The 144,179-nt window shown below is 42.5% G+C and overlaps 1 protein-coding gene and 1 pseudogene across 2 annotated transcripts; one reads left to right on the forward strand and one right to left on the reverse strand.

Annotated features, from left to right (window-relative positions):
- Nucleotides 1–3,414: 3,414 nt before the first annotated feature.
- Nucleotides 3,415–4,074, forward strand: LOC130019808 (60S ribosomal protein L15-like; annotated as a pseudogene).
- Nucleotides 4,075–56,538: 52,464 nt separating this feature from the next.
- On the reverse strand, nt 56,539–115,951 carry SP3 (Sp3 transcription factor). 2 transcript variants are annotated; one of them, XM_056110146.1, is made up of 7 exons: nt 115,268–115,951; nt 114,424–114,593; nt 113,543–113,716; nt 102,908–104,261; nt 67,431–67,620; nt 61,459–61,655; nt 56,539–58,288 (listed from the first exon to the last, which is right to left on the reverse strand). In XM_056110146.1, the coding sequence occupies exons 1-7, from the start codon at nt 115,272–115,274 to the stop codon at nt 57,972–57,974; spliced, it is 2,409 nt and encodes an 802-aa protein (XP_055966121.1). In that variant the 5' UTR covers nt 115,275–115,951; the 3' UTR covers nt 56,539–57,971. The 2 variants fall into 2 exon arrangements, with proteins under 2 accessions (XP_055966121.1, XP_055966122.1); XM_056110147.1 differs by lacking the exon at nt 113,543–113,716 and having other exon boundaries at nt 115,268–115,950.
- Nucleotides 115,952–144,179: the final 28,228 nt, after the last annotated feature.

The raw sequence follows: 144,179 nt of genomic DNA on the forward strand, positions 1-144,179 counted from the left end.
GGATTATACATCCATCCATGTACTTTATTTTTTCTTTTGGGGTCACATCCAGCAATGCTCAGGGGTTACTCCTGGCTCTGCACTCAGGAATTACTCCTGGCGGTGCTTGGGGGACCAGATGGGATGTTGGGAATCATACCCGGGTCAGCCACATGCAAGGCAAATGCCCTACCTGCTGTGCTAGATGATGGGAGGGAAATGGGGGATGCTGGTGGTGGGAAAAGAACACTGCTGGAGGGATGGGTGTTGGATAATTATATAACTGAAACCCAATCATGAATAGCTTTGCAATGATCTATCTTATGGATATCCAGTTTAAAAAATTTCAATTAAAATGTTTTTAATTACTGAACACCAATTATAAAAAAGTAAAGAAAACTACAAGTTTCTATTGACAGAATGATGTCCATTTATAAAGCATACTTAATCACGAATAAGAAAGTTACCGAAGAGATTAATGTTTTCTCTACAAGACTGTTTTCTGAAGATTGTGTTTTCATTAAAACCGTTAGTAAGCCACTTATAGTAGACATCACCTACTGTCTTCCTTCCCTGGGTCTCTGTCTCTATTCTATTTCTTTAATGTCAACAACTCCTCCCCTCCACCCACCCAATTCAAAACAGACATCAATTCAAATATGTTCACTATTTCTGTTCCTACACAAGTACAACATACTGGCTTCTCCAGAACAATTAAATTTAAAATCATGAGTAGGTAAGCTAGGCAAACAGTTCCCTTAATGACTTTATCAGTCTCTTGCCAGAGATCCCATTATACAGCTGTTGAGTTCAGGGCTAGGGAAGGATCACAAATGAGAGAGTTTGATTCAGTGTGCACCATATTACTCACAATCACAAATCACAAATCATCCTGTTATTCATCGATTGCCTCGAGCAGGCCCCAGTAACGTCTCCTTCATCCTAGCCCTGAGATTATATTCAAGGCTCTTTAGGAGAATGAGACCCATCATTGTTACTGGTATTTGGCATATTGGGTACGCCACGGGGAGTTTGCCAGACTCTGCCGTGTGGGCAGGCTACATTCGGTAGCCTGCCAGTTTGTCAAAGTAGGAATGAGATAATAAGATGTCATAATAAGATGTCGCGAATTACTATTACTAGACATCTTCAAAACAGTATAATTCATAACAACAGAGCAGCTTACTTGCTACAATCTATTTCAAGTCAGCCCTTGACAAAAGGATTTGAAAAAAAGAGAAGCAAATAATATATTAATAACAAATATAAATGTAAATAAACTGGGAAACAGTTATAATCCCTCTTAACACTGATGCATTTTGACAAAATAAATAGAAGAGCCAGGAGACCCAAGGACCTTTTCCCTGGGTCTACAGAACTTTATAGTCATTTTCTCATTCTCTACTATTTTTCTTTTGGCTATGGGGGGAAAAAAACTTTAGACAAGAATAAATTTCAAAACTGGTAGACAGTATTTATTTATTTATTTATTTATTGAATCACCATGAGAACAGTTACAAAGCTTTCATGTTTGAGTCTCAGTCATACAATGATCAAACACCCCTCCCTTCACCAGTGCAAAATTTCTACCACCAAAAACCCCAGTATACCCCCCATCCCAACCCTCCCCCTGCCTGTGTGGCAGATAATTTCCACATTACTCTCTCTATACTTTAATTATATTCAATATTTCGACACCAGTCCCACTATTATTATTTGGAATTTTCCCCAACACTCAGACCTGCTGAAAAGGCAACAAATTGTTAGACTGTATTGCTGGTTATGAATAGTAAAAGATGTCTTGGAATTCTAAAAATTTAATAATTAGGGTCTGGAGAGATTTCTGCCAAGAGTCACTCAGTTCCGAGATTCGTTCGTGTATTACTGGGATCATGGCCGGGTAGACAGAATTTTAGAAAAAAGTGTTTTCCTTGCCCTAATCAGTCTCAGATTTCTTTGTACATTTGCTGGTGTTATAATTCTTACAATGTTTTCTGTTTGTTTCCTTTTTCTTATTTACCAGACAACTTTCTCTTGCAGAAAAATCCCCCAAGAAACCAAAAACATAGATACTTTAAGCATCTCTCTCCCCTATCAAGATCACTCTGATTTTTCACTATGCTGAGTGAAATCCTCTCTAGTTGTTTTAAAATTCCTAATATTTAATACAAAGTATCAAATATTTTGAGGACTGGCTGGATAGCACAGGAGTAAGGTGTTTTTGCCTTGCATGCTACTAATCCCAGTTCAATCCTCAACACCACATATGCTGCCAGTCCTGGTTCAAACCTTAAGTATCACCAGGAGTGACCCCTAATGAGCCAGGAGTAAGCCATGATCACAGCTTGTTATGGTCCAATAAAACAAATGAAGAAGAGGGAGAAAAAGACGGAGGAAAAAGGAAGACGAGGAGGAGGAAGAGGAAGAAGAGGAAGAGAAGTCATCTATTTTCACTATACTGAATGAAGGGCTGGAGTGATAGCACAGCGGGTAGGGCACTTGCCTTGCACACGGCCAGCCAGAGCTCCATTCCTCCGCCCCTCTCGAAGAGCCCGGCAAGCTCCCGAGAGTATCCCACCCACATGGCAGAGCCTGGCAAGCTACTGGTGGCATATTTGATATGCCAAAAACGGTAACAACAAGTCTCACAATGGAGACGTTACTGATACCTGCTCAAGCAAATAATGAACAATGGGAGGACAGTACCACGTGCAGTGCAAACTGAGTGAATTCATTTCATGTGTTTTCAAATTCCTAGAATTTAATTTTTTTAATATTTTGATTGAGTAACCAAATTCTTTGCTTTATTATTACTTTTGATCATGTATTCCAGACCAAAAAAAAAAATTCCAAACACATGAATTCCATTATAGTCTGCTTCTTGAGAGACAAAGATTTTTTTCTATACCATAAATCACTTCAACAAAAATAACTGCATCAAATTGGTAAGTTTTCAAATAAATTTTCCAGATTATGGGGACATTAGCACTGTAGCACTGTCCTCCCATTCTTCGTGGATTTGCTGGAGCGGGCACCAACAAATTGTGAGACTTGTTGTTACTGTTTTTGTCATATTGAATACTTCACGGGTAGCTTGCCAGGCTTTGCCATGCAGGCGAGACACCCTCGTTAGCTTGCCGGGCTCTCTGAGAGGGACACAGGAATCAAACCCCGGTGGCTGCGTGCAAGGCAAGCGCCCTACCCGTTGTGCTATCGCTCCAGTCCTTGGGGACATTGATGGTGGAAAATGCATACTGGTGAAGAGACAGGTGCTGGAATATAAATCACTTCAACAAAAATAACTGCATCAAATTGATAAGCTCAAACTGAAACTCAAGCACAAACAACTTTGTAACTATATATCTCACAGTGATTCAATAAAGTACATTTTAATTTTAAAAACAAATACAAGCATCCTTTTCGTTGGGCGGCAGCCATCAGTAAGCCAAGATGGGCGTGTACAAGTACACCCAGGAGCTCTGGAGGAAGAAGCAGTCGGTTGTGATGCGACTCCTCCTGCGAGTGCACTGCTGCCAGTACCACCAGCGCTCGACGCTGCACTGGTCCTCCCCACCAACCCACTCCCCCCAACCCCCCCTCACCCGACCGGATAAGGCGCTCAGTCTGGGCTACAAAGGCCACGCAAGGCTATGATTTATCGGATTTGCATGGGCCCATGGTGGTTGCAAATGCCCAGTGCTGAAGGGTGGAACCTATGGCAAGTCCATGCATCACAGTGTTAACCAGCTCAAGTTTGCATGAAGCCTTCAGTCTGTAGCACAGGAACAAACTGGATGCCACTCTGGGGCTCTGAGAGTCCTGAATTCTTACTGGGTTGGTGAAGATTCCACGTACAAATTCTTTGAGGTTATCCTCATCGATCCATTCCATACAGCTCTCAGAAGAAATCCTGATACCCAGTGGATCACAAAACTGGCGCACAAGCACAGGGAGATGCGAGGGCTGACACAGGGTGATCGCAAGAGCCACAGCCTTGGGAAGGGTCACGAGTTCCACCTCACCATAGGTGGCTCTCGCTGCACAGCTTGGAGAAGGTGCAATACTCTCCAGCTCCATCCTTACTGCGAAATGTAACATTTGTAAAATTCTTACCTAATAAACCACTTAGGAGAGTTCAAAGAAAAAAATATAAGAAAAAATAATTTCCAGATTAAAGTCTGCCTAACGGATTGAACTGCCTGGCAGCTGAATGAGCTTCACAAGGTGACTATATGTATTTTCAAACTTCCTTTTTCTAGTTTCCTATTACGTAAATGAAATATCTAATGTTAAAGTAGCAGAGAGCTTATGAAAAATTAATTAAATGCATATAAATATCTGTCTTACACATAATACTCCACATTCTATGGCAGAGAAGGCCTATTTGCATAGCTCTAATGAAGATAAATGGAATCTGCATATGTTAGTAACATATAAGTGGTCTGTTGCAAAGCTTCAAAACACAGGTCAACAGAAAAGAAAAATATCAGGGTCAGAGAGATAAAGCAGGAGTTGAAGCACTTGCATAGCAAGCAATCAACCCCAGTTCAAATTCTTGGTACTGCATAGGTCTCCCCCAAGCACCACTGGGAATGACCCCTGAGCACAGAGTCAAAAGTAAGCCCTGACCACTGTAGGATAACATCGGTTCATCCTTTCTGCCTTGCCACAAGGAGCTTAGGTTTATTGGATTTTACCCATCACAGTGCTCCTGTGGCACTCCCATTCCTCTATATTTATCTGTAACCTCTTTCTTTGTGCTCTAGCTTCCCCAACCAGTCAGTAACCTTTATCTCCTAATCAGACTCTGTTAACTTGTAAATAGAGCTTTTCTCTTCTGTCTATGTCCTTTGCATAGTTAATTCAGAGTAATGTCCTTTTTGTATAGACACAGGAAGACAGTTAATACTATGCTTTTGTAACTTGGAAGTTAACTGACTCTGAATGATATTCAATCCTGGGTATCTGTTTTCTCGACTTCAGCATCAGTTTTCCTTACTTCCTAGCACCCCAAAAGCAGGGTCCAGACGAGGGACTGGATGGACCCAGGGCAAGCTGTGAGCTACCTTGGCATCAAAATGGGCCAGACCAAGTGCCATATACTTAACTATGAGTTAAGAGCATGGTCATGGACAAATTCTGTAATGGTACAAAGAGTAACAACTAGGTTAGGACCCTGCTAGGGTTAGGAAAGACTAATCTGGCCTGAGCACTATAGTCTGAGATCTATAGCGAGATTCCCCCAGGAGAGCCATCCTACAAGCTTAATGTATCGCTTATTGTGTCCATACAATCACTATATCACATTATCACTGTCATCCCGTTGTTCATCGATTTACTTGAGCAGGCTCCAGTAATATCTCTATTCGTCCCAGCCCTGAGATTTTAGTAGCCTCTCCTTATTCATCTTTCCCAAAGATTGGAGAATCTTTCAGGGTGAGGGGAATGACGCCTGTTATTTTACTGGTTTTGGCATATCAAATACACCACAGGGAGCTTACCAGGCTATGCCTGTGAGGGCAGGATACTCTCGGTAGCTTGTTGGGCTCTCCGAGAGGCATATATATATATATATATATATAAAAAGGCCCTCCCGTTGATCATCGATTTGCTCGAGCGGGCCCAGTAACGTCTCCATTGGAGACTTTTGTTGTTACTGTGTCTGGCATATCGAATACTCTCGGTAGCTTGCCGGGCTGGAGCGATAGCACAGCGGGTAGGGCATTCGCCTTACAAGCGGCCAACATGGCCGACCCGAGTTCGATTCCTCCGCCCCTCTCGGAGAGCCCGGCAAGCTACCGAGAGTACTCGATATGCCAAACACAGTAACAACAAAGTCTCCAATGGAGACGTTACTGGGCCCGCTCGAGCAAATATATATATATATATATATATATATATATATATATATGTATATATATATAATCATATGTACATACAATATGACTAATACTAAGAAGTAGAATTAGGATGAACGTTTAAATGGCTATTGGACTAAGGAAAGGAGGAAAAACCCTAAGTGGTATTTCACCCTTGAGCAGATCTCCTGACTGAAATTTGATATGTTGATTGTGCTACAGGACCTGGGTGTGGTTGCTACCACCAAGGTTTTGGAGGAGGGAGAGACTAGAGAGATGAGAACAGCAAGTCAGAACATGGAGAGACTAGCAAGGGGGACAGGAGGAGATGGGAGTGAGGGACAGGGCGAGACTGGAATGGGGAGCTTAGTGAGACTGGAACAGGTGCGTGGGGAGAATGGAATAAACGGCAACTGATCACCAACCAGCTTGGCCCTCGTTTCCTCCTTCGTCTGCCCATGGCGTCGGCAGTCCCGGGTGAGGAAGTGGCCCAAGACCACCGAACGCAGGAGGCGAGAGAGAGAGCTGCGGGCTTCCTATTCGTTTTATGTATACAGACCACGACCATCATGGTCCGTAAAGGCAAACAAACAAAAAAAGAAAAATATCTATCATTGTCTGACTGTAGACCACCAGAAGGAAGAGGGGTGAACAGCTGAGACAATTTCTCCTCCTACTTTCCCATCTCTTCTCGTCTCTGCTGGTGATCCCTTAAAAAAATTATTTTCATAAAGTTGTTCACAATAATTGATTACATTCAATATTTCAACACCAATTCTACAACCATTACACCTTCCCACCACCATTACTACTTTCTATTGCTTGTTATGAATAGTATAAGATGTCTGTAAGAGTCTCTCTTACAGTGATTCAATAAAAAAGTAAAAAAAAAAAATAGTGGCGATGTCATGCATCCACACTTCTGGAATTCTAAAATTTTAAATAATTGGGATCTGGATATATCTCTTCAGTGAGCTGCTCTGTTCCAAGATTGTCCATTCCCAGGAGCTAGTGCTGGCAGAATGAATAGGCAGTGCAAGGGCCCAGGGACAGGAGCATGCCTGGCTGGCTGGGCAAGCAGGGAGTGCATCAGGCCAGAGAGAAATGAGTCAGAGTAGGAGGAGAGTTGGTCAGAGAGCACACCGTGTCAGAATATTCACTCCCACCATGAATGAGCTGGCCAGGCAGGAGGCCGAGCAGAGGGCAGTGGTCTCTGTGTAACAGGATCCCTCTGGCTGCTGTGTCCAAGACAGGCAGAAGCCAGGAGAGAAGGAGGCGGCCAGAGGATTTTGCCAAGAGATGATGGGAACTGGAGCCGGTGGTGGCTGTGGTGGTGTGGAGAGGCAGGCGGGGTTCTGGATATGGATGGAGAGACAGAGCCAAGAGGATTTCCTGGCCGGTTGAGCGTGGGATGATTGCAGAGCGATTTGGCCCGAGTCACTGGAAAGATGGGCTTGCCAGGCTCTGCAGAGGGGAAGGCCATGGGCAGAGTCAGCCCACGCAGGACCTGGGACATGTGGCAGAGGGTGATGGAGTCAAAGGAACAGGCACATTTCAGACCTCTGGGAGCAGGTGGTTTTCATTTTAGTAAAAAAAAAATGTAGAGAAGCGCTTCTTTCCCTCGATTTACACAGAACAATGGGGCAATGGAATTACCAAGGCCTGACCCCATGGCAACAGGGCAGCGTCTCCAGAAGCCAGTAAGCTGGTCCATCAACATGAGCACCCAGGGAGCTGCAGCCTGCTGCAGGTCCAAGGCAGCTGGCTCTGAGCAGGAGATGGATGAGCACTCCCAGCCATGCCTCCTGCACCCACCATACACCATCTTTATGGAATGAACCTTTTTTTGTTGTTTTTTGAAAGTTTTTATGAAACTTATTTTGAAAGATGTGAGAGAGAAGTATATGTTTGAGAGAGAATACAGGCTTCTCCAGTGGAACTACGCAAGCAAAGAATCACAGAGACAAGCAACTGAGATCAGGTTCAAGGGAGAACATGAGCTTGAAGAGCAAGCCTGTAATGAACCTTTAGGAAAGGTCATTTGGTGCTTGATTTTTTTGGTTCTGGATGAGAGAAACCTTTCCTTACCTACAGGTCCAGAAGTAGAAGTTTTGCACACACACTTCTCTCTGTCTATCTCTGTTTCTATCTCTGTCTCTGTCTCTCTCTCTCTCGTCTCTCTCTCTCTCTCTCTCTCTCTCTCTCTCTCTCTCTCTCTCTCTCTCATTATTTTTTGAAGGGGGAAGAGGGCTTTAATCACAACCAGCAGTGCCATGACTTACTCCTGGCACTCTGCACTCAGGAGTTACTCCCAGTGGTGCTCAGGGGACGATACTTTGCTGCCAGAGATCAAACCCAAGTCAGCCTCATGCCAGTCAAGGGCCTTAACTCTTGTACAATTTCTCCACCAAAGTTCCACTCTCATCTCAAGGTTCAGAGCACACCATCAGTAACTGCACACACCATCATACCCTGCCACTTAGGTCCTTTCTTTGTTTTTGGTTTTGGAGCCTTATTTGGCAATGCTCAGGAGTTACTCCTGGCTCTACACTCAAGAATTACTCCTGGTGGGCTTAGGGGACCATGTGGGATGCCAGTGATTAAACCTGGGTCTGCCACCTGCAAAGGCACTCCCCACTATAGTATCATTACAGACCCCACTTAGTTCTTTTGTAATTCAAAGTTTGTCAGCATCTCCCCACATCCCCCAGAGCCCCAGGGCCTGACTACAACCATGCTGCCCTATTTCAGCACTCAGCATTTCTAAGTTCCGCATGTAAGTGGGAGCATATGACATTTGTCTTTCTTTGACTTATTTCACTCAGCTCAATGGCCTCAAGGTCCATCTATGTTGTCTTAATGACAGAATGAATGAATGAATTAGAATTTTCTTATTTTCTACAATGGACTAATATTCCATTGTATGTCTATAGAATCATATATAATACCACATTTTTTATTGTCTTTGGGTGTTGTGTTTTCTTTTATTCTTCTTTTTTTCTAAATAAGCAACATTATCTTGTATTCCTTTTTTTTAATGCACTTCCCACAGACTTAGTAAGAGTCATAGCAGACAGAGTAGATGTAATTAAATAGCAAAATGTAACAGAGATTAAAACTCAGACCAAAGGGTCAGACAGATATTATAAGAGTCAAGGTGCGGGGCTGGAGTGATAGCACAGCAGGTAGGGCTTTTTCCTTGTACGTGTCCGACCCGGGTTCAATTCCCAGCATTCCATATGGTCCCCGAGCACTGCCAGGAGTAATTCCTGAGTGTAGAGCCAGGAGTAACCCCTGAGTGTGACCCAAAAAGAAAAAAAAATAGTCAAGGTGCTTGCTTTGTACACACTCAACCCAGGTTCAAATCTCCCAGCACAGCATAAGGTCCCTGGAGCACCATCAAGGATCATTCTTAAGCACAGACCCAGGAAAATCCCCTGAGCCAAGTGTGACCCAGTGTCTCAGAGAGAGAGAGAGAGAGAGAGAGAGAGAGAGAGAAAGGAAGAAAGAGAGAAACAGCCTAGTACTAGTTTATATAACATTTCAAAACCATAAAAACATATAATAAGCTCGTAAAACCACTCATGGTATTATTCTGATCAACATTAAATTTAGAACAGTAATTACCTCTGTGGATAAAAGAAAATGGAAAGTGATAGGACTATATATATAAATTTCAACTACAGTTATAATTGTTTATTTTTTAAAGCAAATATGTTTATAATAATGAATAAAGGCTAAATAAAAATAGATTCTTGGTCTATGTTTAGTTCATCCCTATATGGTATAGGATATGAGTTTATTTCCTTCTTTGGCATGTGAATATCCAGCTTTCCCATCCGCATTTTCTGACGAGACTAACCTTTCTTCATTGAACATCCTTGCTAAGCAAAGAATCACAGAGACAAGCAAACAAGGCAATCATAGACACAAGCAAGCAAGGGAAATATCTTTGTTAGCTCTTCATAAAAACTAACAAGGAATATGCCAAGACTCCCTGACATGCCAAATCAGATTGTTCTCTTAGAAAAATTAAATAAGTCACTAATTTCCACACAGTTCTCCACAGAGTGTGTGCCTTAGAGCATGCAGCTTCTGCGAGAAATCCTTTAAATATCCTTCAGTTAATGGTTTTACAAGTGCTGGAAAGAGCGCAACGATAAATTATCCAAGGCTGCCCAGCTGGTCAGGGGCAGAGCTTAAATGATTCTTCCCTCTCTTCCTTCTCTGCCACGCATGCCCCCACCACCACTACCTGTGGCCAAGACAGGCCCAGAGAGGGTGCAGTCCACCCAGTCAGTTCTTCAGAGATGGCTCAGAATCTGTTGCATCCAGATGCACACAACGACAATCACATCTGAACAGGACCCAGAAAACTCTCTTCAGGAACAGTCTCCTGAAACGGGAAGAAATTTCTGCTTACCACTTCAACCTATGAGACCTCAGTGTAGTCCCTGCCCCCAAGACACAAACTAGAGAGACCATAGTTTGCAGGATCTCTGTCTGTGTCTGTCTGTCTGTCTGTCTGTCTGTCTGTCTCTCTCTCTCTCTCTCTCTCTCTCTCTCTCTCTCCACACACACACAAAGCTATGCTCAAATATTACGGTTTTGTTAGTGCCACAATGTGAGAAGGATTCCCAATTTTTCGCATATTTTCCTTTTTGATATTCACGTTGAGCTGTAAGAATGCAGTGACCTCTTGTTTCCAGCCCATTCACTCCTTGACTGTTCCATAGACAGCTTGACTGAGAGTCATCTCAGAGTACTGGTCTTCAACAGCCAGATCGCAGCAGTAGAAAGGCTGGGAACCACGAATCTGCTGCCTCGGCTAGAACCTCTGGTCTCTGGACTGGAATGCAGAAACAGACGCTGGTCCACAGGTGCAAAAAAGTCGAAGAGCACTGATCTTAGCACCCCCAGCCTGCACTTCACTCCCCAAGGAAAGCAGCTCTGTGAGGCATGTGGCAGGCTCAGCACGCACAGACGGTGGGAAGGATGTTCGCCGGCAGGCGTCAGCCTTACAGTGAAGGAATCTGACAGTTCTCAGGTTCCATAAGAAAGGCGACAGTTTGACACCCTTAGGCTGAAATTGACTTACCCAAACTGAATGTTCAAGTTGCTCTGGTGCTCTGGAGTGCTTGTATCTTTCTTCTTCCCCAGCTCCTGGGTCCTTTAAAAAAAATTTGCTAGATGCATTTTTTTTCAATGTTAGGAATAAAGTGTGCATAAGGGTGGCATGAAAAGTATGTTTAGTAAGTGTTAAGAGAATTATTGTAAGTTTGTAAAGTCAACTGACAAAGTAGGAAGTGGTCATATTTATTATCAGCGTCAAAGTAAAAGTTAAAGACTTTTTAAAATAGTGAGAAAAATAACAAATGGATTAATTCAGGAAAACAAAACAGCAAGTATTTACTAATTGGTTGTCTTTAAAATAAGGAGCCAGGGGCTGGAGTGATAGTACAGCGGGTAGGGCATTTGCTTTACACGCAGCCAACCTGGGTTTGATCCTTGGCATCCCATAGGGTCCCCAAGCACCTCAGGAGTAATTCCTGAGTGCAGAGCCAGAAGTAATTCATGAGATCACTAGGTGGTACCCACAAAGCAAATAATAATAATAATAATAAGCCGGGAAAAATAGGGGTCATCCAGGGTTTAAGATGTTGGCCTTGCACATGGCCAACCTTGAATCCATTCCCAGCACTACATGTGATTTCCATAACCCTGCTAGGGATGATCCCTGAGCCCAGAGTCAGGAGTAAGCCCTGAGCACAGTCTGGTATGGGCCCCAAAACTTTTAAAATAGGTTCACTGGGTGAGAGGAGTAGCATACATGGTAGAGCACATGCCTTGTGTTTGTAAGGCTCTGAGAGCACTCCCTGGGACCACATTACCCCCCACACATACACTCCATAGCACTGGCTGCGGAACTGGTACCACCATATGCCTGAACGCCACATCACTGAGTCCAAGCACTGAAATGCCAGGCAGAATGGTACCAGGACTGGGGGAGGGGGGGGGGGGGCGGGGGTTGACTACAATAAATCAATTAAAAGTAGATTTAGTGAGACTAAATTTAGTAGATACAACTAAATCATGACCATCAGAATGAAGCAAATGCTGGAACAGCAGTATAGCAAGAAGGGTGCTTGCCTTGCATGCAGCCAATCCGGGTTCAAGCCTGCCAGGAGTGGCACCTGTGTGCAAAGCCAGAGCAAAGCTGAATGTGGCCCAAAAATAAACAAGAGAAAAAAAAACAGAATGGAGCAATGTGGTATATAGAATATCTACTTTATAATCCACAGAACAATCCGAAATAAAAGTTACATTTCTTTCTGTAATTGCTTTATTATTAATTTATTTATTTATTGCTTTCTGGGTCATATCTGGTAACGCACAGGGTTACTCCTGGCTCTGCACTCAATAATTACTCCTGGCTGTGCTCAGGAAACCATATGGGATGCTGGGAATCGAACCCAGATTGGCCGCGTGCAAGGCAAATGCCCTACCCGCTATGCTATCATTCCAGCCCCGCTTTATTATTTTTTTTTATGTAGGAGTATTTCTATTCATTCAGCCATTGATTAGGCTGATTGAATTGGGCATGAACTCCACCTTACTTTTTTCTTTTTCCTTTTTTGTAATTTTATTTATTGAATCACCGTAAGAGCAGTTACAAAGCTTTCGGGTTTAAGTCTCAGTCATACAATGAAACACCCGTCCCTTCACCAGTGCCCATATTCCACCACCAAAAACCACAGTATACCCTCCATCCCACACTCTCCCTCTACCTGTGGAGCAGATGATTTCCACATTACTCTCTCTCTACTTTGATTACATTCAATATTTCGACACCAGCACTGTAGCACTGTCCTCCCATTGTTCATTGATTTGCTCAAGAGAGCTCAATAACGTCTCCATCATGAGACTTGTTACTGTGTTTGGCATATTGAATACATCACGGTTAGCTTTCCAGTCTTTGCTGTGCAGGTGAGATACTCTTGGTAGCTTGCCAGGCTCTCCAAGAGGGACGGAGGAATCGAATCCAGCTCAGCAGGCAGGCTGCGCACAAGGCAAATGCCCTCCCGCTGTGCTATCGCTCCAGCCCTTCGGCAGCAGACTCACCATTATTATTTGGGATATTACCCCAACACTAAGATCTGCCGAAAAGGCAACTGTAGACAATTTGTTTTCTATTGCTGGTTATGAATAACAGATAATGTCACACAGCCACAGTAGTGGACACGCGACTTTGGAATTCCAAAATTTTAACATTAAAATCTGGAGGAATTTCTGCCAAAACCCGCTGGGCTCTGAGATTTGTTCCTGAGTCTCTTGGATCATGACCGTTAAGCAGCTTGATCGGGAGCCAGACAGACCATTTGTGGGCAGAGACTCAGGGTCTCGTTGGGGCAGGGAGGAAAGGGCCCGCTCCATCCCCATCCCGTGAGGCCCTGCTTGTCTCATCACTGCGGGCCCAAACCTGACTGTCCAATGGCCTCTGGTTATTATTTTTTAATCCAAAGATATAAACCACATTGAACTGACTAAAACATCAGGAATATCAGTGAGACTTTCTAGCTAAAAATACTCTATTGTAAATAGTGGGATTTACACACTCTGGGGCACAGTGCTCTCAGGCTGGATTTTGTGCAAAAGATACTTTATTTCTCTGAAGGTATTTCATTGGATGCTTCATCTTTGCTCTTACATTTAAATTACTCCTTAAATTCTTTCTTTGGGGAAGGAAGAAAAACACCTCAACCTCTGTCCCTGACCTACCAGCTCCCCCTATTCTTGAACCCAGAGATCTGAGGTCAAAACCTACTGCCCTGCCCACTGGGCTATCCTCAGATGAACCCAAGTGTTCCTGCTAACTCTTTACTTCAGCCTAACTTAATGGATGGTTAACAACTCACTCTTTTCTTTCTTTTCCCTTCATTGTTTGGTAGTGCCTATTGGTGCAAATAAACCAATAATTTGGTTAATAGTAACATAATTGACATGAGATATTCATAAGGCAATTTATATACATTATGTTTTCTAATATAACATGTAGCACACAATAAATAAATAAATAAATAAAAATAAAATGTAGCACACACATATATGTATCAGGTTTACAATTTAGTTTCCATATATTGCTAAATGATGGAACAAGTAGTTAATCACCATATATCACAATGTTACAAGCTTCCTTTTCCTGAGGTATTTGGTGGGTTTTTTTTTTTCAGGACTGTTTATTAGATTTTTTTCCTCCTTGCATTTTATTTAAAACGCTGTTAATGATACTTTGATGCACACATCCTTCTAATACTACACCCACCAGCACAATGCCCCTTCCCCTCCTCCAATGTCCCAAAGATCCCTTCCAGGATGAGCTCTGTTTTTGATCATATCTTTACCAAAAAAAAAGAGCGAAAGAGAGAGATCTCCATTTATTTTTCAGAAATTTAAATTATACAGTGCAGCATATTTGGCAATAGTTAAATAGCACTTGCTAGTCTGAGGATATAAAAGAGGTATTTATTGACTGGAGCAGATAACTCCAAATGTCTTTGTTCAGAAACATTTGTGAACCACAAGCTTTGCTCCATTCCAGCTATTTTTATACGGAGTTAAATTTCTCGTGAGGAACCAAGTTTTCAAACAGTAGGAGCTGTGCTACTCCTGAGGGCAGGTCTTTGAGGCAGGAGTTGGAGAGTTGCCTGGACTGAAAAGTCTGTCAATTCTTTTAATCATAATGAAACCTACTTTGGTATAAGTTACTTCCTATAACTTGGTATTGACCAAGGTCATGCTTCCATTTACCATCTGTTATTTGCTTTATTCCTCTGTTAGTTCAAAATCTAAGCAATAGACTCCTAAAACAAAACTGGAGGCTTCACTGATTCTTTGCTAGGTTGTACTCAAGGTAAGGTTAACATGAACAGATGCTGGTCATGCAATATCCTAGGATTCATTCTGTTGCACTGTGGCACTGTCCTCCCATGGTTCATCGATTTGCTCGAGCGATCCCAGTAACATCTCCATTGTGAGACTTGTTGTTACTATGTTTGGCAGATCAAATATGTCACGGGTACCTTGCCAGGCTTTGCCGTGCAGTTAGGATACTCTCAGTAACCTGCCGGGCCTCTCTGAGTATTGAACCCGGGTCAGCAGCGCCGGCTGCATGCAAGGCAAATGCCCTTCTGCAGACTCAAGGTTTCACTCAAGATTTTTATTTCGAAATTTAAAAATAAAAAAAGGAAACTTTTCTTATGATAAACTCAGGACCTTCCACTACTACTGTGTTCTCACTTTAGTTTTGTCTGTAGGACCAGTTTCCTGGACCACTTCCCTATCTGTCCCAAGTAGTGGCTTCAAATTTTTTCCCTGCTTTCCATAGAACAACTTTCCACAACTGCATTCCCTCACTCACACACACCTGGCAGACAATTTAGCCAAATTAACACAGAGATTAGTAGGAGAATAAGAGCGAGTCTATTTAATTCCTTATTGAGGTAATGTTTTATACTGTTTAGGGCTATAATTTTATACCTCTTCAAAATAGACAGCACTGACATGAGGTAATAGTACCTTGTTTTGATTTGCATTTACTGGATAGTCATTTTTACATGTATCCACTGGCCATCTGCATGCCTTCTCACCATGTTTTTAATTGGGTTGTCTGTACTTTTGTTGTTGAGTTTTGTGAGTTCTTCATATATCTTAGATATTAGCCCTTTGTCAGATGAAGGTGTGCAAGTAAGTTTCCCAGTGAGTAGCAGACCTTTTCTCCTTTGATTAATCATTGGTTTGCAACATAAAATTTCAGGAAATGAGCAATACATATATGTATATAATATTCACCACATTCACCACACCAAATTTCCATGGTCATGCATCACCAAAAAGTCCCTCTACTGGACTGGAGAGATAGTACAGCAAGTAATGCTTTGCACTGACCGACCAGGGTTTGATCCCAGCATCCTATATAGTCCTCTGTGCACTGCCAGGAGTGATTCTTGAGTTCAAAGACAGGAATTAGCCCTGAGTATCATAGGGTGTGCCGCCCCCATCAAAAATGGTCCCTCTACTCATTCATTTAATTCCATTCTTTTCCTCAGAAGGGAGCTGTGATTGACTCTAGAGGTTAGTTCCGTCTAGGGCAATTATGCTTAAGTTCTTCTATATCTCATCTATGACAAGGTATCTTCTACTTATTTATATTACTTAGCCTCATCTCTCCATATCCATCGAGTTTTGTCTTTAGAGTCACAATTTTCTCATCCTAAACAAAAAATAAAAAACAGAGTAATCGTAATTGAGTATATTCACCTCAGCTTCTGTATCCAGACACCTGTCGGTGGAAATTTAAGTTGATTTCATGTCTTGTTTATTGTGAATAATGCTGCTATGAGTTTAGAGAAGCAAATCTCTTCTCAAATTAGCATTCTATGGCCTACAATTATATGCTTAGGATGAAATTTCCCACTTTTTTAAAGGATTCTCTCTGCTGTTACTGAAAGGTTGAACCAATTCACATTCTTACCAGTTGTGTACCAGAGTGCCTTTTTTTGCTCTATCCTTGCACAGCATTTTTGTTTCCAATCTTCTCAACGTCAACCATCCTTAGTTTGGGGCTGGAGCTATAGTACAGCGGGTAGGGTGTTTGCCTTGCACGCGGCCAACATGAGTTCGATTCCCAGCATCCCATACGGTCCCCTGAGCACCGCCAGGAGTAATTCCTGAGTGCAGAGCCAGGAATAACACCTGTGCATTGCTGGGTGTGACCCAAAAAGCAAAAAAAAAAAAAACCATCCTTAGTTCATAGATGTGAATAAATATCTCCTGATAAACTTGATTTGCATTTCCGGAATAAGTGAAGTTGACCCATTGGTGATGACAACCAAGTTTTCATGTCAGCCCTCTGTAGGGCCACATGTGTGTCCACTCTACAGAAGTGTCCATTCAGAAGAATCCTGTGCTGTGTTTATAAGAACATGTTCCTGTCACTTATCCATGCCTCCCTCTCTCCAGCATCATCTGAGACTGCTGAACCATCTTTCATTGGTCACCCCTCTATGCCTGCCCCACAATCACTGCTTACAAAAGAGGCGAAGTGTCTCTCTTCCTTGACTGGAGCATGCAGAAGGGGTCTCTGGGCCCTTGTAGTTGGCTATGGTTGGACATCAAATCCTGATCTGTGGGCTGTAAGAAGGGAGCATCATCTCTGGAACAAAGTGAAGCAAGGTGCACATGGGCTCGCTCCTTCGGGACTATGCAGAAACAACCTTCTTCAGCTGGGACAGAAACTAGACTGTGGGTGTGGTGCCTCTATTGTACTGGGTAGTGATGAGAGCAGAGCTCTCTACCAACTCTGGGGAATGTGGAACAGGAGTTGAGAGATGAGTGCTTCTGTGTTAAGCCACTGAGCTTTGAGGTTGCTTATTTCTACAGTTGTGTTGTTGAATTCAATGACTGGAGTTGGCATTGTTTCTGCATCACCTCTGCCAGGTATTTCCCTTTAAATGTCTGACATTCTCCAATAAGTCTAACCCTGGGGAAGAAGACAAACGTAGTTGCACCGACCTGAAACTCCTTCAGGAGGTGCTGTCTACCTCAGAAATGTCCCCTTCTTCTGGCGCACCTCCGCATACCTCGTCTGTTCTTCCCAAACATGTGTCTGGGTGTTCTTAAAAGACAATTGTCCATAATTCCCTGTGCAACCAGGACTCACTTCCAGAATCTTCCTCCCAGAAAGCTTATGCCCAGCTCCCTCAGGAAATCGTCGTGTGCTTAGCTGGGCTCTTGGCTCCTGTTTAGCCCACTTGCTGAATTCAGTTCACAGCACATTTTTCTAGAAAGTGACCCCTTGCCTATTAGTGATACTTCTTTCTCCCTCTGTTCTAAGTAAACATTCATATTGCTACACCCAGGGATCATTCTTGTAGATGTTGGGGGTTTATGTTGGCATAGTTTATGGGAGGTGCTGGAGATGAAACCTAGGTCAGCCCCATGCAAGGCTAGAGCCTTGCTCCTGTACTGTCTTTCCCGCCCAGACACTTGGATTTCTGCCTTTTCCTCTCTCCCCTTCCATAAAAAGGAGCAATTTCTTTCCACTGAGCCTGAGGTTGCAATGCAGCTTTGCAGTCAGGGGATGATCTCAGATACTGTAGCATCTTTCTAACCCTGGTGATTTCTGTGCAGCTACTTCTCACTGAAACTCATCTTTGTTCCATTTCTGATTTTCAGGCCATCCTTGCCTGTGTTTAAATCCCCCCACCCTGTTATTTTTAGATTTCATTTTACTCCTTATAAAAAGCCAGGAGTGAGATGAGACGACTTTCCTACACACACACACACACACACACACACACACACACACACACACACACACACCGCCCCGCCTTTTTTATTTATTTATTTTTTAATTAAAAGCAGATGACAAAGACAACTCAGTCACGGGATCTAATAGGAGTCGCTCTGTCTCTCTGGCTCCCATCTGAGCACTTCCTCCACCCATGGACCAAGCAGAGCAACAGTGCTAATTGAGTCTCCTTTGCTGTTTCTGGAAGATAATGCACATTATCTAAGCAGATGGCTACCAGGATTCCATTAGAAAGCTGCATGTGCTCTTCTCCCCTTTCCACTCCCACTTACAGAGTGATTGTGTTTTAGAGATGGAAAGAAGCTTCTCCCATCATCTTCAAATTATGGGGGAGGAGCCCAGAGCAGTGGGGACATCAAGGTAAGGGCCTGAGAAGGCCCAGCCTGCTGCTCCACTCCCCACTGCTTCCTACTGCGGAGCCTGTCTATGGAACCCATATTTCTCAGCCTGCCTCCGAGCCAACAGAGACCAGAGTTCCTTGTGGGAGGTTCCCTCGACCTCTCAATAACTGACACCGGCAAAGACCCATTCGTGGGGAAGTGCTGGGCTTCTGTCATTCTTCCGTAGGATCTTATGGTGGTTTACGTCCTTTCTATGCACTCCATGGTCTCTATGCATGTTGGCTAGGAACCTGGACAGTGGTTAACTCACCTGTTTACTCACTCGAAAACAAGTTAGTTCCCAAACAAACCATTTAGATTCAAGCTTCCGAGCCACACCATTCAGTGTGCTTGTTGCTGCAAAGATGTTCTGTTATCGTTTAGAGTTCCAAAGTACTGATCTCAGTGCTCCAGCCTCTCACACAGAGCAAGACCTAGCAGTTATGGAGGCCATGGCCTCCATAACTAGATCTATTTCGCCAGACTCATGCCTTTCTACTTTGCTTTCCTGAGTGTAAGAAGACTGTGGGACAGCAGTAAGCAAATGAAATCACTTGGAGACTGTGAGCAAGAGAAAACTAGGGAAGGCCACACAGGCATCCTCCAAAACATCACCTGGTGGACAGCAAAGGCACATTCTGGAATCTCTGTTCTGCTCACTCGGAAACTAGGGAGTCTTAGGGAGCACAGCAGGCAGGGCACAGACCTAGCAGGCACCCCACCCAGATTAGATTCCCACCACCCCATGGCTACCATAGCAGCATCATGGGGTGCAGCCCTGGAGCTCCCTGAGCACCACTAGGGGTGACTTGGGTGTTACCCCTAAGTGGTATAGTGTCCTCTAGCCCTGACACCGATCTACTGGCCTGGTTGACTGAGAACAGCCAGTGCTCTAATCCCACCCCCCAAGAAACTTAAGAAAAAATCACCACACTTGATTCCAAAGACAGAAATCTGGACTATCTCGAGGTATCACTTGGATCACTTGTCATCCTGTTGCTCATGGATTTGCTCGAGTGGACACCAGAAACTTCTCCATTCATCTCTGCTGCGTTCCAGTGTAGCCCAATGGCGTCTGTTCACTCCAGGAACACGAAGAGCATCATTCAGGGTCTTGAGGAAGAAGTTCGACCATCTCGTAGGTGGGTGGCCAGGCATTCTTTTGACATCCCGTGAAATCCAGTCAGTAATGGCTCTAGTTCAGCAGTCATCTCCAAATCACATTATGTGTCCAGGCCATATGATTTTTGACACCTTGGCAAACGAAGCAGCATCCCTGATCCTCAATCGTTGACAGAAGTTGGAACTCCAAATTTCTTCTCTCACTTGAGTGAAGCATGATACTCCAAGCATAGTTCTTTCGATTCCTTTTTGGGAAGGGAGTTAAGAGAGGTAAAGGAGGTAAGGTAATGCCTCGAGGTAAGGAAGACTTTATTACTAGAAGACATTCCCCGTCTGAGTGGCGCAGGGCGGGCCCGGCCTCAGGACCTCCAGTCTCCAGTACTCTCTCGTTCCCTATTTAATTCTGTCTGAGTCAGCACTCCAGCTGACTCCTGAGCTGGGGTCAGAGTCCTTTGGTGACAGTGTGGATGAGATGATAATTTTTAAAGGGTTCCTACCTATGGTTCTGGACTATAGCGGGTCAGGAGTTTGCCTCACGCACAGCCAACCGGGGTCGATCCTCAGCACCTAATATGGACCCCCCACCCCCAGGTCTGCCAGGAGTAATTGCTGAATGCAGAAGCAGAAGAATGCAATGCTCAGAAGTAAGCCCTGAGCACTGCCACTGTGACCCCAAAACCAAAATTAATGAATTAAATAAATAATAAGTAAAAGGTTCCTATCCAGAACCGCTCTAGGTGTGAGGCCAGCCTGTTCCCCGCAAATCTGTGCAGCTCTTCTGGGGAGACTAGGGCTTCCTCTCACGTCCCGAAGCTGAGACTCATTGGGGCATATGTCTCAACCATCCCGGGGGGAAGGAGTGTGCGGAGACAGTGTTCCTGTGAAGTGGGGCGGGGGTAGCCTGCATGGTTTCTGTCTCCCCACCCTATGACCCTGGAGGGGAGCTTAGAAAATAAAAGGAGGGTGAAGGTTGATGACAAGAGTGCTCGGGATCTCTACGTAGAAGCTTGGTGATATTTTGTGATCAGAAATACACTGTATGGGAAATAAACCCAAACTGCTGTTTGCCTTGATTAGCTGGTGGTAGAGTCCGTTTTTTAAGACCTCAGCCTAAGAGTCTTTGGGTGGGGAGGGAACTTACTGTCTATATTTCAGACTGATCTTGTGTGCAGAGTGAAAATAGGAGCTTGATTTCATCCTCAGCTGAAACATCAGGGAGATATTCACCCCCCTCTCCTCAGTGCCAGTTGCATGACCCTTACAAGACATTTCTCATCAGACCCAGAGCCCGACAAGGGTCAGGCCCCTCTATTCTTGCGTGCAGGGGGGCGAGGGGGCCGGGAGCGGGGTGGAGTTGGATTTTGGAAAGTACCTGGCATTGCTTGGGGCTGAGATGGTATCTGCACTCAAGAATCATTTCTGGTGGGGTTTGAGGATCATCCGTGGTTCTGGAGATCATACACAGACAAGCACCTTGCCCCCTGTACTCTCTCTCTCTCTCTCTCTCTCTCTCTCTCTCTCTCTCTCTCTCTCTCTCTCCCTCCCTCCCTCCCTCCCTCCCCTGGCCCCTCAGCTACTACTGTTAATCCTAGTTTTTCTCAGAAAATGGGAAACATGTGAACACAACCCATGTTGTGTTCCAAAGTGCCTTAATATACACCTAACCCCTCATGTGGCAACAGGCAAGTTGTTTGCTCTCTCTGTGGGTTGGTTTCTTGGTGGACAGTTGTGTACCTACCCCAAGGATCAGTATTGCATTTCTTCCAAGGTGAGTCTTAAAGTCAAGGAAGAAATCAGCATGTTCAAATGGAGAGGGAAATTATTTGGAGCACAAGAAACCCAAAGGGAAATGCTATACAATTCCAAGTAAGAGGCACTGCAGGAGCTGTTAAAGGAGAGTAATTGAGCCTTAAATCATTCCCACCCATAAATCACCCACAAGATCTGTGTTCCAGCAAAACAGGACCCCGCAATTGCTCTTGGAACCTGGAATGTCAGGTTGACCAATGAATCTGTAGCTTGTGAGCCATTCTTTGCTATCAAGGGGAAGATTATTTTAGTCAAGTAACATTTTAGGGCAACATAAAAAGAATCGTAAAAAGATTTAGATTTTGATGAACTCTGAGGCGCAAAAGCTGCATTTGTTCACATTTCCCTTTATAACGTCTGGAGTCAGGCCAGTACAGAGGCCCAGCTGTGCAGGAAGATAACCCAAATTTACTACTCAGTCAACCCATGTTGTGTTCCTTCATCCATTTCATCTTTAAGTCGTCTGAGAGGAAAATAGACTTCATATTATACATTCTTAGGTCAATTATAATACCAATGGAGTGTTGAAATGGATGGATCATTAACAGTCCAGTTTTCCTAAAACATAGAGTTTAGTACATCTGAGATGTGACTGAGTTTTGGTTTGTTGGGCTTACTTTGGGTTTGGGTTTGGGGCATTTAAATCAATGTGACCCACACCAACCTTGCTTCTTGATAAAATACTAGGATGTGGAATACCTGCCTGGTAATAAAGAATTCAACTTTACCCCACTGCTTCTCATCCCTTTCACTGTGGTTCACCTGTCCAGGTCCCCACATCCCAGCCACACATATGCCATAAATGGCAGCAGCCACCTCTAGTTTGTGGTGCCTTGTGCCATTGACCTTCACCACCTGCCAGGTTTATTTTAGCCCCATGGGATTTTGACTCAGCCTCACTCCCAGTTCTGAAACACTCACTAACACCTATAATGAAGCCTTCTCTTGCCATTCCTATACTAGGCACATTCTCCTTGAAGTTCTTAGCATCAGTATTCTGTTCTCAATCAAAGACATTAAGGGTTTACAATTTAATTTTTAATTGTTCATATCTGAAACCTTTCTGTATACTTGTTCTCCCACACCCAACACATAGAAGACTCTCCATATGTATGTGTCAATGAATAAGTGAATAAATTAATAGAGGCTGGAGAGATAGTTAAGCAGGTAGGGTACTTGCCTTGCCCACGGACAACTCAGGTTCAATCTCTAGCATCCCATATGGTCCGCTGAGCTCTGCCATGAGTAAATTCTGAATGGAGAGCCAGGTGTAACCCCTGAACATCACCAGGTGTAGTCCAAAAAACAAATCAAAAAATGAATGAATGAGTAAATAGAATGCTTTTCTACACAGCTTAACATTCCTAGTCTAAAATCAGCAGATTTGGGCTCAACCTTGTCAGTTACTCTTAGAACTAGTCGTCTCATAGATCTGGAGAAGTGAAAGTCAACAAGAGGAAAGAGAATGAGTCAAGTTACTATTGGGGTAACTTTCTTTGTGGTACCAATGGGCCACACTGCTTTGACCAGGCACAGAGGTGGCATGGGGACAAAACATGGTCATGAGTCCCAAATCCTCTGAAAACCAAGTGACCTGCATTCTATCCCTATTCAGTCACGGAGAAGCAGATTCCATGATCAATAAGTTAATGAATCTTCCTGTGTCAAGGAAAGTCCACAGACCTTCACCAGTGTGTGCACAATTCCTCCAACTCTGAAGGTTAAGTCAGGTTTCTCAAAGTCAGTGGAGCTGAACACTGATTTTGGGATGAGGGTGGGGGAGTGCACTGGAATAATCCAGAGGGCAGCAGTATCCTTGAGTGCAATTGGAGGGCACTTTCTGTGAGTTCCAAAAAAAAAATAAATTGTGAGGTCAGAGCGATAGAAGAGTGGGTAGAGCAATTGCCTTGCATACAATACATCTGACCTGCATTTGATCATCAGCATTGTATATGATCCCAGGAGTAATTACTGAGTATAGAGCCAGGAGTAACCCCTAGGCATTTCTGAGTGTGGCAAAAAAAAAAAAAAACCCTCTAGGTCAACTGAACACAAAACTTGCTGCCCCAGGAGATTAAAAACCCAGAAGCAGCCAGAGCCTCAAGATCCCTGACCTGGGATCCTCAGAACTGGGGGCCCACTAACCTCTCCCCTCTGACACACTGAAACCCAGGCAGCCCCCAAAAAAGCAGACTGGTGAGGGGAAACAGAAGCAGACAGGAGCTCCAAGGACTGAGCAGTCTGAGCATATTTGAAACAGAAAACATGGTAATGGTGCTTGAATTCAAATTCTCCCCGAAAATTATCCATGAAATAGGAGCTGAAAAAAATTAAGTTGAGATGTTACAAGATTGTGCTCAAAGCATGATCAGAACCACAGTACTGAGCAAGAGATTCAGAGTATTGATGACTTATTCCTGCACCTCATGGTGTAGAATCTGATGCTAATGCCTTGTGGACTTAGGGTGGGGGTTTGGAATAAAAAAAAGTGGGGAGGGCTGCAAGATGAGAAAAGACCCCGTTCAGCATCTGTCCACAAAGTCAGACATGCTGGCATGGATTACTATTATTATCCACAAAACCACCAGCAAGTCTGAAACTCAAGAGTCAAATGTTTGTGATGAGGTTGGATCTGGTTCTTCACACAGTGCTGCTTTAAACCACGTTTCCAGACAGTTCATATGACAGGAACACGGGCACCTCTTAACAAAACTCAACCTGCCTCTTCCCCAGGATCTTAGGCTCAGCAGGTTGGAGCTGTACGCAAGAACGTTTTTCATTCTCCCCAAGAGCTCTTAGAAAGAGCGGGCAGGTGGAAAGCAGGTTCTGGAGACAGTGGTTTTCCCTCCCACTGTGCTCCACAGACCTACCAGAACAACTTCCTGTGGGAGCTTGTTTTAAAGGGAAATTCTGGGGGCCACCCCACACTTACTGAGGCAAAAACTGAGCTGGGGGCAAGGAAGAGCGGGGCAGCAGTCTTCCCTCAAAGGGGCTGCGATGCACATCAACATTCAAGAAGCCCTGCCTTCATGAGTGAATGCCAGGGGAGGACGCCACAGAGCTCTGGTGAGTCCGTGTGTGACATTTAGGAACTGCCCTCAAAGCCCCCGAGAGCAGACATTCGAGACACCCGCTAAGCAGGCCAAAGGGCAAGGCATCGAGGCCAGCCAAAATGGTGCTTCATTTCCCCACCACTTCTGTGCTACAGCTGGGAGCATGGACAGGGAGAAGATTATCCTTTGTGAGGGAAAATGACCAGAAGCTGCTTCCCAGGAGTCACTGCAGAATTGGAAGCACATCCTTGGGCCAGTGAGGGCTCAACAGACTGGGGCACTTGCTGGATATGTGGGAGACACAGGGTACATCTCAGGCACCTCCTGGTCCTCTCTGGGTCTCTGAGGAGAGAAGAGAGGGAAAGGGAAGGGAGTGGAAAGAAAGGAAGGAAGGGGGATGGAGGGGAGGAGAAGGGAGGAGAGGAAATGAGAGAAGAGGAGAGAAGAGGAGGGGAAGACAGGGGAGAGGAGGAGAGGAAGGAATGGGAGGTGAAAGGGGAGGAGGGGAAAGGAAGGAGGGGAAGGGAAGAGGCACAACATCCATCCTCTTGAATGTCCCTCAAGACCAGCATGACAGGGGCAGGTCCTGGGACCGACCTGAAGGTGGAGTGCAGGCCTGACGGCTGTACCGGCATTAGGAAGGTCCGTTGCTGATCAGACTAGCTAAGCAAGCAGTGGCGCTGGGGATCTTGAGCAGACTGCAAAGAACCCCTGAAATACGCCTTCTGGCAGCTGGCGTCATCAGCCCCCATTCTCTCACCCTCAGAAGGCTCCTTTCAGCCATGGCGCATTCAGCATGGGCATGCAGAGGCCCCTCCGGGGGGTTCATCACTGCTTCCCTGTCTGGCTGACATCATCTGTGAGAGATAGAACAGGTGCTGGCTTACAGTGTTGCTTCTGCTGCAGAATATGGGTTTGGGAGAGCAGTTGGAGCTGGTGTGGCCACACATGCTGCTAATCTTCCCGGATACCTGCATCCATCATTGCCCGTGGGGAGGGCAGGTGTCTGATCCTGGCGCACACTCTAACCAGCAGGGCCTTGCAGACCAACTCATCCACAGGGATCCAAAGGTGGGCAGGCTCGCTCACCTCCCATATCAAACGTGGCACCATGAGAGAAGCAAAATGTCTGGGATCTGGGAAGTTCTGTGGCACTGCGAATGAAGCAAACAAGATCCAAACAAGGGACCGGAGTTGACTCTTAACTGTGCACCTGACAGGAAGTGAAACTGCCCCAATCAGAGGTGCAGTTTCCAAACACCCCACCTGCCCGTGAGCATGTCCTCCAACCCACCCACCCCTCCTCTAGCCCTTCGAAAGAAGAAGAAATCGCTCCCTCTGGTTCCTATTTTTCCCCTCTAAATTTTAAGGGCAAGAGTAAAATTCTAAAATCAGGAGCCTGCATGTCCCCCGAGACACTTAAATGTAAGCTTGGACCAAGCACTCATGGTGCATGTATCACAGGCAACAATTTCACCCTGGCAGGGAAGTGGACTAAGTGACTTAATGGGTATTTTCCATCTCTAATTTCCATGATTAAAAGAAAGAGCTTGAGAGGGGTACATGTGGAGCCTATTGTGAGTTTGCCAATGAATCCTAATTTAGATCAAAGAGGGTCTATGTGACACTGAACCATAAACACCCTAGTGTGCGTTACTTCAAGGAAGTTGTTAGCGTGTCCCCGATGGCTATTATGTGATATAGTTGCGCTCTAGAGCTGCGCCCTTTAATTACTAATATAGAAGAAAATCCCATATAAGAGGGAGGAATGTAAATGAGACCTCTGCTCTTTTGAACATTTTATGCATTTGCCAAATTAAAATTTGCTGTGGACTTTGGTTTTCCCCTGATCATGGTCGGTAGTGATCACTTGGCTCATGGGATTAAATGCGACTTTCCAAAACCTATTTCCAATCGGTGTGCAGATTTCAGGCCTTTATGAAGATTTTTGTACTGAGACGTGGATCATCAGAACCAGATTGGGAACAGGGGCTTTGAAGTTTTCAAAGGTAGAGAAGAAATCCCAGTTCTTTCTCATCTTTCTTTGCAACGTGTGTTCCTCAACCTAGAAGGAGGGGGCTGTGCCCCAAGAAAGGAGTCTAAGGAGTCCAGAGGTACTGCATCCCTCACGTTCATGCCCTACCCCTGATAGGCATGTGCAGAGAAGCTTCTGTGCAGAGAAGAGGGGGCTTTGGGGAGCCCGGGTCTGGATCTGCAAGCATAACCACATTCACTGATGGGAGTTGGGGGGCGGGGTGGGAAATCATCACTTACCCTGGACTTCAAAGCACAACCTAAAGATGAGGCAACCACACACACCACCTTGAAGATCCGGGTGGAAACCATACTTTCTACCCTAGGATTCTCCTGACCTCCACCTCCATGTAACCAAAGACAACTGCTTTGCGTTTCAATTAAGAGCTAAGCTCAGGAGCCAGACCTCTGCGGGAGCAAAGATGCCCATGACACGAAAGGCCCACCTCAGCACTTCCCCATCAGGGCCGGGAGAACAGCCCTGCCCAATACTCTGTCTTGTTCACTAAAGCAAACTCCTTTCTGCCATCTGTCTCCCACGCACAAAAGATAATAATAATAAAATCACTGCTTAATGAGTAAACTAAGTAGAGGCTAATTCCCTGCTAGATCATATTGTGTTCTTCTCCAAAGGATGCCATATTCTCAATGAGGCGGAGAGCACAAGGGAGCGTGCGTGATCGTGCAAGAACAGGGCCGCCTAAAACCCAAACCCGAGGCAGCATATGTCAGTGTTTAAAGTCCCATCAAAGAAACAGCCAACTTTTCAGCTGTAACCCAAATATAAATTTTCCTTACCCTGTCAATTAGCAGATTACAAAACTTGTGTAGCAGGAAGACCATTCTGCCCGCAGAGCCGGAGTGTCTGGAATGACTCCAGGTCAGACAGATGGTGTGGAAAGGGGGCGCAATGAGACGTTCCCTCGCAGCAAAAGCAATTGTGCTTCCATGTGGCAAATGTAACCTTTGAAGGGCTGAGCTGCAAGGTGAGGGGCGCTCTGCACAGCTGGAGGAATCTGCAGGTATCACGAGTGTCCTGAGCATAGCCCTGAGAACACCCATGAGCAGGCTGGAGGGAGGCAATGAAAGGAAAACAGACTGAAACACAGAATGGAAACCCCATTTGTTAGCACCTAAGATGTGTGCCCCCGCACCCTCATGGACCTAAAAAAATCAAGTACAGAGTTTCTGCAAGTCAGGATTGTTCATGCTCTCTCTGGAATGCTGACTATACTAGGGCAGGTGGTGATGTAACAAGGGGATGACAAAGCACAGTCACTAGACTATTGTTAAATGCCCCCTGGATTTAGCACAGACTTCGACAGAACCAGCTCACTGGAGACCACCTACTTGGCAGCCCAGGAAAGATGAATGCATAAGCTGATTATTAAGGGAGCGTGAGGATAGTAATCATTGAACTTTTTTTAATGATTTTATTTAGTTTTGCTGGATGTCTACCCCCAGCTGTACTCTGAGACTACTTTGAGCATGCTACTATAATGGAAGGAGGGGGCTCCCCAGGGGGCTCCAGAAAACATGTGGTGTTAGGCATCAAACCAGGGGCTCCCGCATGCAGAGCACAAGTACCCACCCTTTGAGCTATCTCATCTTCCCTAAAATTTTAAAATGTAAACACTAATGAATGGCATTTCATCTTTTTTGACATGAACTACCTTTCATTAGACTCAAAGAGACAACAATATTTTTCATCAGTCAAGGTGCTTTTGTGGCTGTCTCTTTAATTAAAGATCCCTTAATTTAAAGACGCAGAAGCGTCCACCAAGCCTGCAACAGAGAGTGACTCTCATCCTTTGGGAGTTAGGAAAAGAAAAGAACCCGACAAAGAACCAGGCACATTTGGGCAGTCGCTCAATGCACAGGTATTCCAATTCCCTTTCTATTCATCCATTCATCCATCCATCCATCCATCCAACCATCCATCCTGTCAAAAGCCTGTTTTATTCTCCACTTGCGTCTCATGACCTCACCTCACCTTCCCCCAGTTGCAGCATAAGAGGAGTTGCAAATGCCAAAAGTTCCAGTCAAACTTGGGGGGCCAAATGTGGCTCCATGGAAGAGCACTTGTCCTGGGATCAGTTCCTGGCACCACAGAGAGAGAGAGAGAGAGAGAGAGAGAGAGAGAGAGGAAAAAGAAGAAGAAGAAGAAGAGAGAGAGAGAGAAATCAGGTCAAACTTTTGTCTTCCAGTGGAGAAATGGCACCTGATGGCATGCTGACGAGCTAACGCAATGCAAGAGAACCTGGTGTCTCTACGCCCTGCCTCTGAGCCTTGCTGTGTCCCCGTCTTGGCAAGTGGAGCCCGATTTTACACTATGAAGGGGTCTGCATCCAAGCATGAGTTGGAGACTTTCCTTTAGGCAAGACTCCAGAAAGAGCTCCTGTGTGCCCCGGACTCTGGCTCCACCCAGATGTCTGTCTTCTGCCCCGTGGGGTACCTTTGCTCTTCTTTCCCAGGGCCTTCTGCCACCAAACCCTAATCCTTTTCCTTCTGCCATGTCTATGCACCCCCTCCCACAGAGGCCACCAGAAGTCTGCTGAGGCTTTCCAGCAGCTTTAGCAAAAGGGATCCATCATCCACAGAGACCTGGCTTCCTGTCACACACTCTTAATCAACAGAAATAGAGGAGAGGGCTCTGGATGATAGCTCAAAGAGCTGAAGTATATGCTTTGCTTGCAGGAACCTCAGTGTGGTTCCCTGAGCACTGACCAACGATAGCCCAGGAGTGTGCCCTCCATCAGCAGCAAAATTTAAAAAAAAAAAAAAAAGCTGGGAGAAGCTGGATGTCAGGTTCTGGGTACACTCACCCTTATTAGAGAAAACAGAAACGCAACCGCATGTGCTGCAGCAGAGGGTTCAGAACCAAAGGGGTGTCCACCCGCCACGCCCAGGGGGAAATTTCAAGGCTAACTAGCTCCACTGCTTTCCCTTCAGAAGGACCTGTCAGGAGCACGAGCCAATGATTAAAGCCACAATTAACTTGGTCCTCAATGCAAACTTTCCAACCCAGGCACCTGCCCTATAGCCACGCCCAGTGCAGGAGAAGGGGGAACAGCACAAAGGCCTCATAGAAGTAACAATGGCCTGTTTTAATGTTGGCAAAGTAGAACTGACAATTATGCTGTTAATTGATAGTTATTTCCATGAGTTGTCGTCCATGGAGATTGTTCCGATTAGCAATGTTGTTTCTGCATTGTGATCACACCACTGGGCGTCTGCAGAAAAGCTGCTGTATTCAGAGGCAGACACTCGCTTCCCTCTCAGACAGGAAAAGGCGCTGAGCCCCTTTAAAGAAGCAGATGATGTCTGAAGGAGGCTGGAAGTTAGGGAGTCTGGTGAAAATGTGATTTTCAGCAGAATGCTAGCTCCATGAAATATGTTAAAGAAGTTCCTTTCTCTGTAAATAACGTATGAATTAGGCGGAAGGTGGAAAATGGGGCAGCGTCCTCGCAGTGGAGTCAGCAAATCAGGGCCCTACACTACTGCTGAGTACAGGGAGATAAGCAGATAACCTCCTTGCCCTGCCACTTGTTCCTGCAACTCAGAACACAGCTGATTCCTTTTTTAGGGAGGACAGCAGAGCTAGAAGAACCCCAGGAAGTCTAGTTTGAAGGAAATTCATTCGGAGCCAGGACTACACAGTTTATAGCTATTACCACTGGGGGGAGAAGGGGCAGATGCATGCCCATCAGTGTGTGGAGGAACAGGCAGTGCCAAGAATCAAACCCAAAACTCCCACATGCCGAGCATCCCTTCAGTCAGTTGTGTTCTCTCCAGTCCTCACGCTACATCTTTATTTATTTATGGGCTTGGGGCCATGCCCAACATTACCTAGGGCTCGCTCCTTGATCTTTGTTCAGGGGTCTCTGCTGGCAGGGCTCAGGGATAGAACCAAGTCATCTGTGTGCAAGATCAGAGACTTAACTCCTTTACTGTCTCTACCTCACTTTATGTTTTAAACAAACAAATCAATTCCAACGTCTTAAAGTTTCCAGTGGATTTCAACTGTGGACTGGATTTCAGAACAGTCCTACTTCTTACTGCATATAGAAACTCTAACCAAGTGTTCCTCGACCTTTCTACACCTGCAGTGGCGGGTAGAAGATGCTGCTCTAAACTAGAGTCATCCCCCACCCACCCCAATAGAGCCCAAGCAGTCGAAAACCTCCAGAACTCAATAGCTGCCATTCTCATGGCCAATCTCCATAGGCTCAGATGCCTCATGCATGAATGAATCTGCTGAAAAACTCAGGTATGTGGACTTTATGACTGAAATTTCCAGGATCTCACAGAGTCAGAGACGGGTGGCCTCCCCCCATCCTCCTGTTCTTCCAGGAGTCTGGCAGTCACGTCCACGAACTGCTTTGGCAACATATAAGCTCATTAAGTAAAGTCACCATCCAGTTAAAAATTTAACTCCAGCTGTATCACCTTATTTAAAATTTTATACACCACTGATGTACCAGGAATAGCACACCACATTGGATGGCATATAAAGTAGAAGGTAACCAATCTCTATTAAAAAAAAAAAATAGCACTCAAACTTTCAACCTGTAACAGCATGTTAGTAACCGCTTATACAAGGCTCCAGAGTGAGATGCAACAATCTTCACACACATTCTTCTAAGGAAACCTTTTTTGATCACTTTTAGCTAATTATCACAACAAGCAAAACAAAATAAATAATTTAAGGCTTGCTATTGGGGCAGGTTTGGGTGGTGATTGGGAAAATTTTAAATAATGGTGGTGGGAATGTGTAATGATGGTGGGATTGGTGTTGGAATATTGAGTGTAATAAATTATTGTGAACAACTTTATAAACATAAAATTAAATTTAGAAATAAATAAAATTTTAAAAATAAACTAGAACCATCCTGTCAATAACATGCTGAAGTGTCTTTGAATCCGTAGGCAGTCCCTGGGGAAGTCCCTGCTGGCATGCCCCTCCTTTCCCCCTGCTGTCCTGGCAGTGCTGGCCACCAGGGACGGCTGCCTCCTCCATCTGGGAGATGGGGATCTGTTGGGACCTGAAGCATCATCAGGCCCCATCGTAGAGCCTCTGCCTGAATATGGACAAAAAATACTGTGGTTTGTTTCTCCTTACATCCTGTTAATTAGGACAAGCTATGGATCTGACAACAACTGGCAAGAGGCAGCAGTCAGCCTTTCCCTACCTGCAAATTGGGACCTGGGCTCATTTGGCCACACCCAACTGTGTAAAGGGCTTATGCTTGACTCCATCGTCAGGGCCCACTCCTGGTAGTATTTGGGGACTAAAAGTGGTGTCAGAGATCAAACTCGAGTCAGTCACATGCACCACTGGGAGTCACTCTCAAGCACAGAATCAGGAGTACCCCTGGGCACCACCTGGGTATGGCTCCAAACCCAATCAATCAATAATGAGAGTAATCGATTATTGTCCATAAAATGTCCATGTGTCCATAATAGTATAGCAAGAGATTAAGTGAATCAATGGAAAAGAACAGCTATTTGTAACAACAACAAAAAGTCTAATAACTAGAGAGAAAATGAAGAGAATAGAAAACAGAAGACGACTATAGAATAATGTAGTAATCACTGCAGTAGGCAAGACTACCTGAGGGTTTCTAAAATAAATAAGCAAGAATGTTCCAGGAAAAAATAAGATGTGTGCATAGTTTCATAGTATTGCTCCTTTCTCAAAAATTATTAATATGTTAGGCTGGAGCAATCGTACAGCAGGCAGAGCATTTGCCTTGCAGAAGGTCAATACAGGCTGGATCCCCAGTATCCCATGATACCCAGAGTTCTTCCAGAAGCAACCCCTGAGCACAGAGTCAGGAATAAGCCTTGAGCACTACCAGATGTGGCCCCCAAACCAAAAATATTAATATGTTGGAAACAGAACTGTAGTTTATGTTTATCAAATCACATTCAAATATGAGCCATGAGAGTCACACACCGGTGTCAACAAGTTAGATACAAAGAAAGGGTGACAGAGTAACTTTCTACTGGAACACCCACAGATGCCTCTCTCAGCAAACAGTGCCAGCAAGTGACACAGACGTTGCTTACCCCCGCACCATGGGCTGAGAATATGCACCTTCCCTAGCTCATCTTACGGCAAATGCAGCAGCCTCAATCTCATGTGAGAAAGCACCAGATGGCCCCAGACAGATCACTGAATACTCTAGACCCAGGAACCATGATTCTTCCAAACCACCAATCACGGGGTAAGTGTTTAGGACAGAAGAGACAGTGGAGATGTGGCACTTATATGCCACTGTAGCATGTGGGGCATACTTGGAAGGGGACATTGGTGACATTCAGAGAGGCCTTGGTTTCTTTGCATCATGCCAGAGTTCTGGTCTCAGCTTTGTCACTGTGTCATCCTTGAGTGAGACACTAACATGTGGGGAAGTGCGTGAAGGGGCTTTCCAAGCTATTTCTGTAACTTCTCTATAAGCATTAAATTATTATTTCAAAATAGGTCTTTATTAGTTCAGTGTAAAAGTCTATCTTAGAAAAGGGTGAGCAAGAAAGGCAGCTAAAAGTTCCCATCCCCAAAGTGCTCCTAAAGCGCTTCCTGCCCCAAGGAGATGGCTCAAAGGGTTAGAGCAGCTGCTTTGCACGTCAGAGGACAGATTTGATCCACAAGGACACAAGGACACTGTCTGATCCCCTGAGCACCATAGGATACAGACCCGAAGCTTAGAGCTGGGAGCCAGCTATGCCTAGCCCCCAACCCAACCATAGAATCACTAGCTGTGGCCTCCAAAAAAAATAAATAAATAAAGACCTTTGAAATGTTTGTAAATCTGACTCTCTAATTTGCCTAACACTTCTGAACATTTTGGCCTATCACTTGAATTTCCTTATTTGTTTTGTTCTGGACCACACCTGGCAGTGCTCTAGAGTTCCTTCCAGCTTAGTGCTCAGGCGTCAACCCTGATGGAGTTTAAGGGACCATGGCAGAGCCCAGAATGGAATCCAGGCTCGATGTACTTTTTCCTCTGCCTGTGAATTCATTTATTACATAGGAATACTCCCTACCTAAATAATGTACCTGGAATGTACTAAAAAACTTATCTCTCAAATATCTTCCTATCATCCAGGCTGTAGAAGACAAAAATCAGTGTCCATTTCATTTTGGTTTTAAGACCATAAAATGTGAATGCAGTGATCAATAGTATGACGTTGTTAGTATCAATTCAGAGCCTATCTAGAAAAACAATACATTCCCAACCATTAGCAACTTAGCACCAGTTTCTTAACTAGATAGACCCCCTCCCCCAAGGGTCTTGCAGCAACAGGAACTGAGTCACTTTTTAATGACAGATCAGAAGGGACAAGATATTTGAAGTCTAAAAGGAGAGAAATGGGTAGTGTGCTGACATTAGCGGTATTAAAGAATACCACAGGGACAAGGAAAAGCCTGCCAAGGATTTCTGCCATGGCCGAACAGACAATACATGAGGTAAGGTACTGGCTTGTATCCCTCTGACCCTGATGCAAAGCTCCTGAACCATGTATGGTTCCCAGAGCACCACCAGGTAGGGTCCAAATCCCAGTCTCCCTCCAAAAAATAAAATAGAGATTTTTTTTTTTAAGATTCTTGACCTCGGCCTCCCCCTGCTCTTCACAGCAAACCTATTTTAGCAGTGCTTAACTGACACCAGTTACTCCTGAACAAACATGAAGTAGGGACTGAAACCCAGAGCAAGCTTCTCTTACCCAGCCCTGAGTCCCGGGGGCTGCTTCTGTCTGAAGTGACACAGGTTTGAAAGCAATGTAAAAGTCTCAGAGCACAGCCCTGCATTAGAGTAATCCCCCAGCTTTTCAGCCACAGAGAGAAAGAGTGCCCTGAGATTTCCTGGCTGCATAGTCTTCTAACTTCGCAAATGTAGCAAAGGACCTTGTTGCTTTGCATCTCAAGAGTGCACCTAGGCCACTGCATCTGTCATCCTCCAATCCTGCCACCGTATCCTGCCCCTCCTTAGTCACTGGCACTTGTTTTGAAGGAGGCAGGCAGCAGAGGCCAGGAGGCCAACTCAGAAAGAACTCTGCAGCAGGTTATCAAATTGTTGTCAACGGCAGGGCTCCTGGAGCAATGTGGCGGAAATCTGTGTGTGCTGAGGACGGTGTAGGCAGCAGGTTTGAGGAAGACAAAGAAACTTCCATTCTGCTAGAAGCCTCTATGAAAACCAAAAGTGAAACAACTTTTCCTCTGCTAGTCTGCTGCTTGCTTTACTAAACAAACAGCTTGTGCTGGAGACAGGAACCACCCTGCCCTGGAAGCGCTTCCTCCCCAGCACTGTCAGTACTGCATTCCTCTACACAACAGCTTCCGACAGACTCCAACAAGGGGAAAGTGGCAGGTTAGCGCATTTTCTCTCCAGTGCAGTACAGAGGGGCCCAGAGCGAGTTCCATGTGGCTTAGGCCATCCTGCCAAGTGAAGATAAAAGGCAAATAAAATTCTCACTGGGGCTTTGCCCAAACTCTCCCGCACATTTTCCTCTGGTCCCACTTGAAAGCTCACAAGACAGTGGGCTGCAGGCGTCTTACAGGAACCGTTGCCACCTCTGCCAGCAGCACACAGCTAGGCCACAATGGCCACGGTGCCCAAGATCTTCCAGAGGAAGCTTGCTGGAGTGATGACCACTGACGTGACTTCCTTGGTTTCTTCCGGCCAAGGATCATGTAGATGCTACAAGTAGAGGAGGCAGCGTCCCTAGAGCCCCTCACCATCACCACCAACAACAGCTTTGCATCAGAGGCACCATCTGCCCTTGTCCTCTTCCTCCTTTAGAGTCTGCTCTTGCATATAATATTTGCATAAAATTAAGAAGTCCTAAGGCTGGAAAGATAGTACAGCAGGTAAGGTGCTTGCCTTGCCTGCAGACTACCCAGGTTCAATCCCTAGCAACTATATGATTTCCCTAAGCACTGCAGGAGTAATTCCTGAGCATTGCCAGATGTGTCACTCCCCATCAAAAAGTAAGTCATATCTCCACATGGGTCACCTAGATGTAAGAATGATACTCTGGAGGCAGGAGAGATAGTACAGAAGCAAGCACACAGCACTCAACAGACCTAGTTTTGACTCTAAGCACTGCCGGAGAGCAGTCCTGAGCAAAGAGATAGGAATAACCCTGACACATTACCAGATTGTGAGCCAAAACCCCCAATAATGAATAAATAAATAAGAATGTGGTACAGGGGATCAAACCCAGGCGTCCCACATGGAAAGCAAGCACTCAGCCTGTTAGGCTACCATCTCATCTCCACCAACGCGACTTTGGAAGGATAGCACCCTAGCAGAACTTTCCTCAATCATACACCAAATCTTTATTGCCTATTCTTACTACCTTAATTAATATGCTTATTTCTAAGTCTGGAGAAAATTGTGGTACTTGGCAGATACACCTACCTGTCTAATTTACCATTCTATCCAGGCAACTTCCTTTCCTTTATGGTAGGCCTTGCACCTTGGGACAGCCTTTCATCAGCCCTCACCCTAGTTTAAATGACCTTTTCCATCTTTCCATAACAATTCAGGGCACACCCATAAATTAGATCTCAAAGGAACTTCCAGTTCCCTGGATTTCAAATTGTGGCAAAGGTTACTTTACATTTCAAACTCTTCTCTCATTTTTTATTTCAGTTGTAATGAACTACATAAAATAACTCATAAGACATCAATTCTTAAACCGTACTCAAAAGATGGAAAGATTAATATTCACTGCACAAGATCTGGAAAAAATAAAGTCTATGTTGCTCATAATGGCAAGTGTGGTTGTGGGTCATGAATCTGGTCTAAATCACTAAAATCCATTAAAAAAAAATAGCTACAACTTGTTCATAAAACACCTCTTGCAAGACTTTCCCTTGAAAAACGTTAGAAGGTAATGAAATACCAGATAATGGGATGTATTAATTAGTTCTAGCAAAGTCAGAGAGGCTCCACTTTATGGTCTCAGCGGTGTATGTCACAGGCTCTGCCCCCAGAGACACCACCCTCTTAGACACCAGGTTCCAATAGCCATGGGTAATAAGGCTCCTTCTGAACGCTGACCTCCAGAGCTCACACATCATTTCTGAGTCTCAGCATCATTTTGTGTCTTCCTATATGTTCCTAGATCAACAGAATGATTCCATTGTATATTTGTAGGATTTATCTATCTCATGTTAATTTAAAAATGCCTTAGGGTAGAATTATTCATATCACTGTTTTCATTTATAAACCTGTAAATAGAGAAAGATAAACAGGGGGTGGGGGGTGAATAAAAGAATCATTCTGGAATCAACAGAAGCATGACCTGTGATTTGTACCAAGATGTGTTCCACAAATCCAGCTTCCATGACATGGAAACATTAGCACTGTTAGCACTGTCCTCCCGTTGTTCATCGATTTGCTCGAGCAGACACCAGTAACATCTCCATTGTGAGACTTGTTTTTACTATTTTTGGCATATCAAATACACCACGGGGAGCTTGCCAGGCTCTGCCATGCAGATGGGATACTCTCGGTAGCTTGCCGGGCCCTCCAAGAGGGACGGAGGAATCGAACCCAGGTCAGCCGTGTACAAGGCAAATGTCCTACCCACTGTGCTATCGCTCCAACCCATAAAAACATTATTTATGGGTATTTGTAAGAGCAAATTTTTAAGAGTTCAGAAAAAAATACCAAAACTCACTGTCCACATTACATATAAACCTAACTTATTTAAAACTATTATCTATCTTTGGCAGGTGTGTCGGTCACATTTCATAAAGACAATGATTGCTATGGATGCTGAAGGGAATATTAGTTTTTCCTGATTAGGAGTTACAAAAGGCAATAAAATTCTTAAACTTAAAAATAATAATAGGGGTTGAAGTGATAGTACAGCAGCTATGGCACTTGCCTTGCATAGTGCCAACCTGGGTTCGATCCCTGGCACTACATATGCTCTCCCAAGCACCCTCAGGAGTGATCCCTGAGCACAGAGCCAAGAGTACACCCTGAGCACTGCCCAAAAATCAAAATACTAATAATAATTTTGATAAACAGATCCTGTCATTGAGGATCAAGTCACTGAAGAGACCAAGTCCATGTTCAAAATTTCAAATTAAAACCAGATCTATAGACCATCATGAAAAAATGTGAACCCAAAGAAATAAGAAAAATGTAAAACTGAAGTTAAAAGAGATGATCAAACAGGATTTTTTTTTCTTTAAGAAAATGCTTTTTAGAACAATGTTTAGAACTTACTCCTGGCTCTGTGCTCAGAGATCCCTCCTGGTAGTGCTCAGTGGAACCATACATAGTGCCAGGATCAAAGCAGGGTTGACTGCATGCAAGGAGTGTGCATTAATCTCTGTACTATTTCTCTGACCCCCATTAAAAAAAAAACCTTTTTATGTCAAGGGATTGGCTCAATAGCACAGGGCATTTGCCTTACACAAAGCCAGCCTGGGTTTTTGATCAAATGGATTCGATCACCAGCATCCCATATATTCCCCCAAGCACCACCATGAGTAATTTCTGAGCACAAAGTCAGAAATAACCCCTAAGCACTGGTGGGTGTGGCCTCCGCACCCAGCCCCGTAAAAATAATAATAATAATAATAATAATAATAATAATATGTCTAGTTTCTCTCACAAAATATGAATTTTGAGGGAAATTCTCACATGGATTCACAAAATCTTGCTTACCCTTTCTTCTCCTTGCATTTTTAAGATTCCATTGTAAACTTTACCTATGTTCTCAGGTTTCCCAGGTCATTAGCTATTCTGTACAGTATTTATTATCATTGTGAGCTTGTGAGCTCTCCACAAAAGTAGAGGTAATTTTCCCATGAACGTTCACTAAGTACTGACACATTTACACATCTCTGAACAGAGATAATTTTGAAATGATAAAATAAGATTACTATCTAAGCTTCATAATGACCCACTTGATTTCACAAAAGAATTCAAAGGGAGGTAGGGAAATCCACCAATTACTCACTGTCAAAAACATATTAAGACACATCAAGACAAGTGTACAGTTGTTTGGATAATCTGTGGAAACTCTGTATTCTCTGAAATTTCTCTCAAGCTTCATTTCAATACTTAACTCTGATAACAGTACCCTTTAGTTTCTAAGAAATGCTTTAATAATCTTGAACCAGGGGGGAAAAACAATCAGCAAATATTTATAACAAAAGGTGTACAGACACTAATACTATAATTATGTACCATAATAAAGGATATAACTCAATTTCCTAAACGACAGTTTGCCTGAAAATGATTTGGGGACATGTTCAGGGATGTAGCAATTTGGTAGTTGGAAAATCATTTAAGCAGCAAGCAATGTGGTCTGCTTAACCAAACCACAGATCAAATATAATTAAAGGGGGGGAATGGAAAATATTGTGGGCTTAACTTTTTTAAAAATTGGGTAGAGATTTTTCCTGACTATAATCCTCTCTTGTTAAAAGTCTTAGTGTAAAGAAGGACTGCTGCAAAAAAACGTGAAGACATGGCCCATCCTTCCAGGTGATTCCTTTTACCACTCGTACACAGACAGACACAGGGGGAAAGAACAGAGCAATGTCTAGATGGAAAGCTGGTAAGTCTAAATACGTAATCCTCTTCCCTCCAAAAATTCTGTACTTGTCCTCTTTTATAGTCCGTTAGTTGAATTAGCACACAAGAAAATGCAGCAGTAAGAAGAAACAAAAAGAAATAAATCTGAAATTAACAGAAAACAAGACCACCTCCCACACACCCACACACACCGCCCCCCCCCCCATACACACACACAATGCTTGTTTCTACAAAACCTGGTTATTCTCATCCTTTTCTACTATTATTCTCAAGTTGCCTGCAAACAAAGACATGAGCAGGGGAGGCAGAGAACAGAAGACAAGGGAAAGCATCATGCTCTCTAGCATCCATCTTTGGTTGCTTCAGCAAGTTCAAATTTTTCTTAGATTCTCCCATCAACAAAAAGTCTTCTGAATATCCCAAGATCGGCATGACTTGGTTACCAGCAATGTCACACTCAAGACTAGAAGGGCTATTTCTTTTAAGATCCAGTATCCCATGGGGATATAGCAGAGATGGAGTGAAAGCCTGAGAACCAATGGCCCCCTTGCCGGGCGCAGGCTGGTGTCACAAGTTACACAGGATAGGCTCCAGTTCCGGGGACCAGAGTGAGCTGACCACACAGTGTGCAGAGCACCTCTTTGTTACAAGTTCAAACGAAATCTTGCCATCAATTTCTCCTTCTCCCTGTGATGGGAGATACCCACAATCTGTTCTACTGTTGGCAGTTTCCCAGTGGACATTGTCAGCTGCCCCTCTGCTGGAGCAGCACAGTTGCAACAAACAGAAGCATCTCAGACAGAAGGAACAAAAAATGTGACCCACTGAGTCACAGGCACAGTAGCAATGGCATCTAGCCTCCCACCTAGGAGTATACAAAATAGATGGACATGGAGAGTATCACACTGAGTGAAATGAGTCAGAAGAAGAACAGATATAGAATGACTGCATTCATTTGTGGTACATAAAAAATATATAGCAGAAAACTAATGCCCATGGCCAGAGAAAACAGGGGCTAGGAGGACTGGTCAATGGTTGGAATCAACCACAAGGGTGTGGGGGGCAGAGGATAGGTAAAATAGAGAAGGGACCAGTATGACAATAATAGCTGGAAATAATCACACTGGACAAGAACTGAGTAGGGATGCTTCTGATAACCTTTCAGTATCTGTATTGCAAACCATAATGCCCAAAGGTGGGTGACGAGGAAGAGAGAGAGAGAGAGAGAGAGAGAGAGAGAGAGAGAGAGAGAGAGAGAGAGAGACAGAGAGACAGAGAGACAGAGAGACAGAGAGAGAGAGAGAGAGAGAGAGAGAGAGAGAGAAAGGAGAGAACACCAAGGCTGCAACTACCACAAGCAAAAAGAAAGACAACCTTCTGAGAAGCTCATGGTGAGCTCATTAGTGAGACAAGCCAGAGCCCAATACCATGCACAAACGACTGGCCCGATGGGCAAGAGAGAAATCAAGACATGAAACTGCCAAAAACAAAGCGATCACAACTTGGTGCTGCTACTTCTTTGAGTTGTGTGGTGGGTGTGACCCAGAAGTGAGAGATCTGACTGGCCATTTGATAGATGTCGGCCTGGAGCCTCTTTGCTTTCACAACTGTGAAAAGAGACTGTTTTTTCTATCCTAGCAGAGCAAAACCAAAGTGGAATTTCTGTTTGCAGCTTGCGCCCCCAGCAGCTCTCAAGTAGCAGGGACTGGAGATGGGTAGGGGAGGACAGCCTCAAGAACAGGCATGACCACATGGGCTGGAGTCCAAAACTCCATCTCCAATAATGGTCAGACCCGCTACCAAAGCAAAAAATTGCTCCCTATGAACCCCCCTCCCCCAGACTTTTGCAATTGGTTGCTAAGGAACCCAGCAACAAAGCTACAACTGAGGGGTAGGAGAGAGAGAACAGTGGTTTTACATGTGGCTGATGGGGACTCACTCCCTGCCACCACATATGGTCACCTGAGCACAGCCAGAAATGATCCTTCAGCAGAGTGAGGAATAAATCCTGAGTACTTTTGGGTTCAAAAAGAAAATAAAAATGCCACGACTGAGCTAGTACCGCCCCACCCCTAGGGATCCCACACATTCCTCTGCCCCATCATTCCCAGCTGCTCGCATCTTTCTCTCCTCCGTTTATCCTAAATTAAACCCTGGGACATAGGAAATGTCTCAAATACTGCTCCTTTATCTTTCTGCCAACTGAAGAGGGGCACCCAGACAATAGAAGCCTCTGGCTTTGAGTGCTGTTGGCACCCATTGTCCCGTCCACTCTTCTCAAGACTTCACGTGGTGGAAAATTGTTTTTTCTTTCCTAGTGGACAGAAAAAGCTGGCTCTGTGTGTGTGTGTGTGTGTGTGTGTGTGTGTGTGTGTGTGGAGTCATCCACGTCCATCTCAGGGTGGACTCACTGTCTCAGCATGGAGTCGATGTGCCTCAGCACTGACTCAGCATTGAGTCTGGCTAGAAAAAGAGACCCTGGAAGCAACTTTTCTGACTTGGCTTTTCTCCTAGCCCAGATTTGGCTTATCAAATAAGCCTGGAGCTTCACTCTAGTGCCTAAACAAGTAAGCCTCTGTCTTTCCCTTCGAATGCCTCTGGAGCGTTATTGGGCTCTCTCATGTCGTCAACTCCTAGCCAAGTGGACAGCGGGCAGCACTCAGGCTCTTGAATGTGAAAGGGTTGATGTTCCCAATGGCACATCTGTGGACACTCAGCGGTTATTCTGTAGCTCTTAGACGGACATGTCTAAGGGGAAGACAAAAAGTCTCCCTCTAACTTGGAAATGAGGGGCTAGATAGAGAATACAGTAAGTAGGGAGTTTTCCCTGCATGCAGTCAACTGATTTTAATCCTCAGTATCCTATATGGTCCCCTGAGCACTGCCAGGAGTGATTCCTGAATGCATAGCCAGGATTAACCCCTCAAGCATCCCCGGGGTGTGGTCCACCAATAAACAAAAAAAAAAACTAACTTGGATGTGACAGAATATGTCATTAGACTTTAAAAGTACAAGAAACTGGAGAAGACAGAATTTTTTTAAGACAAGAGGGTAAGTATGGTCAAAATGTCACCAGCTCCTCCTGACTACATCCTTCGGGACCAAAAAAAAAAAAAAAGGTTGTCATTTTGTTCCAAAAACTAAGCATATAGCATGCACACTGCTATTTATTTGAGGAAGAACTAAATGCCATCATCCTATAAAGTCTGTGAAGACACCTGCAGTACATGGGATCCCAAGTCGAAAGATGTGGATTTGAATCCATTTTCTGGCATTTGCTAGCTCTGTGACTTTGATGTTTTATCTAAGCCAGCTAATATCCTTCTCATGAGATCAAATAAGACTGAGTGTGGAGGAAAAAAGCAGATGATAGTCAGACACAGGGCAGTGATGTCTGTTACTAGCATTTCCAGCTATGATATGTAGATGAAGATATTTGGGCCTCTGCCCACCCTGCCAACTATGTTTGATATCGCCCATCAATAGGAATTCTTTAAATCACATCTCCTTTGAATGTTTGCAAAGACGGCAGAAAACTTGAGCACTCTAAGCCCTGGGGAGAAAGGTTTTGGTTAGAAAGTTTCTTGTATTCACAGAATTCTTCCGAGATTTACGTGACAGACCAGTGAGTTCAGACAATCCCAATAACACCAGTGACAAGTCAATCTCTAAGAAAAAAATTGATGAGAATTTCATCCTGAATATACAAATACCATGCCCATGGCAAATGCTGGACCCAGCACAAATGGTCTCCAAGCCCCCAGCTTGTCACCTGCATGACAAGACAGAGAGGCTGGGTGCAAGCATGTGGTCTCTGGCAAGGTGGAAGGCATTCTGAAGGGCATGAATAGAGTGAAAGTGGGGAATATTCTGGGATCTAGGAAAGGGAAGACTAGCAAGATCATCATTGCTGGCTAAGGATAAATTTAAGAAATTCAACTGGTGTGTTATCTTAGCCACCTGAACATTCCTTTGATAACTCAAGAGAGCACACTTCATCCTCACCTGCTCAAAATGGAGAAGGTTTTGCACACAGGTGACTTGGGTTCGATCCTTGGCATCCCTTATGGTCCCCTGAGCACTGCCAGGAGTGATTTCTGAGTGCAGAGTCAGGAGTAAGTAACCCTGGAGTATTGCCAGATGTGGCCCGAAAACAAAAACATGTAAACAAAAATATCTTTGTGCTCTTACTGTAGACCTCAGGCTGCACATTGTCAAATCTTGCTACATTGAAGAGTTAAGTATACAATTGCAAAAAATAAACGTAGTTGCACATGTATATTAAAGTAGAGGTATCAAGAAATGGAAATGAAGAGAGAAACGTTTCCTTACTTAAGGGCAATATGACTGCCATCATTAAAAAAAATCCTACAGGCAAATTATCAGAACAAGAGAACTATGCAGTTTTATCTGATGTAGTCAATCTATAAAAATCAATAGCATATATAGAATCATTGGTCAATTTACATGCTTAATTTAAAAATATCTATCCCCTATAACAACTTTTTAAAAAAACTACCTGATCATAAACATAAGAAATAAAACCCAGATCTCTGAAGCGTGCAGCCGCATTTGTGGCCACACAACATCTTATTATCTCATGCTTACTCTGGACAAACTGGCAGGCTACCAAATGTAATCTGCCCACACGGCAGAGTCTGGCAAACTCCCCGTGGCATACCCAATATGCCAAATACCAGTAACAATGATGGATCTCATTCTCCTAAACCTGAAAGAGCCTTGAATCTCTGGGCTAGGACGAAGGAGACGTTACTGGGGCCTGCTCGAGACAATTGACGAACAACAGGATGGAGGATGGTCGTGATCGTGATCATGATCGTGAAACATAAGAAAAGATCTAGAAAACCTTTTACAGACAAAACAATTTATAAAATATATGTGAAGGTAGACTTAAATAAATGGAGTGAAAAATAGCTATGAACAGAAAGATAATGTATTTTCTTCAAATTAACCTACTTTAAAATTATTGTTCCTACTTTGGGCCTTGTCAATAGGTGGTCCTTGAGAGTGGGGAGGGTTTGGGTGGCACTAGGGATAAAATTTGAGGTCCATACATGCAAAGCATGCTGCCCAACCCTTTGACCAATTTTTATGTTCCAAATAAATTCAACCTAATTTTATTTAAATTGCTATTTATTTATTTGAGGGGAAGGTGTCACACTCAGGACTTACTCCTGGTCTACGCTCAGGAATTACTCCTAGTGTGCTTGGGGAACCACATGGGATGCCAAGGATTGAACCCATGTTGGTTTCATGCAAGGCAAATGCCCTACCTGCTGTCATTCCAGCCCCCAGCCTAATTTTAATAAACCCTTAAATGTGATTTTTCAATCGAATATGACTCAAGAACAGTCAAACAGTCAAACCTATTCTGAAGGACCAGTTAGGGCCGAGCAAGGTGATTTGTCCTTTCAGTCATCAGCTTATGAAAGCCCAGCATATCATTCTCTGATCTCAACACAGGCCTGACAGCAAAGCAGCAAGGACTAGACCCCACACAAATAAAATCTTGACGAACGAGAACAAGTTGGGCCATTTAATAAACTGTGCCATGACAACTGGTTATCTACTTGAAAATATCAGAGGATTCACATCATAAAAACAATCTGAAATTAGACTAGAGAGCTAAATTGAAAGAATCATAACATTCTTAGAGAAAATATTTGGACAGTATCTCTTGAAAAAATAACAGGAATGATTCAATAAAACTTCTGTAAGACATCACACATGAAACGGAAGCTGTAAATTCCAGGTTGGGAAAAATATCAGCCAATTTGCCTCTAAAATAAAAATATCCATAACTATATTAAGAATGTTTCTAGTGGTGCTGGAGTGATAGCACAGCGGGTAGGGAGTTTGCCTTGCACGCAGCCAACCTGGGTTTGATCCCCAGCATCCCATATAGTCCCCCAAGCATCGCCATGAGTAATTCCTGAGTGCAGAGCCAGGAGTAACCCTTGAGCATTGCCAGGTGTGAGCCAAAAAGAGAAAAAAAAAAGAAAGTTTATCGCATGCTTCCAAGTTTGTGCCTGGTGTTGGCCATTGGATCTCTAAGAGTGTACAACAGGCCACCATCCACTCACCTTTTCCACAATTCCCGGACCCAGTTTCCACCCAAGTATGGGTACTCTGTAGAGATAGCTAAATACGGGGTCAATGATTTCACTTTTCACACATTTCTTTTTCTACAGATTGCCATCAGGTTTTCTGGCAATATCTGACTCTAAATCTGGATATGTCAACTTGTTGCTGGAGCTGTTTCTTAATAGGCTTGACATCAGTTAAGCTCCCACTAATTATGGATTTATGGTGTGAAAATGAAGAGACAAGCTGAAAGACATAGGATATGTCTGAAACTAGAAGCTTGCATTTTGGTTTGGGGGCTGCACCACTCCCTTGTCAGAAGGACCAGGGGTTCCCACAGGCAAAGTGTGAACTCCAGTACTTTGAGTTATCTTCCCCTGATTTTCTTTTTCCCCTTTTGGTGAGGGGGGATCAAAGAGCTAATGAGCATACTTTGCATGTGGGAAGCCTGGGTTTTATCTCCAGCAATGCACAGTACTCCAAGTACTGCAAAGAGAAAGCCCTGAGCACCTCTGGGTATAGTCCCCAAACAAAAACAAATGTTGAGAAAACCAATGCAAAAAATCAAATGGGAAAGTAAAACTGGGCAAACGATTCAAATTGGCATTTTCCTTCAGAGAGAAAAATAGATTATAAATTTAATGAAAATAGGCTCATCTCACCAGAACATAAGAAAATGAGGATCCAAATCAAGGATTATCATTTCACTTCCATTCATAAAGGTTGATTTACACAGCATGTAGTCCCGGGCTCTAGCAAGAAAGGATTTTCTATTTAAAGTCTGTCTGTGCAGCGGACTGGCTAATCAATGACTACTTGCACAGGTCTGAGGCGGGAGACTTGGAGAGAACTGGCCAGAGTCAAGCCACAGTGCAGTAGCATAAATGCTCAGTCCATGGATGGACACTGGACTTGACGTTTCTTTGAAACTAGACTTGACGTTTCTTTTGCAACACTCAATCCAAAAGAACTATTCAGAGTGAAGAGACAACCCCTTACCCCCACTACATTGAGAGGCTCTGGGGAGTTCCATTGGGGGGGGGGGGGGGGCAGAGGTTGAATGAGAGCTAAAAGGTGAAGCTAGTGCTAGAGTATACAATGGGTAAGGCCCTTGCCTTGGATGTGGCTAACTGGTTTCGATCCGTGGAACCCCATATGGCACTCCAAAACCATCAAGAGTGATCCCTGAGCACAGGACCAGGTGAAAGCCCTGAGCACTGCCAGGTGTGGCCCAAAAGCAAAAACCAAAGATGAAGCTAAGAAAAGCAGGCACTAATCTGCTAGCACTCTCTTTCTCCCTTTCTCTCTCTCTCTCTCTCTCTCTCTCTCTCTCTCTCTCTCTCTCTCTCACACACACACCACACACACACACACACACCACACACACACACACACACACACACACTCACACACACAGAGTTTAGCTTTTCTAGTAGTCTTTCTCCCAGACCAATTTTAAATCATTTTTGCTAAATTCCAATATACAACTGCATTGTTTTTCACTGGAAAAATTTATCTCCTCAGGCTGAGGATTGGGGAAGATGTGGGAAATAAGAATGTTACACTGCTGGCAGGAGTCCAATTTGTTCTGTACAATGAGATCAATTTAGCAAAATCTAGTAAACTTGAAAATCATGCTATTGGCTGCTGAAGGAAGCTCTAGACACAGACCTCAAAGAAACAAACAAGCGCACAAGAAAGTGTGTCAAGAATTTCACTTTACAATAGCCCCAAACTACGAATGGAAATGTGCACCAACATGAACATAAGTAAGTTGTAATATGCTCAATAAATTACAACATTTAAAATGAATGATTGACTGATATATCTCAAAATCAGGAGTGAAAAAACAAGACCCACAAAATCATCTACAATATGCCATTTTGGAGAGAGAGTTCAACTGGCTTAGCACAAGCTCTGCATGCAGGAAACCCCAGTGCAATCTGCAGCACTGCATGGTCCCCTCAACACCAGCAGGTTGAACCTCCAAACACAGAGCCAGGAGCACCCCCCAAACACTGCCAGGTGTCACCAGCTCCCCCAAATAAATAAAAGTAAAATACAGTTTAATACCACTTTCCCTAGAATTTCAAAAACAAACCTAGATAGGCCTATATACAAGTGTATGAAATCATTTATGCTAAAATTCTGAAAAACAAATTTTGAGCAATAATTACCTCTGAGGATGAAAGGAAATGGAAAGAGATATAGCTATACAGTAAATTTTTATAGCGATATAGTATAGCTATAACATTTTTGTTAAAGAAACATGTTTGTAATGGTAAGACTGCAGCTGTTGGGCCAGAGAAAATAGTACAGGGGGTAAGGCACTTGTGACTATAATTCAATCCCTGACACTACATATAGTCCCCTGATCATAGAGACACGAGTAAGCTCTAAGTTCTACTGGGTGTGGCCCCAACACCAAAATAGATTGTAAAGGCTGAGTGGAAAATGAGGGGCACTGTCCTCCCGTTGTTCATCGATTTGCTAGAGTGGGCCCAGTAACGTATCCATTGTGAGACTTGTTGTTATTGTATTTGGCATATCGAATATGCCAAACATATTCACGGGTAGATTGCCAGGCTTTGCCGTGCGGGCGAGATATTCTCGGTAGCTTGCTGGGCTCTCCAAGAGGGGCGGAGGAATCAAGCCTGGGTCAGCTGAGTTGGCCACGTGCAAGGCAAACGCTCTACCCACTGTGCTATCACTCTGGCCCCTAGATTCATAGTCCAAAATCTGTAACTATGTTATACTTTACTAAATTATTCAAGATGAAAAAGATAGTTACCAAAAGTAAAAAATGGGGGGAAAGCAGTTAAATCAGAATGTCTACAGGGCCTGGTGTGAGGAAGACCAAGGGGTATACACAGTTAAAAGTGAAGCCCTCACCTGAGTTCAAATAAACATTGAAAATAGTAAGAGGGAATTCTGTGTGAGATAATGTGTGCCAATTCAAAGTTGGCACTAAGTGAGTAGTTCTTAAAACACAAGCAGCCCTTTGGTAAGAGGCTTCAGGCTGCAAATGAGCTGATCTTTTCATCAATTCTCTCCAGCACGTTTTGCTTGCTTTTTTCAAGGCCCACCCTGACTTATTCATTCAGCCTCTTTTCTAAGTTCTCCCTCAACCTAAGTGATACATTAGATAGCAACCATGAAATTTTCTATGACCGAGTCATCAATGATTTAAAACCACTGTATTTTATGTAAGAAGGGTTTATATCCCAGATGTTTTTGTCAGACATTGCTTTGCAGCAAGTAATGGCTTCCAAACTGTATAAAAGTGGAAGTGAGGCCGTCTGTGAGGCGTTTTGAGTCTCATAAATCCAGGGGCAGGTTATGCAGATGAACAAGCACTGAACAAAAACTGCCCACAATTTAGATGGCTGCTTTCTACATCTTTGTCTTCTAGGGTTATATGGTCTCTCATTTTATTCTCTTTCTACTTCATACATGTGTGTTCCAAATGTATTATTCCAAGACATAAGTTTTCCGATTCCAAATTCTTAGGAGAAACAAACTAACTCAAAATGAACAAATGTCCACTTGTCATGTCATCTAAATAACTTATCCCTCACTGGTGATGGGAAATGTGAAGGGACGGGTGTTGGAACATTATATGACTGAAACCCAATCATGAACAATTTTGTAACTGTGTATCTCATTAGGATTCAATTAATAAATTTTAAAAAGAATATAGAACTTACAGAAAAAATGCAAGTCCTTCACGAATAAAAGGAAAATCCTTTTGGAAGTCTAAAAACTAATATTCAATATTATAAGTATGCTGAATTATATCTAATAAATCAATTTAATGCAACTCCACTAAGTACCAGGTTTCCAAATTAAATAACTTGTCCCTAAAGGTAGCAGAAAGCAACATTCAAAGCACAGAACATATACTGGATGCAAGTTGTCTACTCCAGATTCCACTTACTAGGGAAATGTGGAAGTGTTTCCTTAGGTGAAAACATTTTTCAGATACATAAGCTGCTTTTCTTTGTTCATCTTTTCCAACCAAGAATGAAATCACTAAATGTTAGTAAACCCATCTTCCAAAAGAAAATATTCTCTGGCTCTTACCTAAAAATATTAAGACCGAGAGAAATATAGAAGCAGGGTAGTTTAAGAAAAATCTTTATCTGTCCTCTACTCTACCCTTTTCGTAGTTCATCATTTCTGATGGGAGCAGCCAGACACAACATCCACTACCAATTTTAATTCTATGGCTTTTTGGGTTTTGCTTTTGTTACATTTTTATACTAAAAAAAAAAAAAAAACAACCACCTTGCCCCTCATTTGAAGAAAAAAATCAATGCATGAACTAAAGGTCAAACATGAAACCAGGGGTCTGGAGGAATAACACAGCAGGCCGGGCACTTGTCTTGCATGCACCCAATCAGGATATACGGGATGCGAGCACACTGGGTGTGGCCTCAAAACAATTCCGCTCCCCCACCCCCCAAACCAACTAAACTATGAAACCAGTCAAATATTTTTCCCTTTACTACATGAAAAGTTCCAGAGTTAAACAGATCCAACAGATGCCATGTGTTGGGGTTGATGGGAAGGACTAAGAATTTGCTTCCCCTTTTTATAGATGAAATTTATATCTTAAGTGAAAAACTTTGCCAATTTCACATTGGCATGTATGTATGTAGCTTGATAAGGATTTTGGAGGAACTTAAAAGCTGGGAACCAGTGAGAAGACAAAACCCCAATAAGAAAAAAAAATAGCCCATTTAGCCTTTTTAGAACTTCAACTCCATTTTTAAAAGAAAACTTCAACTCCACTTTAAAAGAAAACAATGGTGGGGCTGGAACAATAGCACAGCAGGTAGGGCTTTTGCCTTGAGGCCAACTCAGGTTCGATTCCCAGCATCCCATATGGTCCCCTGAACACTGCCAGGGGTGATTCCTGAGTGCAGAGCCAGGAGTAACCTCTGTGCATCGCTGGGTGACCCAAAAAAACAAAAATAAATAAATAAATAAATAATTTATAAAAGGAAAACAATGGTTAAACCTGAGGTTAATTTTTTCTACTATTAATATTCAGTCGGCCATATTGGCTGCGTGCAAGGCAAACGCCCTACCGCTGTGCTATCGCTCCAGCGATTCCTCCGCCCCTCTCGGAGAGCCCGGCAAGCTACCGAGAGTATTCGATATGCCAGACACAGTAACAACAAAGTCTCCAATGGAGACGTTACTGGGCCCGCTCGAGCAATATTCAGTAACCTAAAGTGTCATTTTTATAATGAGAAGCATGTCCAACAATGTCCCCAAATTTGACCTGATCACTTGTCTTTACCATTTTTCTATGGAGTCTGGTAGTTTCCTTGAGGATTCCTTCCTCTACCAGTCTCCTGAAATATCTTGTTCCAAGTCTATCTTCACTCAGATCCTTTCAGGGCTTGAAATCACCTGCACCTGAATACTCTAGTTTTCTGAGACTGTCAAATTCCAAAAAGATTAGGCCTCGCTGGCAGCCATTAAATTCTGAACTCCTTTTCAGTGACAGCCCTTCCTCCTAAAACACCTCTCCACTCAAACTCACCTCACCCATAATGAGACACACTAAACTTTGGCTATTAGTGCCTGAATTAGACCCAGACATCTTCATGAAGAATCCTTCCTCTTCTAAATTTCTAAAGCGCTTTGTATCTCACACTAGCCTATACTTAGCAGAATGTATGTAGCACTGTAGCACTGTCCTCCCGTTGTTCATCGATTTGCTCGAGCGGCTCAGTAACATCTCCATCATGAGACTTGTTACTGTGTTTGGCATATTGAATACGTCACGGGTAGCTTATCAGGTTTTGCCGTGTGGGTGTGATACTCTCGGTAGCTTGTCAGGCTCTCCGAGAGGGGCGGAGGAATCAAACTCAGGTCAGTCAAGTTGGCCGCATGCAAGGCAAACACCCTACCACTGTGCTACCGCTCCAGCCCAATGTATGATTATGTACAAATCTGAATGAGTCAAGTGGTCAAATCACTATCACTGTGGTTCCAACACTAAATGCAGGTGATTTCACTAAATTATCACATCTTATTCCCAAGACATCAACAAACTAATTTCTACTGTGCATCTAATTAGACAGCAGAGTAACTTCTCAGTCATGGCAAAAAGTTTTAAACATACTGTTAGTATAACAAATAGTTTTTACATTTCCAACAGTTCCAAAATTCAAACTGCAAACTAAACTGTATATAAACAGGCTTTACATCCACTACAACAACTTAAAGATTTTTCAAACCAAATGCTAATTTAAAAATCATTTATGGGGCCAGAGCGATATGATAGTACAGGAAGTAAGGCCTTGCCTGTAGTTTGAGCCCCAGCAAAGTATCTAGTTCCCTAAGTACCACAAGGGGTCACTCCTGAGTTCAGAGCCAGAAACAGCCCTCTGGGCACAACCTGCAGTGGTCCCAACACAAGCCCTAAAAAAATCACTAACAAAGGTCAGGGAGAATATCTCAAAGGGTTGAAATGCATGCTTTACATGCTGGAGCCCACAGTTCAACCCCTGGTACCACAAAACCCCTGAGCACCCAGTCAGGATTAGATTCCAGCTAGCAGTGGGTATGGCACAAAAACAGAAAATCATTTCTACAATGACTCAAGTTTCAAATACTGAATATAGCAACATCAGTAAAATAGAAACTGGGATGCTGAGTATTGATCCTGCAACTATTAAGGACCTGAACTACAATTAAGATGCTAGCTCAATTTAAGTGATTCTAATATTTTTCAGAGACACTTGACTTATTACAATATAATATTTACTCGCAGATCCCAAAGATCTAAATTTAGGTCTAGTATGGAGCTAGGCCTATGTACAGTTCTTTACACTCCTAAGTATTTTATAATTTACAATACTGGTTAAGAACCACTGTCTATTAAGTATCTGCATTCCTGCCACTTACATGAACATTTTCACTACTTAAGCATTTGTCCTTACAGCATTTCACTACTTGGGCTGGAGCGATAGCACAGCGGTAAGGTGTTTGCCTTGCACGTGGCCGGCTCCGCCCCTCTCGCAGAGCCCGGCATGCTACAGAGAGTATCTGACCCGCATGGCAAAGCCTGGCAAGCTCCCCATGACATTCAATATGCCAAACACAGTAACAAGTCTCACAATGGAGATGTTACTGGGCCCAATCGAGGAAATCAATGAACAATAGGACAACACCAATCTTCTCTACTTAAGCATTTGTCTGTTACTTATATGGCACCTAACTTTTTGTAATAGGTGAGTATGCCTTTAAATAAGCAAAGTGGCGGTCTCAAGTGAGTATAGTGGGTAGATCACTTCATGTGCAAGCTGCCAGCATGGGCTTGATTCCTGGCACTGCACACAGTCCCGAGCACAGCCAGGAGTGATCCACCATGAGCTGAGGGCCAGGAGTAAGCCCTGAGTTCAAAATGAGTGTGGCCCCAAAACTCTTAATAAGGCAAAGAGGCAACACAAACAAGTGAGAGACAAAGGAAATGAAGGATTAAACAAAATAAGCGAAGTGGTTTCTGGTTGACTCACTCCTCCTCCCCACCCCTTGAATCGCAAACAGTGAGGCCCTCTGGATAGCTGGAAGCAAGAATTGAGCTGGCTCACCGCATCATGCCTGTCCTAGGTACACTTTACTCATATTCTGGGCCCATTCTTAAAAGGGATCCCAAGAAGCAGAGCTGTCAGCATCTCAACACAGGTAGACAGCACTGGGGTTTGAGATTCATGATGCCATCTCCAAAGTCTCTGAATCTTATTTTTCAGTCATTAAATCTCTGTCCACAAAATGAACCATCATAAGTGATATTCCCTTTAAAATAACTTATACAAAGTACAGACCACTAGACTCTGCTTAATAGGAATGATCTGTATGTAAATAAACTGAACATGGCATAGCATCAAAACTAGTCTTTACCAAAAAGTGACAAAACACGTAAAGAGTACACAAAGATAGTAGTTTTTATAAACAGAAAAAGAGGGGCCAGAGTGATAGCACAGCGGGAAGGGTGTTTGCCTTGCACACGGCCGACCGCAGGGTTCGATTCTCAGCATCCCACATGGTCCCCTGAGCACCGCCAGGGGTAATTTCTGAATGCAGAGCCAGGAGTAACCCCTATGCATCGCCGGGTATGACCTCCCCCAACAAAAAGAAAAGAAAAAAAAAACAACTGACCCAGGTTCGGTGGCCAGCATCCCATATGGACCACCGAACACCGCCAGAAGTAATTTCTGAGTGCAGAGCCAGGCGTAACCCGAGTTTCATGGGATGTGACCCAGAAAGGGAAAAAAAAGAGCTTTAAGAAACTTCAAATACTCTTTCAGGATATAGTAACAAATAATTTTGAGTATTCAACTTCGGTCTTCATGATTTTACTTCTTTGTAAAGATCCCTTGTTCAATGATTAAGAGGGCACTGAAATGAAAACTGTAAATAACTTTCCAAGATAACATGATCTCCATTGCATTCACCAAGGATAAAATATGGAATGATTGCAAACTCAAGATTTAAAAAAAAAAATCTCAGGCAGGAGAAACAGGACAGGGTTAAGGCAGCATGCAGCTGACCCCGGTCAATTCCTGGCAACACATATTGTCCCTTGAGTACTGAGCGGTGATCCCTGAGCACAGAACCAGGAGTAAGTCCTAGTACAGCCACGTGGGATACCAAAAAAGGGAAAAAAAAAAAAAGCAGCACCAAGCTTACTGTAAACTAGCAGACTGGCTGAAAAATAAACAACAAAAACTGTCACTCACCCACAGTATCTATTTAGAAAGTACTTAGGTTTTATCCCCTCCCCCCACAGAGGGGGGAAATAGATAACATGCACTTTAATTGACCCTAGTTCTCTTTTTCCCCATCTTAAAATATTCAGATTAATTTTTCTTTTCTGATATTTCACCAAAGTTTATTATGGTTTAAACACAAAAATCCAAAACTAAACTTGTGCAGTGGTTAGTTTATCTAACTTTCAAGATTTCTCATGTAAAGTCAAGTTTTTGATAAATCAAAAACCCTGCACTACTTTATCAGGGGATACAAAAAACAAGAGTTACAAGATTTGGCATTAATAAAATTGATTATGAAAATACTTGTAAAGTGGTATTGATAAAAATTGCTAGCAACCATTTTCAACAAAGGAGCCGGCTATTGAAATGGGAGCAACAACAGCCTCTTCAACAAATAGTACTGGTAAAACTGGGTGTAAAAGTACATGTAAAAGAAATGAAGCAAGATCCATTTCTTACACCTTGCACAACAGTCAATTCAAAGTGGACCAAAGACTTCAAGATCAGACCAGAATCCAGAAAATAAACTAAATTTAGTCAGAATGTTTCAGGATTTGAACCTCCAAGGTCTTTTCAATGATTCCAATGGCAAAGGCAACAACAACAAAAAAGGGTCTACCCCAAATTAAAAGTCTCTAGCTTGGCAGAAGACACACATGGCAGCAGACAACCAACTGAATGGAAAATATTTACACTGACCACATCAGATAAAGGGTTGATCCAAAATACATGAAGTACCTACAAAGATTAACAAACAGAAAACAAAAAACAAACACAATTTAAACTTGGGGAGAGGACATGATCAAGACACTTCTCTGAAGCGGAGGAAAGGTGGATAAGCAAGAAACAATGAGAAAGTGCTCATTATCCCTTCCTATGAGACAATTCTAAATCAAGAAGACAAGTGAAATTATCATCTCACACCAGTGAGAATGGCATATATCGTAAGAACTAGGAAATGTGTGTTGTCAGGGATGTGGTAAAAAAGGAACTCATCCACTGCATTGAGAATGTTGTCTGGTTCAACCCCTATAGAAAACAATATGGTTTCTAAGACTAGAGCTTCCAAAAGACCCCGCAATTCCAACTCTTACATATCCTTCTACCCCACAAGACACAAAAATACTCATACAGAAGGAAATCTGCACAGCATTATTCATTACAGTCCTCAGAACAATGGGTAGGTTAAGTAATCAGTCTAGGTGCACTGGGATAGATAAGTGACAGTGTGGAATATATACACAGTGGAATACTATGAGGCTGCAAGAAATGATGAAATTGGGGCTGGTGATAGAGGGTGCTTTCCTTGAACGGGGATGAACCAGGTATGATCCCCAGCTTCCCCTGTGATTCTCCCCAGGAGTGATTCCTGAGTACAGAGTCTGGAGTGAGCCCTGAGAACCACTTGGTGTGGCCCCAAATGTAAAAATAATAGAAGGAATTACATAATTAACAGTAATTTGGATGGAACTGGAGTTTATCATGTTAAGTTCGAAGGATCAACACAGATCTCACTCATCTGTGGCATACTGAGTTAACAGGACAAAGGAACATAAAGTATTAAAAGAGGAATATCTAGATCACCTTTGACCCTAGTGTAAGGGAAGAAAGACAAGGAAGAAAGGAAATCGAAGACAGAAAGGAAGTAACAGGAGCAGGGGCCAGTGGCCTCAGATCTATCAGTGAAGAGATGTTTATCTATATAACTGAATCACAAAAATCACCATCACTGAAAGCAGGAAATCCAAAATACAACAAAACTTAAAAATAAAAAGTGCCCGTCAAGGAGGGAGGCTAAAGGGTAAGAGGGAACCTGGGAACACCGGTGGTAGGGTTGGTGCTGCAGCATTAGATGCCTGAAACTCAACAATGAGGAAGTTTGTAAATCACAGTGCCTAAATGTTTAAAAAGCTGGAGTGATAATACCACAAGCAGGATGCTTGCCTTGTGCATGGCAGACTTGGGCTTGGTCCCTAGCACCACATATGGTCCCCCTGAGACCTGCTAGGATTGATTCCTGAGCACAAAGCCAGGTAGTGAGCCCCTAAGCACAGCCTAGCGTGGCCCAAAACCAAACAAAAACTGCTAGAAATCTAAGTGGGTTGCATTAAAGAGAAAATTTGAAGTTTTATTTAAAAACTATTCTTAAATGAAAAATAGTGATGTTATTACATCTATTCTTTCTTTAGGGGTGTTGAGGGGGCTCCTCAGCTGTTTGCAAGGGTTGTTTGGCATTACTTAGGTCATTACATGCAGCTGAGTCAAATCCAGGCCTCCTGCCTGCAGAGCATGCACTCAGCCCACTGAGCTCTCTCTCTCTCTGACCCTCATATCCCTTACTTGTAAGTAAATGTAACTATTAGTAATTTTAGTTTGAAATCAAGAATCCACATATAAAAGGCTAGGCACCGATTTTCTTATCCCACACCACTGCAATTTTTAAACGCATAGGAATACAACAAACTCAAAAGAAAAAAAAATAGTGTTTTATTAACTACCACACTGTTATAATACACTTTAAACGTACAATAAGGTAGCCTTTAAATTTGAGGTGGTCTTAAGAATAACAAATGAACAGAATCCCAAATTTCTGAATAGGTGAACTGCTGCAGTTATAGGTATACATTTAAGAAAATTGTATAGCTCTTACAAGACCAGCAATGAAACTTTATTTTGTACATTTTATTAATAATTGAAAATATAAACAATAATTAAAAAATAAAAAGAAAATACAGCATAATAAAAAACATACTTTTCTCAATTAAATGTACTGGATACATATAAATTTTAAGGGAAGAAGCAAAGAAGGAAAATGGTTGATATTTAAGTGCAGACTGACTACCTAGACAAAAAAAAAAAGGACTTAAAAAATATAAAACCTCTAGTTTTCTATGACTAATATCCATATGGTTGGAGTATCGTCACTATGGAAGTGATTTTGTTATGTTTGCATATGTTATACTTTATTGGTAATTTACATGATGGCTTTTAAGGCCCTGGCAGACATATGGTTTTTGGAAACAAGATTGAAAGGAAAAAAAAAAAAATCACTGCTAAGACGCAATACACCTTAATTTTTTTTTTTTTGGTCCTCCAATATTCAAGGAAAGGGATAATTCACTATAATATTTTCTCACCATCCAAATGCCTCAACCTATACATTTTTAACCTTTTTAAAACATTGGTTATATTGCCCAACTTCATTGCTCAAATAATATTAACAAGACATTATTTTGGCAAATTAAATCTTAAACATGGCTTTTCAACAGGATTTAAAAGGTGACTATCCCTAGAGTTCCATGTTAAAATGTAGTTTTCAAAATCTTACAACAGTAATGCTTAAAATATTGTACATAGTTAACCTAATTAAAATAATTAGCTTCAAAATGACAAATTGATAAGCTAAGTAAAGCCTACACTATGTAACATTTGCTTGGAAACTTGATTTGTCAGTTATGCATAATAAAAATTCCAGTCTCAAGAAAATTACAAAATTTTTTTTATCATAACATGATTTCTTTCACCCACCAACTTTTTTTTATCTTACAATAGATAAATACCAACATGTTCTCATTTTTACACTAAACCACACAGGATTGATGCATTTGGTTAGACTACCATTCGCATTGTTAAATTCAATTTTCTCTTTATATAACTTGGTAAAATTTCATTTCTTCTAGATTCCAAAAGTACCTACAAAACCCATGCAATTTTACCATTTTTTAATATACTATGGAATATCATACAAAGTAAGGCATTTCAGTGTCATGTATAACCAAGTTACTGTCAATCCAAAAATTTTTGCACATCAATAAAAAGATATCTAAGAACTTAGGAACAATATTCTTCTCACTACTGTATAAAAATAACCACAATGAATAAGTATTTGTGTAATATTTACTCCATTGTCTCATTTCCAGAAACTGTGACAAGCTGTAAAGGTATTTCAGTGTTGGTAAGGATATCTTGATTGCTGGTGGTGGAAGTATTAACAGTTCCTATCCCTGAAACAGAACCTTGTTGAATATTTGCAAGGATAAGTGTTGTTCCTCCTGCAGTAATCAAAGTATCATCTCGTGCAGTTTCCACAGATGCCAGCACTGTACTGCTAGAGTGAATACCTTTTTTATTCTGATGTGTTTTAATATGTTTGGCAAGGTGGTCACTTCTCATAAAGCGTTTTGAACATTCTGGACAAACAAATTTCTTCTCACCTGTTAAGAAAAGAAAAAGAAAGATTAAATTCTTCAAGTTCAGCACTAAGCAGATTGATTCCTGAGAAAGAAAGCCAACAAGCAGAGAGTTAAAAAAGCATCCATTTCACGAGCTGTCCAATTTATGCCAAGATTTCTCCCCTATAATACTTCTCCTCAAAGTAAACTCATTACCTTTACTTACTGAAGAAATCTTGAAGCAATCTTTAAACTTAATAATTAGCTAAGATTTAAATTACGCAAACAGTACATAAAATCCTAACTTCAAGTCTGCTAATACCTTGAAGTTTTTTAAAACATGTTATAAGATACCAGCTTTCAAAAAAAAAAAAATATATATATATATTAGTAAATAAGTCTTAGGGAGGGATAGCACAATGAGTAGGGCGTTTGCCTTGCATGCAGCCGACCCGGGTTTGAATCCCAGCATCCCATATGGTCCCCTGAGCAATGCCAGGAGTAATTCCTGAGTAGTGCAGAGCCAAGAGTAACCCCTGAGCATCACCGGGTATGACCCAAAAAGGGGGAAAAAAAAACAAAAGAAGTCTTAGGGACATAGTGATAGGGAATTTGTCTTGCACACAGCTGACCCAAGTTCAATCCCCGGCATATCATATGGTCCCCTGAGCACCACCAGGAGTAATTTCTGAGTGTAGAGCCAGAAGTAAACCCTGAGTATTTCCGGGTGTGACACCCTTTAAAAGAAAGCCAAAATAAATTTTTTAACAAGTTCAAATAAGTTGTAATATGTTTAAGATATGAACGTGTCATATCTAAATACTAAACCTTCAACCATAAACTACTGAATTCAAAAAACAACAATACATGTCTGAAAACACAACTTGAGATCCAAATAAAACTGAAAATAATGGACTTGGCTAGTTGTTGAATTTCAGTTTAAATTATCAAGAAAAAGTCTGATATATGGTAAGTTTAAGAGCTGTTGCCTAAACTTAACTTCCAGTTTTTGTTTTTTGCTTTTTGGGTCACACCCGGCGATGCACAGGGATTACTCCTGGCTCGGCAATCAAGAATCACTCCTGGCGATGCTCAGGGGACCATATGGGATGCTGGGGATCGAACCCAGGTCAGGCGAGTGCAAGGCAAACGACCTACCCGCTGTGCTATCACTCCAGCCCCAATTTCCAGTTTTTAACAACTCAATTCTATTATGTTGAAAGCGCACTATTGGAAGATAAAGCAAAATATAATGAGACAAGTAAGCAAATTCAGTATTTTCTTCAAAATGTCTCATTTATCCCAGCACATCTACTGCTCAAGGTCCTCATCAGATCTCATGCTTAAACTGAACTTAACGACTTCCTACTCTTTGCTTCTCCAATCTAATAAAACAAAGGCAGACAAATATTCCATACATGAATAATTTTATTACAGTATAAACTAGGGTGAGAAAGCAAGAGTTACTTTTAGATAACTGATTGAGTTTCTTCATTAACCAGCTTACAAGAAACTATGATGTGGTTCAATCCCACTTAACAGAAATGTGTTAAATAAAACTTCATCTCTGCTTTGTCAAATGGCTCTCACCTGTTCTTTCACATACTATTCTATTCTTCTGGGGAAGTCTTTCCCAAAGTTTCTCTTGGAACATCAGTCCAGAGAGATGCTCCATGGTTAATGACACAGTGATCCAAGGAGGCTAGAAGTGCTACATACACTATACCCCCCCACTTAAGAGAAGCGAACAATAGCGTTAACATCAACTAAAAGTTCCAAAAGGTGCTGTCCTGAAGGTGCTCGTAGCACCCTGCTATTCTAAGTTTCCCATACTTGCTTGATTATGGATCAATTTTACAATTTTTAAAAGTATTCCTTTTTAAGGAGAGAGAGAACAAAAGGGAATGCCCTGCCACAGTGGTAGGGTGGGATGGGGGGAAGGGGGGTGGAGGGATACTGGGACTGGTGGTGGTGAATGGGCACTGGTGGAGGGATGGGTATTCGATCACCGTATAACTGAAACCCAAGCACAAAAATTTGTAAGTCTACAACTGTACCTCATGGTGTTTCACTAATAAAAATTTAAGGGGGAAAAAAGTCTTCCTTGTTATTATCCCTATATTCAAATATAACTGAGAGGAATTCTATTATAGGACAGAATTTATGTTTCGTCTGTTTATGTTTCACCTACTGCTCAAGTCCCTTTCTATGCCAAGAAACAACGATCTTCGCCTTTCTGAGCGTATTCAAGAGTAGAATGAGCCCTATTTTCCCCTTTTCGTTACCTAACACATGCATTTGCTTATACTGTTTTGATGCTGTTTCAACTATGTTAAGCTCATCTACTTGATAATTGAGGGGGAAAAAGTGAAACATCTAATTTGTGTTTTTATTACATGCTTCATGGAATAATTTAATATTTAAAGTAAACGTAGGAGATGTAAAGCATAATCAGAAAGACTTTTACTTAATCTAACAGAGTACTGCTGGATTTGAATCAAACCCAAAGAAACTTCAAAATCCTTTGCTATATTTCCTACCTTGCTGTCTTGGGGTTGCAAATACATATTCTACATAATATTCAATTCTCCAGTATTAAGCACAGATAAACACCTCAATCACTTAATAGTATAAGGAAAACATTATCTCCTAAATCACATTAAATTAGGCTTCAATTTGAATCATTCTTTGGTTCATTTCACAGAACCACATTACATAAAAATAATTTGAGTGTTTTGACTTCAATAACGCTTAAATGTCTTCCACTTAACTCACAGATATGAAAACGAGAGGTGCTTTTTGTTTTAAAACTTGTGTTACCAAACCTAAAAATGTAATTGGCCCACATTTTTAAAAAATTCACGAACTCAGCAAGGTACCGTACTGTCCTGTCCTCCCGTTGTTCATCGAGTTGCTCGAGCGGGCCCAATAACGTCCTCATCGTGAGGCTTGTTGTTACTATGTTTAGCATACCAAATACATCACGGGTAACTTGCCGGGCTTTGCCGTGCGGGCGAGATACTCTCGGTAGCTTGCCGGGCTCTCTGAGAGGGGCCGAGGAATTGAACCCAACTGGGCCGGCCAGCTGCACACAAGACAAATGCCCTACCGCTGTGCTATTGCTCCAGCCCTTCTCAGCAAGGTACGCTAAAATACTTCAAGTTAGCATGTAGCCCTATAACTCATTTTTATTAAAAGTAAATATTAGTAACCTGTATGTGTTCTTCTGTGCCTCTGTAATTCATCACTTCGAGTAAATCTTTTTCCACAGAACATCCAATTACAAACAAAAGGGCGCTCCCCAGAATGCCAACGAAGATGAGCTCTGAGATGTGAGGTCTTCCCATAGACTTTGCCACATCCTGGTATATGACAAATGTGTTGCTTCTTTTTCCCAAGATTGGTACCTCTAAAAAAGCACACAAAACAATAAATTTAGATTAAAATAGTCAAATGAATGTTTTATCACTTACATACATGTACTGAATTTCAAATACAAGTCATCTTCAGCTGGAGATCAACCAGAGCCAAGACCATTAAAATTTAATTCTTCTCAAACAAATTTCATATAATTTATATTCCGGAATAAATGCGATTGCTGTCCAAATGTAAATATATTTCAAGAATCATATAATCTAAAAAGCTACTTCATACACTAAAAAATTTAACAGAACTTTATACATCTGTCAGAACCATTAAAATCCTATACATATGCCCACTCCAATTATTTGTATGGGACACTAAATGGTTTTTTTTTATTCAAAGCCACAATATCAGTTAACTTAAAAAGTAAATAAACCAAGAAAGCATGAATAACCACAAGAACATTAAAGATAGATAAATACCTAAGCATATTTCAAAGTATCATTATTTAAACATAATCATTCATACAATGTATGGCCACATCCTGAACATACACTGATTTGGAGAAAAGTCAAAGAAAAAAATTCTAGACAAAGTTATTGTCTTAGTTCCTTTGACAAGATATGAAAAACATAACTCAAAATCATATTTAGTTAAAATTTCTCATATTATTCATGCAATGACCTTAAAATTACACATTAGTGATAATACAGTTTCTCCACATCACAAACTCTGACATTTGTTACATATCAGCATTCAATACCAAGAACGGGTTTGGGAGATATGCACTTAGACGCGTGAACAAAGTTATCTTAGCCTAAGAAGAGAATTTCTTTGATTCCACCAGAGATATTCAAACAGTACTAAACTCTACTTAAAATGTTCTCTCAAGCGCTTAGAAATTTTGGCTAGTTTCAATAAAATAACTTACAAATTTATAAAAGACATGACATTTTTGACGTGACATTATATAAACTTTGTCACGTCTGAGATTAAAGGGAAAAATTTAAAACCCTCCAATTTCCAATCCTCCCCCAATCTCAGAGTATAGACATATAAATAAACCTTTTCTAAGCCTGCAAATCCTCTTGTACACAATACACCTGTTTTTCAAATTTTACTGGAAAATGCATATTTCCCCACATTTATATTTTAATGTACTCACACTCAGTAGCATGTGAAATTGCCATAGGACAAACAGTGCTAAACGGTGCAGTGCTGGCTGTTACGTGCCATAGGTGTTCTGAACAGGGAGACATCAATGTGGGCTCCAGTAGTTAGAGAAGGCTTCGTGGAGGAGGTGGGTAGGATTTAGATAGAAAGGAGGGAAGGCATTCCAGGCAGAGGAATAGCATAAGTAAAGACAAGGAGGAGTCATGCTGTTGTCTCAAGGGCAAGGACGTCATAATCTACACAATTCTAATTTCTGTTCCAGTCCACCCCCAATTTCTACAAGAGTTGTGTGAAACAGGTTTTTCTGGCTCACCTGCAATGCCAAAGTCTTAAGCAAAGACAATTTTTCCCCATTTATTTTAGTTATTTAACTTTTATTCTCTAGTAGTCAAAAGAAATAAAGCAATGTGTGTGAATACTGGTGCACAAACCAATTTTTTTATATTATGTTCGCCACAGCAATTTCACAGAGAATATAATTCAATTAATTCAGTACTCTTAATTAAGACTTCTTGCCTCTCTTCTAAGTCTATACTCTGACAAATCACTCAGCTTTTATAAACCCAAAAGCACCATTTTAATAACTTAGCAAGAGTTAGCTTAAGAGTACTAACAAAATACGAATTATAACTAATTATAGCAACAAATCTGGGTCCTTAAAGAACCCAGAAGCCACGAGAAATATCTTTTCAATTCAAGTGTAAGGAAAGGAGAAACTGTCATTGTTTGAAAATGGGATAGGTATCTAAAGAAAGAAAAAGTGGGCACCAGGTGAATTTAAAGGGAAAACCCAGACCCAGGTTTAAGGTTCTACCTAAAAATGAAATGTTATTCAAGGTAAGTTCTAGATGCACTAGAAATGGATTTATGGTATGTGATGTAAAGAAAACAACTCAAGTGAATTTCTCAACAAAATGTAGATAATAAAAGATTCAGCCATACATTTTTCTCCTGATTGACATAACCACACCACCAATACTCTTTTATATACCTGAAGAGACTACTTTAAGTTTCCATTCAATGGCTAAATTTGCTCCAATAATTTAATAATGCTAAGATAAAGTTCTACAGAATAAAGCTAAATTCTAGGTAGAAAAACTATGAAAAGCTAAATCAATCTTTCTTTTGCTTAGAATGAAAAACAGGACACAAATGGAAATGTTAACAGAAGAAAATAGATTTTCTTTTGTATTCAGGCCACATCCAGCAATGCTTAAAGGTTACTCCTGGCTCTGCACTCAATTACTCCTGGCAGTATTTAGGAGACCATATGGGATACAGGGAATCAAATCCAGGTTGGTCACAAGCAAAGTAATTGCTGTAACCATTGTACTACAGCCCCGGCCCCAGGGGAAAATACATTTTTACCCAAATAGTAATTATAAAAATATGGATTGACGATTAATCCAGAAAAGATCCATGCCTTAAGAATTTCTTTTAAGTTATTCAAGTTATTGGTCTCTTACACAATTAAAAAGTTTCTGAAAGCTGGTACTGCCCAATACTGGCTAAATATCTGTCACTGTCACTGTCTCCCATTGTTCATTGATTTGCTCGAGTGGGCCCAGTAACGTCTCCATTGGAGACTTTGTTGTTACTGTGTCTGGCATATCGAATACGTCACGGGGAGCTTGCCAGGCTCTGCCATGTGGGCGAAATACTCTCGGTAGCTCGCCGGGCTCTCCGAGAGGGGCGGAGGAATCGAACTCGGGTCAGCCATGTTGGTTGCGTGCAAGGCAAACGCCCTACCACTGTGCTATCACTCCAGCCCAAATACCTAAATAAATAATTTAATATCTTATTAATTATATTTCCTACTTTGCTCCAAAGGATAATCAAACATAACAAAGTTTTGATTGAAAGTGCCCCCTTCTAGCTCCATTCACCCTACTTTTTAAAAGAAAACAGCTAAGGAAAAAATCAGTCAAAATTTGAAAAAACAAATTATCACCTACTTTTATTTACTTTGCTATCCTTTTATTAATTAGTTGCACTAAATGTCAAAAATACAGTAGTGCCCTATCATGCACATACAAGTTGAATTTTGGGGAACAACCTTTAAAAAACTGTCATTTTTCTACAGCTTTTAATTATTACTGCTTAAAATAAGCAATTTAAAAATTCACAGTGGTCTAGAAAAATCTGAGTATTTTTATAATTCTTAGGGTAGGCAAGACTTTTTAACAGCTTGATAACAAGGTAATTCATAAAGCAAAGACTAATCAACTGAAACTATGATTTGCAAACTCAGAATGCTATTTATCTAACAGCGTATTTTGCAAACCACTGACAAAGTTCAATGTGAAAGTTGGGGAAAATACCTGCATCTGTGACAGTTAAACACACAAACTAACAGATTCACAAGACAAATTTTCACATTAAAAATACTAAAATGACAAAATATACTCCCCAAAATCCAATCTCATAACCAAAAATAAGCTATATAAAGCAATGTTAAGGTATTCTTTTCTGTTTGAATAGGCTTTAAAGAGTTTTTCAGTGATAAAACTTTGTTGGCAAGGTTGTAGAAAAGCAAATATCCTCATACACCATAATGAAAAAATAAATTGATAATTTCTGAAAGAAAACTCCCTTTGATATAATCAATTCCATTTCTGCCACCATATACTGATGAAATAAGCATGCAAAGATGTGTAAGGATTACAGTGCTAACAAACTACTAATGAAAATATTAAATTCTTACACAACAAAATTCTTATCCTTACAACAGAAAAGCATGATCTATTAAAAAAAACTAATGCAGACTCCATAGACTTAGAAATATGGTCACAAAAATTTTCACAGAAAGAGTAGACATGTAAACATTGGGAATAGATGCTATCTATTTGAAATGCCTACATTGCTGATGACAGGTGTAAACAAACATACCAGTGATTATCTTGACGTGCAGTTAAGATATTAGTATTCTTTTAATATTCTATATTTTATACACATGTTACTCTAACAAATTAAAATTTTTTCTAATAGTAAAATATAAATCAGAACCCTAAAACTTTCATAAATAGTTTATCTTAAAAGTTTCTCTAAAATGAAAGCCAATTTCCAAAAAGTCATTGCCTAACCAGAATTCCACACTACACACAAACTGGCCAAAACATTTCCAAGAATAAAATTTCAAGTTACCAATAAATATTTAAAATTAGATGCAGAAGCAAAATTAACTTGAGCGGCAGTATACAAATTAAGGCTCTAGATTTATAAACTGTATCCAAAGACCAGTCATTTAAACTTTTCTATGCCTCCTGACATATGAAATTGACTAGAACAATCTTTTTTTTTTAATGGTTTAATCCAGGGGGAGCACTGAAAACTACTATTTTGAAACACAGTAAGCTCCCAACATTAGTAGTTAGTAGTCATTATTATTACTGCAAATGGGCTGGCCAATGTGTAAGTCAACTAATAGAACCAACTCAAAAACAGGGTCTATATCATCAATACATTCCTATTATGTATTATGTATTAATGGAATGTTTTGTCCACAATATTTAACAGTGTACACAGTGCACTTCTGAAAGAAGTATGCTAAAATGTTAACTTTGGTAATTTGGTTAGTGTGTCTTCAGAGTTCTATCAGTTTTTGCTTTAAGTATTTCAAAATTGCAGAAAAAAGAAGTCGTGGCTATTTAAATAAATCCCCTTGTTGAAGACTTCTCTCGTGTTGCTTTGGGGCCACAGCGAGCAATGCTCAGGACTTACTCCTGACTCTTTGCTGGGAGATCACTCTTGGTAGAGCTTGAAAGACCACATGGTTTTGAGGGATCAAGCCATATAGACTGCATACAAGGCACCATACCCACTGTAAAAACTCTCCGGTCCCTTACAGACATATCATTTTTAAGAAATATATTCTTACCCATTTCATGGTTTTTCACCTTCATTCTACCCTCATGTTAACATTACTATTCAAATTTTCTTTTGAACACTTGCCTCAACTCGTGCCACTATTTTTTAATTTCTTATAATTTGTCTTCAACATTCCTTTGTCAATTTGAGGTGCTCCTTATCAACCTAACACATTTTATTTTGTAAATCTGTTGAGTCCCAATCTTAATTAAGCATAATCCGTTCATATTTAACATAATTACTGATGTTCTGCATTTATTCCTATTATGTCATAATCTTAATATTTATTTTTTAAATAGTGAATTGAAACATTACAGTTTCACTTTGTAAAATTTTCATCATTAAGGCTCATTGTTCACTTCTGCTAAAATAAAAATACTTATGCTTTATCAAATACTGCTGAACTTATTTTTATGTTAACTGCTATTCTCAAGTCAAGAATCAACTTTTTGTCTATATTAAGTAACATTCCACTGCTGCTTTGCAAACATGCTGATTTCTGATGACTTGTTAAATGGCACGCTATTCTTTACCTATTTATTTTTTGCAAACTAAGCTATCACTAAACTAAGTAAATTATTTAGCTCTAAAAAGATGATTCTGTGTATCTGATTCACTTTTTCTGCCACATTTATACAGATATACACACAAAATGGTCATGTCATGAAAAATTTCCCAAAGTGACATGGCATGAATTTTTTTTTTTAATTAGGATGACATTAGAACTCTTTTGGGGGAAGGGTGGGCCACAGGAGGAGGGGGGAATGTTATGTATGCATACCTCCCACCACCTTCTTTACAGTTGGGACAGGTGCAAGCTACCCTCCGAAGTCTTTTTCCTTCTTGATGTTGTTGGTCCCCTTCATCTACCACTTGTACTCGTAAGTGTGTTAGATCACTGGTATTCAATGTAGAATCACCACTGAGCTGCCACTCTTCAGGATCAGGCTCTTCTTCCTTGATCCTAATATCTAAGGAAAAAAAACAAATAGATGAATATCAATCCATTGGCCCAAAGACACAGCAGAAGAACTGAATCTTTCTAAGGTGAAGTGAATAATATGTAAAAGTCAAAATTGTGTGTGGAGCATGCTCCTTCTATTTTATTCTAAATATCAGGGATAAAATCAAAATGTAAATAAATAAAGACAGCTTGAGATTTTATCATTCAGACTTATTTGAAAGGAACAGGTCGTATTTTTTAAGCAAATAAAGCTGTAAGATGAAAACAATCTCAAACTTCTATTATAGTTGTTCATTTAGTCAAGAAATCCAACAGTTCAGACCGGAACAAATTTTAATGTCTTACACCTCTTTCACAACCTGCATTAATTACACCTACCTGTAGATATTATCTGAATACAAAAGAAGGGGTTCACTTCAGACTGTTAGGCATTAAAGCCAACAATTAGTAAAGTATCTGTAACAGATACAGCATAACTGCAGAAGGAGGTGATGAAGCATGCGAGGAAGTTTCTCTTTATAAATTCTGGTTTATTATAAACCAGACTAGCAAACAAAATGAGCATGGTTTAAGAGTGATTGTGGCAGGAGCTATATATTATTTTCTCAGTAGAGTCAAACATCCCTACTTTCTACAGGAATACAGTTTTTTCTATGTAGATTCAAAATGTTTTATTTTTCATAGTTCTTTAACCAAAAAAATATTTTGTTTAAAAAAAGAAAAAAAACAATTCATTATTTAGAACGAACAACGAATGTAACCTTAACCTTCGGCTTTTAATGTGGATGGCCATAAATTTCCACATTAAGAAAAAAACTTTATAAACAGAAACCTTAATAGAAAATATTATCTTAGATTCATACTAGTCACAATATCAAGTGATAAACATAGCCTTAGAGATGTATCTTTGCATAAATGTGAAGGGCCTGAAGGGTGGCAAAAGTGACTGCCTGGGGCCAAAGAGAAAGGTCAAAGTGTTGGAGCACAAGCTTAGTATGTGGGAGTCTTGGGTTCAATATGTGGTAGCTCCACATCCCTTTCTTCCCTTCACCCCACCCACCCCATACTGCCTAAATCAACCCCAAGCACCAATATATAGGAATTCCCACAGCCAAAGTATCTGTCTTGCAAGAGGAAGGTTACAAACTCAAACCCTGGTGCCACCTACATGGGTCAAGCATAATCCCAACAGCTCTTTCCAACCCCGTAACACAACAAAGTGCAATCTCTGGAGCAATACAGCTAGCTATGTGCCTGCATCACAACTCAAGAATGCATCCTGCAGCAAACACCATAGCTAAAATGAGACACTGACCTTGTATTTCTGGGGTCATGGTCCTATCAACTACAGAAACACTGTAGTTCAGGGAGATATGTTTCAAAGGGCAGGAGCACATGCTTCCCATGTGGGAGAGCCAGGCTCAATTTCCAATGCCATATGATTTCCTGAGCACTGACATGTGTGGCCCAAAATAGGAAAAAACTACCAAGCACTATGATCAGGAGTGAATGTGTCCCCTGACCCCTGCCACAAATCACTACAACCAGAATGTTCATGAACAAATAAGGAGTGCGAACCCAGGAGAGCACTATAATCATATAATCATGCATGCATGTGAATCCTGTGTATCAGAACAGCAACGGGAGAGTAAATAGAAGGTGGGAGAAAAAAAAAATCAATAAAACCAAAATCTAAAGTACCGCACACAGTAACAGCAGGGAGAGCACTTGCCTTGTACACAACTAATCTGGAATCAATCCCTGCCCCCCCCCACCCCTATATGGTTCCTGAACACACTAGGAATGATCCCTAAGTATGGAGATGGGTGTAAACCGTGGGCAGGGCCAGGTGTAGCCAGCCCCAAGACAAAAATAATAGTAGTTTAAGGAGCTGGAGAGACATTACAGGGGTTAAGGTGTTTGCCTTGCATGTGACTGACCTCAGTGTAATCCCCAGGACCACATATGGTCCCTTGAGCACGTAGCCAAAAGTAGATACTGAGCACCACCAGGTATGGCCCAAAAGCCCATTAAGGTAAGTCTATTTAATTTAAACTAAAACCAAGAATTGGAAGATGGGGAAAGCCCATGGAAAGAGACTTTGGCCTTTACAACACAAGGTAAATAGTGATGCTTTTTAAAGAGAAAGAAAATTTTAAAAGTTCAGGTGGAAGTAATGAAGGACAATTAAAGAGTTAAAGGTTGATGACGATCTGAACTGTAGAACACAGATGACAGTCACAGGCTAGAGCTCAGAAAGAGGTCTGTTGTGCTAGAGACATATCAGATATTAGCATGTGCAGTGTTTTGTGTAGCTTCTAAATTAGTAGATTAAGGGGCCAGAGAGATTGTACAGCAGGTTAGAGTGCTTGCCTTACATGAGGTCACCCTGGGATCAATTCCCAGCACTCCATATAATCCCCCCACCCTTCAGGAGTAAACACTGAGCACAGAGCCAGGAGTAAACCCTGAGGACAGCTGAGCCCAAGCAACAAAAAAACAGTAGGTTAGATTACTCAAGAACCATGAACATAATGAGAAGTATGAGAAAAACTTTTAAGGACTATAAGCATTTAAGATACAGATAGAAAAAGGAGGAACCTATAAAGAAAGAAGGTAACCAGGAAAATGTGCCAAACTAAAAGAAGATGCTTCAAGAAAGTGGTCAACATCAAATACTATAGATCAGGAGGTTAAAAAAAAAAAAAAACACCCTAAGAACATGAGCAAGAAATCAGAAAGTAACTGTTAAAATAACAACTATTATCCGTTCAAGAAATATGACTTCAGAGAAATACAGCAGTGAGAGTCTAATGGGAACCAAAGAAGAGTTGGAGGGGAGGGCAGTAGTTTTAAAGGAAATAAAGACTTCATCGTGTTTAAATGCTTGTGACAAAAATCATTAGAGAAGAAAATAGGACTGAAGTCCCTAAACCAGGAGAGGATAATCAAACACAGCACTTACAGGATCAGCTAACAGAGCAGTCACCATTTCCTCTACTTTACATGAGGAAGAAAAGATAATGCAGAAGCACTGATCAAATAAATTATCTCCTATATGTTACAAATTCTGCTATACCCCAAATGCAGAAAAAAATTGATAGTTGGAAATTAAGGAGAACAAATCTCTGTTTTCTGGTATCAGATCAAATAAAACTGTATACACACATATATAAAATTACTCTAGATGTCCCTTTATGATCACCTCTATCATCATAACAAAAACCCTTTTTGGTATTTGTACAAATAATATGCCATACTAATTTTTACAAGTTAAAAGGCATGTGGACTTATCCAGAGTTAGATAAACTTTTAGTCTATAAGAAGCAGTATCATAAGAAATTTTACTTCTTAGAAGTTGCTAATCTAACACTATTTTTGGTGAGAGCATTAAAAAGGGAGGGTAAAACATTAGCATCAAAATAAATATTGGTGAGGATGGGGAATAGGATAGGGGAAGGGGACTGACACTGGGACATTGCTGGAGAGAGGCAGACACTGGTCAAGACACTGATACTGGAATAATATATGCAACTCTACCATTAACAGCATTATAAACTATGGTGCCTAATATAAGATTTTAATTTTTCCTTTTGTTCGTTGATTGCCTCGAGCAGGCCCCAGTAACATCTCCTTCGTCCTAGCCCTGAGATTTTTTAAAAAGTGCCATATTAAAGGCTCTTTCAGGGTTAGGAGAATGAGACCCATCATTGTTATTGGTATTTGGCATATTGGGTACACCACGGGGAGTTTGTCAGACTCTGCTGTGTGCGCAGGTTACATTCGGTAGCCTGCCATTTTGTCCAAAGTAAGCATTTTTTAATTTTTAAAAAATGAATAAATTGATTTTAGAATTTTAGAGACTGATTACTTAAAAGCAAAACAAAAGCAACAATGTGACCTGCATGGGGGGGAGGGGGGAGAGATTGTAGGTCATTTCACACCTTACTTACTGCTAATTATCTTACTAGAACCTGTATGCTCAATGACTGTATCACATTGTTATTCGCAACTTTATTTCCTTTCTCACTGAACCTGCATACAAAATGGGCACATGACTAACCACATCCAAACTGAACACATTTTTCCGCCCACCAAAACTTTTGCATCTCCTAAGATAGTAATAGTACTACAAATTATCAACAGCTACTGAGTATCATCAATCCATTCCCAGGCCTACTTCTTTGATTAATCCATCATCTACACAGCTTCCAAACTTTTCTTTATAGATAAAAATCAAATGCCATCACTTGTTCTCAAACACCTCATTCTCTTTTCTAAAATATCCAAATTCATTATCTTGATATTTTGAACATTCTCAATCTAGACTCCTGCCCTAAACTTCAGTTTTAAAATAAAATTTTCGTCTTTAGAACATGCGCTTTTTCTCAATGTCGGACACTCGTGTGTGCTTTTTGCTTTTTTCTTGCTGTCCAAATAACCTTTACTTATCCCTCAAATATGGCTTTTATACTTGCTTACAGAAAAAATTATACAGAAAAATTCATATATTCATGAATTCATATATTCCTTTAAGCGACTGTTTCCCAAAGTGGGTGACACCTTTCTCCAGGGAGGTAGTGGATCAACCATGGAGGGGAGGGAGAAGGGCGTTTTCTGCTTCTTCACTTTGAGAAGGTAGATTTCCAGAAAATACTGAGTATATCCCCCTCTCCCCAAAGGGGGACAATAGGCCAAATATGTTTGGAAAACTCTGCTCTAGATAATAAACACTTTAAAAGTACTTAGAAAATACAATTTGACTAAGTGAACAAAACTTCCCAAAAGAAGAACCTCCAATATAGCTATTTATGTGGAAAGGCATCCGAACTTGGGCTATTACAGTTACTGTCTTTTATTTCACAGGACTCTCTACTCTTTGGAAAGACCATATTCTCTCCTGAATGTTAAAACTTAAAAAATTTATAAACCTACAAGGAAAAGACGTGGGTCTCTAATATTCTACACTTCTATTTTCCGAAAATAGCATACAAAGATCTTAACTAGATTAAAAATCAGTTCCTTATTTGATCTCCCATTTGACCCAGCAATACCACTCCTGGGAATATATCCCAGAGAGGCAAAAAGGCATAGTCGAAGTGACATCTGCAATTGTTTGTTCATTGCAGCACTCTTTACAATAGCCAGAATCTGGAAAAAACCTGAGTGCCTGAGAACAGATGACTGGTTAAAGAAACTTTGGTACATTTACACAACGGAGTACTATGTAGCTGTTAAAAAAGATGAAGTTATGAAATTTACATACAAGTGGTACTACATGGAAAGTATCATGTTAAGCGAAATGAGTCAGAAAGAGAGGGATAGACACAGAAAGATTGCATTCATCTGGGGAACATAAAGCAACAAAATGGGAGTCTAACACCCAGGAATGGCCGAGATTAGTACCAGGAATTTTGCTCCATGACTTGAAGGCCAGCCACACATGCTAGGTGAAAAGGAAGCTCAGATAAAGAAGAGAGCACCAAATAAAGGGTGTTGTGAGAATCCTCCCAGGATGGGAGAAGCATGCTGAAAGTAGTCTATAGACCAAACATGATTGCCACTCAATGCCTCTCTTGCAAAACACAGTACCCAAAAGAGAGAGAAAATAAGGGGGAATGCCCTGCCACAGAGGTAGGGTGGGATGGGGGAACGGGGGGTGGGAGGGATGCTGGGACCCGTGGTGGTGGTGGATGGGCACTGGTGGAGGGATGGGTGCTTGATCATTGTATAACTGATACCCAAGCACAAAAATTTATAAGTCTATAATTGTACCTCATGGTGTTTCACTAATAAAAAAAAAGAAAATCAGTTCCTTATGGATACAGTAAGGTAGTTATCACTAAAGGCAGCAAATTTTCCAACGGGTGTTACATCCAATTTTTAATCATTTTACATTCTAATATACATCTGAGATATTTTAGAAACAACCTAATAATAAGTAATCTATCTAATATATCTTTGTCACCAGCACTGTAAGTTAATACTCTAAAAAAGAACTGAAGCAGGCATTCAAATTTCTAACTTCCTCAATATTATAAGAGTATATCATAGGAAAATAGTTTTTCAGTGTCCTACGTGGCACTTAGCTATTCTTAGAAACCTATTTTATAAAGTTCAAAAGAGGCATTCAAATTTATCAAAATGGCTCATAATCTATAAAAAGGTAGCACTACAGCACTGTCTCCCGTTGTTCATCGATTTGCTCGAGTGGGCCCAGTAACATCTCCATTGTGAAACTTGTTACTGTTTTTGACATATCGAATACGCCACGGGGAGCTTGCCAGGCTTTGCCGTGCAGGCAGGATACTCTCGGTAGCTTGCTGGGCTCTCAGAGAGGGGCAGAGGAATCGAACCCGGGCTGGCCGTGTGCAATGCAAACACCCTATCCGCTTTAATTCATTATTATATAGCAGGGAAATCAAAATTACAATGATTCCTATACACCCACCAAAATCGTCTCAAGGCTGAAAAAGATGACACCAATTGATGGGAAAAGTAATGGAATAATTACCCTTTCCCACACTGCTGACTACATGGTGATCTAACAGGGGTCAGATGTGTACAAAGCATATGGCCTACCCCACTGTACTATCATTCCTGCTTCTGGAAAACATTTTGACTACAGCTTCCAAAGCTGAATCTTCGCATACACATAGTATTTAACACAGCAATCCTATTGCAAAAGAATAATATGCATGACACTAATACTAAAATTTACCCCAAACTGAAAATACAATTCATATATATACGCCACTAGTACTTGTATGGAAAATAAATGATAGTCATTCATAAAACACAATGTTAATAACAAAGTCATTTATATGTAACAGAAAATGTCACAAAAATAGTTTTAAACAGACACATTCTGTGTGCACTACATGTGATATAACTCATTAGTGTAGAGCTCAAAACAAGCAGCAGTTTGATTCCCTGGAAACACATTTCTCCAAGCATCTCCAGGGTTAGCCCAAAGTCCAAGCATGGGGCCATGCATGTTTTCTTGTTTGTTTTTGGTCCACACCAAGCAATGCTGGGGACGGGTTGGGGTGGGAGACATCAGAGTTAACTCCTGGTTCTGCACTGTCAGGAATTGTTCCTGGTGGTGCTGGGGGGGAGGAGGGGTGGCATATGGGGTCACGGTCCTCCCACTGTCCATCGATTTGCTCGAACGGGCTCAGTAACGTCTCCATCCTGAGACTTGTTGTTACTGTGTTTTGGCATATTGAATACGTCATGGGTAGCTTGCCAGGTTCTCTGAGAGGGGCGGAGGAATCGAACTCGGGTCAGCCATGTTGGCCGCTTGTAAGGCAAACGCCCTACCACTGTGCTATCGCTCCAGCCCTGGCATATGGGGTAGTGGGGATCAAACCTGGGTAGGCTACATGTAAGACAAATGCCTTACCCACTCTACTCTCTCCAGCCCCAACAACTTTTTAGAAAAGAAAAAAAAAATGGAGCAATGGTAGCCAACACATAGAGGCCCCTCTGGAGCCACAGATGCTCAGAGAAATGTCTAGGTGAGAAGTGAAAACTGCGTTTTTAGGATTGAGGATCTTGCAGTGAGAAACAAACTGTGACTTCAGGATCAGTACCAACGCATGGCCCCTCTACCTCAGGTAGTCCTGCAGTGGAGTAGGGGTGGCATCCCGAGCAGCCTCCACTTAATCTCCCTTCCATAGTGTACTGACCCCACATCTTGGCTTCTCTACAGAATTCTCAAGGAGGACAGCCTGGTACCCAACCACATTAGGCCAACCCCTACTCCAATCAACATAATCCCCAAACTCACAAAAATAACGGTGAACACAAAAATCAATACAACCCCAATCTAAAAGTAACAGTAAATTCAGGCCAAAGGACATCCCCTGAATCAGCGTTAAAGGCTCCATGAAAGTCACATGAGAGCAAAAGAAAGGTAATACCCTTGAAGAGGAAAGGAGAGACCACTATTCACAGAGCTCCCTCAGAGTCTTCCCTGGCAGTGAGAGAGGGGAACTGACAGCGTACTGGAAGAATCCAGCTCCAGACTACCACGGGCATCATGGGGATCCCCACAATGAAAGGTGGATTAAGATAAGAGCCCTGAAACCTCACCAAGGAATACCCACACACATAATCCCTGATAAAGAATTCAAAGATGAAATGGTGAGGATGTTTACTAAGCTCAAAGAAACAGTTGGAATAGACATCCAATAAAATATGAGGATATGCAAGTAACAGTAGAACAAACTGCCAATAAAATACAGGAGGAACTGAGTAGAAATGAGAAAAACTACAAACAAAAGTATCATTAATACAAATTCTGGGGGGCTGGAGTGATAGCACAACGGATAAAGCGTTTGCCTTGCACGCAGCCAACCTGGGTTCGATTCCATATGGTCCCCTGAGCACCGCCAGGAGTAATTCCTGAGTGCAGAGCCAGGAGTGATCCAAAATAGTAAAAAAAAAAAAAAAAAAAAAAAAATTTGGGACATGAAATGAAAATTTAATGGGTGCCCTCAACAGAAGAGTAACAACAGCTGAAGACAGAATGAGTTTGAAGATGAGCTGCAGAAAACCTCCAGGCAACAAGAGATGATGGGGGGGGGGGGGGTGCGGAAAGACTTCAAAGTAGCTAAAGAGCTGGCAAGAAAATTATGTGATGAATTCAAGAGGAACAACATAAGAACTACTGGAGTCCCAGAGGGAGTGGGAGGCAAACCCAATGAAATGGTTAACAGTTAAAAACATCACTGCTGAAAAATTCCCAGAGCTGAAGAATGCAGGCATCTAGATCCAAGAAGACCGAAAGCTACCAGCTAAAAGAGACCTGAATAAAAAGACTCCACAACATATCCTAATCAGAACTATGAATACCATAGACACAATACTGCAAACAGAAAGCTCAAAGAAGAAAATTAAATACAAAGGGGCGTCCCTTAGATTTACAGCAGACTTATCAGAGAAAACCCTCCAGGTCTGAAGACAGTGAGTGATGGGAGCTAGTGGGGAAAAAAAAAAACTCAATAAAATGAAAGCCTCACCAAGAGTATTTTACCCGGCTAGTCTCTCAAGATTTGAAGGAATGATACTCAACTTCATGGATAAGTAACAGTTCAGGAACTTCACAGACTCAAAACCAACTTTAAAAGGACTGAAGGGGCTACTGTAAGACAAGACAAACTCCACAAACACAACAAACTACAGAAAGATCACACAAAACCCCATGACAATAATCTCTCTAAATGTCAATAGTCTAAACACACCAATTAAGAGACACAGAAAGGCAAAATGGATTAAGAAACTGAATCTAACATTTTGCTGCCTCCAGTCAGAGCAAACAGACTCAAAGACAAAGGTGCAAAACAATTCTTCAAGCAAAGAACTTCAAAACAGCCAGGATGGCCACACTATTATCCAACAACAAAAATTTCAGGCTGAAAAAGCTCAGAAGGGACTACAATGGCTGTTTCTTAATGATCAAAGGATATATACATCAGTTAGAAATTACATTCCTGAACAATAATGCACCCAAATGAAGGGTGCAAAATACTTAAAACAACTGCTAACAGACTTCATATAGGACACTAGTACCAACACAATAGTAGTTGGAGACAGCCTTGTCAACTCAGAGTGATCAAGAGACAAACTCAGCAAGGAAATACTGGCTTTAAAGAAAGAAATGGAAGACAGAAGGCTAGTAGATACATACACAAGGCTTTTCATCCCCAAAGAGCCAAATATACATTCTTCTCTGGTGCACATGGAACATGCTCCAGGATAGACCACATGCTGAGTCACAAAACATACCTCAATAAATCAAGGAGATACAAACTGTATCAACTATCTTTTCAGATCATAATGCACTGAAAATAGAAGTTAATCACAAACAGAAAGGGTGAATCAAATCAAGCACCTGGAAATTAAAACAGCTCACCCCTGTACAACCAGTGGATTCAAGATGAAATCAAAGAAATCAAAAGATTCCTGGAAACAAAAGAGAATGAGAAGGACATGAGCTATCAGAACTTGCAGGACACAGCAAAAACTGTGTTAAGAGGAAAGTTTATAGCTCTGCAAGCATTCACCAGGAAGGAAGAAGGGCCCACATAAATAATTTGACCTCACAGCTTAAGATCTTAAAAAATTACCAATAAAGGAACCTAAACCAAGCAGGAGAAAAGGAAATAATCAGAGCAAAAATAAATGAGCTGGAATCTCAAAAAGCAATCCCCCCCCCCCAAAAATCTACAAAGCCAAAAGCCGGTTCTTTGAAAATATAAGATACATAAACCACTAGCAAGACTCACAATGAAAGAGAAATAACCCCAATGAACCAACAAAAATTAAAAGGGGAGCATCACAACATAAACCACAGAAATTCAGAAGATCATCAGAGATTACTCTGAGAGTCTATATTACAGGAAACAAGGGAACCCAGAAAAATGGATACATTAATGGATTCCTATAACCTCCCAAGGCTTAACCAAAGAAGATTTGCAATATCTGAAAAGACCTATCACTATCACGAAATTGAAACAGTAATTAATTCTTCCCCAAACAAAAGCCCAGGTCAATATGGATTCACTAATGAATTCTACCAAACCTTTAAAAAGGACCTAATGCTAGTCCTTTTCAAGTTTTTCCAGTAAATTGAAGAAACAGAAACACTCCCATAGAGTTTCTATGAGTCAAGTATCACTCAGATACCAAAGCAGAGAACCACAAAAAAGAGAGAATTACAAGCCAATATCCCCAAAGAACACAGATGCAAAGATCCTCATCAAAATACTAGCAAGCAGAATCCAATGACTAAACATAAAGATCATACATAATGACCAAGTAAGATTCAACCCAGGAATGCAAGAAAGGTTTAACATTCCCAGATCAGTCAACATAACACACACCAATAAAAGATAAAAACCATATGATCATAGCAGTAGATGCAGATAAAGCATGTAATGAGATTCAGCACCCATTCATGACAAAAACTCTCAAAAGGCAAGTTGAAGGAACTTTCCTCAGTATAGTGAAAGTCATCTGCCACAAGCCCACAACAATCACTATTCTCAATGGGGAAAATCTAAAAGCTGTCCCTCTAAGACACAAGACAAGGTTGCCCACTCTCATCACTTCTATTTAATATAGTACTGGAAGTACTTGCCATAGCAGTTAAGCAAGAAAAAAAATATCAAGGGGGGGGAAGGGAAGGGATGCTGGGAACATTGGTGGTGGAGAAAAGGCACTGGTGGAGGGATAGGTACTAGAACACTGTTTGACTGAAATGTAATCACGAAAATTAAGTCTGTAACTGTGATCACGGTGATTCATTAAAATGAAAAAATAAATAAATATAAATTAAAAAAATATCAAGGGCATCCAGACAGGAAAGGAAGAAGTCAAGCTCTTTCTGCAGATGACTTGATACTAAAAGAATCCTAAAGGCTCTTACCAAAAACCTCTTACAAACAATAGATTATAGTAGAGTGGCAGGTTACAAAAATCAATACCCAGAAGTCTATGGCTTTCCTATATAATTTCCTATACAATGAAAGAGAAGAGGTATTTAAAAAAAATCCTGTTCACAATTGTGCATCATGAAATCAAATACCTTAGAATCAGCTTAACTAAAGAGATAAAACCTGTATAACGAAAACTACAAAATGCTACTTCGAGAAATAAAAAGAAGGGCTGGAGCAATAGCACAGAAGGTTGGGCGTTTGCCTTACACACAGCCGACCCGGGTTTGATTCCCAGCATCTCATATGGTCCCCTGAGCACTGCCAGGAGTAATTCCTGAGTGCAGAACCAGGAATAACCCCCTACTGCATCGGTGGGTGTGACCCAAAAAGCAAAAAAAGAAAAGGAAAGAAATAAAAAGAGGACACTAGGCAATGGAGACATATCCTCTGTTCATGGATTGGGAGAATTAACAATGTCAAAACGGCAATACTCCCCAAAGCGTAATATAAACTCAGTGCGGTCCCTATAAGGATACCCATGACATTTTAAAAGAAATGGACCAAATGCAGCACAGTGGGTAAGGCGTTTGCCTTGCATGCGGGTTTGATTCCCAGCATCCCATATGGTCCCCTGAGAACCGCCAGGGGTAATTCTTGACTGTAGAGCCAGGAGTAACTCCTGTGCATCGCCAGGTGTGACCCCAAAAAGAAAAAAAAAAGAGAAAGAAATAGACCAAATGCTCCTGAAATTCATATGGAACAATAAACCCTTATGAATACCGAAAGCAATCCTTGGGGGGAAAAAGACAGGAAACATCACCTTCCCCAACTTCACACTGTACTACAAAGCAGTAGTAATTAAAACAGCATGGTACTGGAATAAAGACAGATCTGCAGATCAATGAAATGGTTGAGTATTATGACAAAAGACCCTAAAATAGATCGTCTAATATTTGATAAAGGTAAAGGTAAAGGTAAAGGCCCTCCCGTTGATCGTCGATTTGCTCGAGCGGGCCCAGTAACGTCTCCATTGGAGACTTTGTTGTTACTGTGTCTGGCATATCGAATACTCTCGGTAGCTTGCCGGGCTCTCCGAGAGGGGCGGAGGAATCGAACTCGGGTCGGCCATGTTGGCCGCGTGTAAGGCGAACGCCCTACCTGCTGTGCTATCGCTCCAGCCCAGCGGGTAGGGCGTTTGCCCTACAAGCGGCCAACATGGCCGACCCGAGTTCGATTCCTCCGCCCCTCTCGGAGAGCCCGGCAAGCTACCGAGAGTATTCGATATGCCAGACACAGTAACAACAAAGTCTCCAATGGAGACGTTACTGGGCCCGCTCGAGCAATATTTGATAAAGGAGGAAGAAAATATGTAAAGTAAAGCAAGGAAAGCCTCCTCTTCAACAAGTGTTGCTAGGAAAACTGGGCAGCTACATGTAAAAAAATGAACTCAGGCCTCTTTCTAACACCATGCACAAAAGTCAGATACACACAGATTAAAAATCTCAACATCAGACCTGAGTTCATTAAGATACAGGGAAGGAAACATAGGCAAAACCCTCCATGACACAAAGTTAAAGGCATCTTCAAAGATGAAACACCACTGATCAAGCAAGCAGATACAACGATAAACAAATGGCACTAATGAAACTAAGAAGCTTCTACACCTCAAACAAATGGTGTCTAAGGTACAAAGACAGCCCCACAGAATGGGAAAAATTATTTACCTAATACCCAGCTGGTAAATGGTTAATATCAAATCTATGTAAGACATTGGTAAAATTTTATAAGAAAAAACGTCCAACCCATCAAAAAATGGGTAGAGGAAACAAACAAAAACTTCCTCAATGAAGGAAGTTTAATAATATTTTAAGTTTAATAAACATTCCTGATAGCCTTTCAGTATCTGTATCGCAAACCACAATGCCCAAAGGAGAATGCAATGGAGAGGGAGGGGAAGAGAAGAAAAGTACCAAAGAGGCAAGCTAGGGGGTGGGGGTGGGGGGGGGTGATGGGAGGGAAACTGGGACAGTGATGCTAGAAAATGTACACTGGTGGAAGGATGGGTGTTGGAACACTGTGTGACTGAAACAAAATCATAACAGCTTTTTAAGGACCTATCTCAGTTATTGAATAAAAAAATTGTTTTTATTTTTAAAAAAGAGAACCTCAAAAGAAGGGATTCAAATGGCCAAAATGCATGTGAAAAAATGCTCTACATCAACTTACCATCAGGGAGACTTGCCATCAGGGAGATGCATATCAAAACAACAATGTGATATCATCTCATACCGAGACTGACACACATCCAAAGGAACAAGAACAACTAGTGCTGACACAGATTGTTGGTGGGTATGCCGACTGGTGCAGTCTTTTTGGAAAACAATATGGACATACCTCAAAAAAACTAGAAATTAAGCTTCCACTTGACCCAGCAAAACCGATTCTGGGACTATACCCTGGGGGACCAAAAACACACAACAGAAACACCATTTGCACTTCTATGTTTTCCCCAGCACTATTCACAATAGGCAGATTCTAGAAGCAACCTGAGTGCCTGAAAACAGGACTGGATAAAGAAACTATGTCACATCTACACAATGGAATACTACACAGCTGTTAGGAAAAAATGAAATCACGAAATTTGCTTATAAATGAATGAACATGGAGAGTATAATGCTGAGTGAAATGAATCAGAAAGATAGGGACAGATACATTGGTGGGTTATTAAAAAAAAATAGTACGAGACTAATATCCAATGCTAGGGAAAACAGGGGCCAGGAGTATGACAGTAATAGTTGGGAATGATCAATCTGAACAAGAACTGAATGTTGAAAGTAAAGGGACATACATGATAACCTTTCAGTATCTGGATTGCAAACCATAATACCCAAAAGTGGAGAGGGAAAGAGGGAGGGTGAGAGGGATGAAGAGGAGAGAAAAGAAACAATGATATGTATTGTTTATTGCTCCAGAGGACATAAAGAGCCTTAAGTTTTATACAATGAAGAAAATCACAAAGGAATTAAAAGCTGTGGTATAACATGAAATGGATTTTATTATAATAAACCCAGAATCAGTCTACGTGCCATATTAAAAAGACTTTAAGGGAGAGGATAATTTATATTAAGAGACTTAAATATATTAGCCTAAAAGTAGGAATATTAACGAGGATGTGGTCAGGATTGGCCAGAAATCAGAATTTTTTTTTAAATCAGAATCTCTTATAGTAAAGCCAAACCATTTGCTAACAGATTTGATATCAGGACACTATCAAGAAGTTTATAGCAAGGCCTGGAGAAATGGTTCAAAAGACTAGAGATCATGCTTTGCCATGTGCTAGGTCCTTAGTTTGATCACAGGACATTTCCATATACAATATTAGATATTTATCTTCATATACAATCTTAGATATGTATCTCTATATACAGTATCAGTCACAACAAAATATTTAGGGTAAGGTTCAATATCTTCAGCAACAGATGCAAAATAACTAACTATTCTGCCACTTTCCTGTTAGTGATATTCGCTTGTGTGTCTATTCTATACCATTTCATCTTTACATGAATACTATACTCATGAGACCACTTTGAAGGTTACAGAGTTAATTCCATATATTTATTTATTTAATCCAAGCATACATAAACAGTGAGTTAAAAATCTACAAAAAGGGAGTATATGTAACACAAACATGACGATGGAATTAGTGAAGACACCAAAGGCAATACAGGGTATGCTTAGATTTCTCTTAAAAATACTATCAGTGGCAATGTAGACCAATGGTAAAGCATATGCTCTATATGCAAGAGGTCCTGGGTTTAATTCCCAGCAACACAAACACATACAGATGTTACAAATTTCCCAATTCTAAATGCTATTTATCAATAGAGCTAATAGATTCTTTCAAGGTAAATCTTGAACTGGTTTGTCGAGTCTAAAGCAACTTTAATTTTTAAAAACTACACCAAATAGGAACTACAGGGCTGTTCATAAAACGAGACATTCTTTATTAGACACATGTCATTAGAATTTTGTGGTTCTTATTAAAGGCTTCATATTCTCTGTATTTTTACATTGATGAAATTATTTAATTTGATTCTAAAAATTAAGTTTCTCTTTAATCAGTTTCATCTGCCATAAAAAGCACTGAAACAGTAAAGAATAATTCTGTAAGATCTGATACACTCTACACACACACACACACACACACACACACACACCCTCATGTATCATTTACATTCCTAATTATTAAAATTCCTTTGGGCACACACACACCCCTCATATATCATTTACATTTGTAACTTCATATTCCTTTGGGCATTTCCCAGAGGCCTTTTCCCATTTTTATTCTAGGAGGGTAGCTCTAAATTATAGACATGAATTCCTAAAATTATCACTAGTGCAATTAAAAGATAACACTTTTAGGAATGGTATTAAAACCAAACTTCATCCTTTTACTAAATAAAAATGACTTCTGCATTAATATTCTGCAATCTCCCTTCCCCAAAACCCATCTTGTAAGATTTAATTATTATTATTATATGACTGCTCTTAAAATGATCAGGGGCTGGGGGATGTTTAGGACTAAACGACAATAAGCTCCAGCCTGCTGCAAATCTGAAGCAAAGATCGATGCCTGGGTGCTGCCCATGTATGTTAAAAAAAGAAAAAAAAACCTGGTCCCCGCACCTCTGCTATCAAAGACACCACCACCCCCAGGACCTCAAGAATGTGCAATCTCTGTTGCACAGCCAGGTGTGTTCAAGCACCACTCAGTGTACAAAAACTGCACCGTGGGCAGAAGTGAAACCCTTGGTTAACAGGAACGAAAACACAGCAACTAAGAGTACTACAACAGAATGTGTACAAGAACAACTAGAAGTAAGTGCAACCTCAACAGAGAACATGTGCAAGCACAACTCAAGTATGCAATCCTCAGAGAATACCATGGCTGTAACAAGAAATGGGACTCCTGGGCAAGAAGCACAACTAAAGCATATGCAGTCCTCGTCATGGTAATAGAGGAAAGACATGGGTAAAGTAAGTAAAGTACGTTTCATTTCATTTCTGCTAACCTTTTCAAATTCCTTTTCAAATTATTGCCACACTATTCTACCCAATTAAAAGAGTTATACTTAGAGCCAGAGCAATAGTAATTCACTTGCCTTGGCACTTGTCCCACCTGAGTTCAATTCACCAGAACCCAATATGGTCCCCTAAGCAATCAGAAGTGATCCTTGAATGCAGAGCCAAGAATAAGCCCTGGACACCACCAGGTGTACCACCTCCCCACACCCAAAATGTTTTACTACCATTAAATCTGGACAATACATGACTATTTTAAAAAAAATTAGTTTCACATGATTAACATTTATGTTAACATTTATGATTTTACTATACCACTGGGCAGAGTGAAAGCACAGAGGGTAGGGTGTTTGCCTTGCACGCAGCCGAGCCGGGTTCAATTCCTCCACCCCTCTTGGAGAGCCCAGCAAGTTACTGGAGTATCCCGCCCACACGGCCAGAGCCTGGCAAGCTCCTCGTGGCATATTCGATATGCCAAAAACAGTAACAAGTCTCACAGTGGAGACGTTAGTGGTGCCCACTTGAGCAAATCAATGAAAGACAGGAGGACAGTACTACAGTGCTACTGTACCTCTATTATATCCCACCATCACTAACATGCCCAAGACCCTCTACCACTGTCCTTATGTTATTTCTAGCCCTCTTTATTTCCCATTCTCCCCATTGTTTGGTAATCTCAGTTTTGTGATCCAAGGTTTTAACATCAAGGATTTAATACTGTATATTAATACTATATGTTTTGTTTCTCTATACCACAGACAAAATCATCCAGTATTGGGCTGGAGCGATAGTACAGCGGGTAGGGCGTTTGCCTTGCACGTGGCCAACCCGGATTCGATTCCCAGCATCCCATATGGTCCCCTGAGCACCGCCAGGAGTAACTCCTGAGTGCAGAGCCAGGAGTAACCCCTGTGCATTGCCGGGTGTGACCCAAAAAGCAAAAACACAAAATCATCCTGCATTTATCCTTCTTCCTAATTTATGTCTCTTTAACATGATACTCTAGTTCCATCTAAATTGCTGCAAACTGCAAGATTACATCTTTTTCTTACCCTTTTATAGTATTCCACTGTGCATATATATATATACACACATATATATATATATATATAGCTTACTTGTCTGTTCATCAGTCACCGGACATCTGGACTATTTCCACAGTCTGGTTTAGAAAATACAAGCTTTTATAACACTCATATACACACACGCATACACATACACACACACCCCCAACATGGAAATGACTGGCTTTCTAGTCCACCTTTATTAGTTGTACTGTAAGAAAATGACTGCAACTTATAGTTACGTGAAATACAAACTTGACGTTAAGTATTTTTTTTAATCCTGTTAAGGAAACTGTTCGACTTGACCAAATGATAGCTACCACAAATTTCACTTCTTGTTGAGCACTACTGAAAGCACTTAAGAGATATTAACTTACTTACCAACTATTAACTTACTTCCCAACTACTGCTCCTAACTATCCTGAGATTAGTATTATTTTTCCCTTCTTTCTAAATGAAAACAAAGAGGTTAATCCATTTGCCTTAGTCACACAACTAAAAACACACAGAGTCAGGCAAAGAATTAGGCAAAACATACTAGAAGTACTACTAAAGATTAGTTCCCAAACTTGGGACTACCTCCAGGAATTGCAGCTTTAACACAGTATACACTTTTCCAATCATGTGATTAAAATTGTAGTCAATAAAAATCAAACTAATGTGCCTTTAAAAATCTGGGGAGGATTTTAAGGAAAAAAAACTTATATAGCCAAACAATGGAATATTGTTTAAAAAAAAAAGGGAAATCCTGTCACATGGACATTAGAATAAGTAAAATTAGCAAGTCACAGAACGAAAGTGTATAACTCAACTATTAATGCAAAATATCTAATATAGTAGCAATCAAAAACAAAAATCAGAAAGGACACAATTGCCATGCTAGTGAAGGGAAAGGAGAATGGGTAAAAGTTTCAGCTTTATACAATGAAAGACTGTAAAGGTAACCTGCTATGCAACAAATAATGTGAATATACTTAATACTGAACTACACTTGAAAACAGTAAAGATGGTTAATTAAATGTTATTTCTTTTACACTACTATTCGGGAAAATCTCCTTTGCTATTTCCACAGTGGACTGCATATTTTGAGCCTCAAACACACAACACTACAATGTCATAGTTCAAAAAAATTATGGGTGGCTGGAGTGATAGTAAAGCAGGTAGGTCCCCTGGACAAGTCCTAGAACACAACAGTACAAATATTAAAATTCCAAATTTTTATTCCTTGTGGGAACAGACCATACCTTATGATGCTTAGGAAACCATGCAACACTTGCCTTACATGAGATGGGCCTGGGTTCAATCCTCAGCACCACAAATGAATAACCTGAAATAACGAGCACTACCACATATGGCCCATAAACAAAACAAAAACAAAAACTACACTAAAAAATACCGACAACAACAATAAGAAAAAAAGAACCAGAACAGATACATATTAATATAAGATGATATTGCCAGTGGGGAAATCTAGGTCACCCTTGACACCAAGAGTATAAGGAAAAGGACAGAGAAGGAAAGAACAAGTCAACTAAGTGTGCAAGAACCAGTCAAGTGTGCAATCACCGCCCCCAAACAAATGACTGCCCACCAACATCACAGCAACAAAAAGGAAAGAAGAAAATAAGATAACGGAAGGATTCAAATCTTTTCCTAAGAAATGCAAATCCAAAAAAACAATGACCTTACTTTGCTCCAGTACTGGGACTTTGAAATTGCTTCATAAAAGGATGAATAGAATATACAGGAGTCCCAGATAATAACCAAAATCTTGATGAGACATACCAAAATATTACTTCTCACTAATTTTATAAATCCAACTCAGACTGGTAGAAGAGAGCTACTCCTAGCAGTCCCTCAGGAACCTAGGCCCCACTTGACACATCCAGAAAGTTATCTTGGAAGGTGAAGAGAAACATGGTAAATCATATCCTGTGCAAAAATTTGCAGTCGCATTTTATCAGCTGTACTAAGTCCCTTGACTTCAAAAATGACAGAAAAGGGCAATCCTATCAGGTTTGGGGCTAGATAAAAAGGATGATGATTCTCAAGTCTCCAGGCTGGCTAAATATTCCAAGTACTGTTCTTCCCACATATCCCCTTCCCTGCAGAAAAAAAAAACCTGAAAATCCGATTTAGTCACAGCATCAAGCTCAAAAGCCAGTATCTGTCTGTGGATGATGTCAAAATAATCTCTCAATTAAGTCCAGATGTAGTCCCTTTTCAGAACTCTATTAAGCAAAACAAGTTGAGTATTACATACACAATATAGAGACAGAACAACTATAAAGCATAACTATAAAATATAAAGTGTTTTTAAAATGCAGGAACAGAAACAATTCTGGTTTGTAGCAGTTTGTAAACCCAGCTGAACAGCAAGTTATTAAAAAGGGCCCCCAGCACCGTGGACAGGAAAGGAAGCTCTGACTAGTTATGGGGAACTGCTTGACCCAGTCTTTCCTGTGCTACATGTCTCCCAAGATTTTTCCTTATCTATGGTCCTCTTTACCTTAAGTAAAGTGAACACAAAGATTGTGCCTTCTCAGTTAAGAAAAATTTTCAGTCTATTGGCAGATTAAAGAGACCAAGAACACTAAATCTCAAGCAATTATTTTTTCACATTTATTCCTAAATTTGTGGTTCTTTTGACAAGTCTCTAGAAAACATAGAAACTTTAATTCTAGCTAGGTCTAAATGCCAGTTTTCCTTACAACCACCACTTTTTTTCTAGATAGGTCTCAGATAGATTTACCATTTTTCTTTTCTTTTGCCTCTCAAGACTATTTCTCTTTAGTCAGCTCTGGGTTTAGCTGGCTCCAGGAGGGAATCCATGTCTAATCTCGCTCCCTGTCCTTAAAGCCTGCAAGTCACTATTTCTCCGGAAAGAGCCATATGCATCCCATGGATTCCTGGGGTTATTCCATGAGGGCCATGGCTAAGAAACAACAAAGTCAGAGGGGAAGCAAAGTCAGAAAAAGGTTGAGAAACACTTTATTCAGAAATTTTAACAGTGTTGGTCCTAACCACAGATGCTCAGGGGACAATATTGTACACAGGTATCAAAAACAAGCCCACCATGCACATAGAAGTCCTCTGAGCTAACTCCTCAGGCCAAAAATACTTTAACAAAAATTATCCTAGGGCTTCAAAAATTTGCCCTGCAAGTAGTCAACCCAGGTTCAATCCTCAGCACTCCATATCATCCTAAATCCACCAAGAGTGACTCCTGAGTTGCAGAGAGAGCCAGGAGTAAACCCTGAGCACTGACAGCTGTGGCTCAACCAGGCCCCCACCCCCACCTCCCAAAAAAAAATTTTAAATGTATCCTTCTGCAGAGTCTCCTGCCCCTGTGCCTGGCTGTCCTCGCTGGGGCCCCTTGGAGGGGGGTGGATTGAGTTTCCCTCCCCGCCCCGAGCAGAGCTCTGGCAGCCGAAGACCTCCAGAACCAGCCACAACCATGCTGAGACCACTCTCCACACGCATGAAGGTACCGGCTGAGGAACAAAGGCATGCGGGTCCCGGGGCTGAGATCTCCAAGCCTGCTCGGATCGGGGCTGAGCATCTTCCACCCAGATTCTCCATCTTCTAGTAGGCGGGGGTCACACCCACCAAATGGCCACCTGGCGCTGTGTAATCCCATCAACGGCCAAGACCCAGAGACTAAAACCCACCTCCCGGTAGCATGCAGCCGCATTCACGGCTGTGCGACATCTTATGATCTCATTCTTGCTTTGGACAACCTGGCAGGCTACCGAATGTAACCTGCCCACACGGCAGAATCTGGCAAACTCCCCGTGGCGTACCCAATATGCCAAATACCAGTAACAATGATGGGTCTCATTCTCCTAACCCTGAAAGAGCCTTGAATGTGGCATTTTTTAGAATCTGAGGGCTAGGACGAAGGAGACATTACTGAGGCCTGCTCGAGGCAATCGACGAACAACAGGATGATTGTGATCGTGATAGTCAATGTATCCTTCTCACCCAGTATACATTTACTTCAAATAGTACATAAAGTTAGTGGGAGTGGAGAGTACAGGCAGTTGCCTTGTATGCAATAGATCCTAGTTCAACCTCTGGCACCAAATATGGTCCCCTGAGCACCACCAGGAGTGACCTCTGAAAAGGAACAAGAGTAAGCCCTGAGCATCAGAAGGTAGGACCAACACCCCTTCCACCCACATTAAGAGTGGAGTGAACTATTACTAGTCACTAGATATAACAGGAAATATCCAGTAGCCTTATTTACATTTGAGGAAAGGGGTTTGGTTTCACTCCTGGCTCAGTACTTGTTGGACCATGTGATACCAGGAATCAAATCTGCGACACACATGTGCAAAGCATGCAATACAGCCCATCATCTCCTCAATAACTCAAAGAAAAGTGTCTTTACTATGGAACATTGTTATTTTCAACAGTTTCTGAAATGTAATAAAAGCAATTAAGAAGACATGAATAGAATTCAAATACTATTTGGGTGGGGGAACAGGAATACTTTTTCTCTTAGCAAATCTCACAAGTGGTTATTACTAGAGTGACAAGTATAAGCTAATGGAAAACATAAGAGAGAGGAAGGGGCGGGAGCATTAGTAAAGTGGGTAAGGTTCTTGCTTTGCACAATGGCCAATCCAGTTCAATCCCCAGCACCCCATATGGTCCCTGAGTATGCCAGTTGTGATTCCTGAGTGCAGAGCCAAGAATAAGACCTAAGCATTTACCAGGTGTGGCCCAAAACCGAACAAATAAAAACAAATAGAAAAAATATGCATCTTTGTTTTTATTTATACATACAGGGTAGTTTATAGATCCACCCCCTAAAACATCCTTTTAAAAATAACTCTCTTGTTCAGTTTTATCTACAGGGAGTACATAAAACTCTTATTCTACGAAACTCAAGACATTCGTCCTGGGCTCAGAACTCTATCCTTATTTACAAGAGTCTTTTCAACCTAGCAACACAATTAATTAAGACTATCCCCTATTCTGTCAATGATAACACATTTTAAAAAAACAGAACTTTCTCTTATTCCCAACTGCTAATCACCAAATTCTGTGGATTTATCTTTTGAAAAATGTCAGCATTCTTACTTTATTCCTACAGTTGAAAGATAATTTAAGTGATACAATAATTTTAAGTGATAACTTATCAATCTAATCTATCCTTGAAGTGTTTCCCAACCACTGATTTATTCGCCTTTTTTTTAAGTTGCACATGGGACCCCGGGTCAGTCTCAGACACCTCATGATACCCCAAGCCCTGCTAGGAATAAACCCTTAGGATTACTAGCTGTGACGAGGGCGTGGGGAAGGGGGAGGAGAAGGAATGGGGGAGAACAACTGAACAACTATAAAAGGTTCCCACAGGATTCTGAGAAACTTTGATATGCTATTAAGAACAGACATTTAATAAAACCTATTAGTATCTAACAAATCACTTTGGGGGAAATGCTGGGCTACTTTACTGTCTCTTTATAGAAGACCTCTATTCTATCATTATTGCTTTTTATATTATTAGTGAATAGCTTCTGCTTGATCTGCAGCACTGTAGCACTGTTCTGTTGTTCATCAATTTGCCCAAGGGCACCAGTAATGTCTCTATTGTGAGACTTCTTGTTACTGTTTTTTGCGTATCTTGTTACTGTTTTTTGCTATTAGATACACCATGAGGAGCTTGCCAGGCTCTGCCATGCGGGCAGGATACTCTTGGTAGCTTGCCGGGCTCTCCCAGAGGGTCGGAGAAATAAACCCAGGTTGGCCACAAGTAAGGCAAATGCCCTACCCACTGAGCTATTGCTCTGCCCTCTGCTTGATCTACCGATATAAATCTAGATTTCCCCATCCCGCCTCTACAAAATCTTCTTGACAACTGTCCTCTTTAATTCCCACATCTCTCAGCTTACAGTTATCTGTATCTTGCAACTAGTAACATGATACTAATTTACAATGTCAATTACACAGAGGCTCAAAATGTTGATTAATGCTCCATGTGTCTGAGTTAAATATCCCCAATAAATCTGTAAGCTTCTTGGGAGTATAAACAGGTACATAATTCTCTTAACAGACCACACAACATCAAAAAAGTACTAATTATCTGACTTAAACTTGACTAGCGTTTCGTTCTAAGAATCCTGAAGTCAAGCTTTCAATAAGAAAAAGGCTCACCAAACCATACATCACACATGATTCTGACACTAAAATTAAAGTGCAAGTCTTACTTGCATACTAAACTTCCTTTTAAGAAAAAACAAGAAAACTCAACAGCCAAAGTGCATCCCAGAAGCACACGTCACACTGTCCCCTAAGAATCTTCAGGAGTCACCCCAAAAAATAAGGTGGAAGAGGCACATGTGTGACTCCCAAGTAATGAAAAAATTAACCCAAAATTACTCATTAGGCAAAACTTGGAAATGATAAAACGACATTTCCAAAAGTCCTTTACTACTGAAAATTTCAAATATGTTACAAAAGCATGACAATGTTCTAATGTCCTAACTCAGTTTCAACAATGAACTCTTAGCTGCTGTTTCATCTCTATCTACACCTCCTAAATACTCTATAATCTTAGAAGTAGCATTCACATATGTATTTCTGTATGTACTGACCAAAGATGAAAAATTATTAGACCAGAGACATATTACAGCGGGTAAAGAGATTGCCTTGCATGCAGCCAACACACCCCAATACTCCCTATGGTCCCCAGCGCCCCACCAGAAGTGATTTTTGAGCACAAGTCAGGAGTAACCCCTGAGTAACACCAGTTTGGGGGGGCCACTCCCAGTGCTCAGGGTTTGCTCCTAGCTCTGCGTTCTGGAATCACTGCTGGCAAGGCTCAGGGATCAAGAATAGTGCCAAGAATCGAACCCAAGTTGGCTGTGTTCAAAAAAAACGCCCTTCCCGCTATAGAATTGCCCTGACTACAGAAGTTTACTTTTTAAAAAAACTTTTAAAACGTCTCATTATCTTTAGAATGAATCCATGAATCTGTAATACTTCTTAAAGCGATACAGAATTTTGGATCTTTGGAGGAATGATTCTGATTTCACTTGTAGAAGGCAAGACTTAATTTGAAACACCTTTGCCTTTGTGTTAGTTTTTTTTTTTTTTTTGGCTTTTTGGGTCACACCCGGTGATGCACAGGGTTACTCCTGCCTCATGCACTCAGGAATTACTCCTGGCGGTGCTCAGGGAACCATATGGGGTGCTGGGAATCGAACCTGGGTTCGCATGCAAGGCAAACGCCCTACTTGCTGTGCTATGACTCCAGCCCCCACCTTTGTCTTTTTTGGAATTTTTCTTCACAGCTTCATCGCTTTAGAAGCATAATTCTAAATAAGTCTTTTAAAAAGCCACATATTTAAAGCAATCACACAACTCATAGTATTAATAGGTACTTGTACCTCAAATTGGAAACAAAATATTTCAGAAGCAAACAGGCAAACTGATACATTGCCACACACATCTTTCACCTCTGTACTGTTTCTCCAGGACTTATTTTATTTTAGTTAGGTTTTGAATAGAGAAATGACATTTTTAAACATAAGTTTACTCTGCAGACACCTGTGGCAGATAGGGATGAAGATGGGAACTGAAATGGCAAAGTAAGCATAAAGCTAGCATGATAGGCAAATGAGAAGGATAGTGGGTTTGACTGGGCCAGTAATAGAAGTCTGGGGAAAACTAATACTTCGATTTTGGTCATGTTAAATTTAAAAAATCTAAGGGATAATCAAGTGGATGGTTAAACATGTAGATAATAAAATCCCAAACTCAAATTGGGCTAAGGATAAAATTTGGGGAATCATTAAAGTAAACGGATGTGACCACATGAAATAATTAAGTCATGGTTTTTCCCTGCTTTTTTAGTGCCATGAACCGAACCCAATGTGCACTGTCAACTTTTAGCATGGTCAATCTGCATGATAGGATATTATGGAACTTTAGAAATGCCAACAGTCATTCACCTTCCTCTCAATTCTAATACAATTGCCTTGCAAGGCCTAGAAAGAATGTAATTGGGGGAGGGGGTATGGAGGAAGGTACAGGAACTTTAGGGCAGCTGTGCTCAGGGCTTACTCCTCTCTGAGCTCAGGTATCACTCCTGGTGGACTCAGGGGACAATATGGAGTGCTGGGGATTAAACCCAACTCAGCCACATGCAAGTCAAGTGCCATACCTGCTCTATTACCTTCCCAATCTGACAAATATTTTTAAAATCCTCAAGGGACTTAAAAAATATATAGGGGCCACATTCCAGCAGTGTTCAGGGGTCCTGGTGCTGCACCTGGCACTTGAGGGAATATATCCTGTGGTACTAGGTGACTATGAAATAAGGCTAAGATATGTATTCTTGCTAAGACGTGTATTGGGCAATGTGAACCACATAACTCCTCCACCCAATCTCAATGATTTTGAAGTGCAACTGGTTTGAAAATTAGTAACCTAGTAGGGAAAAGTTTAGAAAAAGATTATCATTCAGAGTCTCAAATTATTTCTCCAGAGTTGTAAAATGCAGTCTAGTACAGAATAAAGGTAACCAGTGAGAAAATGATACATCATGAATACCAGAAACAATAGACCTTAGAAATAAGTCTAGGTATTACAAGTATCTAGCAAACTGGAGCACAACTGGATAATTCATCTAGGAGCTAAAACTCAAGCTTGAAAAAAGTATTTATTACACTTGTGTCTATAAATGCTGTAATCACATAGATGCTGGAGTAGGAGTAGACTGGGAGAACTCAGTGTGGGTTTTATTTTTTAGAAGTTGCCACTATTGGTTGTTTTTCCTTGTTTTTGTTCCGAGGTCATACGCAGCATTCTACACTGTGCTCAGAATTGAACCTGGGGTAGGTATGAGGATTGCGCCTGGGACTCTTCCATCTGAAGTCTGCCCCTACAGTGCCCTGAGTCATTTCTCCAGCCCTCAACATTTTAAGTTTCACTGTCCTGCAGAATAAGCAGACTTCTGTGTAGCTACCTCTTACCATATTTTTTTTTTTGCTTTTTGGGTCACACCCGGCGATGCTCAGGGGTTACTCCTGGCTCATGCACTCAGGAATTACTCCTGGCGGTGTTCGGGGGACCATATGGGATGCTGGGAATCGAACCTGGGTCAGCCATGTTGGCTGCATGCAAGGCAAACGCCCTACCCGCTGTGCTATTGCTCCAGCCCCTACCTCTTACCATTTTAAGTTTTACTACTGACTTGAACATTTTGTAGGTGGAGAATGAGGGATGAAGAAATGGAGCTGGGGGCCCCACACTTGCAGGTATGCACTCTACTCTGAGCCACACCCCTGCCCAGACTTTAAAAACAAACAACAAAAGAAAAAAAAATCCTAGAGTTTAAAAAAAAATAGTAAAAAAAAAAAATTAAAGTGCTTTTTTTTTAAATCGCCCTTAAAAAAAACAGGTTTGTAAAAGAACCAAGTAGAAATTCAGAAATGAAAACATAAAACTGAAGAAAAAATTTAGGACTAAATCCAAGGCTGTTTTCAACATTTGAGAGTGAAACATAAAGAAGGGAATACCTGATAAGGGAAACAGAAGGAAAGTGATAATCCTGGATGCCTTATAAATACAGTGAACTGGAGAAATATGCCCAAGAGCTATTATAGCCAGAAAAGCACTGCCCTGCATGTGGTCAACACAGGTTCAATCCCCAGCATTCCATATAGCCTCATGAGCACCTCCAGGAGTGATTCCAGGAGTGAGCCCTGAGCATTGCCAGGCCCAAAACAAAACAAGATGGAGGGAGTTCTTAACTCTTAAGATACTGTGGAGAGTAATGAGTAACTAGTAATGAGTAACTAGTAATCTAGTTGTTACTGATTCTAAAGTGATTTCAGTGGTGTTTTGGTAAGCGCTATTGAGAGAGTACCTAAGAGGGGAAATGGGAACAGTAACTACAGATTTTTTTTCTTTAAAGAGAGTCATGAAATAATAGATGACAAGTGGTAAATATAAGATTGAGAGTTTTTCTCTGGTTATGTATCTGTGAAGAATAAGAAATACATGATGCAAAGAGAAGATAAAGCTAAGCAGAAAATGTTTAAGGCAAGCAAGATGCTAAACAAGACATAGTGAAGTTGGCCACTGTACGGTAACATTGGGTTTGTCCTTTCAGCTTTGCCACAGGCAACTTATTTTACCTTAAAGCAATGTCTTTTCTGTATGAACACAGGAAGACAGTTAATATTATGCTTTGTAACTTGGGAGTTGATTGACTTCAAATAATATTTACTCCTGGGCATCTGCTTTCTCGAGAGTTGCCCTTGGGTCCTAGCACCCCAAAAGCAAGGTCCCGACAAGGGACTGAATGGACCCAGGGCAAGCTGTAAGCTACCCTGGCATCGAAAAGGGCCAGGCCAAAGAGCCACAATACTCAACTATAAGTTGAGGAGCACGATCATGGACAAATGCTGTCATGATTCAAAAGTAACGACATGATAAGGACCCTGCTGGAGTTAGGAAGACTTCCCTGGCCTGAGGACTGTAGTCTGGAATATATAGTGAGATGTCCTCAGGAAGAACCAAACTTTAAATTGATATATCTCTTACTATGCTCATACAGAATGACACTACTAGAAATATTAGAAGTAGATTTACTACAACTATTCAAGTTGCAGAACCTGGCAAGCTACCCGTGATGTATTTGATATGCCAAACACAGTAACAACAAAGTCTCCAATGGAGACGTTACTGGGCTCGCTCGAGCAAATCGATGATCAACGGGAGGGCCTTTACCTTGCCTTTTACCTTTATTCAAGTGGATGACTAGCTGAGGAAAGAAGAAAGGGGCACACCCTGTATGGGATTCCACCTTTAAATGAATCTCCTAGTAATCTGTAGTAAGAGATTTTATTCTTCTTTTTTTCTTTTTTATTAATTTTTATCAGTGAAACACCATGAGGTACAGTTGTAGATTTACAAATTTTTGTGCTTGGGTTTCAATTATACGATGATCAAATACCCATCCCTCCACCAGTGCCCATTTTCCACCACCATAGATCCCAGTATCCCTCCCACACCCATCCCCCCCCATCCCACCCTGCCTCTGTGGCAGGGCATTCCCTTCTGTTAAGAGATTTTATTCTTGAGTTAATCTATTCAACCCACCTTTGTATCACCACCCTATGTGACTGCTATATAAACTAAGACTGTAAGAGCGGAGAGGAGGAAGAGTCAGAAACCAGAGTGAGGTGCTCCAGAAGTCAGGGTCAGAATCCAGGGAAGAAGCAGAGAACGGCAGAGTCAGAGTGAGAGCGAGTGAGAATCCAGAGAGAGAAGCTAAAGAGCTCCAGAGAGAGACTGGAAGAGACCAGGAGAGACTACAGAGACAGAGTCAGAAATAGAGAGACAGACAGAAGAGAGCACAGCAGCACACAAAGAAGCAGAGCACAAAGGAGGAGCATCCTGATCCAGTCCACAGGCATCAGCTTGAGAGCACAAATGCAGGAAGCGAGAGAGCTGTCCTGAGAGCCCACATACATCATCACCATCAACCCTTCTTCACACACGCATAGATTATTTTTTACAGGCCATACCAAGAAAGGTAATCATAAAATTGGAAGACCACAGGATAAAACTTTAGAGATGCAAATATATAGGAAGAGAAAGCAATTCTTATCAAATTGCTTCATTTCATTTTGTACTAAAGCAGATCAGTGAGGATGGCATATTAGAATGGCATGATATAATCATCTGAGAGAACAGTAAGGGGAAATTATTCGGCAAAGTAGTACAGGGATTACCAAGTGTCCGCTTGAGTAAATTACCAGTCATGCATCGTTCCCCCACCCTGCTCGCTACATTTAGATTAGATACAGGTGCAGCAGGAACTTTTATTTTCCTTTGGTAGATATTTCCAAATCCTTTGGGTTTTGTTTTGTTTTTTTTTAATCTCCACCATAGCTTTGGGATGGGTTTTCTATTTTCAATGTTAGGCTGAGTTTTCACTGGTCTTAGGCTAATGCCACATCTTATAACTTCCATGCCTTTCATTTTTCCTCTCTGCAGTGTATTCGGAGTTCTTTAAAAAAAAAAAAAAACACCTTTTTTGTCTCTTTAGTAATCAATATTTACACAAATTCAGAAGGTACAGGAGAGTAATTATAAAAAATGCTATTTTCCTCCTTTAACTCCTTTTCCTTTTAACCTTAGATTGCTCCCTAGAAGCAGTTTTTAAAATAGAGTATCTCCTATGTAGTACCACTTGTATGTAAATTTCATGATTTTGTCTTTTCTAACAGCTACATAGTACTCCATTGTGTAAATGTACCAAAGTTTCTTTAACCTGTTCTCGGGCACCCAGGTTTTTTTCAGATTCTGGCTATTGTAAAGAGTGCTGCATTGCCTCCTTTGCAAACCACAACACCCAATAAGAGAGAGAGAGAGAGAACAAAAGGGAATGCCCTGCCACAGAGGCAGGGTGGGATGGGGGGTATGGGGGGTGGGAAGGATACTGGGATCCGTGGTGGTGGGAAATGGGCACTGGTGGAGGGATAGGTATTTGATCTGATAAATTTGGAATTCTTCAACTTTGTTAGTAATCTGTCCTTTGTGTCTAGGAAACTTAACAGGATCTCTTTCTTTATAATTTAAAAGACATTTATAATTAAAATAAAATTTTCAGTAATTATACTTCAATGGTGGAGCGAAAGCATAGCAGTAGGGCGTTTGCCTTGCATGCAGCTGACCCGGGTTCAATTCCTCCACCCCTCTCAGAGAGCCCAGCAAGCTACCAAGAGTATTCCACCCACATGCCAAAGCCTTGCAGCAAGCTACCCGTGATGTATTCAATATGTCAAAAACTAACAGCAAGCCTCACAACGGAGATGTTACTGGTGCCCGCTCGAGCAAATCAATGAACAACGGAAGGACAGTGCTACAGTGCTGCAGTGATACTTCAATGCAGAAAATTCTCAGATGTTACAGCATCAAATGCTCTTTAACTCTTATTCTTTTTCTGAAATTCCTATGCTGATAGACCTCAATCTGCCACCGGTCTCTAATTCTGTACTGTATTCTCGGTAAACTCCTTAGTAGTCTACTGATCTTTTACTATGTCCATCCTAAAAGTTCTTTTATTTGTCCCAATCCTTGTGAAACAATACTGACAAGGCACACCACTACCAGTTTTTTTAAAAAGGGGTAAGTGGTGTATTGAAAGTTGACATGGGGTCAGAGTGATGGTATAGCAGGTAGCGAGTTTGCCTTGGCGACCCAGGTTCAATCCGGGGCATCCCATATGGTCCCCCAAGTACTGCCAAGAGTAAGCCCTGAGCATCGCCAGGTATGACCCAAAAAGCCAAAAAAATGAAAAAATATAAATGAAAGCTGACAAGTCATGGGTTGAATTGTATACTGATATCAAAAAAAGTTTAACAATACGTATCTTAAAATCAATGAAATGTTTTTCATTCCCTGAATTTCAAATTGCTTCCTTTGCAAATTTACCTTTTTGGCTTCACAAGTTCCTTTTCTAAAGATGCAACAACTTTCCCTTATCTCACTGAAAAGTTATAAACATCTGATATACCTCCATGACTGGCATTTTTTGAAGTGCTTCTACCATCTCCACTGGACAATTTTCCGGTCCAGTGCAGACCCAGGTTTTATACAGTCTTTGGTGGTAATATTCATACAATATCACAAATTGAGACGTTTAGTTATTAGACAGTTCAATGTTACCAAACTTTTGATGATCTCTTACTTTCCGATGTGCTTTTCTCATCTCATAAGTGTACAATCTATTTAAACCACCCCTGTGGGGTAACAACACACACACACACACACACACACAGTGTCGTCCCGTTGCTCATCGACTTGCACGAGCGGGCCCAGTAACATCTCTATTGTGAGACTTGTTGTTGCTGTGTTTGGCACATCGTAGCTTACCAGGCTTTACCGTGTGGACGAAATACTCTTGGTAGCTTGGTGGGCTCTCCGAGAGGGGCAGAAGAATCGAACCCAGGTCGGCCAGGCCCTCAGTGAGCAAGGAAAACGCCCTACCGCTGTGCTATCGCTCCAGCCAGGTTAACAAAACATTTTTCTTTTTCAATTCCTCTTTAAAAATCAAAACAACCACAAGTTTCTGATTTTAAATAGTGAATATGGAATCCCATCTCCACAATGAGATAGGTTATTACTATTCAGAATATCCTAAAATATAAGTAACGAAAACCAAACATTTTAAAAACAGTATCTAACATTTACTCCTGGATAAATGAGATAAAACGGACTTTCACTTTCTCCATTAGAACTTCCGTAGTATTTTTTTCTTACCAAATGGAAAACAAAATCTTTTTTGTTTTTGAGCCACACTCAGTGATACACAGGGATTGCTCCTAGCTCTGCACTCAGGAATCATTCCTGGAATTTTCTGAAAGACCACAAAGGATGCCGGGATTGAATCTGACTTGGCCACATACAAAGCAAGCACCTACCCTGCAGTATATCGCTCGGACCCCAAAGAAGCAAGTTTTAATAATTTGCAGAAAATATAGTGAGCAGACTGGAAATAAGTCAAAAATAATGTTATTGTGGAAACCTGAATGAGTTTTCACACAATTAAGAATAAAATTTAATTTTTCAAAGTTCCAAAATTCTGCAGGCCAGCTACAATTGAAACAAAGCTGGTAGAACTGTATAACACCTTGGCCCAGGGAGATACTACAAAAGTAATGGTACATGCCCAACCCAGCACCACTTAATGATAAATGTAACCCTTTCTGCAGTATTTGTACATTTCTGTAGCACTGTACTCCTGTTGTTTGATTTGCTTGAGTGGACACCAGTAACATTGTGAGACTTGTTGTTACTGTTTTTGGCATATCAAATACACCATGGAAAGCTTGTCGGGCTCTGGCATGCAGGCGGAATACTTGAGGTAGCTTGACGGGCTCTCCTCAAGGGATGGAGGAATCGAACCCGGGTCAGCCGCATTCAAGGCAAACAAACACCCTACCCACTGTGCAATCGCTCCAGCCCTAGCAAATTCTAAGGAAATTCCTTAGGTAAAACTAATTACATGCATATTACTTTTAATTTTTTAAAATCACTAAATGTTTCAGAAAACATTTCCACTTACCATAAAGAAATACATAATACTGTTTCCCCCCCCCAAAAAAAATAAATCTGAAACGACCAAAAAAAGAAAAATAGAATACTAATACAAACTAAACAGCAGAACATCAATTCAGCATAATATGGCATCAATTCAGCATAATATTCCTACTCTAACGTCAGAACAGGAAAGAACAAGATTACTGCAATAAAGATTATATGAAATCCATCTAGAAATATCTGAACACTATTTGACACAGTAGGAATATTAAGAGCTATTAGCCTCTCTTGTCCTCCAATATGGTTTTTAAAATACCAAGTTTGGGAACAGTTCTTCCATTTCTCATACTAATTTTTTTTTAAAGCCACTAACACATACTGCACAGTAATGCACTTTTCTACAGTTAGGTGAATCATAAATATTAGGTTTTGCTTCAAAGATTTTGGGTGCAATGGGGCAAAAGAGAAGGTTCAGATGTCAAAGCACTTTGCCTGGTAGATGGCTGGCCCCAATTCAATTCCCAGTATTACCTATGGTCTCTATCACTATCAGGAATAATTCCTGAGCAAAGAAGAAGTTCTAAGCTTGGGCATGGCACATGGCCCAACAGTCCCTACCCACATAACAAAGGTAACGTCTCTAAGATGTGGAATTATGTGGAGGCCCAGGTTCAATCCCAGCATAGTTCCCTGAGCACTGCCGGGAAAGCCCTGTACAACCAGCAAGGGCAGCTTCCAAGCTGCCAGCTGTGGGAAAAATGTAAGAAATGTTTCAATAGTAATTTTTTTTTTTAAAAAAAGGGGGGGGGTGAGAGCAATAGCATAGCAGGTAGGGCACTTGTCTTGCATGCAGCTGACCCAGGTTCGATCCCCAGCATCCCATATGGTCCGCAAGTTTTTGGCTTTTGCTCACGTACTTGTATTCATGCATTTTATATGTAAATATATATGCGTGTGTGTGTGTGTGTGTGTGTATGGTTTACGGCCAGAGTACAGTAGGTAGGGTGCTTGCCTTGCCTGTGGCTGACCCCGATTTGTTACACAGCATTCCATATGGTACCCTGTGTACGGCTTGGAGTTAATTCCTGACTGCAAAGTCAGGAGTAAGTCCTGAGCATCACTAGTGGCCCAAAAAGCAAATAAAGTACATCTATATAGGGTCAGAGAGATAGTATAGGGTTAAGGTGCTGCTATACATCCTGGTAGATCTCCAGCATCACATATGCTCCCCTAGCTTCACCAGGAGTGATCTCTAAGCAGAGAGCCAGGAATAAGCTCTGAGTGCTGCTGGGTACAGCTCCAAACAACTATTTTGCCTCATTAAGAACATTCTTCAATTCACCTTGCATTTTTCCTTTAACTGTCAAGTACATGACATGGTCACAAAAAATAAAATGACAAGTGGTGCCAGTGCTTTGATCTGTGCTGAAACAAAAGAGCAGTTTGATCTAAGCATCAGTGAAAATGTCAACACAATGAAAAAGGCAATAAAAAGTGGTTTGACAAAGAGCTCCAAGATTCAGAGATTCACCATCATTCCACAAACCATACACTGAGAATTGCTGCTCTAAAACCATAGCTACAGAAGACTCAAATGTAATGAAAGACCGGTAAAAGAATGGAAAAATCTAAAGGCTATAAAGCACACACATTTCATGTGGGAGGCTAAATCCAGCACTGTATGGTTTGGTTCCCTTAAGCTCTACTGGGATGACAAAAAAATTTTAATTCACAAAGATCTTTATCACCCAATTACAAGTCCTAAGTTCTAACAATGTATCAAATTTAGCAAAAGAAAAAAAGTGTTAATATTGCAGTAAGAATGACTTCAACAAATTAAAATACCCCAATTCAAAAGCCTGAGATATTTACTCATTAAAAGTTTGTGTTACCATAATCTCCACAAAAACTCAAATACAATGTAAAAGAAAGGATTTAGTGCACAACAAAGCATTCAGTAACACATCATGTAAATAACAACAAGGTGATGATATCCTTTCTGAACTGTACTATTTAGTCCTTGTACAACATTCAATGAACAGAATTCTGAAAATTCCATTCATGTCATCAATGTATTTGAAAATAGCACGCCAAGTTTAATGGCCACTACACACTTGCAAATAAAACTCAGAATAGGGAACCAAAGCATTTTTAGGTTTATATATTGTTACTAATCCAAGAGTCCCAATTTACTTGAGGAAACAGTTTAAGATAAAGTAGCAGCTAGCAAGTGAATCAGACAGTATAAATTATCTTTACACCCAGTTCCCCAACCTATTCCCCTACAAAAAACAACACATGAAACACTTAACCTACATCAGAAGGATATCCAAGACGCCCCCCCCCCCCCCCGCACACCAAACAGAAATTTTACAATGCCTTACAATACTAATCAGGTGTGAAGAAAGTATATAAAAGTGAATTTAGGAAACTGAAATACTGGAGAGTAAATCCTTGATATCAGAAACTACATACTTCATGAAGTACAATTTAGAAGACATCTTAAAATGACTACACTTTTCATACAAACATATGAAGTTAGCCTGATGCTGATAAAAAAAAAAACTTAAAGCAAAAACTTTCCCTACTAACAAAAATCAATGACCTTAACTATGGATTGACTTGAGTTATAACTCACCTGAAGGACTGTCGGCATTCTCTCCAGGATGTAGCTGTATACCAGTAGAATCTATAGAGTTAACTGTAACTGTCTGTAGATTTGGCAACTGACCAGTGCTTAAACTAACTGGAGTTGAAGTCAAGGCTCCACCTGCTGCAACTTGACCAAGCGTGAGTGTCTGAACAGGTGTCAAAGTTATTTGTTGGGCAGCAGTATTATGTATTTGCAAATTCTGCAAGTTCTGGACCCCTTGTACTTGAAAGGTTTGCCAAGTTATCTGTCCAGAAGGGGTCACTGTCTGTGCCTGTATTAAAAAGGTTCCAGGATTCAGCTGCAACTGTAGATTTTGCAAAGCCTGTTGTGATATATTTTGACCACTGGCTTGCACACCGTGGATTGTCTGTGGTGTAATACCTTGCACAATTTGGGCTTGACTGGTTGGCTGCTGAGACTCTTGAAGCTGTAGATGTGTAGGCTGTGCTGTAGAAACCTGAATATTCTGGGCCTGAGTCTCTTCAGAAACAGGCGACTGGATATAATTTCCCTGAAGATCTGAAGAATGGACTTGTCCACTAGACGTAGTCAAGCTGTTTGTGTTTTGTTGCAAAATACCTGTACTATCTATAGTAACAGGTAGCTGTGATGAAGAGGACGTTGGCACAAATAAATCTGTATCAGTATTAGTTTCATTAATATCAGGAGAAACTCGCTCACCAGTCCTTTCTGAATTGTCTGAACTATCCATAGCTTGTCCTGTATTTATCAAATGTCCATCGGCATTAATGCCTGCAGTCATTGTCTGAGAACTGCCCGAGAGTCCCAAAGAATCTAGATCGACACTATTGATTGGTACAAAGGTAATATTTCCTGGCAGACCAAGAGGCACATTAGCAACTACTTGAGTTTGGCCAGGAAAAGATGAATCACCAATTGCAACTCCCTGGACCTGGACTTGACCAGTCTGTGGCATAAGATTCTGAATATTAGCAGGAGGAGTTCCAGAAGCAAGCAAAGTTTGATTAGAGCCAGGAATGATCTGAATTTGACCACTTTCTTGATTTATACCCCCATTATCTGACGAGCCTGTGAAACCAATCTGAACCTGCTGACTATCTGTCGACTCAATCTGCGGTATTACTTGATATTGAACATTGGACACTGTACCATTTGATGAGTCTGATCCTGGTGCAACTGAAAATATTTGTTGATTCTGCAAATTCTGAAGGGGAAGGACATACTGCCCACTTGAAGTAGCAGCACCTGGAATCTGTACTAGATTACCAGCTTCATCTTTTATAGTTGAGGGTGTAGTTGATAAAACCTCCCATCGGTTTGGTGCTCCTCCTAACTGTGCAGAAGCCAAATCACCTGTCTGGATGAAGAAAAAAAAAAATTTATGTGACAAGTATTTAATATATATTTAAACCAATCCTAGAAACTAATATAAATTTTATTTCCCAAAAATAAAAAGTATCGTAATAACACAAAAGTTCATACAAAAGCTCAAATCTCAAAACCCAGTGGCTTTTGGCAGAAATGCGTCCGGACCCCGCAGTAGGTTACTGTCGCCGGGCCACCCCAGGGGGGAAAGGGTGTTGGCCCTCCGTCTGCTCCCCCTTGGCGGCTCGGTGGCCGTCATCCTCCAGAGACCATTGGTCAGTCAGGCTTGGGCCCGTAGTGATGAAACTTGTTAGGCCTCACAGGATGGGGGTGGAGCCGGTCCTGGTCTCCCTATCCCAACGAGACCTCAAGTCATCACCCACGAACGGCCTCTCTGGCTCCTGATCAAGCTGCTCAACGACCACGATCCCAGAGACTCGGAAACAAATCTCGAAACCCAGTGGCTTTTGGCAGAAATGTGTTCAGACCCCGCAATAGGTTACTGTCGCCAGGCCACCCCAGGGGGGAAAGGGTGTTGTCCCTCCTCCTGTTTCCCTCTGGCGACTCGGTGGCAGTCATCCTCCAGAGGCCATTGGACAGTCAGGTTTGGGCCTGCAGTGATGAGACATTTTGGGCCTCACGGGATGGGGGTGGAGCCGGGCCTGTCCTCCCCACCCCAACAAGACCCCAAGTAATCGCCCACAAACAGCCTTTCTGGCTCCTGATCAAACTGCTTAATGGCCATGACCCCAGAGACTCAGGAGCAAATCTCAGAGCCCAGCAGGTTTTGGCAGAAATCCCTCCAGATTTAAGTGTTAAAATTTAGGTATTTCAAAATCACGTGGCCCCACTGCAGCCACGCGATATCATGTTATTCATAACCCGCAATAGAACACAAATTGCCTTTTCAGCAGATCTGAGTGTTGGGGTGAAATCTCAAATAATAATGGTGGGTCTGGTATCAAAATATTGGAGAGACAGTAATGTGGAAATCATCTGCCCCACAGGTATGGGGAGGGTGTGGGATGGGGGTATGCTGGGGTTTTTGGTGGTGGAGAATGGGCACTGGTGAAGGTACGGGTGTTTCATTGTATGATCGAGACTTAGACCCAAAAGCTTTGTAACTGCTCTCACGGTGATTCAATAAATAAAATTATAAAAAATGAAAAAAAAAAGTAAGGTGGAGTTCATGCACAATTCAATCAGCTAATCAGTGGCTGAATAAATAGCAGTACTCCTACATTAAAAAAAAGTTCGTACAAAAGCAGTATCACATAAACAATTATAATTTTCAATTGTTAGGTATTGCAAAGACAACTCATCCTATTTGAGCAGGAAAAAAAGATCCCATCAGAATAATCTTCAAACTAATCTAATCTTTCCAGTATAATCTCTAATGCCATACAGCTTTAAAATAAAGTAGAAGTAGCTAGAAAAAGAATATACCAAAACATTAGAGTTTAGAATGTATATAAATGTATAAATGTCACTAAATGGTACATTTTATGTGTGCAAAAATGAAGCATTTAAGTAGTATCATATTAATTAGAAAGGTTAAAATATGCACATCATTGCTATAAAAATTAACTAAAGCTACTCTTACTGTATTGGCGTACTCCAGAGTAAACTCATAGGTAGGGTTAATCTGTCAAAATCTTTACTTTTAACCTTCAACTAATTAAAACTTATAATAATAAATGTATACTATGGTTGAAGAGACAAAATAGGGGTTAAGGTGCTTGCCGTGCATGTGGCTGACCCCAGCTCAATTAACCAGCAAAACATACAGTTCCCTGAGCATCACCAGGAGTGACCCCTGAGCACAGAATCAGACAGGAGTAGCTCCTGAGCACCACAGGTGTGCCCCCCCCAAAGAATGTATGTTTTTAATATGTGGATGCATGTGTACGTATGTATAAAATAACTTTTTAATATTTTATGAAGCTCAGGGATATGGACTTAGTGGCAGAGTACCATCTCACATGAACAAGACCTGGAGTTGGATCACTGACAACAATAAAAAAAAAAGTTACAGCCCTGTTACATGGCAAGACTATGGCTTTAGTATTCTTTGTATTTATAGTATAATGGCAGGCACAATTCACATTCTGCTCAAATACTACTACTAAATTGTTAGATGTAATGTAAGTAAAACTGGAAAATGTAGAAAATAAGAAAGTTGAAAAAGCTCCTAAAGGTCAATGTCAAAGTGTAAGTGTATGCTATCTTTGTTTTTTGGGGCCACACCAGTGGTACTCAGGAGTTACTCCTGGTCTGCACTCAAGGATCACTCCTGGCAGTGTTCAGGGGATCATATAGGATGCCAGAACTGAGCCCAGATCAGCCGCATGCAAAGCAAGCACCCTACCTGCTGTACCATCGCTCTGGCCCTAAGCTTTCCTTTTGTAAAAATGAAATTAACAATCCTTACCATTTGAGATTGTCTTTTTAATACCAAGTACTAAGTATCAAGATAGAAATTTTAAGTTCTTAGCTGGGGAGATAATACAGGAATTAAGGTACCATGGTTTGATCCCTGATACCACACGGTCCCGAGTACAAAGTGACCCCACCACACACTGGCAGTACTACCACCCCAGACGCGCCCCCCCCCAAAACAAACTCATTCACAATAATTTCACTCTACAAGGAATTCATCATCTGCTACTCCTTAAACAATCCTAGAAGGATTTACGAGGTAGATATTATTAATTCCAATTTCAAAGGTAATAAATATTGAGGAACAAGAATCACACAACTATCAGTCAAGACAAACCTTTTATTTTTTTTTTCTTAAGAGTCGCAGGGATTGAATCCAGATCCTATGCAAGACATGTATACACTTCACCTTTGAGCCACATCACTAGGCCCCAGAACCCAGGTTCTTAAAACACTAGATTTTACTGTCACTAAGACAAAGGTGTAGCAAAACATAAAGAACTAAAGACAGGGTGAAAGAGCTGGTATGGCAGGTAGGGCACTTGCCTTTCTCATGGATGAGTCAGGTTTTATTCCTAGAATCTTATATGCCTGTGCCCCACCAGGAGTGCATGATCCCTGAGTGCACAAGAAGACAGCCCAAAGCACCACTGGAGTGGCAAAAAAAACACCCCCCAAAAATAATTGAAGATCTTATGTGAATTACCATTATTGAAAAATTATTTCATCTAAATTTCTTCTAATTTCACTAATCCAGGTATTCTCAATCTCTGCCTCTATTTCAAAGGATCTTTGATTCCCTTACTGACTTTTTGAAAAAAATTCAAGGGCCAAAACAGTAGTTTGGTTAAAGCACTTTGCCTTGCATGCAGCTGACTCCAACTCAATCCCCAGCTCTACATAGTAACTGAGCAATGCTGGGAGCAAAGCCAGGGAGGAATCCCTGAGTGGAGTAGCCCCTGAGAGCTGCAAAGTATGGCCCAACAATCCCCCTAAACACACACAAGAAAGTTCAATGGGGAAGTGGGGCCAAAGGGAGATACAATTTAGGGATTCACATATTCTCAAAAGGAGCGTTATGTAACATTCAAAACTATTAAGACAAATACTATTTTCTCAACATAAACCATTTCACAAATATTAACATGTTACAGAACCAGAAGATATTAATTTTCTTAATAAACTTTACACAATTTTCATGTAGACAACAGGGCTGAAAAGTATATATGCTTCAATGGATAAATCGGTTTACAATTCAAAACATCTGCACATATCTGCCATGATAAAAATGTATGAGTAAGCAAATGAGATATCCAATCTCTATCTACAAATGGTTCAGTCTAGCCAAGGAAGCCATTAATACGTGAACAGTAGTATATACTAGCCATATATCAAAACAGTATTTGGGAACACAGAAGATTAGAGGGGAAAAAATCTTTTAGCATAATCTTGGAATAAAATTCAAGATTTCATTGTGCCTGTTAGAATACAGAGATAAAAGCATTAAAAAGATAAAAAAAGAAATCCTGCAGAAAAATATATAGTTAGAAGTTCATAAAAGGATCCAGGAAAAAGCTCACATTTAAAGAGTTAAATAATGGAGAATAGGAGTAGACATTTTTATCAGTGCTGCTAGTAAGTGGTATTGTAGATCCTGGCTAACAACTTTGGACTTTATCCCACAGATAATGAAAGAAAGCTATAAAAGGTTTTTAAGCAAGTGAGCAGTGCAATCAGATCTGTTTTATAAAGATAAACTTAAGACCCAGTGAAGGAGACTGAAAGGCAAAAGAGACTCAAGACAGAAAATTGAGATCCAGCACAAATGTCTAGGCCTGAACACTGAAATAGTGGTCTATCTTTCATATATAAAATTTAAATTATGGAGCAGAGTAGTTATCAAGTGGCTGAATAGATACCTTGCATGTATAAGGGTACTAGTATAATACCTTGCATGCATGAGGATACTAGCTTACGAGACTCTGGGTTTTATCCCCTAGCAATAGCTCCCAAGTAATACCAAAAGATCTCATAGTTAAAATTTAAGTTTAGGGGCTGCAGAGATAGTGTTGTGGGTAAAGGTATTTGCCCAGGGGGTAAGGCAAGCTGATCTAAGCTTGATACCAGGCACAATATGGTACCCAAGCCCCACCAGGAGTGATCCCTAAGCACATAGTCCTGACTACTACCAAATATAGACCCCCCCATCAAAAAAATTAAGTTTACCCAATTATAAATCAAATGAATTAGGTTAAATAAAGCAATGGACATTATAATTATTCAAGTCATTCTTCAAATTCTAATACAGAAATTACAAATTTGGGGGCTGGGGAGATAGTTCAGAGGCTAGAACATGTGCTTTGTATATTAGAGGTGCCAAAATATATCCCAGCACCCCACCCCATCCCCAGCACTCCAGCTGTGGCCCTTATAGCCCTAGCACTGCAAAACCTGAACACCGCCTCATCGCTGGGGGACTACTCCAGTTTCAAATTTTTAAAGAAGTCTTTTCAGTGGTGCTCTGGTATCCGAGAGACCCCACTAGCAACCCCCCTTCAGTTCAGATATAAAGATTTAATGATGACATCCTTTTTTTTTTTTAATGCCAGGAGCCAACTGGGCTAAACCTTCCTCACCCTATTAGTTTTTGTAATGTAAAGAAAAATACTGTATCTACTAGAAAACTACTAGATTAAGAGTTTAGTTAGGACTATGCTTGAGGGCAGTCTGTTATACTAAAAATAAAAGAATGCACGACATAGTTCTAGTCTGGAACTCGGTTGTACGATTTACAAAAGGAATTAATTTCCTCATACTTGAAATGGGAAAAATATTACCTTAAAGAGTTATAAGAACAGGTTAAGCTTTCGGTTATAAAGCATTATATAACCCCACAATAATACTTGATTAGTATCTCAATATAACAAACACAGTAACAAGTTTCACAATGGAGACGTTACTGGGCTGGCTCAAGCAAATCGATGACCAACAGGAGGACAGCGCTACAGTGCTAGCATATATTTATTGAGTGAAAATCTTTTGGTTTGCATTATCAAAAAGAAAATGATAGAATTGATTGATAAAACTGACCTTAAATAAGAATATGTTATTACAACACTCCACACCTCTTTAAAACCTTTTTATTCCCATCATTTCACAATGAATAAGGCCAAGTATTTCAAATACCAAAGTCTACTGGGCTAATTTTTATGTAAAAAAAGTTTATGCCACTGAAAGCATACCACTAGAGATGAGCTAAGAATCACATAGGAGAGAAATAAACTTTAAAAATTATATAATACCCTCACAAAAACTATTGTAAAAATATTGGAATGCTTAACAAAATGGAAAACACAGAAACAAAGGAGGAAAAACATAAAAGCTTAATCAGAACTAGTACTTTAATTTCAAGATACACAAGAAAAATCCACCAGTATTTCTCAGTAACTTAACTCTTTTGAACAAAAAAAAAAATTATCCAACATACGAAGTGGTATTATTCTAAAAAAGTTCTAACTGAGGTATCCTACATCTCCTTCAGTATATAAACACAAAAATCACTAGACAACCTAGAGTGGTCCTGGGACATTGCCATAGTAATGCATTACAATGACAATCTCTAACACAACCAAGCACACACACACACAAAGAAAAAAAATTGAAGAGCACAAAGAAAAAATATATGTATTCTTTATCTGTGGAAAGGGGTGAGAAAAATCATACCACTAGTTATATAGCATTTGAGAACGACTGATTCAATTCCCACAAATAGCTTTATGAAACTCAGAAACAAGCTACTAGTCTGAAGTTTGAAGCTAAGGTGAAAACTCAACAAACAGTCATTTTTAAGTATTCAAGTTTAAGATCCTCCACAAACACTAACAGAAGTCAGACTTTAAATAAAACAATTAGCCAGTGAAGTAATTATGATAGAGTAGACCTTATTTCAAAGAATGGAAAAAGTCATTTATGAATATTTTTAAAAGCTCACCAATATTTATGTTTAAACACAACATGTACAACCTACACAGCAGGATGTTATGATTTTCAAAATATTTACCTGTGAAGTTTATAACACTTAAAAATAAATGAAAAATTCATACCAATGCAAATTAAGTGTTAATAGTACCCCAAAGGTCGACCTTTTCTTTGTACTCCCCGATTTACTACTAAATTAATGACATAGTTTTTGAAATAAAGTACAAAAGAGCCTTACCAACTTTGGCTGGGGGACATTACAGGTGAAAACTGCTTTGTGACTACACCCATTCAGCAATGTTCTGAGGGTAATCAACACTCCTGGCAAGGATCCAGGATGAACCCTATTATAAGTAAGTAAAGGCCCTCCCGTTGATCATCGATTTGCTCGAGCGGGCCCAGTAACGTCTCCATTGGAGACTTTGTTGTTACTGTGTCTGGCATTCGAACCCTATTATATTTCAACAAATTCTAAATTCAAAATATTTAAAACAAATCCCAAGTGCAGCCAACTGACTTTACACTCTCCTCTTAAAAGTACTGACTTCGAGTTGAATTGTATGTATTTTTCCACTTGATGTTAAGCACAACAATATGCAACGGGAATATTGAACTGAATCCCAGAACAGAAAATGGGCATTTAGAAGGGAAAACTAGTGATTTCAGATAAGGTCTATTAATTTTAAATAGTTTCATACTGTTGTTTCCCAGTTTTGACATATTTGCCAAGGTTATATTAATATCAGGGGAAGCAGTGTGAAGAGGACAGGGTCATAGTTGTATGTACAACTTTTCTATGAATGTAAATTATTGAAAACAAAGTTATTTTCCCAGTAATCTGAGTAATTAAGATTGTGTACACATGTATATTTATAGGAAAAATAGGAAAAAATGCCTATGAAATCACTTAAATTCATTTACTAAGAGCTACATATCTAAACTTCATCTTTGAAGGGGAGAAACAACATTTGCTACATCAAACGTATCAAGCAGGTCTTTACTCGGTCAAAAATTTATACACAGGTACCAGGTATACACCCAAAAAAAAAAAAAAGATACTTAGTCTAGTTCATATTCACCTGGCTGGAAATGAGATGTGAATTGAGATTCACTAGTTCACAGCAGGACTGAAGGAAGCATGGAAACAACATTCCTACAAATATTATCACCAGAGAAGGCTAAACTTGGGAGATAGTATTCTATTCCTTGGGCAGAGTCATATCTATGACAGGTATATAAATATTTTTTCGTCCCTGACTTCCTCCTTCACTCCTCCCCACCCCCATTAATGAGCTAATACTTTTAAGTCTGCTTCAACTGCAGAGAAACTGTTTTGCTCAAATTGAAAATTTTAAAAAATAATTAGAAGCAGTCTTTTGCAATTTCACTTGTACAGTGCTTTTATCAAGATTAACAGTCGACTCATTTTGGCACTGAGGAGCTGGAGAGGTATAGTTTATTTTCTTAAAAGTTCATCCTAAATTCTCTTAAAACGCAACATCTCTCAGAATTGTGTCAATTTGCTTACAAAATACGATTAAATCCAATATCATACTTTCAAGACACTAAAACCATTCACATCCTTCTCCAATATAATCTCTAACACTAAGATGTTAAATACTTAACAACTTGGTCTAACTTTAACATAACATTAGCTTAACTTTTAATGCTTGGCCATACTAAGAATTTCCTACCAACTATAACAAACTTTTTTGTCCTGAAAAATCTATTCAAAGTATACACTTTTCACAAACTAATTCCTACAAAGCAACACTGGTAGAGGTTTCAACCATTTTAAGTTAAACTAGCACAATAAATCAAACAAATACAAAATCCACAAGTCTAAAAACCAATTTCTAGCTAATTTGTATTAAGCCTTCCTGTAACATCGGTCAGCTCCTCCCCCTGCCCCACTAAGAAGCACTACAAGAATTCCACCACAACCCATCAGACTAGCAATTACAATAAAATAAAAATACAGCTTTTTCAACCAAACTCAACTCTATGCATGGCAAGCATTAACATGCACGTAAAAAGGCAATCTCTTACAAGTACTTTTGTTCCTAACCCTGGTACTCATATTCAGTTCCAAAAGCTTAGCCCAAGTAACTTGAACGATTGCAATGGGTCGTTAATCAAACGATTCACTTCACTCGCGGGAACTTAAGGCCAAATCTAACTCGTATCTGCAGGACCCAAAAACCTCAACAAGAGATCACCAACCACCACCAAAAAAAAAAAAGAAAAGAAAAAGTATTCCAAAAGTGTACTCGCTCACTACCGCACACAAAAGGCCAATTCAACGAGTAGGCCTCCGTCCCTCTCCTCGCTTTAAACCGATTACGACTTCCATCACTTGCACCGAACCCCTTTCACAACCGCAGAGAAGGCGCCGGCTTCCGAAGCAAGAAAAGCAGCCCCCCAAAGGCGAGCGCGGGCTGCGCCGGCCGCTGCTCCCCGCGGGCGGCCCGCCGGGAGGGCTGCGCTTCGCACATGCGGGCCCCGGAGTTCCCAGCACGCAGACCAACTGCTCCAACATCCATTTTGGAGCCCGCTTCCCCCTCCGTCCCCCCGCCCCCAACACACACTACCACCACCATCACCACCCCCCCCCCCTCTCCGCCTTCATTTTGTCGAGAATTTTTTCAGATCGCGGTGCCGCAGTGACAAGAGCGAGCGCGCCTAGGGCCGCCGAGCTGCTCCCGGGAGGCGGGAGGCGGAGGAGAAAGGGCGGCGGGCGCGGGCGGCGAGCGGGCGGGCGGGGGGCGGGCGGGCGGCGGGCGCGGGCAGGCCGGGGCGGGCGGCGGGCGGGCGGGCAGGCCGGGCCGCGGCGGAGGCGGGCCGCGCGACACTTACCGCTTCGGCAGCGGCGGCGGCGGGGGCCCCGGCGGCGGCGGCCGCCTCCTGGTCGTCGTCGCCCGGCGATGGCGGCCCTATCGTGCTGCAGGTATGGTCGTCGTCGCCCGGCGATGGCGGCCCTATCTTGCTGCAGGTAGCGGCCAGCAGAGCGAGCGGTGACGGCTGAGTGTCCTACCCCCGGTGGGCGGGTTCAGAGAGGGAGACAGGGGGGAGGGGGGTGGCGGTTAGGGCCAGGCCGCCGCTCGCGCAGGAAGTGCGCCGGGTCTTCCTTCGCCAGCCCGCGCTCTCCTTCTCCTCCTCCTCCTCCTCCTCCTCCTGCTGCTCCTCCGCCTGCGGCGCCCCGCGGCCTCCCGCTCCTCCGCGGCCTCGCGCGCACCCCGGGCAGCGCGCCGGGGCCTGCAACCTCCCGGCCGGCCCCCACCCCCGTGCGGGCGCCCCCGCGGCCTCGCGCAACACACTCGCTGGCGACGGGGTGGAGCGCGCGCGCGCGCGCACAGACAAACAGACAGACACACACACACACACAGAGGCACACCCCGGGCGGACACACACAAACACACACACACACACACACACAAAAAGGCGGCGGCGGCGGCGGCGGCGGCGGCGGCGGCGGGCGGGGGAGCGCGCGGGCGCGCGGGGCGGGAGCGTTGGCGCCGCGGGCGGGCGGGCGGGCGGGCGCGCGGGCAGCTCCCGGGGCGGGCGGGGGGAGGGGCGCGCGGGGCGGGCAGGCGAGCGGGCGGGGGGACCAGGCGCGCGCGGGGCGGGAGGGGAGAGGCGAGGGGAGGAGAAAACGGCGCGCGGGGAGGAGAGGCGAGGAGGAGAAGGAGGGGGAGGAGGGGTGGGGGGCGCCGCCCCGGGGCTCCGCCGCTCCTCACCTGGGCCGCCGCCGCCGCCGCCGCCACCGCGCCGTTCCCCGGCGGCTGCTGCTGCTGGGGCTGCAGATAGTCACCGTGGCCGCCGCCGCTGCTGCCGCCGCCGCCGCCGCCGCCGCTGCTGTCCACGTCCAAGGCAGCCATTTCCTCTTGTTTCACGGGCTTTTCGGGAGCTGCAGGCACAGCGCGGGGGGGGGAGGGGAGGGGGGAGGGGGGAGGCGGGAGGGAGGGGGCCCGCGGGCCGCGGCGAGGTTACTCCCCGAGCCCGGACCCGCGCCCGCCCCTCCCCCACCCGCCCCCCGGCGGCGATGGCGGCGGCGGCGGCGGCGGCGGCGCGGCGGCGGCTCCCTCCTCCCCTCCCGCGGCTGCCCCCGCCCGCCGCTGCCTGTAACCCTCCTCCTCCTCCTCTTTCCCTCCTCCTCCTCCTCCTCCTCCTCCTCCCCGCGCTGCCCCTGCCCCCTCTCCTCTCCTCTCCTCCCCTTTCCCTTCGCGCCGCTCGCTCGCTCGCACTCGCGCTCGCTCCTCTCGCACCGTCAGTCACTCACACACACGCGCCCGCCCGCCGCCCGCGCCCGCACGCCGGGGGATGCGCTCCCGGCGGAGCCGGCCGGGCCGCCCAACCCCGGGGCCCTGACGCGGGGGGAAAAACAGCGGCGTGGCCGGGGCTTGAGGCGGGGGATCGGACGGTGGCTGGCCGGGGAAAAGGGGAGGAAGGCGGAGGGGAGTGCGGCTTCCGCCTGTCACAGACACTCGGTCGCACGGACGGGGCCGGGAGCCGCCAGCGGCGGCCCCCGGGCGGGCTGTGGTCGGCGGCGGCGGCAAGGGTTGCTCTCTCGGCTTTACGTACCGGTCATAGTGTGTTTAGGGCACCTCAGGCGGGGCTCCCCGCCACCTTACACATGGTGAGGAGCGAAGGCGGCGGCGGCGGGAGAGGATGCGGGAAGCGGCGGCGGACACGGCCGGAGCGGTCCGGGGATTTTTTTTTCCTATTTTGATTGACTGTGCGGGAAACACAAAAGGTGGAGCCTCCAACCCAAAAGGGGGGAAGAGGGTGACAACCCGCACGGAAGTCCCGCCCCTCTTCTCCGCGCTCATTCGCTGCCGCGCTCCCCACCGGCGGTGCTCATTAGCCCGGGCGCCCGTCCGTCGTGCGCGCCAACGGCGCGCTTCCTGTTTGCCCCCCCGGCTGGCAGGGGAGAGACAATGAGCGGCCGCGGCGGCGTAGGTTCCCGAGAGCGGCCAAGGCTCGCCTGTTACCCCGCTGTGCCCGCCTCGGTCGCCGGCTGCCGCTGCCAGGCCCCCGAGGCCGGCGCCCGGCCCACCTCGCAGGCTCTCGGGGCGGCCCCCGCCAGGTCACGGGGGAGCCGGGGCTGGAAGGAAATCCGTCCCCGGCGGCTCCGGCTCCGCTCGACGCTTCCTCCATCCCCGCGGCAGCCTCCGCCGGATCTCCCCTGGGCCTCGCGCTCGGGGAGCCGCTGCTGCCCCGCACCGCCGGGAAGCCGCCCGCCGCTCAGCCCCGGGGCTGCCGCTGCGGCCGCTGCCGCTGCTGAGCAAAGCAGACCCGCCCCACGGGCCCGAGGGGAGGGAGCTGGTATTGGGGGAGACACCCCCTCCGAGGCTGGAGGAGGATTTTTCTCGTACTCGTTCAGCTTCTAGAGTCACCGCCGGAGCCATCGCGTTCCCATCCCCCTGAGCCCCGGGATCTCCGGTCCGACTCCCGCTGTTCGGTACCCTAGGAGGCCGGCGTGCAAAACACACACACAAGAAAATAGCTCGGTGCACCTCACCTCCGGGGAGGAGTGCTCAATCTGGCCATTTGGCCCCGACAAAGGCGGTGCATTTCACGGAATACGTGGCAACTAAATGCAATCAAAACACAGTTTTCAAAAACCGCAGTCACAATTTTGCTGCACACACACCATTCCCTGCTTCTTAATCCTCTTGGTAACAAAATGAAAAACTTGACAAGGTTAAACAACTGGAAAAAAAAACAAAAAAATGTCCATTCATCCATTACCCACATTTGTTTACACAGTAAATTTTGGGAAAGTTTTGTTCCTAAAACATTTTGGTTGCATTTTTAAGTCCTCTTTCACTTAATGCTCTAGGATAACACTCTACTCCGATACCCTTCATGCCTACTGTCCTTGGACGAAAAAATGCTTAGGTTTTGTGTAAGTGTGTGTGAGTGAGTGTGAGGCCAACTGAGATTGCTTTGCCTATTTATAACTTTTTTTTTTGGGGGGGTAGCTCTTCCAAGAAAGAGGTAGGTAGGATGCCCGGTGGACACGGTAGTTTTTTAATTAGCCAACAGTGCTTCCTGGGAAATCCGTGTTGAGATTACTGTGACCATAATATCCTGTAGTACCTAAGTAGTTGTGCCTGGGGAAGATGAGTACAGATGCAGTCAGTATAGTTGAATACAGTTAGATGTTGGTTGCCCTAACGCCTTGCCCCTAAGAAAATTTTCAGACTGAGTTTGCATCTCAGTTCTAAAGCACTTACACCCGTGACTTCTCATAAGTTGGGAAGCATTGTGTAGTGACTTGGTACTTAATTACACGAGAGACTTTCAAAAGAAATGACTCTAAAAAAAAAAAACTTGCTAAAATAAGATTTGAAATCCTGAATCTAAGAATCGGATTGATCTCTTCTAAACAGAAAGACTTTTGGTCCCACGTTAAGTGGAAGAATCATTTTAAAATGCAAATAGTATAAATGATGTGCCATTTTACATTTAGATCTCAAAGGAAAAAATGGTAGAATATGTTGAATTCTAAAAAGTAGGGAAAGATGCTTGAAAAGGAGGAAAAATGGAAGTGGAGAGAGAAAAATCTGTGTTGTCACTATTGGTGTGGGTGGAGGAAATGGAACCCAAGACCTTCACATGCAAGCCCACATCTCTGTCCTGTATTATCACTCTCATGGATATACTGGATAGAAATTATCTCCATAAAAGAGATGTTTCAGGGATGTTCAGGTGTTTTTTAGAAGTCGGGATATGTCTCATGGGTCTTAGCACAGCCTGACCATGCCTGTTTAACTGAAGTCTTAGTTCATCCACCAAAGAGCAAAGTGCTAGGCCACAGGAATTCAATTCATTTCCTCATTGCCACTAATCAAAATGAGATGAAGGAATCATTTCAAACTCTTTTGTCTATAGGGCATTCGGATAAGAAGCAAGAACACTCCTCTAATCTTTCTGAAAAGAGCCAATAAATAGTGTACCAAGTTAAACTATTCTTTTAGTGCAATTTTTTTTGAGATGTACAGCAAATATACCACTACTTCACAGATATAAAGAACCCATTCAGGCTATATATAAAAGTTACTGTTATAAAACATTAAGACTGGATAGAGTCAGGAAAGAACACTTATTTCATCTTTCTAGTCCAATACCACAATCAAATCAAATCTTGCAATAATTTATGGTAATTAAAATATTTTGCTCTCTCAGTAAAAAACACTCTATTGTGCCTACTGGTCCATCACCTATGAATCTGAGTTGCAGTTGCTAAGAAGAAAGTGAAGCACAATGTTAGCTATGGATACTTTCTTCTTTTCAAAAGTGTTTTGAGGAAGCTCTGCTGGCCACTGTTTACATCACAGGAGGTCTGGTGTCACTTTATTTTCCCTTATTCTTAATTTCAACACTTTGGGGAGGAAGCTCGGGGTCACTCCCAGGGGTTCTCAGGGCTTACTCCTGGCTCTCTGTTTAAGGGGTGATTCCTGGAAGTGCTAGGGATCAAACCAGAGTCAGCAGCACGCAAGGCAAGTGCCTTAACCCCTTAACTTCAGTCTGCTTATTTTTCCATCTTATATGTGTTTACATACATTTTCTTAAATACTTTGGAAACATGAACATCATAAATGTTCATGAATCTAAGAGATTGATACAGTCCCACTTGCACATGATCTTTCACCCACCTTCGAGCCCCCTTTTCTCTACAAAGAGAGCTGTACAATAACGCCTGGTATACAACGGTAGGGCGTTTGCCTTGTGCGCAGCCAGCCCAGCAGGGCAGGGTTCGATTCCTCCACCACCACCCCCCCCTCGGAGAGCCTGGCAAGCTACTGAGAGTATCTTGCCCGCATGGCAAAACCCGGCAAGCTATCCATGACTTATTCAATATGCCAAACACAGTAACAACGAGTCTCAAAATGGAGACGTTACTGGGCCCACTCGAGCAAGAGCAAATCCATGAACAACGGGAGGACAGTGACAGTGACAGTGATGAAATTGCAGGTGCCTAGCCATTATGTATTGAAAACAGCTCCAAGACTAGTTACCTGCACTGCTCTCCTGTTTCCCTCATAGCCCTTGCTGCTTTTCTTCCCTCCTGAGCATCTGTTAAGTAGGTCCCATGAGATTGCCAGAATCTAACCATTTCTTAATCTAACATGTAATGTTGTTCCACCTGACTAAATGTCTCTTTAAGTATATAAATTTTGATGCTGAAATTATGACCCTCCTACATGCCCCTGGATCTCTTTAACCCATTCACACTGGATTTCAAGAATCTTCATGTTTGGTCTTACATTATCACTATCATGTTATATGACATTGACTAGGTCAAGCTAACCACTTTTATAATTCACATCCCTTCTACTTTCTAAAAAATACGCTTGAAAAACCTTAGCTCTTTTTTCTTTTCTTAACCTACCAAAAGGAAAAAGTAACGTTTAAAGCCTCTGCTATGTGCCACCCTCTTACTGTTTCACTTGAATCTTCAGTCTTAGATGATTATCATGGGGTTCTCATTTTATCGATGAGGAAACAGGCTCAGTAAAATAACAGGACTTATTTCTTTTTCAAATTAAGTGGCAGTATTCAAACCCACACGTCACCTATCAAGTCTTCTTAAATGATCAATTTCAGAGTTACCCACCTATTATATGAGAAAAAAATGATAAAGCATTGGAAAATAGATATAATACATACTATTTATAAGGAAGACCATCTTTTTGGGGGGGGGGGGTCACACTTGGCGATGCTCAGGGATTACTCCTGGCTCTGCACTCAGGAATTACTCCTGGTGGTGCTCCAGGGACCATATGGGATGCCAGGGATGGAACCCGGGTTGGCTGCATGCAAGGTAAACACCCTCCCCACTGTACTATTGCTCTGGGCCCAAGAAATTCATCTTGAAAAAAAAATTCTAAAAGTATGGGCTCCTTGTGTTCAGGGCCATATATTTTGAATGTTCTGACCAATCCCTAACATGTTGTGGATGTTTAATTAATATCCAGCAGAAAGTCTGTCAAGACAATTATCTTGTGGAGAAATGAAAGATGAATTAAAACTTACAATTTACTAATACTTTATGATAAAATTTCTTTGACCTTATAATAGTTCACATCTATCAAGAGCACCTTCCCCATAAGACTTAGGCCCTCATTTTCATTCAAGCTCCTCAACGAACAATACTACCATGGTATAAAAGATTGAGGTTCTCATAATTCAAGGAATCCCATTCTCTTTTCCAGCCTATTGACAGCCCTGAGTGTTCTGGATTTTCTAATTACCCCTAATTCTTCATGTCAATTCAGGAAGTTTAGTCCACTGACATCACATTTCTGAATCATCACAATTTTCTGAGAAAAGATGGTTTCTGTAGTTCTACCTTGTAGAATTTATCTTCAAAGAACATTAAAAAAACTCATGGATATAAAGCAGCAAACTATGAGGTAGATTTACTTAATAAGTAATAATAATCTGATGGCACTAAGTCTAATGTCCTTGGTCCCCCCCACCTCCACCCCTTTAGCACCAGGGATTGAATTGAGGGCATGGCAGGTCACATGACTCTGCCACTGAGTCATATCTCTAGCCCTGGAGTAAAGTGTCCTTAAATAATGAGCAACAACCTTCAGCTTGAACTGTATCCATAATTACTTCGTGATTCAATCTCTATCTTATATTGGATTTTTTTTTCTTTCCTTTACTTCTGCAAACCAGACATATCCCTCAACAACTTCCAAAAAGAGTCAATTATACCCAAAGCCTAGGTAGAGGAGGGAGGAAAAAGAGAAAAGAAAGCATGGAAAAGTTTGGCTAGAAGTATAGAAAATAATGAAAACAAGTCTGGTTATTTTGTTTTGTTTTGTTTTTTGCTAATTTGGATTTGAGGGCCATACCTGGCAGTGCTCAAGAGTTGTCCCTACCTCTGAGCTCAGTGCCAGATTTGATCCCTGGCAGTGCTAAGGGATCATGCATGGTACTAAGGTCATACACAAGGCGGCCTTACCTCCTGAGAAATAGTATCTCTCTTCTGGCCCTGAAAAAACAGGGATTTTGGGTGGTGGTGGTAGTTTTGCTTTTTGGGTTTTTTTTTTTTTTTTTTTTTTTTTTGCTTTTTTGGTCACACCGGTTGATGCTCAGGATTACTCCTGGTTTATACACTCAGGAATTACTCCTAGCAGAGCTCAGGGGACCATATGAGATGCTGGGAATCGAACTTAGGTCAGCCCGTGCAAGGCAAACTCCCTACCCACTGTGCTATCGCTCCAGCCCCTTTGTTTTTTTTGTTTTTTTTTTTTTTTAGGGAGGGGGCCTCCTAAATGGTTCTCAGGAGTGGGTGGGGGTGGTGGGACCACTGGTAAGCCTCAGTCTGTCAGACAGCAGTTCAATGCAAGGGCCCAAGGACATGATGCTGCTCTGCCCTGACTGGGGATACCTGCCTGGACCACTGTGTCAATGCTGGGAACCTTGAGGGCTATGCTCAGAAGTGCTGAGGGTGGAGGTGGCAGGTGAAGGGGTGGTGGAAGGGAACCTCAGGCTGCAGCCCTGATGGTCAGGGGACCATGTGGTGTCAGGAATTGAACCCAGGTCAAGTACATGTCTGGCATGTTCCTTAACTGCTATACTTTCTCCTATTGTTTTATTTTATTTTATTTTATTTTTGGTTTTGTTACTGCGTTGTACTGGGCCCACTTGAGCAAATCGATGAACGACAGGAGGACGGTGATACAGCGATACAGTGATTTTTGGTTTTGGGGGCACACTAGGAAGTGCTTGGAGGTTATTTCCAGCTTATTACTTAGGGGTTACTCCCAGGGGTGCTCAGGAGACCATGAGCTGCCATGGATCAGACCCAGGCCTCCCACAAGCCAGTTCTGAGCTCCAACCGCCGTGGCCTATGGGGTATATTATGATATCATTCGCTATTACTAATCTGTTTGCCCAAAATACTTCATAATCATTAAACAAATAAGAAAATGAATAAATAAATGAATCCTTGGCAGAGGTAGTAAAGTAAGCATGCCCAGGCAACTGATTGACGAAGGTAGGGTAAAGGGGAGGGAGAGAGTGATTCATATGTGACTTTCAATTACTGGAAAGATGAACTGGTATTAAAATAAAATATGGGCATGGGAGGGACAGTCATGAGTTGGTTTTAGATGTGTTAAGTGCTAGGAGGAGATCTATGTGATAGCAGCAGCCTATTGTAAATTTGAATCTAGAGCTAAAAATGAGAGGCACAGTAGTGCATGAATTAGGAAGCCTATAAGATCATAGAAAATAGACATTTGGGGGAGCCAGAGAGATAGCACAGGGGTTAAAGTGCATGCCTTGCATCCAGCAGGCTCCAGGTCCATTTCCAACACTACATGGTTCCCTGCATATTACCAGGTGCAGCCCTGGAGACCCCTGAGTACTATGCAGGTGGCCCAGGTAGTCCCTAGCACTTCCTTGACTGAGCAGCACCGCATTTCAGGCCCTTGGCAATGTACCACCAGCCAAGTTGGCTGAGAATCTCTGGGAGGGGACCTGGGGTCATCTGAACATCACTTGGGAGCCCCCCCCAAATATATATACATATATATACATATATATACATATATATATACATACATACATATTACTCTCTGTCCCTATCCTCAATTCCTGGCAAAGTGATTGTAAAACATTTTTTGATTTCCTAAGTGATAAGAGCACTCACTCATCTTTTGTTCTGTTATTTGGTCTTTGAACCTCGATCTTGAGATTGCTCCCCAATCCTTGGAATTTCCTGAATGACAGGAGCATCTTTTGCTCTGTCATGGTAAGCTTCTGGATGGGAACTGGGTGGTAGAATGGTTAAGTCATGATTAGAAGTTTGGAACTTTTAGCCATACACATCATGACCCTCCAAGAGAGGCTGAAATGAGTTTAAAACCTGCCATCTCAGTGGAAACAAAGGACATGAGAGCTGGTATTCGGTAGGAAACACATCAATTGAGGGAGCTGGGGAATAGGATGGAGAGGAGACAACATTTATGGTGGAGAGAAGCATTAAACTGAGAGGAGGAGGTGCTGAAAGTTGGTGAAGTGTTATGTAGGAGACCCTATCAGCAACAGTACTGTAAACCACAGTGTGAAGAAGTTTTTTGTTTTTGTTTTTGTTTTTTTTAAAAAGGCACCTCTCGGGGCTGGAGCGATAGCACAGCGGGTAGGGCGTTTGCCTTGCATGCGGCCGACGCGGGTTCAATTCCCAGCATCCCATATGGTCCCCTGAGCACCGCCAGGGGAAATTCCTGAGCGCAGAGCCAGGAGGAACCCCTGTGCATTGCTGGGTGTGACCCAGAAAGCAAAAAAAATTTTTAAAAATTTTTAAAAAGGGACCTCTCAAGAAGCAGACTGGTGGATGGGTGGGAGGCAAGCGGGTGGGGTTGGGGGGCATAGGTGTGGACACTGGCACTGGTAAAGGAATCTATATTGAAACCCTGGATGCTTGAAACCCAATCTTGAATAACTTTTTCATTTCACGGCCACTAAATTAAAAGAATTTTCACAGTGACTAAAATGAAAGAAACTGTTTTTTTAAAATAATTTTTGAAAAACTGGAAAAAAAAATGAAAAAGATGTTTCACTAATAAAAAATTTTTAAAAATTGAAAAAGAAAAAAAAAAGTCAATCTGGAGCCAGAGACATAGCTCAAAAGGCTGAGCATTTACTTGGCCTGTGGGAGACCAAGGTTCAGTCCTCAGCATCTCATGGTTCATGGTGCACCATTGGGAGCAATACCAGAGCACTGGGCCAGGAGTAGTCCTCAAACACTATCAAATGTGACCCAAAAATGAACAAACAAACAAAACTGTCACACATGATGAAGCCTCCATAAAAATCCCTAAGGTGTGGAGTTTGGAGAATTTCTGGGTTGTTGAATACACAGTGCTAGGAAGGTAACTTGCCTGGGACCAGACAGCATCACATTCCTTCCCAATACCTTCTCTCTCTTTCTCAGTTCTTCATCTGTATGAGGCACAATAAACTGGTAAATGTTCGTTGTTTCCTTGATTTCTTCTAATCATTCCAGCATATTATCTATCAAATCCAAGCAAGAGTTGCAGGAACTTTACTTATATCCAATCAAAACTGCCTGAGACTAAGGTTGATGTTTGAAGTGAGCACTTTACGGGGCTGCGCCCTTCACCTGCACGATCTGATGCTAATTCCAGGTAGTGTCAGAACAGTTAAACTGTAGGACACCCAGCTGGTGTTAGAGAATAAACACACATTTAGTGACTAAAAGTGAAGCGTTCTAAGTATAGCACTTCTGACCGTTCACTCAACATCTTTTCATTCAATGTCATTTTGTCATAGCCTTGATGAGGAAAAAAAACTATTTCTAGCCAATGTTAAAGAAACATTATTCCAGATGTTAACCATTATTCTAATGCTAAAGAAATGCTATTATTTAAACGTGCTGTTTCCAAGAACCTACTGATGACAATGTTAAGTGAAGACTTAATATCACGTGAGAATGGAGAAAAAGAGCTTCCCCTTACCATCTTCTCAGGGCTGTGTCCACTTATCGCACATGAACAAGTCTGCTTCCCAGCTGTAAAAGCCTCCCAGGTGAATATGCTTCTCTACTGTCTTCTTTCTTAACCCACCCCTTCCCTTCCCTCTGTTGATCTTATTGTTGCAATGACCAGGAGCAGAACCGGCTTTGTTCTCGTGCTCACACACTTGGCTAAAGCACTCACATACGTGCTTGCCCGAGGTAACAAGCCTGACCTTAGTGCCTAAGCAGCATCTAAGCTGCAGTGCTCACCAAGGAGTCCACACCTTTTCATTATGGACTCATGTAAAAGTCACCTGGCTGCAGTGTGCCAGGAAAACACATATGGTGCCCACAGCTGCCAGGACTGACTGAACACATGCCCATGGTCCCAGGGATGAAAATCTCGGCCTTTTGTTCGCAAAGCCAATGCATTAGCCACTGAGCCATCTCCTGGGACCCTTTGTATTCACTTTCCTTGGCCAAGATTTCAATCCTTGCTCCCTATTTACTGACTTTCTAATTTACTTCTACACATAGTTCCTGTGCCTACCATCCTATTTGAAATCGAGGTCTTAAAGGTCTTCAATGGACTTCCTTATTGACAAATTCATGAATTACTCCCTCTCCCCAGATTTTCACTCTTTTTCAGCTTTTCTCAACATAGAGCTTTGTACACATTTCCTCTACAAAGATTATCTCCTCTGGTTTTTTTCTTTGTATGTGTGCCACCTCTTCCAATAAAGCTAATTGTGATGATAGAAACACTCTGTTTGCAGTAGTGTTTTTGCAGTAGCACATATGGTTATTGAGCCCTTGTGGTCAGTGTGAGCAGGAACTGAATCTTTTATCTTAATTTAGTGAATTTATATGTAAATGGTCAGCTGCTGAGGAGACAGAACTTGCCTTGCATGCAGCTGACCCAGGTTGGACCCTCAACACTCCGTATGCCCCCCCCACCCCTGCCAAGAACCCTAGGAATGACCTCTCAGCACAGAGCCAGGAGTAAGCCCTGGGCATAGGCCACTGTGGCCTCAAAATAAAAATTAAAAAATATAAGCGTTCAGAATGTGTTTGGCAGCTACCAAATTGGGACAGTGCAATTTAGATTTTCTTTCCCCTTTAAGCCCCTTAGTTATGAATATTCAGTTTTATTATCTTTGACTCCATAAACTTTTCTTTACAAATTTATCCTCTAGACTCTCAACCATTTAAGGCTGTGACCCATCTCAAAATCTAGTCCCAAATCTTACCTTTTGTTTACTCCTGTCATCTGAGTTCTAGTTCTGAGTTCCAGCACCGAACACTACGTATCTCCACTTCCTTCCTCACTTACACCTGAAATTCAGAATGTCAGAGTTGTCATTGTTTGGGGGAAGAAGGTTGTTGGGTCACACTCAAGGGTGCTCAAGACTTACTCTTGACTCTGTGCTCAGGGGTCACTCCTGGCAGTGTTCAAGGGACCCTATGGGTGCTGGAGATTACAGTGCAGTCAGCTGCATAAGGCAAGAACGCTACCCACTCTACTTTCCCTCCAGCCCCCAGAATGTTCAAAGCTGAACGCTCAACTTTCTCTCAGACAAGTTCCCTGACCTCCCTGTCTCTGTCAGCAATGACACCTTCATTCTCTAATGCCCATTCATGAAATGACCTTTGACAACTCTCTGGCTTTCCCCCCTCTCTCGGCAAGTGCCAACAAGATTTCCCCACACACAATCTCTGAACCACACGTTCATTGAAACCACAAGATTTACCCAACCCTGCAGGTTATTGCAGTTCCTACCCTTAGAAGCAAATGTCTCCATGAAGCGACAAAATATAAACACAAATTCAGGTACACAGAAAAGACAAAATCTAAAAGATGCTAAGTGCATTGCCAAAGCAGCGGCCTCCACATCCAGAAATTCCTGGAGACAACTCTTTCTGAGCGAGCTCAGCATGCTTTACCCTGGCTGCAGCTGTAGGCCGGGCTGTTTTTAACTTTTTGCTTGGGTCACGCCCAGCTGTGCTCAAGGCTGTGCCTGGCTCTGCACTCAGGGATCATTCCTAGCAGGCTCTGGGAACCAGATGGGGCGCTGCATGCAGAGCAAGCGCCCTACCCGCTGTCCTAATCTCTCCAGCCCCTGCTTCAACTTTCCCGCCTCCCATTTGCACCTGAGAAATCGAACTCATCGAGAGTTGCCAAAAACACTTTGGCTTTGTTGGTTTTAAATTCACTTTTGATCATTGGCACATTTAGAAACCTTTTATTGCTGACAAATTTTTCACAGTCTCCACATTCAGTTGCATGATTCCATATGGGGGTGATGACCCACAGTTTAATAATCTATGATCTAGCTTCATGGTCTTTAACTGCTGATTCATAGACCTAAGCGGGTCTGCAGGGGTAGGAAGGAAGGTTGGAAGCAACGGGTCTGTGGGTCTGCCACTTCGGGTAGCATTCTGGGCCACAGGCAGGACAGGTGCTGGGCTGCAGGTGGGAAAATGCTGAAGGACGCTGCTCTAGAACATTCTCCTGACTTTCTTGCATCTTCCACTGTAACAATCTTTCTATATCTTGCTCAAAACACTTTAATGATGGATCACAAAGATAGGACAGTGGTTAAAGCACTTACCTTCCATGTGGCCAACCACTGTTTGAAACTCTGAAACCATTTATGGTCTCCTGAACACCACCAGGGAGGATCTCTGAGTACCACGTCAGGAGTAACCCTTGAGTGTTTACTGTCTGTCAGAGTGTCCTTCCTTCCAGCCATACAAATTCTCATTAGCCTTAATTTCTTCCCATGAAGCCATTGCTACTAGGTATTTGTAATGCTTTTTCACATTTAGAGTCTATACCCTTATTTTAGTTAGTTATTTAGTTAGTTAGTTAATTAATATTGGGGCCACACCTGCCAATGCTCAGAGCTCACTCCTAACTATGCACTTCGGGATCACTCCCGAGGTACAGAGGTTGAACCCAGGCCAGCCACATACAAGATAAGTACCTACCTATAGAACTGTCTCTCCAACCCCGTGCCCTAATTTTAATTCCTGATAGTCCTGTCTCCACTGTTTGAATCATATGCATTTTATGCACAAACATGATTTCTCATCCAGTGCACTGTCCAGGAAAGGGAAAGGGAAACTTGGAAAACCAAATAGTTCTTCATAGGTCCCACTGGGACTTTTCTTTTCTTCTTTTTTTTTTCTGGCTTTTTGGGTCACACCCGGCTATGCACAGGGGTTACTCCTGGCTCTGCACTCAGGAATAACTCCCGGTGGTGCTCAGGGGAACCATATGGTTCGATCTGGGGATTGACCATGTGCAAGGCAAATACTCTACCGCTGTACTATGGCTCCAGCCCCCAGGACCTTTCTTTAAAACAATGAATTTAACTCGTTTGAATTTAAAATATTAAAGGAAAACATTATATTTGTATGCTTTATCAAAAGAGGCATGTAGAAAAAAAAATATATTTAACCCAAGAATTCGAGAAAACAATGTTACAAGGTTGAACTTGTAGAAGATTCACAGGAGCTACTGAATGAATCACTGAGTTCCATAAACTTGAATTCTATTAGAATTAAAGTTCCAAACTTCTCACTAAGGATATGACTCAAGTGGTGAGCACATGCCTTGCATGTTCAAAGGCTTGATCACCAGCTTGGTGTAGCCACCAGACCATTGCCAGGAATAGCCCTGGTGGCCCCTAAGATGCGAGGTATGGTCTTAGAAAGTTTAAGACTTCCAACTTCAGGGGCTGAAGTGACAGTACAGCAGGTAGGGCATTTGACTTCCAGGTGGCCGACTCAGGTTCAAAACCCAGCATCCCATATGGTCCTCTGAGCACTGCCAGGAGTAATTCCTGAATGCAAAGCCAGGAATAACCCCTACCTATAGAACTATTGCCGGGTGTGACCCCCCCAAAAAATAAATTAATAAAATAACAAACTTCCAACTTCAATAGAGATACTGCTAATAATAAGAATACTGACTGATGGCAAAGGGGCCACTAGACTAGAATTCACTGCAGAACAAATCATCAAACACTGCTAATAAAATCCTTAAATGTTTTCACTGCACACTATTTGATGATGTATATGCAATATGTGCGATGTATATGTAAACAATAAAGCATAATAAATGAGGTGCTCTTATCACCTCATTCTAAAGAAATTTCTGAAATTGAAATACCACCACCATTTAACGGATCCATCATCTTTGACATCAAGTGTCATTATTTTTGCCCTTAGGTATATTCCAGTGAGTTATTTTCTTTGTCTAGTATATTAAATATGTTTTAATTTTAATCATTCATATTTCAGTTCTATGCAATATTCTTATCTTACCTAGTTCATTTAAATGTTTTAAATTTATTTCCAGCATGGTTATTCACTCATAAGTTTTTGTTTTTACTGTTTTTCTGGTTTTATTTTTCTTTGGGGCCACCCCCTGCAGTGATCAAGGGCTACTCCTAGCTTGGTACTCAGGGGTCACTCCCAACACTGAAGAGATTGAATCCAGGCCTCCTACATGCAGTGCTCAGCCCTTGAGCTATTCTCGGGCCTTCACTCCAGCCTTCACTCTATTTTGAACATCCTGATCTCACATACTATCACGGTCCTCCCATTGTTCATCGATTTGCTCGAGCGGGCCCAGTAACGTCTGCATCGTGAGACTTGTTGTTACTGTATTTGGCATATCGAATACGTCACAGTTGGCTTGCCAGGCTCCGCCATGCGGGCGAGATACTCTCGGTAGCTTGCCGGGCTCTCCGAGAGGGGCGGAGGAATCGAACTCGGGTCGGCCATGTTGGCTGCATGCAAGGCAAACGCCCTACCGCTGTGCTATCGCTCTAGCCCTTCACATACTATATGAAGGAGATAATCTTTCTACTTCATATTTCCTCTCTATTGAATTAAATAAGCCACTTACCTGCTATGTTCCTAGTCTACTCAAGTAGTCAATTCCGTGTTTCAATGGACTTTCCCTCCCTCTAGGTTTGTATGACAAGCTTACTGCATGTTCCTTCTTCAAAGTCAGTGACATATAAAATGGATAAAATCGGTTCTAATATTGATCCCTGGAGCTCAGTAATCCATCCATTCCAAACTATTTCACTTTATTTTTTTAAACTAAAGTCAATGTTTAATCTGCTTAAGCAACTAATCTCTGTGTCAAACCTCTCAACTTCTAGTTAGGTTGTTTGTATGGTATTCTTTGCTTGGTGCTTTATCCCAAGTAATTGGCTCATGAGTTTCTCAACTGATACTTGTTCTTATTTGATCCTGACTTACCCATATCACTGAGCACAGACTATTTGAATCTTGTGGACTCGTTACATCAAATCATAAATTAATTCCTTAAAATTTACTATCTTATCCTACAAAGAGGATAAGGCGGAGCAGAGCAATAGCACAGCGGGTAGGGAGTTGGCCGACCCGGGTTCGATTCCTCCGCCCCTCTCTGAGAGCCCGGCAAGCTACCGAGAGTATCCCACTTGCATGGCAGAGCCTGGCAAGCTCCCTGTGGCTTATTCGATATGCCAAAAACAGTAACAACAAGTCTCACAATGGAGACGTTACTGGTGCCCGCTGGAGCAAATCGATGAACAACGGGAGGACAGTGCTACAGTGCTATCCTCCAAAGAAATGAAAGATTATCAGTCTTGTATTGAGAAAAGGTATATAAGAAATGAACAATAGAGGTTTGTTGTTATAGTAAATTATAAACATAGTTTTAAAATTTTTCCAAATAAGCCCAAAGGGTGAGAGAGATCCTATAGCACCTGTCTTGCAGGATCCAGATCCAGGATCTATTTCTGACACTGGAGAATTCCCGGAGCACCACCTGGTATGACCCCCAAAACAAACAAAATCAAATTGCACCAGAGAGAGCTCAAATGGCTGGAGCAGAGGCTTTGCATGTAGGAGGTATGGGCAGATCACTGCACCACATGGTCCCGCAGCACTTAGAGGAGAGTCCCCGTCCCAAAGCACAGAGCTGCACAGCCCTTAAGCCTCTCTGAGTGTGGCCAAAAGGCAAACATACAAACAAAGAGTATTGCAAATCACTTTTATTGATGAATTTCTTTGATCTTCAATTAAGAATTAAGATGTAAATATTTTGAATTACAAAAGCCAAAATCTAATAGGTAAACATTCAGAATTATGCCTAATAGGGTGGGTTTTACTATGTAAAATATATGCTGACTTTTCAAACTGGGAGAAAAAGTATATAGTATCTTTAAAGACTTAGCAGAAAATAGCGTACAGCCTGTATGGAGAGGGGGTTAACGGGGCTTAGGCTCGGAAGCTTTCTTAAGGAAAACAATGGGAGCGCATAAACAAAGTAATGAATACTTGGTGAATAGAATTCCATGGTTGGAGGGCAAACTACTGGAGTGAGGAGAAGTACCAACTTTGTTTTTCACTCACAACAGCATCAATTTGTTACAAAGCATAAGAGAACAGCCAGGGGGAAAGAGATGCACAACAGCAGGCTTAAGAAGATGGCTGTAGCAGGCCTCTCCAGGATACCTGCTCTCCCATCTCTGAATGTTTACCTTCCCAGGAACTCTCAGAGCTCCTTCCTGAAGTGTTTTTCTTTTGTTTTCGTTGGGTTGGGTTGGGTTGGGTTGGGTTGGGTTGGGTTGGGTTGGGTTGGGGGGCGGGGCTTGCCCAGCAGGACTCAGGAGCTACTCCCAGCTTGGTGCTCAGGAGTTGTTCCCAGAGTGCAGGTAAACCACTCCGTGCCAGGGATCAAATCTGTGCCTTCCACAGGTGAAACAGGCTTTCAGCCCTTCAAGCAATCTCCCCAGTCTGGAAAAGAATATTCTTTGTAGAAAACTGAGAAAACGGTGCTAATGGAGGCCAGAGCAGGTAGGGCTTTGGCCTTGCATGCAGCCTACCCAGGTTCCACCCCTGATATCCTATTTGGTCCCCGAGCCCTGCCAGGAATGATCCCTGAGCACAGTGTCAGAAGTAAGCTCTTACCGCCTCTGGGTGTGGCCCAAAACCAAAAAATAAAAATAGTGCTAAAAGAAAGGAAGAAAATTAATTCACATACCTTTTCACCACCCTAAAAAAAAAAAGATTGTTATTATCAACCTTTCTGTATATGCTTATTTTCTTTTCTCTATGCCTATACATTTTTTTGAATAAAAGTTGCATTATAGGGATGTGGCTCAGTGAAAGAGTGCTTGTATGTGAAAGGCCCTGGATTCAATCCCTGGCAACAAGAAAAACTGATATTATTCCATTATATGTTAATTTTTTTAGTAGAAAATTTAAATTAACATATAGATATATTTTTACAATTAACCATGCATGGGAATTTTTTTTTTTGATGAATCATCGTGAGATACACAGACTTAAAGACTTTCATGATTGCGCTTTAGTCAAACAATGTTCAAGTACCCATCCGTCCACCAGTGCCCATTTTCCACCACCAACGTTATGGAATTATTTTTAATGTATGCCTAATATCCATAGCATAAACATGTTGTTTGACTGGTTTTGTTTGAGTCTTCAGGCCACATCCAGCAGTGCTCAGAAACTACTCCTGATTCCATGCTCAAAGGTCCCTCCTGGTGGTGCTCAGAGAACTCGGCAGTTCTGGGATGGAACCCAGTCCTCCTATATATAAAGACTGTGCTCCAATCTATTGCGATAGCACAGCGGGTAGGGCGTTCGCCTTACAAGCGGCCAACATGGCCGACCCGAGTTCGATTCCTCCGCCCCTCTCGGAGAGCCTGGCAAGCTACCGAGAGTATTGGATATGCCAGACACAGTAACAACAAAGTCTCCAATGGAGACGTTACTGGGCCCGCTCGAGCAAATCGACGATCAACGGGAGGGCCTTTACCTTTACCTCCAATCTATTGAGATATTGTTCCAACCTTATTAGACTTTTTTTTTTAAGATTAAAAGGCATTCTTTGGGGAAGGTGACATGAGGAGCCAGAGGAATAGTGCAGTGAGTAGGGTATTTGCTTGGCACTCAACCAACTTGGGTTGATACCCAACATCCCATATGGCTGCACGAGTGCCAGGAGTGATCCCTCAGTGCAGAGGGAGAAGTAAGCCCTGAGCATACCAGATGTGCCCCTCCCCCAAAGAAAGATTTTTAGAAAAGGTGACATGATTGTAGCCTACAGGAATTGGACCTGGGTTGGCCGTGTGCAGGGCAAATACCCTACCTGCTGTACTATGGCTCTGGCCCCCATTTGCATTTTTAATAGCATGCATTTTTGTTTATTCGGTTTTCTTTGAAGGCATTTCCTTATTTTCTTACTGACTTGAAAGTGCCTGTGAATGACATCCAGTTTCCTTCCGGTTTTCTTCCTATTAGTTGCAAAAATTTCTCCCAGATTTTCATTTGCCTTGTAAGGATATTTTGGTTTAGAGGCGAGAATGGTTTTCATTTGTCATCTGGCGATTTCATTTTTCATTTGGTGACTGCTAGGGGGTTGGGTTTAGTCTGGGTTTGGGTTCTGTTAAGCTCACTTCTGAGCGTGGATTATTCGTGTTGGAACAACTCAGATGTGTCTAGGAAGCCTAGGCCCAGCCATTTGAGCACAAAAGGCAATGCCCAGACCCCCACAGTCCCTTCACTGAGGAGTGAGGAAAACAATTTTAAAGCATAGTACCTAAACACATTAAATCCAGGCTGTTATCCACCTCCAGTGAAATCAATCCTAGAGACAGTAATAAAAAGAAAACCAGAGTGAATCTTTGAAAATAACTTCGTTCCCAAATCACCAGCTCTCAATAGGTCTAGTGCTGCCCAGAAGAGGAAACCCAAATTCATTGCTCAGTTGTATCCTAGCCTCCAAGTCTTTTTGGTCTCCCCATAACAGGGAAAAGAGGCTGGGGGTATGAGGAAGCCAGAACTTCTCTTCCTATTGCCCTTTCTTCTACCTCCATTTTAGAACGTGAGAATTTCAAAGCAGATGACAGGACTGAAAATTGTTGAACAGGATCAGAAAGATTTAAAATCTTCTGGGGGCTGGAGCAGGTAGGGTGTTTGCCTTGCACACGGCCAACCCGGGTTCACTTCCCAGCATCCCATATGGTCCCCTGAGCACTGCCAGGAGTAATTCCTGAGTGCAGAGCCAGGAGTAACCCCTGTGCATTGCCAGGTGTGACCCTCCCCCCAAAAAAAGTAAAATCTTCTGTCTCCTTTTTTTTTTTCTCCCTCCTTTGGTTTGTTTTTTTTTTTTAAAAAAAGCAACATTTAAGGGAGCCAGAGAGTGAGCAGCACAAAGGTTAATTTTCCTTGCATGTGGCTGACCCCAGTTCCATCCCTGACACTGTGTATTGTCTCCCAAGTACCACCAGGAGTAAACCCTGAGCACCACCTAGTGTGGGCACCTGCCACACACACACACACACAAAATACATTGAAGATAGCAGGTTTTACATTAAAATTTAAAATAATGGGCTGGAGTGATAGCACAGTGGGTAGGGCATTTGCCTTGCATGCAGCCGACGTGGGTTCAATTCCCAGCATCCCATATGGTCCCCTGAGCACCACCAGGAGTAATTCCTGAGCCAGGAGTAACCCCTGTGCATCGTCGGGTGTGACCCAAAAAGCTAAAATAAATAAATAAATAAATAAAAACAAAATAATAAAGGAAGGAAGGAGGGAGGGAGAGAAAGGAAGGCAAGAAGGAAGGAAGGAAGGAAGGAAGGAAGGAAGGAAGGAAGGAAGGAAGGAAGAGCATAGTCAAGGAAGACAGAAAATATAATTTTTGTGCTGTGAGTCAAGAGGTCAGGGCAAGGCCTCCTCCTAATACATTCCACAGAATATCTCCCTGCCACAACTCACCATAAATGACTCTTCCTAAACGTGTGACCCAATACTCAGAGTGTTTGTGAGTAACTTCTAGAAATGCAACCCTTCTCAGGAAACACTGGATATCGAGGTCTGTCCTCAAGTTTTCAGAGACATAGGATGCCTTCCAGAAATAAACTACAATTCTGCCCACTTGACCCTTTTTACTTGGGAAAGGGATGTTGATGGAGGGAAGCACCCATCAGGTCTTGATGAAAATGGCAGTGGGAACTGGTGGGGGGCGGGGGGAGTGCCTCTGGGCCTTAAGCCTGAGTTGACTCTACCCAGCTGTAGTCCTGAGAAACATCCCACACACTGACTGACATTAAATGGTACAAAGATGAGCAACGGGGAGGTGGTGTTTCAATGAAGTTACTCACAATTCCTAGAATCTGGTCTCAGTCTAAAGCTGCAGATTAGAACAACTCAACATTCAGCCCACAAACCCCGGTCACATCCCTGATTCTAAGAGGCTCCAGCCCAGTTCCTGCTCAATGAAGCTGTGTTAGAGAAATGTTTTCTTTAACACTCGTAAACTGCCTGCTCATAGCGTTTCCTCATTGGCGACCTTATTTCGCCATCCAGTTTCAATATTAATTTAGCATGGAAGGGGAGTTCAGGGATGTCCCAGCCTGAGCCGAAGCTGGGCTCTGAGCCAGGATTTGGATCCGTCTGAGCATGTCTGTGGGGCTTGCCAGCATTCTCGGCATGACAGATTGATGAAGCTTCAGAAAATAACATCCTAAGGCAGTGGGTGTTGGGGGACACATCACAAGTATCAGAGTCAAGAGGAAAACTTTTAGACTCACATATGCCCGCAAAAATGCAGCCCTCATTCTGACCGGGGGTTGGGGGCATGGATGTGTTCAGAGGGGCACACGAAGCAAAGAGTGACAAGCTGGCCTTGAAGTTATGCAGAGCAGAAGCGCCAAGGACCCCAGAAGCGCCAAGGACCCCAGAAATACACCATGGCTGCAGTACCTAAGAGTTCCCAAGACTTCAGGGTCAGAGAGACAGCTCAACAGACTGGACCGTATACTTTGCATGCAAGAGCCTCGAGTTTAATCCCTTGAACCACGTGGTCCTCTGATCATACCCAGGAATGCCCCACAAAAGTGTTTCCCAAAGCTTCACTCGGGGATGCAGCTCAGTGGCAGACCTCTTGTCCCCACTCCCATCCCCCTCCCCCACACAAGGCCCTGGGTTTGATTCCTGGCTGTCACAGAGAATACCCAAGGCACTAGCTGTGGGCCTTGCTGTGTCAGGACACCTCTGATTTGCCCACTTTAGGGGATCCCTGTGGCAAAAAATTAAATGGGGGGAGGCGAGGTCTGTGCCCCAGGGAGTCAGGAGCAGGAAGGTGCAGGGCCCGGGAGCTCTTGCAATCTGCCTGCAACATACAGACAGCAGGTTCATTTTTCTGGAAATATTTTCTGTGTGTTTCTTAGATTCTCAAAAAAAAGGAAGTCATCCTCGAAAGTTTAAGAACTGGCAACTGCCAAAAATATACTGGGGCCAGATGATTCTCTGATACTGAGACTGCCACACTGGTAGAAATGGTGCAAAGTGGGGCTAGAGCAATAGTACAGTGGGGATGGCACCTACTTTGCACACAGCTGACGCAGGTTGGATCACCAGATACATATGGTCCCCCACGAGAACCACCAGGAGTAGTTTCTGAGTATAGAGCCAGGAGTAACCCCTGAACTTTGCCAGGTGTGATCCTGTCCCCCAAAAAAGGCAGGTTCGATTCCCAGCATCCCATATGGTCCCAGCATCCCATATGGTCCCCTGAGCACCGCCAGGAGTAACTCCTGAGTGCAGAGCCAGGAGTAACCCCTGTGCATTGCCAGGTGTGACCCAAAAAGGAAAAAAAAAGGCACAAAGCTAGACAAATGCTGCTGTTTTTTACTGGCTAATGGGATTTGCTTTTACCTCAAGATCTGTAACCTAATGAAATGCTTTGTGAAAACACAAAATACATGAAGTATCCATGCTTCAAGTCCACCTCAAATATGCCTGCGTCTTCAGCAACGCAAAACTCATTGTTCCCTTATCTTAGAGTTGCTTGTGTCCCTAGGAAACAGTTTGTCTTTTATTTTGATTGTTGGGCCACATCTGATGATGCTGTAGGCCTAATTCAGGCCCAGTGTTTGGGGGTAACTCCCCGCAGTGCTCAGAGAACCATATGGTATCAGGAATTGAAACCAGGGCCTCCTGAATACAAAACCTGCTCTTAGTCCTTTAAGCCCTGGCTTCAGAACTTATGCATTTTAAATATTTCCTTAGGGGCCAGAGAAACAGTACAGTAGGTAAGTTGCTTATCTTGCATGTGACCAACCTGGGTTTCCATTTTCCAAGTGCAGAGCCAGGAGTAACCACTGAGTAACACAGGGTTACTCAAACCCCCGCCAAAAAAAATCTTCCGCTGAAAGTAGGCTATGGACCAAACATAATGGCTTCTTAGTACCTGTATTGCAAATCGTAACACCTGAGAGAGAAAGAGAGAGAGAGAGAGAGAGAGAGAGAGAGAGAGAAAGAGAAAGAGGAAATGTGCCTGCCAGGGAGGCAGGGGTAGGGAAGGGGTGGGGTTGGCAGGAGGGATACTGGGAACATTGGTGGTGGAGAATGGCCACTGGTAGAGGGATGTGTACTCGAACATTGTATGCCTGAACATAAATGTAATCGTGAAAGTTTGTAAGTTTGTAAAAAAAAAAAATTAATAAAAAAGTTTAAAGATATTTGTTTAAATAAATAAATAAATATTCCCTTAAATATAATAGTCAAGTGGTAGATTGTATGACTCGCATACTTGAGCCCTGGCTTTGAACCCAGAACCCCGTGGCCCATTCTGTATACATCCAGGAATAACCATGACTCTCACAACAAAACCCTCTTTTATTTTTTAATTGATGCATTCCTTATCATTTTATTGTTATCATTAAGCTGCTACTTTATTTATCTCGTCTTATTTACCTGCCTTATCTGCTTATCGTTGTAGAATGCTTGGAGGGTCACGTCCTGGGCTAAGTCCACCTACCTGCCTGCTGGGAGGAACACACAGGTGAGGACCGTGAGCCGCGCTGCGCGCGCACGCGTGCCCTGCCAATGGGAAGACACAGGCCCAGAGGCCTAAGAGGTTGGCAGAAAAAGGCAGGAGGTGGGGGAAGCAGCGACTGGTAGGCTGACCAGGACAGCCGTCAGGACTGCTCTGTGAATGACAGATGAACCAGAGCCGGCAGCCTGAATGTGGCACAAGGTCGAACCGGAGAGCCAGCAGCTCCCCAGGAGGAGCGGCCGGCCACAGCTCAGAGCCTTCACTTTGTTCTAGTCCTAATACCCTACTTGGTTTGTTCCATATGTGTGTCAGACCTTTCCCTGATCTTCAGATAAACCCTGGATGCCATTATCATGTATAAAATGGTGCTAATGGGATGGTGTGGTGGAGTCTAATCCCAGAGTTGAGCTCAGGCAGAGTCTACATGGGTTCGAGCACCCCCTGGCTTTCAGAGAGAGGGGAATGCAAGGAGGCCTGGCAGCTTTCTCTTCCCTTCCGCCTCCTCTCCTCGGTTTAATGTTTACTGACGGACATATCCTCCTACACTCATGTACCCGTCGATGACCGGAGCAAAGTCCCGAGAGGGTGGCGTGAGCGGGCTGACGCTGTCAGCTTGGTGACGTCCTTGTTACAGTATGATTCTTCTGTTAAGTGAGGGCAGGCAGAGTCCTTGTGGAACGGAGCCGTTCCCAGGCAAGAGTCAAATCAGAGAAAGGACAAAGAGTAGAAGGCAGGCAGCCAGGAAGAGGTTACCGAGATGGGGACTCAGTTCGAGACTCTGAATGAGCTGCCAAGGCCCAGAGACCTGCCTGAGGCCACAGGGGCAGCTTGAGGGTGAATGCAGCTGCAGAAATGACTTAATCTCACACAGTTCACTGAGCTTATGACAAGTTTAAAACAGTCACTGCCAGTCAACAGTCCTTTTTTTTTTTTTTAATGGAATCATCATGAATTTTGGGCCTGAGTGATAGTCGAGCAGGTAAGGCATTTGTCTTTCACACAGCTGACCTGGGTTCTATCCCCAGCACTCCATATAGTCCCCCACCAACACTACCAAGAATGATCCTGAGCACAGAGCCAGGAGTAAAGTAAGGCCTGAGCACTGCAGGGTGTGCCCCCCCCCACACACACACCCCATGAATTTCAAAGTGTCTTTGGAGGGGATTCTTCCTCAAATTGAAGAAAAAATCCTGATCCCTCCGTTTTTTTTCTTGAAGCCTCAGGGCATCATCTTTTAATCCTGCTGGCACTTCTGTATCTTCTCTCAGTCTCAAATCTTGCATCTTCCCTGGTCTCTGGTTATCTGCACCACTGGACCCCAAATGGGTTTGTGTTCAATTCCCTAAGTCTCTGAAGAAGCAGGATCTCTGTATTTCTGGGTCCCAAGTCCAAGCAGATCCTCAGAGGGGCACCCTCCCCACCCTGACCCCCTGACCCCCCCACACACACATACATTCTCTTCACTATTACAGCTGTTTAATCTTAGACACTAGTTCTTTGATATCTACACTTACTAAGAGAGGCTTATAGGACAGAGATGGGGGTGGGGGGGCTGAAGGGGGCTACAAGTTCACCTACTTTCAAGGGATACCCAGAAAAAGCAAAGTTAGGCAGGGAACTAGGGAGATAGCTTGGTGGTAGAGCACATACTTCCCACGGTGAGGCTCTTAATTTTCAGCACCCTTCCCACCCAGCATAGCCTATACAAACACCCCACCCCAAAAGGACTTGCCAGGATCTTATGGTAGGGTCTGGGTTTATCTCCTGGCCTTTTACTCTTAGTCCAGAACTTCTACATTGTAAGTGACATAGTGACATACCCCTGTGGGTAATCTAAAAAGCCAAATGATCTAAAGTGGCCATAGCACAACACAGAGGTACAGCAGAACTTAATGGCCAGAGAGTGCGACACGTGCAAATCAAACCAGGGGAGATGAAATATATTGCTAGACCTGAAACCTCCCCTCAGCACGACATCTGAACACCTTGGTTTCACATCCTCTCTGCCACCCCAATGAGACAAAAGCAACCGGAAGTGGCACTGGGTGTCCGGAAAGTCGCTAAGGAAGTAGGCCAGCCAACAGGGAGTTAAATTAGTCTAAAATCTGAGTTCCATAAACAAACCCACTTAATATGTTTTGATCGTTGTTTTCTCAGTTTAGGGGGATGAGCCAATTTTGAAAGAGTCCAGTGTTGTCACAGCTGGGTTGGATTCAGCTTAGAAGAAATCTTTTGAGATCTTATTCAACGTGAGCACAAGGAGCACCAGCAGCCCAGAGCCCACCAAGCTACTGAGTAAGGGGGAGAGGCAGACCCCAGGGAGCAGAGCTTGCTCACTGGAGAAGTTCCCTTAAAGAACCCTTGCCTCGTTTAGAAGTTGAATGAGAAACCACATGCTCCAAGGCACCCCTGCATAATTAGAAGTTTTAACAGTCTCACCAATTAAGCAATTCGCTGTTAAGAGCAAGGATTTGAGAACAGAAATTCCTCTTGTCTACGTTTCTGACTAAGAACAAGATTCTTCTCTGAGCCTTGGTCTCTCCTCCTATGAAGTGGATATAATAAAGCTCGCCTCCACTTCCTCCCTGCATTGTGAAAATCATGAGTAAGCGTGTGAATGCTTTCATAAACTCCAAAGCACTATAAAATGCCGATTATTGTTATCGATGAACTTTCAACAAGAAGACCATCCTAATTTAACTCACCTCAAAACTAGGAACAATATGAACAGAAACTGCCATGTTTTCTATATTAAAATTCAAAGAAACAAAACGAAGTCCTACATCTATAAATAAAAATACTTTTTCTTGAGGCAAGAGAAATAGTATAGTGGGTAGGATACTTGCCTTGCTCGAGGCCAACACAAGTTCTACCTCCAGCACCACATGTGGTTCCCCCTAGCCTGCCATGAGTGACCCCTGAGTGCAGAAATAGGAGTAAGTTCTGCCAAGTGTGGCAAAAAAAAAAAAAAAAGTCCAACAACAAAAAAACCACAAAAACTTTTTCTTTGTTTGCTTAATAATAACTACAATAAAACCCTCTGTTGAGAAAAAATTGTTTCTAAAATAGGAGTTCTTAACCTCTATGTTCTTAACCCCTATGTGACATACCCCCTAGATGGGATCCTGTTGACTCTACAGCAGAGCGTGGGAACAAAAGGAATCCCAATTAGGGCTGGAGCAATAGTACAGCAGGCAGGGTGCTTATCTAGCACACAACTGAGCTGGGCACAATCCGCAGCACCCCAAATGCCACCTCCCCTACCCACCCAGTCCACCAGGAGTGATCCCTGAGTGTAGAGCCAGGAATAAACCCTGAGCACCTCCAGGTGTGGCTCAAATACAAAAGCAAAACAAAGATACTGCTCACCCTCCAAAGGGGCTCACACCTTGGAGAGCTGGGGGAAAAAAATCTTATTCCTTCTGAGCCTAAACCTTCATTTTCCTCATGGAAATGTTTGTTAGCAGACCCCAAATCTCATGAAGACCTTTGGTGTTGAGATAATCAAAGCTGTGCCTCTGTGGGTACTTTTGATCCCAAACGAACTCTACAGATATGACTGCCTAGACAAGTGCAAGGATGGGCAGTTATTTATGAGCTTGTGCAGAACCAAGGGAAGCCCTTAAAATGCAATAACTCTTTTTCATTGTTTTTGTTTTGTTGTGTTGTCCCATTGTTATGCAGTAATTCATAAATTCCATCTGCCAACCTCCCAGACATAATTAACATTTTTATTTTTTCATTTCTGCTTCTTTGGGCCACACCGGGATGGTGCTCAGGGTTTACTCCTAACTCTGCACTCAGGGATCACTGATGGCACAGTTCTGAGGACCATATACGTGCTAGAATGGAATTTGTGTTAGCTTCAAGCAAGGCAGATGCCCGACCCACTATCTCTCCAGTCTACATTATTTCATTTTAAAAATTGCCTGCTGTGCAACTTTATCCTGGGTTATTTGTAGAGAAAATGGGCACCTTATAACAAATAAAAAATCCTAAACTAAACTAATAGCTTGGCAGTCTTCTGCCCCCGCGCCTGGCTGTTCCTCGCCGGGGCCCGTTGGAGGGGAGCAGGTTGAGCTTTCCTCCCCGCCCCGACCAGGGCTCCGGCAGCCGAAGACCTCCAGGACCAGCCACCACCATGCTGAGACCACTCTCCGCACACATGAAGGTACTGGCAGAGGGACAAAGCCACGCGGGTTCCGGGGCCGAGATCTCCCAGAGAGAATAGCTTAAATGAATTAAAAAACAGGAACTTGTTTAATAGTCCTGTTGTGAATGAGCAAAGTTCTTCAACAACAAAGAATGGGATGCATTCAAGAGACTTTTCCTAAACAGTGCTAGAGGAATAGGGATCAGTACAGGAAAGAATCAGGGAAGGAACCACCAAGCTAAGGAGAGTATTTCCTTCCCTGCAGACCACCAAGAGTTCTCACAGGACAGGAGCAGGCCACCCACTACCTGGAGGCCCACAGAGGGGGAGGAGTCCATGGAGAATGCCACTTTTGGGCGGGGGGGGGTGGGGGGATCATATTCAGCTGTACTCAGGGCTTACTCCTTTTGGGAGGAGCCACACCTGGCAGTGCTCAAGGATTGCTCCTGGCTCTGCACTCAGGGATTACTCCTGGCAATGGTTAGGGAGCCATATGGGATGCTGGGGATTGAACCTGTCTTGGCTATGTGCAAATGAAGCACTCTACCCCCTGTACTATATCTCTCCAGTCCCTGAAAAACCCACTTTAATTCACAAACTGATTTCAATCACTTACTGTTTCACTTGGCTCCCAAACCTAGACCTGATCTCATCTCCCTTCTTCTCCAAAATAAGAATATTTCTACATTATTTTAAAAGTTAAAGGGACCTAGGTGAGAATGTAGGGCTTCGCATGCATGAGGCCCCAAGTTTGACCCCAGCACCATGATGCCTCCAGAGCAATGCAGGGTGGAACCCCCCCTCATGACTCCAGTATTCCCAGGTCTAAGCCTCTCCAGTTCACATCAATGATCCCAGCACCCCAGTCTCCAAGCATCATGCAGAGAACCTAACAAAAATCAGAGGGTTATGAAGATGGCTGGCAGGGCCAGTGAGCAGGCTTTGCATTCAGGGCCTGGGGCCCGTCCCCAGCATCATATCCCCAAGGCACTGCCAGGTGGTGGCTCTACAGCCAAAAATTGTAACACGGAAGACATATCAACAATTGAATACGTGTACACACATTTGCACACACATACCTGTGTGTCTAATCTCTGCGCTTACAGACACGTCCACACACGTGAGAACACAGGGAAACAGAGTTAATCTGGCAGTCAAAATACAAAGCCACTGCACTGAGCATTCTTCAAACACGCATGAATTCTAATTTTTCTTTAAGCCTCTACAAACTTTTGCATTGCTATCAACATATTTTTGGAAATTCTGTCATGTTTCTCCTTTTCCTTTAGTTCTTATTTCTGGCAAGGACTAAACCCCAAAATATCTTTCCTCTGGGACTCTGAAATAACTGTCCCAAAGCAGCTGCCAGAGTGATAGCTGCTCAAAAATGAGCGATGATTTTCCAGACCATTTTCATGGCTGACGTTGAAAGTTTCAACCTTCGCAGAAGTTTGAAGTACAGGTGTGTGGCAGTTGGGGTCTCTTCCCGACAACCCACGTGTCTGCCATTTCACTTCCTTTTCTCTCCTCCGTCTGTGCCACAGTTCTTTAAGTAAAGACAAAAGTAACTACTCTCCTCTCCTCACCCGCAACTCCTTACACCCCATGCTTTCAAGTTCTCAGACCCCTCTGCGTACTTTGTGCAAGCTCCCATACCATTATGGTCCCCCAAACTGGCTTCTTGATCCCCAGGACCAGCTCCCTCAAGTTTGTAGCAAGTTAGAAGAAGGTGTGTCTTGGAGTTGAAGAGAGGACCAGAGGGTACCCCATGCCCCATTCCCCAAAGGATGGGCTTCCCGTCAGAGAAGAAGAGTTGGATGGGGGGGATGGGGGGAGGGGAGAGGAAGGTGCCAGCAGGCAGGGGTGGGGGTGGGGGGGCCAGGACAGATGGTGTCTGCTTGTGCCCAGGCTGCTCACCTGTGCCTCAGCTGCCAAGCCTAGCTAGCCCTCAGAACCACCTGGGAATTGTTGCAAAAATTAAAATAAAGTTTTTAAGAAATCACCTTTGTCCAGATACTTTGAGCTGGCTCTCTGGGCAGGGTGCCTGAGTTTTGAACAGCTCCCAGATGAACGCAGAGCTTTCGATTCTGCTTGCTCAGAGGTCATCCTCCCCCGCGCTTCCTCCCCAAACACACCCTGGAGATTCCTTTGCTGTTCTCACATCACAGATCTCTGGGAGCAGAAAACAGAGTCTAGAAGGCGGGTTTAGCATTAGAGGGCAAGAGGGCTGAGCAGAGGGGTGAAGTAGAGTTCTGGGGGAGGCTGGCCCTGGGAAGAAGGGGGAGGGGCCGATTCCCCCTCTGGGGCAGTACATACCCGGTGTGGAGCTCAGGGGTCACTCCTGGCTCTGCACTCAGGGCTCACCCTGACTGGGCCAGGTCAGGATCTTGTGTGATGCCAGGGATCTAACCGGGGTCAGCTGTGTGCAAGGTAAGTGCCCTATGCCCTACCCATTGTACTCTCTCTGCCTCCTCCCAGACACTTCAAACGTCTTAATGCATCTTTCCTTTCTTGCAGAGTTTGAGAGGGAGACAGCTTCCAGAACTGTCCCCAGAGACTCTGAGGCACTGAATACAATCTCCAGCCAGCAACAGGCAGTTTACTCAGTAAGTCCTCATCTCCCCCGGCAGGGCCCGGATAGGCGCAAGGAGGATTTTCCATGCAGCTCACAGCTGGAGAGACAGCAGCTGTTGCTCTGATGTGATCCACTCCTGGTCACACAGCCGGCCAGGGGGATGACAACACCGTGGTCCCTTTGACCCTCCAGCTGCTCACCATGCAGTTGAGACAAAATAAGGACCCCTCTCCCCTCCCCTCCCCCCCCACACCCTGCTCCTGGGCGCACATCTCCACCCCCAACATCTTCTCCCTGCCTCAGAACTCAGTTCTAAGGAAACCAGGGGGGTCAAACACAGCTCCCACCCTCAGTTGTTTAGGCAACTGGAGGATAGCATCCAAT

Source organism: Sorex fumeus, unplaced genomic scaffold (genome assembly GCF_029834395.1).
Source record: "Sorex fumeus unplaced genomic scaffold, SorFum_2.1 ptg000009l, whole genome shotgun sequence".
Classification (NCBI taxonomy): domain Eukaryota; kingdom Metazoa; phylum Chordata; class Mammalia; order Eulipotyphla; family Soricidae; genus Sorex; species Sorex fumeus.

Bases quoted from the DNA above. Each gene is read 5' to 3' on its own strand.
- SP3 (XM_056110146.1), bottom strand. The intron at 104,262-113,542 runs GTAAGTGTCGCG...TTCTTCATCCAG, and splicing joins CCGCCGCCGCTGCCGAAGCG to ACAGGTGATTTGGCTTCTGC. The intron at 58,289-61,458 runs GTTACTAATATT...TTTTCTTAACAG, and splicing joins GCACAGAAGAACACATACAG to GTGAGAAGAAATTTGTTTGT.